This window comes from Nipponia nippon, unplaced genomic scaffold (assembly GCF_047370975.1).
Source record: "Nipponia nippon isolate SJK-2023a ecotype South Korea unplaced genomic scaffold, ASM4737097v1 scaffold_14, whole genome shotgun sequence".
Classification (NCBI taxonomy): Eukaryota; Metazoa; Chordata; class Aves; order Pelecaniformes; family Threskiornithidae; genus Nipponia; species Nipponia nippon.
Window position 1 is genome coordinate 7343723 of NW_028262330.1, and position 142094 is coordinate 7485816.

The 142094-nt window shown below is 46.5% G+C and overlaps 3 protein-coding genes across 9 annotated transcripts in view; 2 read left to right on the plus strand and 1 right to left on the minus strand.

The window, feature by feature from the left end:
- Positions 1-31266: 31266 nt before the first annotated feature.
- MAP2K6 (mitogen-activated protein kinase kinase 6) lies at positions 31267-85693 on the minus strand. Of its 2 annotated transcripts, XM_087750867.1 has the most exons (13): positions 85418-85693; positions 59931-59997; positions 58931-58979; positions 56312-56425; positions 54612-54731; positions 53721-53837; positions 53211-53262; positions 50994-51121; positions 50221-50298; positions 49303-49442; positions 46316-46361; positions 42718-42833; positions 31267-31596 (listed from the first exon to the last, which is right to left on the minus strand). In XM_087750867.1, exons 1-12 carry the CDS (start codon positions 85431-85433, stop codon positions 42756-42758), a joined length of 1005 nt encoding a protein of 334 aa, XP_087606993.1. In that variant the 5' UTR covers positions 85434-85693; the 3' UTR covers positions 31267-31596; positions 42718-42755. The 2 variants fall into 2 exon arrangements, with proteins under 2 accessions (XP_087606993.1, XP_087606991.1); XM_087750865.1 differs by lacking the exon at positions 31267-31596 and having other exon boundaries at positions 42354-42833.
- A 13083-nt stretch (positions 85694-98776) lies between these two features.
- ABCA5 (ATP binding cassette subfamily A member 5) lies at positions 98777-133851 on the plus strand. Of its 5 annotated transcripts, none has more exons than XM_087750776.1 (40): positions 98777-99594; positions 102751-102874; positions 103517-103630; positions 104368-104572; positions 105699-105857; positions 106075-106172; positions 106855-107084; positions 108576-108717; positions 109467-109655; positions 110008-110155; positions 110951-111119; positions 112697-112755; positions 113310-113420; positions 113627-113802; positions 114241-114360; positions 115180-115318; positions 115503-115593; positions 115810-115949; positions 117460-117579; positions 118593-118794; positions 119028-119197; positions 120026-120159; positions 121128-121265; positions 121928-122041; positions 122393-122563; positions 123513-123626; positions 123883-124020; positions 124515-124589; positions 125130-125221; positions 125746-125872; positions 125967-126084; positions 126189-126280; positions 126433-126608; positions 127083-127158; positions 127243-127337; positions 127769-127888; positions 128106-128255; positions 129230-129309; positions 129566-129621; positions 130354-133851. In XM_087750776.1, the coding sequence occupies exons 3-40, from the start codon at positions 103526-103528 to the stop codon at positions 130459-130461; spliced, it is 4947 nt and encodes a 1648-aa protein (XP_087606902.1). In that variant the 5' UTR covers positions 98777-99594; positions 102751-102874; positions 103517-103525; the 3' UTR covers positions 130462-133851. The 5 variants fall into 5 exon arrangements, with proteins under 5 accessions (XP_087606902.1, XP_087606900.1, XP_087606898.1 ...); XM_087750774.1 differs by lacking the exon at positions 98777-99594 and adding an exon at positions 100033-100066; XM_087750772.1 differs by lacking the exon at positions 98777-99594 and adding an exon at positions 100106-100259.
- Positions 133852-136127: 2276 nt separating this feature from the next.
- LOC104014354 (ATP-binding cassette sub-family A member 9) overlaps positions 136128-142094 on the plus strand; it is a 26470-nt gene continuing 20503 nt past the window's right edge. The window contains exons 1-6 of one of the 2 annotated variants that reach the window (XM_087750494.1): positions 136128-136242; positions 139211-139323; positions 139853-140063; positions 140288-140446; positions 141392-141492; positions 141854-142080. In XM_087750494.1, the coding sequence (XP_087606620.1) occupies positions 136128-136242; positions 139211-139323; positions 139853-140063; positions 140288-140446; positions 141392-141492; positions 141854-142080 (926 nt within the window). The remainder of the gene's footprint in view (positions 136243-139210; positions 139324-139852; positions 140064-140287; positions 140447-141391; positions 141493-141853; positions 142081-142094) is intronic. The other variant, XM_087750495.1, reaches the window with a different exon arrangement.

The following is a 142094-nucleotide window of genomic DNA, read 5'->3' on the forward strand; positions in this document are numbered from 1 at the left end:
AGGATCCAGGTGTGTCTTAATTGATTTTAATAGTTGCTGTTACAGTGTCACCACCATGCACTTGGTGCAGACTTGGGGTGAGGTGAAAGATGGTAAAAACCAAACCCACTGGAGGTGCCCCAGACCATGGTTTCACACTATGAAGTGGTCAGGGTGATACCAGGTCCTCTCCCTGGCAGTGTCTGCTCTCCCTCCTACTACCCTGAGCAAGGATCCCGCCTGTGCCAGCCCAGCTGGCCACACGATTGCAGTGCGAACCAGACTGGGAATTGATCTGGCTTTAAAATAACACAGCAGCAAAATAACATTTGGTTTAATTTTAAGGAGCATCATTTCCCTGATCTGGCTCTCAGCACATGCCAGCACTAGAGGAGCAGGAGCTGCAGGATGGGGAGGGAACCAGCAAGGGAAACACCTTGAGTTGCTATCACTGCAGGTAGCCACAGCCTCCCTGAGCTCCAGGAATATTAACCATTTATTTAGAAATTTAATTTAGGGCTTTATCAGTGCTAAACAAAGCATTTACAAACCTGAGCCTTTCTTCCTTCTCCATCACATGGTGACTCTGACAGCAGATGGCCAGGGTCTCTTCTGGCTCTCTCGCCAAAACACAAAGCACAAAAAACAGAACAGTGCTGTAAAAAGAGAGAGTAAACACAAACCTGCAATGTGAACTGTTGAAGACTGTCCTTTTCATGGCTACAAAGGACATTTCTACAGGCTTATATGTACACGTGTGTATATATATATATATATATATATATATCTACATGTAGCACATAGGAGGCTGGCTAGCTAAGTCCAGGCAGTGCCCATGCTATGCACCATAGATTTATGCAAAGATTTTCTCCCAAATTTATCAATCCAGCAATTTACATAAAAAATAAGCTCCCCCATATTAAAAAAATATGTTGAAGGCTTTGATTAACTGCCTCATCTTTCTGAATCCACCCTTTAGGTCCAGGTAATGGGATACATTCTGCTAATGTCAAATCAACCCATTACCCTAATCCTCTGTGAAACAAAGCTTGGCAGCCTTGCATGGATTTTTATTACAGATTACAACTCTTGTGATCAGTTAATCCAAGAAATTACTCAATTCTTCCAGTTTACAAAGTCAAAATATGATTGTTCTTCAAAGAATGCAAACTTGTATGAATTAATCTCTTCATCTAGGGATCTAATGGTTTTTTACTAATTTTATACAAAAATATTACCATGTGTGGGCTCCATAAATCTGTTACTAGTCACTTTCCCCAGATGCTTTGAACTTTTGCAAAAAGTTGCTTAACCAAAAAAACACAGCTGCCACATGTTGTAATTTCCTCTTTGGGGGCATCTGTTACCGTCTTTACAAAGGTTTTGCCAACTTTCCTGAGGATTTTTTCTCTATTTGTTGTATTTCTCAGTATCTTTTTAATTTTATCCCAGAAGACAAAACTGCTTGTTACTGTGTTTTCAGCACCTTCCCAATACCCTGAAGGATGCAGTTGCATAAACTCAGGTTATATTCATCAATTAGTAATGAATGAAATGAGATTTCCTAGCCCTTTGAACTCTAGACAAGTTTTCCAATGCTTATTGGGCGTCTGACTTTTTGTCTGACCCACATTGGTGTCAAATTCAGGGAAGGAAAGGAGAGAGGAAAAACTTCCATAAGACAATAAATTTTAAAAAAAGAATAAAAGGTCACGATGTGAAATTTACCTTTATGTTTTACTGCCCAAATGCTTCCCCTTGTGCTTGTGAGTGCTTCTCCTGATTTCAAAGGGGTTATTTTCGGAGAAGGTGAGTAGGACTTGGCCCGTATTCCTGATGACAAACATTGACATTCCTTGGGTGACCTCTAAGCCCAACACATCAAAAGTTTTGCTTAAGTTGCACCTACAAAATATGTCTGCAGAGGCACAAACAGCTTCCCTATTGTAAAACGAGAAGGCACATGCCAAAATGTATAAAGCAACAAGCAGAAGGCCACGAAGATCTCTGCTCTCTCATGAACGGGGTCTTTGAGATGGAAATAAGTGAAATTCAGACTGGGGTAACATGCACCACAAAGAAATGTGGGAGTACTTTCAGGGTCCCCCCACGGCAAAGAGCGGCCATCTGGAAAATGCCCAGCCATGCCCCGCCGTGGCGGTGGTCTGATATTTGACATGGGGAATGGAAACAGCAGTAATGTGGTCCTGATGCTATTAGGGTCTGTAACGCACATCAGGAGTGCTGGAGGAATCAGGGTGGTGCGCTGGAGGAATGCTGCCTCTGTGTGAAATGAAAAATTTACCCAGAAGTTTGTATTGCAATGGAAAATTATTTGCATGAGTGTTCCTGCGTTACAGCTGTATCCCCTCCTCACTGACCTGATGCATGCTGGTGCATGCAAACTGCTTCTCCTCTCCAACATGCAGCAGTGCTGGGGGCTGAGTGATGCTCCGTAGATCACCACTCTTCACTTTTTCCATCCCAGAAGCTTCCCCACTTTCGGAAAAATAAACGAAGTTTGGCAGGAAGGGCACTAGCTGTGTCTCCAGTAACCACCACTTGCTCCTCAGCTTACTTCTAGGTACCCCCCTGCTTGTCCTCAGCCACCACGTGCGGAGGTGAGTCACGGTGGGTTTCCAAACACTGCAGCGGTACAGAGATGCGACACAAACAACCACACGCCCCCGCAGCAAATGGGCTCAATTAGTCCATCTCTTCTGTAGTTTGCATTAGCTCAATGGTTTAAATAACCGTATCTATTTCCGGACCTTGAAGGCATAGGTACCATTTTGAAGCACCGTGCTGTTTCCCAAGAAAATACAGAGCAGTTCAAGGAGCTCAATCAGGGATCTTGACTCATTGTTTTCTAACTATACTTGGGGATCTGTTTTACCCTGTGGCCTCCTGAAAGTTTATTTCTCTCCTGACTAATATGAGGAGTGAGTGAATGATTTTATTTGGCAGATATTGCTCATTTCTCCCATTGTGTTTTTACTGCCTTTTTTTTGCTTGTTGTTTCTTTTTTAAACCACAGATGAAATTAGCTGAGTTTGAGTTTTGTTTTGCTTTCTGCAGCTTAATTTTAAGTGCAAACCTTGTCATCATTCCTCTCCCCTGAAGACGAGGAGCTGAGAGAGGAGCGTGAGTAAGCCAGAGTTTATCATCTCCTTCCTGCAGAGGAGATGCGTCTCAGGTTGTCAGAGCACTGGTAACTCTCAGATAAAATATCAGCCTGAGAGTAAATGTTTGACTTTTCCTCTTAGCTTACTCTTAAAGAAATCTACCTTTTTTCACCATGGCTAAAGCAAATTTTGTCTAAAAGCTGGCATGGTTCAACAGGAATTGCCTGTAACGTGAATGTCAGGGTGCAGAGCCTGAGCAATGCAAGAGGAGTGACCCTGGTCCCTCACTTCTCCTGCACACTCCCACGTGAGCCACCACTTGCCCCGTCCTACAACCAACTTCCCAGCAGCTGGAGAAGCAGCAGAGAGATGGACCTACATTTGGTGGAGTCTGAGCTGTCTTCCACCTTCCTTGTTTTTATTGCACTGACTAATATGTCTGGGGTTTTTCCTATCTCCCCATCAAGGCTTATGGGTATGATTTGTTTTGTGTCTGACGTTGCTATTTAGGGCTTAGGTGGTAATTACCAATAAGCACAAAGGGAATTATTAGACATCTCCACATTCCATATGACTGGCCATTCATTATAATCCTAGGCTTAGTACCTGTGGTAGCTCTGCTCTTGGAGTAATGCAATATACTGTCAGAATTGCAGCAGGACAGTTTTTCAAACACATCATTTTATGGAACGCCAGCATGAAATTTGAAAAGGAAATAGGGAAAGAAAGGCCAACCTAAGCTCCAGGAGCTCAGCACCTCCAAGAGCTGGGCCCTTTGGAAGCAATACCCTAGCAGTGGTCCCTGCTATCCTTCTCTTTAATGATCCATTTGACTACAATTTGCAGAAGCAGACTCTGTAATATAATTAATCTTTGACTATAAAGTAGCTGCTGTGCTGCAGTGAGGTTGAGAAAAATATGCCTTCTGGAAAGTGCTTTGTCTTATAATATGCTGTTCTCCTAATAGGTATTCTAATAACAGTGTAAAGGGGAAAACCATTTGGAAGGGTATGTTATTTCTCGGTGCTTCGTGTTGGAATTCATGTCACTGTAGAAGTTATTATTGTAATAAAAAGTAAAAATGAGTTCTCAAAATACACTATAGCATGTTATTCAGGACAGCCTGTAAGCAGAGCCTTAATGTTAAGCACATGCATGGATCACTCTGAAGTCAAACCAAAGACTTCTGCTGCGAATAGCGATGAATTTAAGTTAGCTGTTTTCCTGACTCAGGACTCCACGCCGGCCCTCCAGATAATATAAAAAGACAGACACAAACTCCTGGGCAAAAAAAAATCCTAATCGTATTAAATCAGTGGTAAATTCCCCTTCACCATATTGCAGCCCAGACTTCATTGCTAGTTTAGGACAGAGTAAATTACTGTATTTGTTTTTAGAAATGTTTCTGCGCTAGCTGTGAAGCCAAGCATGCATGTGGCACTGCATTCGTTCGCTCCTTGCCATTGCACAACACCCATTTCAAAAGGGATTAAACTCCATCTTTTGGCTGATTTGCATCTTCTACAGGTATGTGAAGGTTGTTCCAGTCCCTCTTGCTCTGATGGCTAGAAACCTTCCCCACTGCATCCAGGATGAGTTTTGCCTTCTGCCATAGTTTACAGATCCTCTCACTACATATAGGTTCTTCCTGATGTTCTTATACGTATTTTGAGCCTTCATTGTACAGAGCTGAGCAAAACCAACCTCTCCTGTTTTCCTGTTATAGGAAGAATTCCACGTTCCAGTCATCTAATAATAGACCTTCTCTGAATCTGTTCTAGTTCAAATTATTTTTTCTTGAAGGGAGTCACCAGAACTGTACAGTTTTTTGAGACGCATTTATCTAGACTTTGCGCAATGACAGGAATATTCCCTTATCTCTCTTGGAAATAATTAGGTGGACACATCGAGAATCAAGTTTGCTCTATTCATCAGTGCATCATGTGTCGCAGTGTCATTATTATGCCATAAAAGTGTAACGCTCCATCTCCTCCTCTCTGGTCTCCAGCTGATGAAATTGCTTCTCAACCTTACCTGTGTGATTTTTCACTGCTTGCACCTCATCATCCTGCTCCTGCACCTCTGCAGCTTACAAAGCCAGAATCTCAGCCTGGGATGTTCCTGCGCAAAAGAAAACTGGGTTTCTTTATTTCTTTATTTCTTATATTCTTTATTATAATTTAACCTTATATTCTTTATTTCTTATATTCTAAAAATAATCTCAGTTTTAAAACTATAATAAAAAATTTTAGAATGATGCTGTCAACATTTGCAGTAGGAAATGTTGGGCTCTCGGTGAGGTGTCCCACTGTTTTCGTATACGTTTCAATCGACGATCGGATTTGCACTGGAAAACTCTGAATGCAGAAAGCAGCATCAAATACTGCGATAGTCTGGCTGAGGATGGCTCACACCATCGTGGCTCAGATGTTAATAACAGAGAAGGGAAGCCGTAACCTGGAGCGATGTGCATGCCGCGTCTCGTGCTGCCTGCTGCTACCCTGACAGCAAAACACTTCTGCCACCAGAGGGGAAAGTGGCTCATCAACACAGAAATGTAAATGGGACAGTGTTTTTAATAGCAGTGAAGGAATGCATTGTGATAGTTTTCGTTTTATATGACATTTCAGATGTATAGGCATGAAATCAGGGTCCCTTGAGTTCTTTGTTTGTCAGAATAGGAGAAAGGTTTGTTCGGGTGTTGTAACTCAGCTATCACCTCTGGGTTTACACATATTCCTGCAGTAGGTTTCCTGGAGATTTCTCTGCTTTATTAAAGATTTATTGTGTTATTTTCATGCAGAGAAAAAACAGGATGCCTTTTACTTCGGAAATACTAATAAGACCATAAGAGCCGCCCCAACAAGGCAGATGAGCTTCGCCACCAGCATCCTGTCCCTGAGAGGTGGCTGCCAAGGGAGGGGTGTGACACAGTGACCCCGCAGGGATGGCTCCCAAAACACTCTGCCAGCCCCAGCAACCGTGGCTCGGGCACATCCCGAGTGAGAGCATCTGCCCCGTAATTCCTCATACAGGTGCTGCTCCGTGCCTCCCACATCACCCGCTCCCACAGGGCTGTGCGTCCATCCACCGCTCTCCTCAGTCGCTCCTGATAAACAGGGGTGAGATGATGGCCTCAGTGTGGCCACTAACAAAAATGCAGGTGACCTCCAAGGGAACATGAAAATCCCTGACTTTTTAAGGAGCAAATGCAGGAAAAGCAGTAAAGCAGAATATGGGCAAATACAGACTGTCTGAAATGCCAGGAGACTGAAATTCTGCAACTCAGGATCAGGTTGTTCAGAAGATTTACAAAGTATAACAGTAACTCATGCAAAACATTTTAACAAACCCTCTACATGGCGTTTCTCATCAAAAAAACCCCATGTATTGGAGTCAGCACAATGTTCTTGATCTTTCATCTGGTTCAACTTCCATCACCCTGAATTCAGGGGAAAAAAATGTAATACTTTGGAAAGGTTTCCCAGCACTGAAGTTTTGTGAAGAGCATGCCATGCCGTCAGGGATCTCTAGCAGGGACAACTGGTGCCACCTAGGCCAGGAAAGCTGATAAATCTAGCAGGCAGCAGACAAATTTCTTTAGTAAATAATGAAGACAAAATAGTTCCCACAGATATACCCATGCAAATTCATTTAAGGCTTTGACACTGTATAGGAATTAAAATGTTTCATTACTAAAGACTTTTAACTGACATCATGAAATAGGGATGCAAAGTAGATGGAAAGCGTGCTAGCAGTAAGTTTCCTGCTTTTTGCTTTTTATTTTTAAACATAGGTGGTTTTGTAATACTTCCCCAAGAGGTGAAACAAGCCACTACTGACCCATACCTACACGTCTCGTGAAACCTGCCAAGACCACAGCTCTGCAAAATCCATAATCTGTCCCTGCTTTATCAGGAAATATAGTGTGTAATAACCCACGCTATTGCCAGTTAACGTGATTCAAAGATGTATTTCTCATCCTTTCCATCTCTTCAAGATAGTTGCTCATTACAAGAACTTATTCAGGCAAAAGTCAAGAGTGAAGCGGCCTTCCTTCCTATCATGCAATTTGTCAAGATACTTAAAGGAATTTTAGGAAAGCAAGCCCGCACTGAGCATCAGACTGACAAGGCAGAGAGCTGCCAAGTTATTATTACAGCATTTTGTTATTATTTAATAGGAAGCATCCCAGACATCTTAACAGATAGGAGTCCCTTGCGGCTATTTTGCACAGTATTTCTTGGATCCTATGACTCAGCACTTTATTGACACAGCAATGATATGAAAAATAAGACTGGAAGAGGCAATGAACAGCAGTTGCAGCAGATCAGAATTGCTGGGGGAACCGCAGGAGCCCCCGGACCTCTGGGCCTGTCCCTTCCAACATGAAAGTGTCCAACCCACTGCCCAAAAAAAAGATGCTGCGTGGGTAAAGAAGGTAACATATCTGTCTAAAGGAAGACTCCAGCCGTGTTAGTGCATTTCCCAACCTCCTCATGGTGGCCATATGAGGGATGAAAACTGGTTTCACACCAGCATTTGCTGACAGCAAAATATAATGAAAAACATTTATATGAAACAATGTAGACCACATACTAATTGGCATTTTATGTAACCACCCCGAAGATCATAAGATTTCAATTTAGCATAGCTAATCACGGCATCGATTGCATTCCCCTGGAGCCATGCATTACCCCGAGGGTGTATGGCTGCACTGCTGTCCTGTGGCTCCAAATCACGTCCATGGATGTATATTCTCATCTTGTCAAACCCTTCAAAGCAAAATAAATACTGAGCACAGGAAGCCTGATGGTGGTGGCTGTGAAACAGGTCCACAGCTGTGAAAGAGGAAAAAGAAGGAATTAAAATTCAGCCCAGTCCCTTGAACCCGGCCACCACTGGTGTGTCAGTAGCTGTTAGGAAACCTGAAAGTCTCTTTAATCCTCCTTGAGGGTACCTGGGCCCTGGAACCTTTGGACTTTACATCTTAGGTAATGGCATATAAAGAAAGGCAAATGCAAGGGGACAGGAGGACATGGCTGTGGAGGACAGGAAGACACAGGCAGGTGGACACTTGACAGTTTCTCCACCTGCTGTGTCGGTGGTTCTGCGTGGGACGGCATCCCAGCCATCAGTCCAAGCTCACCCAGGACATTTCTCCTGCAGCGATGAGCAGATGCCCCAAAGTCTGATCTGAGCTGATCCTGTTCGAGTGTTGGGTCCGTGTTTTCAAAACTAGAGACATTTTTAAAAGTCCAACCCGTCCTCTTGCTGGTTGGCAAGGAGAGCAAGCTCTCAGCTCTGGGCCACGCCCAGGGATGTGGCAGCTGAAGCAGCACACCCAGTGTGCAAGACCCGTCGAGCCGGCAGCTTAGCAGAAACCCTCGCTCGGTGGTTTGCACAGCTTGCTAACGTCTGAGACCTGGCATTAGCTCAAGACCTGGAAATGGAAACATTTGTATGCACTGTGACTTCTAATGAAGATTGCCAGGCTGAGCATCTTGCTTCAGACCTGGAGCTCATATCAATTCTCTCTGCAAGGTTAGCAAAAATTCATGATGGACCTCTTCTAGGAGTCTCCTCTTTCTACCAAATATTTGCTAAGGAACCACACACTGATGCTGAACTGAATGAAATAATTTCATGTGCTGGTCATGACCTGCCACTGTTCTTGTGCGTGTATGTAAATAAAACTAGTTGCCTCACACTTCAGTTTTTAACTTTTGAGCCATTTCTGTCTGAACATCATTTTTGGCATAGCATCTCAGGCATTTTCTACCTTAAACTTGTGGTTTTTTTCTTTGCAGGAACCCCAGCTACTGTAAAAACCTTACTTTTAATAATAATCAGGGGTTGAAAAAACAGCAGAGACACTTTTGCTCCCTTTTGCAGGCTGGGGAATGCAATGCAGCAGTTCAGCCCCTCTCATGGTTTCCCCAAGTGTCAGCCTGCTCCCCCAGTTACCCCCGCAGTTACCCCCAGCCCTCTTTGCTCCATGTCCTGAGAGCCAGAAGCAAAAAAAGACAACGAAGAAAGTTTTGTTGGATTTCCCTTCTGTGGCTTCGCAGAGCTCTGGCGTGGGGCTGCTCCGCTCCTCCCGCTCCCACCTGCTGCAGACCTTCTCCAAGGGAGCAGCAGCATCTTGCAAAGAGCCTGAAACCTCCAGAGCTGCATTTTGCTTCCCTCCTCTCCTCCCCCCCAGCTCCAGTCCAGAGCATAAAAATACAACCAGTCACGCAAGAGAAATATTGAAAAAAAAAAAACCAAGAACCAGCCGCTGCAGCAGCAGGGAGGAGAGGGTGCTCGAGCAGGTCCACAGCCGCTCTGCAGGGCGGGTATGTGGGCAGCCACGAGTGCCGGCAAGAAAGTAGGTCCAAGGTAATCAGAGTTAAAAACAAACCCACCACGTCCCGTACCCAGGGTTGTTGTTTTCTCCTGTGAGGTTACTCAGGAAGTTTGCAGCAGGATACGCGGATGACCTCTGCTCGGGCAATCGCGTTAACACTTCGCTTACCTTTTCTCCCACAATAAATGGCATGTTTCCTCCCTGGGAATCTGGCTTTGGCTGCAGGTTTCCTGTGCTGGGGAGCAGCTTAACCCTTTGGGAGGTCCTGTGCCCCAGCCCCCCTGGGCATCTCATGGGCTGGTGGGGCCGGGGTGCATCCCATGGGCAGACTGAGAGGGTGCACGTGGGGACCTTTCACTCCCCAGCGGGGACACCAGAGCCAGGGCAAGGTGGGGTGGGGTCTTCTTGGAGGTGGTGGGGCTGCCATGGCAAGGTTTGGGGAAAGGAAGGAAAATGGAGGAAAAGGCAAAAAGGAAAAATCGAAGAAACCAGCAGTGGTTGATATATCCAGGCAGAAAGCAAGCAGTATTTCAGCTGGGGGATGGAGGGAGATGGGCATGTCTAAGCCTGTGGGGATGGGTTCACGTTAACCTTTTGTCTGAAGTGACCTGGAGGGAAGCAGCCATGATGGGGATGCAGACAAGGCAGGAGATGGGTTCAGCCCTTACACAGGAGCCCAAGGATGGTCAACAGGGCTGCAGGGTGATGGGGAGAGGTTCCTGCATGGAGACCTTGGCAAAAGCTGGAGTGTTGGGTGGGCTGCGGGGTGGTGCTGGAGGGAGCTGGCAGGGCTTCTCATAACCTGGCAGAGGAAATACTGCAAATAACACTAGGATAATACCTACTGATAGCTACAGGGTACAGGAGTGGAGGACATCCACCTTCTCCATGTGCCAGGACAGCCCAGCCACTCGTGGGGCTGGTGGGACTCTGCCCAACCAAGTGCAATGGTTCCCAAGGTTAAGAAAACACCTTGTTCTCGTCCAAACAAACCAGAAAATAAATCTGGGAACAAGTCGTATCATGTTGGACACTAATAATATCCTGGGGCAGGTGGGAGGCACCCCATAGCCCAGAGGGGCTCGGGCTGTGGGAGACGTGGTGCAGGAATAGCCCACACTGCTCAGCCATCCCTCCCTGTCCAGTTGGATCCCGTTGGGATACTGCAGCAATTTGGACTCTTCGGCTGCCATCAATGCTGTACTTGGTTATCTCTGCTTTACAGGAGAGAAGGAAGGAAGAAGTAATGAAAAACAAACTAACAAGTTGTTTGTTTGGCTTTTTTTTTAAAGTGAAAATGAAATTAAAGTCATTTTCAGTCAAAAAATAGCCAAAATTTATGCAGGGTCCTCTGCTTAATGCCATGACCACAAAGGCCAGAATATAAGATGGTCCATTCCAGAAACATGCAGAGGTTCTACCACACAGATGCAAAATAAAGTTCATTAGCCAGAAAAACTATCTTCATTGTGGGGAGTCCTGTGGAGGGACCTCTCTGGAAGGTGCATGAGTGACTCCTCGGGAAAGCCTTTGCTTTGTCCCAAGAGGTGCTCTGTCCCCATTGCTCACTGTTATCTTGCAGCCCCTATGAAGCTTTGGATTAAATATTCAGGGCCTGGAGGGTGGAAGTCACATCCTACCCATGTATTTCAGTCTCTTTGAAACTAGAAGTACCCTGGAAGAGAGCTGGGAAATATTCTTACCCTCCACCTCTGCAATACCTACCCTTGCTGGGTCCATCCAGGGCTGTAGCATTGCAAGAAGGAGCGGGGCAGCACCATCCGCAGGCTCTGATGGCTCCTACTATCTTGGTTTAATTGCACTTTGTTGCTGGGGGGGGGGGCGTGGGGGCTGCAACAATGGCTCAAAAACAGACTCTGGAAAGAGCGACTCACTTGCTGAGCCATTGAGGATGTTGTTTATATGCTAGATCCTGTTTTCTTCCTCCAGCAAAGTGCTTCTCCTCCCAGGTGCATCTCCCGCGGCTCCCCACCATGCCGGGGTGAGAGGCGGCTTCCTGCCAGTGTGACCCCGCCGGGAGAGGCAGGGCTCAGCCGGGGGGTACCCCCCACCGCCGCAGGGCAATGCCGCCTTGGCGGGGAAGAAGTGCTGCAGCCAAGGGCCTGAGCTGGCTGACATTGCAAGGCAATAAATAAACTCCTCTTCATCTCCGTGGTGGTTAAAGCAAGAGCTGGGTTAGGCACAATGCATGCTGCTGTCTCGCCCAGGTTATTTGGGTCCGTGCAGGGCTCCGGGCATCCTTCAGCCTCATTGGGGACTACGGGGCAGCAACGCTAAGTGTCCGCAGAGCTCGGGGTGGAAGGAGTCATCATCACCACAAGACCCTCCATGGGTCACTACTGCCTGGCCGGCCCATGGAAAGCCCTCGGGAGCTCACATGAGCAGCTTTAGGTGTGCACAGAAGCTCCCAATGCTGCGGCGTGATTTTCCATAGCAGTTATTCCTGACGATGGTTCAAAATGACAGAAAATGGGACACTAGTGCCATTTCCAGCACATACTTGCCAGAGCTGCTCTGCAGCTGACTCAGGGGAATGGGCCAAAAAAATTGATATTTCTAATTTTACTCCAAGGGAGAGAGCTGTGAGCCTGGGGAGGTGGCACAGGCAACAGAGCCGTGCCATGCATGAGGCCATGGTGCTGCCACCAGCCCAAGGGGCTCTTGCTGCAGCTTGTGATGGCCAGGGGGACCCTAGGGGGGACACACCTCCCACCCTGCCTTCAGCATCTCCCACCTCATCGGCGGCTGAGGACGCTGCCTGGGCTGACACGTCCCCTCATTAGAGGAGGGGAGACGGGAACCGGGACATGGGCCGGGAGCGCAGCAGCTGCCAACATGGGAATGTTTGAATAAGGAGTGAAACCTCATTTAAACAAATAAATAAACAAGCTGACATCCTCTGGGCCCAGGTTTATGATAATAAAAACAGAGCGCACAGCTTGTGGGAGGAAAATACATCGTGTATTTTCACATCTCCCGTTTCCTCCTAGACCGTCGCAAGAATTTCCTCCGAGTCCATCACTTCCTTCTGACATTTTCGAGCTCAGAAATCCATATCTGAGCCCGGTGCCCTCTCCTTGACGAATGACGCAGGAAGAAGCGGCTTTGAAGGATACCTCTCAGCCAGATTTTTGCGCCTGGTTGCTTTGAAGTGCTGGAGGCAGGACAGAGACAAAGCAGAACCAGGGATGGGAACCGGCCATGTCCCAACCTGGTGTTTTCCCCTTTTTCCAGCCTCATAACGACCCCGGAGAGCTGTGCAGAGCAGCACTATCCAGGTTCATTTACCCCCATGACGGTATTCTCCAGCCAGGCTCTTCCTATAAATTTCCAGGGGATTTTCAAGCATATCCCCAATTCTGAGAAAATAAGATGCAGCTGGGACCTGCACTTGCACTTCTAGCTGAACCCATTCCCTTTTTTTTTTATTAAAAACCTCTCTGGCAGTTTGCAGTTGAGGAGTGGATAGAAAAATCCACATCACACTGAGGCTGCAGGGCGCAGCAATCATTAACTCAGTGCAAAGCCATGGTTTTTACGTGGGTAAACTGAGGCACCAAGCAAGCAACTTGCTTAATCACCCTCCCAGCTCCATTGCAGAGTCCGAAATAGACTCCAGAAGCCTTTATTATTATTTTCATGTGAGGGTGCTTAAAACTACCTGTGCTTTCAAAAAGTGGGGCTGAAGCATTTTCCTGGGGTCTCAGCACCTCTCGTGCTAGAGCAGCGCGTAGTTATTTTTCACTCAGTTGTGAATGAGCTTGAAAAACTTGCGCTAAATCTAAGATTACAGTAAACAGGTTACGGAGATGTGAGCTGGGATATCCTGGAAAGCCCCAGCTGCCCTGAAAAGGGAAAAAAAAAAAAAAAAAGGAAAATAAATGCTACAAGTGCATGCCAGAGTCCTTTAAATCGAAGTGAAGTTGCCCTAACTCTGGCTCCAGCCACGGCAATTTTTTTTTCCCGGGGAGTGGATAATTTGGGCACCTTTGCCCTAAAGCAGTGACCTCCAGCTTTCACCTCGGGGCCGTGTCCCCAGGGCAGTGCCATTCACGCCACGCTGGCCCCCGAGCCTGAGAGAGACCTGGCGGTAGTATCACAGGGGAAAAAAATAAAGTCACCTTGGGAAGAGAATGCTTCCCATTTTTTGGCTCTCAGAGGTGTCAAAGGAAGCAATCTGACGTCGAAGGGCCGGAAAAAAACAGCTTCTTGGCTGATGTTGCTCATGTACAGCGAGGTCACTTAGAAAGCTATCAGTGGCTTAAAAATAAATGCAGCATGGAGGTTGCCATTCAGTGATATCCTGTATCCGAAAGCTGCGAGGGGTGTAAGCAGGAAGAAACTGGAATGACCTTCCCTCCCCCCACCCCCATTCCCACTTTTTTTTTCTTTTTCATGCTCTTGGCAGTAAATCACTGAAATTTCTGCATTCAAGTGATTGTGCTTCATTAAAAATAGCCCAGGGAATGGCCTCTGGTGGGTGATGCCTGGCCGTGTGTGCTCCCGCTCACCCCCACGGCCGGCCTGGCACAAGCGGGTGCAAGGCTGACCCGTGACGGTGAGCCGTGCTCATAGGCAGCGCCGGGGGAATTGCTGCGTGCAGCTTTTGTGCTCCCTGCCTGGACATCTGTGGCTGGATGCTGAGCTGAACATGCACGCTGGCCCAGGGCAGTATGGCAGTGCTAAGATGATGACGATGGTGACCAGCTCCAGGTAGTTAGTAGTCCATGGCCCCATCCTTTCTACAAAGCAAGTTCACAGACATGCACATGGGAAAAAAGAAAATCCTCTGTGTAATATATTTAGTTTTCCATAGCTGCTTCTCCAGCAGATTATAAAGGCAGCACAAATACATCAGTATCTTCCTAAAGTAACTTGTCCAGGCAAGAGTTACTGCAGTTGCTGTCAGGATGTTGAGGATGAGCACATGGAAGGTGAAGTTGTTGGCACTGGCGCAGGCAATGCTTGCTTGCTTGAACAACACAGCCTAGTGCTAGGAAATGCTCCAACATTTGCAGATCTGGCCCTGCTCACTCTTGCTCTTTGGACTTCACCTTTTTCTCACCTTCCTACCTCCCTCTGGGTCGTTCAACCTCCATCAGAGATGTGAAGGAAGCTCTGAATGAGGGACCTGGGTCAAGCAGCGGCATGGGAAAGAAGGCCCCAGCCCATGTAGAGGCTTAAGACTGCAGGCACTTTGAACATGGAGTAAAACAGCCCTTGGCCCAAATGCCTCTCACCTAAGAAGACACGAGGGTATCATTTCTGCCCCATCACCCAGCAGATGTTGGAAGAAGCACCATCACCAAACCAGGCAGCTGTAAGGCTTTGTGAGAACGGGGTGCCCAGGCTCACAGCTTCTCTCCCTTGAAGTAAAATTAGAAATATCAATTTTTTGGCCTGCACCCCCAGCTTCAGTGGGGCTTCTCCGGTTCATTCCAGGGACGTCCACGGAGGGGATGATTTTGGGAGCCTGGTTCTGCTTCTCTCCGTGCCTGGCCACGCTGAAAAGTTGGCACCACCATTATCAGCATCAGCAAACCGCTGGAGCCATCTCCCCACTGCAGCAGTGCAGCCATGGGTTTACTAAATCAGGTCTGGTCACTGGCAAGCTCAAGCTCCTGCTCTCCCTTCTGCACTCTGCAGAAAGGACCTTTCCTTTTGGAAAGGACACCTTTCTTTTTGGAAAGGACTCCTTTCCAAACACTGTCCGTACATTATCCAACTAACAGTAATGGTAAGAATCACCAAGGTAAAAATCTGTAGACAGATAATCAGCTTATAAACCCACTTGCATTTTCTCCTGAGAAACTTCAGAACACAGGAAAGAATCGACACCCAAACAGAGAAAGAAAGAGGAAGATTTATGTCTCCTATGGTTAAAGGATCAAAACCGGCCGTGATGTAAAATGCGATCGAGCCCACAATCCCCTTTTGATGTCTGCAGGAAGGAAAGAAGATGCTGAGAACTTTCTCAGCTCTGTGGACGCCAGCCCTTATTTCCACGTCCAGGGTCAAGAGGTGGTGGAAAGAAAAATAAAGCCCAACTGGGAAATAAGAAGTTGAAAGAGCTCTTTCCTTCCCCGAGGCCACTGGGCAGGGGCAGAGCCGTGCCCGGGGGTGGTGGGGCAGGCAGGCAGGTGCTGCCCGGGAAGAGCACGAGCATGCCGGAGCCGCAGCTCCATCCCCGTGCTGTGCTGGATGGGTGTGCAACGCCTGCACAGCAGTGGTGCCTGCAAGAAGCCGCAAAGGTTTGCAAAGGAGTTTAGAAAAGCAAAAGGCATCGGTTGCTGCCGCAGGTTGACCTGAGTGTCCCCACTGCGTCCCCTCGAACAATAGTGCGTGATCCCGCTACACTGTTCACAGTGGATGAAAACCCTAAATTTAGATATACCAGCTGTGAGCAGTATGCAAGGTATTTAAGGGCCTATAATTTTAGACTAAGCATAATTGTGAGACGTATTTAATCATGTTATATCTGGGACTGAGCAATGCCAAATATTTTCCACAGTTATTCATGCAGATCTTTACATGAATTAGCAATAGCCACAATCATCCCTCTCCAGAGTCTGTCACACGACGGAGAGAAGGCGAAGCTGAATTTTTCATTTTACACCGGTTGGTGTTTGTGAAAGAAGCACTCAGGCATCCACCAGAGCAAGGAAAAGAAAAATCCCCAGCTGGCCTGGGATGGGTCACAGGCAGACAGCTTGCCTGCAACTGGAACAGATTCTGTCCATCACCAAAGTAAACACAAATAAATCAATCAATAAAGGGGGGTTATCAAACAAGCCAAGAAATTTAGGGAAATTTTTATCTGCTCACAGATTTTCCACAAACAAACAAAAAAAAAAAAAAGGGCTGCTGGGGCCAGGTCAGTGACGGGGGTGAAGCGGCAGAGCTGCCTTGAAGTCAAAGTGCTAATGTGTAGCAGCTGAGAAAATCTGGCTTTGAGGTCCTGGTGAGTCACTGGGCGAGTTCTGCTCGTGGAGCTGACCGCTGCCCTCCCCATAGCCATGAGCAACCAGCACATGCCTGTCTGTCGGGGCAGATGGCCATGCCTGGAGCCCGGGACTATCTCGGAAAAATATCCTCCAAAAACCACCTCTGCCTAGCAGCTGGGGAAACTAGTTTTGTTTTCAGCCAGGACAGTCCTGCTTGCAACCTGCTGGCAGCTGTGACCTTCCTTCCATAGGGATAGATAACACCGCTATTCATTTTTATGCCATTTTCTGGGCAGCTCCCAGATTTCATGGGAACACTCCATTTGGGACACCTCTGCAAGGCAGGATCAGGGCCGGTGGGAAAGGGCAGCTCCAGGGAGTCTTGGAATTGCATCGGGGTGAGAAAAGCCAGGGTCCCAGTCACTCAGTGCAATATGTGGCAAATATTTTACTGCCTGGTGCATACTTGGGGATTTTTTTTAGCAGCTCTGCACATTTTCCTAGACCGAGTGATCAAAGTGAGCCTCTCCTGCTGCAGTCTCCCCTCTCCATAGTTCAGGCTTTCATCCCTCTGCCAGGGATGCTGTGCTTCAAAACCCGGAGCACCTTTATTTTTATAGCCTGCTGGAGGATCATTCCCAGTCGAGCCAGTTGGTCTCAGTTACCGACCTTGCCAGACAGTGTTTTAACTTCTGTCCTTTTTTAATAAGTCACAGCCAAAATGCTGACTAGATCGGTTTTGTTTTGCTGGCCGAAATCTGCATGCTGTTGCTGCTATAAGTGCTCACGTGCCTGGTTAGAGCTGATTGCCTGTGTTGTCTTAAAGAATTCCTTTGTGCCAGTTTGAATTATTCTGGGCAATGGAAATCCCACTCAGCGTGCTCCAGGGTGCTCCTCCCGACAGCCAGGCACACGCCGGAGAGACAGAGAGCCTTTAAAACTGCACCTGCAACATGCATTCATATACTCTTCAGCCTCCAGAAAAAAACAAAACAAAACAAAACAAAACCAAAACAGCTTTAAAAGAAAAGACATGGTGCTCCGGGGGCTTGGCACTGAACAACGTGGGGAAGAGAAATTGTTGCTGTGGAGAGCCCACAAAGGAGGGATGGGGTGTCTGAAAGAGCATTTCCCAAACCCGGTGCAGATGCCCTAAATGCAAGATCTCGCTGCTCTTGGTGCTCTTCGGTGCTTTCTTTTAAAAAAAGGAAATCTGGAGAAACTAAACCCACTGGACTTTGGTAGGAATGCCAATGGGCTGGTCTGATGTGATGGAGTTATGCCAAATCAAAAGCCATGATAAGTTTTATTTGAATTGCTCTGGGATGTCCTGCAGTGCTGCAGAAAGGGCTTCTGGAAGGGTCTGTCTGTCTGTCATGCTGTGCAGCATCCCGGGAGCTCCCACAGGAGCATCATCACACGTGGACCGGTCCCTCCCCTGCCCTGTGCCATCCCCAGCCGGACCCGCTGCGGCACCGGCCGATCCCAGCTGGCCCTGTTCTACAGCAGACACATCATCCCTCATGATGGCAATGAGTCTTTTCTCCCCTCAGTGTTTTCAGAGTTTAGTGCTGTAAAGGCCAGATGCAAAATCCACTGCAAGGTTTTAGCTCCCAGCACTTCCCAAATAACCTCACGCAGGATTAACAGGCATTAATGAGCATTGTGGTCTTGGGGAGACAGCAAAGTCATCAGAGCTTCTCCGAGGAGAAACAACTGCACTTTTTAAGCTGTCCTTATTTCCTCCTCTTGTCCCCATCCCTTCTTCTTTTCATCTTCTTGTATTTCAGGAGGGAGAGGAGGAAGAGGAAGGAAAGGGTAATTTTGACTGATGACGAGGAAACAATTTGGTGTAACTCTAGCCAGTTTTTTGTCAAACACTCAGCACCCAGCATCATTTTCACCGGCCTGGGGAGGCTCGTCTTACCATACTACCTGGAGGGTGTTTAATAGGCTGCATCCATCCCCCCGGCAGGTTGGAGTTTTCCAGACCTCTCCTAGCACAAGCCTCTGCCCAGGAGCCGAAATCCAGACACTTCCATGGAAGGAGAGAATTTGTGTTTTGTTTTATCATTTGCTTTTTTCAAACACGACTTGTCCCCTCTGCCTTGGGGCAGGCTGGGGAGCAGCTCCCGCGCTGGCCCCACACTGTGGGAAGCAGCAGCACCTCCTGGCAAGGAAAAAAATGGAGAGACTTAAAAATTGCCATTTTGGCTTTTGTACTGAAATATCCTCAATAGGACACAAAAGTCGGAATGTAGGTCTGCAATATTTATGCTGACAGGAGAAGACCGAAATGGATAGGAAAAGGCTGAAGAACTACGGTTGCATTGGAGGGACTTGATGCAACAGGCTGCAGCTCTGAGAATGGATTTTAATAAAAGACAAGACAAAAGCATCAGTGATTAGGAGCTGGTCTAGCTCACATGGGCCACAGGGGTCTGAAATTTCCCTCTAGTGTTTGAGAGGGTTTGAGCCTCTGTTTTCGCTTCACTCCCTCCCCTGTGGCCCCTCCAGCTCAGCTCATGGGGCTCCCTCTTAATTTAGAGAAGTCTTTCTACACCAGCATCTTCTCGATGATGATGACCAAGGACAGGGGAGATCACCCAGTCGTGCTTTAGCCATACACAGCCCTCACTTCATATTCACTGTGTTGAATGTGAGTAGTCTTGGCTGATAACATACTATACAGGAAAGGGTAGAGAAAAAGGTGAAGAGGCTCAGAGGAAGGACAGCTGGAAGAGAGGAGTCATCATCAGCACATGAATCACAGGTATAGGCAAAGACATTTGTCTGCATTATGAATAACACTCCTTCCTTAGCTGACTAAAATTCATTAACTTTTAAAAAAACAATTGCTTTTTGTTATTAATGTTCTACCTGAGTGCCTTGCACTTGTGAATAGAATAAATTTGGGTTGGTTTTAGATTTATCTTCAGATGGTTTCACTTCAATCATTTTAGAGATAAAAAGTGGTTTGCAAACAAAATAGAGATTTTTTTAATATGTTTATAATCAAATGGTTTCATGGACATATTATTCTCAACTCATAGAAGCTTTTTCAGTTTTGGGGTTTTTATATTTGATGGTAGCTTTGAATAAAACAGTTTGGAATTTGTTTGTTTTTTCTTCTGATTTGGGATGAATAGAAGTACACGGCATCTGGTAAAGTTGTGTGAGCACGTGGTTTAAACCTGCCTCGAAGCAGTTGCAAGTGTGTTATGCATATTTATCAGGGACAGAGGGATTATAATACAATTATTCACTACTAGTCAATAAAAAAGGAATTATCATAACAGATTCCATGTCACACATGGGATCACATTGCAATTAGGAAGGAAGAGCCCACAGTTAATCACTCCAAATGCTTTCTTTGTGTTTTACAAGGTACCAAGTGGAGCATTTCCAGGGAGAAGTTACAACCTGAAGATGCTGTGGCTCAGCACCCGCTGCCTCTGGGCCAAGGCGAAGGTGCCAGGACCAAACCAGCGACACCTTCCCGCAGCAAGGATGGTGGCAGCTCCACAGCACTGGGCATGGGCACGACCCTGCAAAGCTTTCCAGCCAACGTCTCTTTGCCACAGAAATCACTAGGAAGTGACACAACAAAGAGGATTTAGGACCTGAACGACTTCTGCAGGTCTGTGCAGATGTGGTCCTGTATCGCGGCCAACATAGAAGAAAATTTAACCCAATTCCCTTGCATTAATCCCACTATGGAAAAAGTTTGTGCAGTGAAAGCAGAGAGGGAAAGGGCTGAGTGCTGTCCCTGGATCATTTATCTGCATTCGAGGGGAGGCGAGGGGCAAAGGGCAGTGGGGATGGCTGCCCCCCACCACAGCAGGCACCTGAATTACCTGCGCAATGCCACAAGGCTGCTCCCTGTCACTGCAGAGTATTTGCTTTCAGGGGATGACAACAGTGCCCATCAGAAGAGGCAGCAATTTCTAAACTGTCCCATATTCTGATTCAGTACTGTGAAATGGAAGAAGCTGTGCATGCTACTGTCAACGTACAGAGACGGTGAGGGATTTTCAACTCATTTTTCTCCATTAGCTGCTCAAATGGCTGTGAGAGAAGTCACTCTGTCATCACCCAGGTTCGTTTCCCTGAGCTTCAAGGGAAACGTGCACTCGTTTTCCAAAGCCTGCGCTATCGTGAAGTGCATCTAGCCATGGATGTGATAACTGTCAGGACTGCTGCTGGTGCTGGGTTAGTTTGCTGTTGCTATAATAGATCAGTCCTCTTCCAAGCACAATGAATGCTGTGACCACCAGCCCCAGAAGTCTCTCTTCTAATTAAAGGCTTTAGTTATGGATATTCCAAGAGCTGCTGAGAGCTGGTGGAAGCAGGACAATGTAAACACCTTGGAAAATGCCTCGGTTTCCAAATGAATTCCCCACATAAGAAACTGTAGCTGCTGATCTACCAGAGCAGACCAGCAGTGGAGCCAGTGCGTTGGCCCTTGCTCTGCTAAGCCACTGGGGAGATGGAAAAGTATGGCATATTCATTCATTCCTGATCATTGCTGATCAGCAGTGGTTCAGAAACTTGGTAACTGAGAGCTATTATTTTTTTCCCAGCTTTTGTGTATAAGTGTCTATTACTGTTATTGATTCCTGTCCTATTGCACCAAATTTCATGCTCTAGGATGGGTTATAGGACCTAAAAAGCAAAAGCTGTTCTTGCTCTGTGGGCAACGGGGACTGGAAACATCTGATCCACCTTTTCAGTGTCCTCCATGGGTTTTCCTCTCCTAGGGAGGCTGTGACCTTGGGCATTGCCCATCAGGGTGGTAAAAACCATTCTGCATACTTTGACATTATCTTCCATCAAAGAATCCCTGAGGCCTTTTTACACTCATTAATTAAACCTCACGTGCTGCCTGGGAGGTAGATACAGATTATCCACCTCAGTTTACATTGGAAAAGGTTAATTGGCTCATTGGACCTCACAGAGCCAGGCTAGCAGGTGCCCTCCATTCCCGCCGAGCTCCCAAATAACCTGGGACCAAGTAACCTTGCAGCCGTGCCATTTTCTTGAATCCCATCACAGACCACACAGGGAAATCAAGTGAGCAATACCAAAAAAAAACCCTCCTGCCTATACCATCGCCTGCTTCCCCTCTTGCTTTTCTTAGTATCCAGAAGAGAGAAAGGAAAAAAAAAAAATTAAAGGCAACATGAAACCACTCCACACTCCCAATGAGAAAATAAAAATGGATGTTGCAGGCTCATGTGTTCTATACGTTTCCAAATATTTCCATCTGCTCCTGAAATTTCCATTAGGAGTTGCCAAAAAGTCTTACAGAATTGTTAACACGATGGTAAATTTAGATTCTTTTTATGGAGAGACGTTTCCCCACCCTCTTAAAAGTCTGGTATCAATTTGTTCTGTCACTGATAAGCCAAAGGTATTGCTGAATTTGCCCTTTTGCCCTGCTCATGGACTTCGTGCAGGCAGACCTGCTCGCTAGGACAGGGATGGAAGCAGAGAGGCAGCACCCACGCAGGGAATGGGTCCAGCTTCACCCCTCGGTCTGTCCCCCTCCATCCCCCCGGTATCAGCACAAACAACAGAAATACCTCGCAAGAAAATTACAGACCGTCTGTAGCTGGTTTCCCCCATCATCACCCCATCGACCTGTTCTGCAGTTTGGAAACTCCCAAATGAAGGTTGGAGGCTGTTGCTGTGTCCTGTCCATGCACCACCCAGGCTCCCAGCCCCTGATTAAAGCCTCTGTGCTATCAAGCAGGTTTCTGTGCTCAGAAGGGCTCAGGACAGCTCTGCCTTTAGCTGGAGGAGGGCAGAGGGTTAAGTTGGACGTGTCCCCATCACCTGCCATCAACGCACCCACAAATATGGGAGCTGGCTTGTGGTGGCTTTGCAGAAGGTGATGATGGAGGAGGGAGCCAGGCAGAGGTGGGGACCAGAGGGAGAGCATCACTCAGGGGCGATGGAAGCCAAAACAAAAAAGCAAGATGAGGTGGGGAAAGCAGGGAGAGGCCGTAGCATCTCCTTGGCCAGGCGCCGGCTGCTACAAGGTTGCTGCTTGGTGCATCGGCCATGTGCAGTGGACGCAGCCATGAATATTTATACGTGCAATGATGCCCCACAGGCACAGCTCTGGCATAGCAACTTCATTCAGATGAAGTTGTGTCATTGGGCTGTTTCATCAAGGGTGGTTTGACCAAAATTACCATTGGTCTTTCAGTAAAACAGGGTATTCTTTCCTGTCGGAAAGTGCCTTTTCGGGTTGGCTCTCGTGCGTGCTCCATTCGGTGAATTAATAGTGGCATCATTCAGGGCTGATCACCCTGTTATTAGAGTAACTGAGCAAGAGCACAGTGAGCGTTCTGCAATATTATTTTAAAGCAATTACTCTCTGTGACCATTTAATAATAGTCCTGTTCCCACAGCATAGCAAATAAGGGCCATTTTCCAGAGGAGGCACTTAATAGAGATTAAAGATTCAGAGCCATTACAAAAAGGCAGAAAGCATCACTCACTTCTCCGGCAGTGGGACTGATGCTGAAGAACCAGGGCGGCCCAAGCTTTACACAACCTGTTGTTTTGCATTTTGAGATAGACCCCATATGGCTTAGACAAATGAGCTCCCCACTACAACCTGAGCTTCTGTGCAATATTGGAGCCCTTCCCGCAGCTTTCCCTGCCCTCCTGGCAAAGCTGCTCCATTTTTGGAAGCACTTCTCCATGCAGAGAGGGATGATGTTTCTCCCCTCCGGTGTTCCCAGGCTGTTCTGCCAGGGAACCCCAGTGACCCTCCATCTCCCGGGATTAAATACACTGCCCCAGGGCTGATTAGCAAAACCCCAGTGCAAAAAATCCCCTTACACACGCCTTTAGTTATGAGTAAACCCCTGCTATAGCACCTAGAGAAGTGGGAGTGCTAGATGGACACTGTAAGGGCACTACAATGCACTTAGGGACACTATAAATCATAACTTAATAAATCTGAGTTTTACTCTGGTTAATCTTCCTTAAGGAAGGAGGGAGAGCTGCAGGTCTGTATTCTTGCTCCCAGGAGAACAACACGACAATGAGCCCAGGGAAGGAGAATTAAAGATGCCTCATTTTATGCTTTCTACTTCTAAGGTATTCCTTGATGCATCCCAGAGTTTCACCCATCTTGGGGGACACTGCTCCACTTCCAGATGACTTAGCCTGGCTCCCGGCATAACCTGTGCAGCACTGCACAAAGGCCAGCGGCCAGGCAGGGGCTGAGAGGGTGAAGCAGAAAAATCACAGTGGCTGCCTTTAGAAATGAGACATTCCCACTGAAAGGAAACTTATTTGATCTCTTTGTATTCCCTGCAATTACGCTTATCATATTTCCCTCCTGATGTATTTCTTCTTCAAGAGCAACATCCTTCGCTCTGATCCCGACACAGCATTTCAGGGACTGCTCTCATGCTCCGAGACACGAACATAAATGTATTGCCACCTGCAGCCTGCTTGTAAAAGAGCTGCACTTGGGATCGAGCTGCTGAAACCAGACTTGCAGGCTGGTATTGAACCTGGTTGTATGCTTCCAAATCCCTAGATTATTCAGGAATGAAGGGCATCAGCCCTTGTCTCATGATTGTATGAGTTAATTAGTCCACTTCATTTCAAATTCTAGAGCTTGACCTTTGTCCAGAGACGTGAGCTCGGAGGAAACAGGAAAGTTTCCATCTGATTACATGCTTGGGGAGTATGAATTATTAACTACCTGGGGTAGTGTTATTCAAGCCTTGGTGTTAAGAAGATGTGGTCAATATCTTCCCTGCTTTTAATGTTCTTGTCCATTTTCAGAGCAAAACTTCCTTGCCTCCAGTGCTAAATACAGGCAGGGATCCACGGCCACGCTCCTCAGCGCTGCAGAGCCAGGCTGAGAGCACACGTTTATGCTGCCATGCCTTTTAAGTAGTTTTATCTTAAACTGTTAATATTTCATAACCTTGCATTTTTTTAAGTATTAGTGACTGCGCTCTTAGCCAGAATTTTTTTTTTAATATTTGTAGGTAAAAAAATCATATTTGCCTGAAAAAAATGTCAAAATTTGAACAGATGGGAGTTTTTACCAAAAGAAGACTGTTTTGCTCAGAAATCATTCCATTTCCAAAACCTCAAATAAAGTTTCATATATTTCAGCAAATCTTGGACTGGGATTATAAATTCAAAATAAAAATACAGAAATTTCCTATGTTGGTCTTATAAATGCTAGTTTACGATATTTTCTGGTGTCTTAATGAGAGCCATGTGACTAAAGTTACATATTATAGGAAACAGCCAAAAGGCACATATTATTTTACAGGTATATTTTTAAATGTAGAGGATTGCTTTTTAAAATTTTAACACAAGATGTTATTATCCTTTTTTAATTAAAAAATTACTGGGCTATTTTTTCCATTTTTAATATGCTCTGCAGTGCACAAGAGAACCAAGTCCTGTCTCCAGAGTCCCCAGTGCACTGCAGATGGTTGCACCAGGGATATTTATATTCCCCTTGCAGCTCCCAAAAGCTCAGACTCACCCGTTTTCTTCCCTGTAAGCCCTCACAGCATTGTTTCGGAACAGGTTTTGTGAATACAGCACTGCTGATGTTCTTGGATAGTAACAGCATCATTAAAACACATTTGTTTTTCTTAAACCCAGCAAACTAAGACAGTGACCATAATGGCATGTAATGGTATCGGAGGGGGAAGACCCGGGGCCATTGCTAAGCCTCACCATTTATATATTATCAGTTCTAGTGTCACGGGAGACCTGAGCTCTCTGGTTCTCACACCTAGGTCCTTCTAATTATCCCCATCTCCAGCCCCATCTCTGCCTGTTTGTCCCTATTAACAGTGTTGCTATTGAATACCCAGTAATGGGTTATAGCCTCCAGCGATCCTCCCTCTCAATTTCTAGCTCGGGGAAAACACAACAGATGAGGCCATACACTAAAAGGATGGGAGACCATGCTTGTTTAAGACAGTGGTTCCCTGTAAAGTCATCAGTGGAGCTCAGTTGGGTCTTGGGCACATGGGGCACACACCAATGATGACCCGGTGGCAGTTTCTGTCTATCTATATGGTGCTCAACATGGGCTCAAGATTCAGTTTGCGACCAAATCCATCAGCTGGGTGGGCATCTTGAGGCTGACCTAGGGTGAAAATACACCAGTTCAGGTTCAGGAGCGGTATGGAGAAGTCCTTCACCCTGGGCTGGCTCATGCCGGGAAGGAGCCACAGCTGAAATCTGTCCTGGCACCTCAAATCTCTGTATGCTACCACGAGATCAGCACGTATCCCTCAGACAGTCCATAGAAGCCTTCAGTGGCACCAATTTCATTGTAAAATATTTGCATGTTTTCTATTATAATTTAGCCCAGGCAGGCTCGTGAGGCTCTTTGCAATACTGAGACTGTGTAATGGATGCATTATATCATTCTCTTAAGCATTGCCTGGTGGGCCAGAAAAACACTGGGTTTACAAGAGTTAAGGACTGGGGGCTGGGAATTAATTGACATCTTCCATCTTCATATGATCTCAGGTGGATACTTTATTTTTTTGTCTGAGGAGGTTTATTTTCCTCCAGATTGACTGGATGAATTGTGTTCCCAGAGATCAGAGAGTTCAGATGGCAGAGGATCCTCTTACCAGAAGATGAAAGCCAATATAATCAACTGCACAACTTCAAAACATGCAGCTTGTTCTTGTTGGCTGCGCCTAAGTTTTCCCTGCAGAGAAGCTGTCGACAATGATTTGATATCAATCCAGTAACAATCCCTGGTTTCTAATAATAATTTGCACTTCAGTAGAAATGTTCATGTGAGGCTCTGAGAACATTTAGCAGATGGTCATTAGCGGAGCTCCCCAGTTCTCCTGCAAGGAAGAGATAGCAATTATTAGCCTTGTTTTACAGATGGTGACACTGAGGTGAGGCACTGAAAGGTGAAATAACTCTCCTAATTTTCCATAATGAGCCAGTGGCAACAGATCTATGAATGAAACCCAGGCATCCTGCTGCGATTACTCCGCAAATGCTGTATCCTTATCTCTTACAGGAAAACATGGTCAAAGAGGTGAGCCTGGAAAGCAAAAAGCAAATGACTCAAAGGCAAGATTCATGACACATTTCTGGAAATAAGGAATTAGGTCTGGGTCAATAAATAACTGGAAAACCAGGGGGACGCAATCTGAGAGGCATGTGAAATGAGGATGGATGGAAAAGAAAGAAGATAATGGAGGGGAGGGGAAGGAAAACAGAGAGTAGCTCTGACTTTTTATTTCCACTCTTGATTTCAAACAGTGTTGTAAAATTAAAGGTTAGGGCTCTGAAAGAAAGAAGAAAGCGTGCTCCATCTCCTCCCTTGGGGATACGTCTTCAAACATGAATTGACGATACAAACCCCTCCTCTTCGCGTGTCTGATGGTGCGTCACCCTGCAGCAAAGTGCCGGCCGTGGTGCAGCCAGGGGACATCAGTTGTGTTTTGGGTGCTGCAGAGATATGCCTCTCCCTGGGCAGGGCAGGGAAACACAGCTGGAGCTCTTGGGAACGCCGGCTCTGCGGAGTGGCATCTGCACGCCAGCAACCAGCAAAAAACCCAGGTGCTGGCCAGGCTAGAGAGCACTCGCCCCTGTTTTGCTCCAGCCAGCAGCGGCTGGGCAGTAGGTCAGCCACGAGCTGGAGGTGCACGGACGGGCGCTTTGGGGACTAATTTTAGCTTTCAGTTACACTGTCTTTTCCTTTCTCACCCAGAACGTCTGGACTGCTAATACTGATGGACTGGCTGAGACTACAAACCGCCCTGCTAACATCACACATACGCGACAAGGGGAACACAGCCCAGCTAGCTGGCCCAGTGGTCGAGTTTATAAAACAGCCAAATGGAAGCCAAAAGACTGGAGTTTAATCCCTCCAGTTAACTCATCTAGATCCCTTCTCGCCACCAGCCATCTGATCTCAATCAACAAATCTTGGCCTTCATCTCCTAACCTAGCTGAGAGTTGCAATGCTGAAGCCTGAAGTAATCTGCATGCAAAATGCTTTAGTAATGATTCCTTCAAGAGGGATTTTTTTATTATTATTATTATCTCCAAAAAGCACTCTAATGTGAAAGCAGTAGGCAAACAAGAAAGGTGTCTTAGTAATGTTTGCCATTAATAATTTGTTAACATTCTGTAATGTTCTTCCATTTATTTTCAATACCTATAGTTAATAGAAGCATATTGAAAGAGACCTATTAACACAAATATGTGAAAACCAATCATTGGGTATTAAAATGGGATACTTTTTTAAGACTGGCAATACTTCCAATTTGGCTGTTCCTCTCATAACATTAGTAGGATTTGGCAAGCAAATGAAACAGAATTAAACATCTGTATCTTTAACATCAGTAAACTACATCACCTCTAGATGCAATGTATTCTTAAAAAACTTTGCAATCTATTGCTTTCAGTACCATGCCATGCACTTTCAGCACCGCCGAGCCAGCGAGCCAGAACTGTAACCAAAAGTGTGTTGGAGCTTTGTAGCAGGGAACATCAGGATAACTCCAGAGAGCAGAAGTGATGGCTGCGTGGGCAAGGTCAAAGATACAGTTTGAAAAACCATAACCATGAACATATACACGGGTGCTGCTATTGCAGGTGCTCCTGAGGGGCACTGAGGTCTTGCTGGAAGGAGCGAGCGCTCACCAGTAGCTGACTGGCATGAAAACTGGGATGGGGATTTTGGAGTGCTTCATTTGGCATATTTGCATTTTGGAAGCAGCTATTACTGCAGACCCAGGGGGGATCCCAAATGAGAGGAGAAAAGAGAAGACGGAGGAGGGGAGCACTGTGCTGCTGTGCTTGCGCTAACTATGATCACGTTTTTCGTGACACAGAGAAGATGGCAGAGCAGCTCATGCCAAGGAAGAGTGTGTGTCACCTCAGATACTCTTATTTCCATGCCCCATTTTATAAAACCTAATTGCTAAGTTTCACAGCCACAAGGAAATCAAACAGCAGTGAAGCCAACCTGCAGAGCAAGAACTATATTTGAACAGGTACTATATGCTTAAAAAAATTACTGCGGTTTCTTCAGACCCTTGGTCTGTAGTCCTGGACATCTGTCACCATAGAGAAGTATTAGGAAAATGCCATTTGTCAGGCCAAAGTGTTTCCCAGCAAAAGTCACAAATCAAAGTTGGATTCTAGATATTCAAGGCTATCTTTAGGAAGAAGAGTTGTGAAACACATCTCTCTTCAATTTTATCATCTCTAATGACTGCAAATTGTTTATGCCTCAGCATTTGCTTTTTCTTTATCATGTCTTTCCAATTTCAGCACGCACCACATATATAGAGAACGAGGACATGTTCAGTGGATGACATACTTTCCACAAGGGCAGGGACATTTCTCTGTGAGTGCTACTTGCTATGCCAGAGGATTGCTCTTATGCCATGTGAAGAGGAAATAATCCACAAAATTGTGTGTATATTCACACACGCACAACCACGAGGCAAAGGCGTTTCAGCAGCCACCTCTTTCTAGCTTTGAGGATTTCAGAAAGCCTCTAGTAGCAAATTTATCACCATTATTAGTACAGAAACCCCAAAGCCAAATCCCTTGCCTTGCATGGGTGCAAGACTAAAAGGCTTGAGTCCCTGTGAAAATGCTTGTTTCGGCAAAATATTCTCTTTTTTTAATTCCCTGAGACTGCTGCTGTTAAAAGGTATTTGGGACTTCATTCCAGCTTAATCTGCATTTCTCTTAGAGAAAGTTTTAGCTTTGGTGATGGTCAGAGTGGATTAAGACGAGTGCCTGCAACTGCTGAGAACCCATCGCCAACCCAGCGTTGGTCCCACAAGTCACGCCCAGTGTGAGCGACTCCGTTTTGGGAAAGTAACCCAAAGAAGGAACACATAAAAGATATGCTTTAGGCTGGACACATTTAAATATTGTCTTGTACAGGGCTAGAGTACCTGTTCATCTGTGAGGACCTCAACTTTCACTCTTCTTTTCCTCATTTCAAAGTGATGTTAGTTGTGATAATGCGGGACATTATGTCACAATTTCATTTTCTGTACATATATGAAATACTATACAGTAGGCAAGGGAGACAGAGGGAAGAAGATCTGCCATTTCGCCAACTAAAATAATTGTATTACAAAGCTCAGCACAGCTTACATTATTGTGCCGTGTTCAATCAAACTCTATCCCAAAGGTGCATACGTATCTCCGGACTATTTTAGGGGTTGGCAGCTGCTTCAGTACACTTACTCCTTTTTTTTTTTTTTTTTGTCTTGGGGCTTTTAAAATTGATGGGAGGCTGAAGGCAAGAACTGATGCATTGTAGATGACAACAAAAGAGGCTCCATAAAATTGCTTTTGGCATCTCGTTTGCGTTCCGTCTACGTCTTATAAATTACTGCTGCATTTCAGTGATAAAAATAGTTTTGTATTTGGAATTGATTACAGTGAGATAAAGCTCTAATAAAAAAAAAGTACTGATGCATAAATATTCTGAACATACAAGGGTAATTTTATTTGATAAAATAAAAGTATGGCTCTTAATTTCTTCCTTTTAAACAGAACAGACATACGCACACACACACATACCACAGTGCAGATAAAACTTCGGCAGCTGTTTTGCTTAGGATTCCCAGAAATGGTTGTGTGCCTCTTGCAACTCTTCTCTTCAGACATTTTTATGGCAATCTCCGTATCACTGGCATTCCCATCACCGACGCCGGCTAACGTTCCCTCTACAATCTGAAAGCATTCAGCCCAGGCCACTGCGCTTTCTTCTATGCAATAAACATTGATTCCTTTCCTGTGCCCTTAAAGGTTATTTTATTAACTGGGTTATTTTTGTTTAGTTCGTTCCTTAGTGCATCAGCTCTGCAACTAGTGCTTTTGCCTTAACTGGGACTGCAGGATCAGCAGAGGGAGCTGATATATTGTTTTCGGCAATTCTAATATAAACGGAAGCATAATTTTATTTACATGAGAAAGAGGGAAATAGCGATTCATGTTTCAGTATGACCCAGACCAGCATGCTTTACTCAAGCAAAATGCTATTTGACTTAGCGTAATAAATTAAGGGTGAAAATTGTCTTTGCATCATGACAAATGCACAGCCTAATAGTTAACCTTTAAAGAAATGCAAGGCTTAATTGCAGATAATAGTGATGGGGCTGGCAGTGGAATCAAGGGCTGGATCCAGGACCTGGTGATAGATAGAGCAAAGCATCATGTCCATTTTCCAGTGAGTGCAGGAGCTGAGAGCTGCACAAAACCCACCGCTCGCTTTGGCCACATCGATGCAAGGTGCTGGGCGAGCCGCGGGGCTTCCAACCCCAACAGCACGTGTTGGTGGCAGCCCATCCCCCAGACCCGCACCCCAGGCAACGCTGGGCGTGGAGGCTGTGTCCACTTGCAGCCCCTTGAAGCCCCCCATCCCACTGGAAAGCTGCTTTTTGGGGCGGGGGGGCAGGAAGCCAGCTCCTCTCGTTGCACCAGCGCCCTGCCAGACCCGCGGCGGGAGCCGGGGCTCGCGCCTTTGATGTGGGCTGGAAGGGATGCGGATGTGTCTGCTCTCGCCAGCCACGCTAGCCGAAGCGCAGAAAGAAAAACCAACGGCAGAAAGACTGACAATTATTTCCATAGAGCAGCTTGAGCATTCCTGAGTTTTCAGTAATGTACGATAAGCTGTTACGAGTAAGATGATCCTTAAAAACCTTCCATATGAATAGCAAAAGCAGTACAAAGCGTGTCCCCAACAACTGGTAGTACTTCCACTGGGTAAATACAGGTAGACTGACAGCACGTTACTTTTAAATTTCATTTATTTATTTTTGTGTACATTTTTCTTAATTTGACTGACATATCATTGCTATAAAGATGCCCTGCTCTTTGAATATTTAATCCAAGACCACTAGTTCAAGTGTGGTTATGAAAAGTCACGGCAAACATATGACTGGAAAGAGGTGGTTGGTTTTGACTTCCAGGCAGTTGTCTGAAGCATTTCATAGATGCACACAATATTCAGCAGAACACACGCACACACAGTGCTGAGTTTAACACACACACGCACACGCGCACGCACACACACACATCTGGAAAACGGTTACAGTGGTTGAAGTTTCAAAAAGGTGTACTGTCCCCTTCTCTCAGCAGCAGTGATAAACCTTTGGATATCCTGAGAAATAAAATTGAAGCGTAGTAAAGATTAACTTATTCCATCAGCAAGGTCTGGGGATTTTTTTCAAGTTACATATATTCTCCCAATCTAATTTTGTTTTAAATGAAGAGGGTGGAGGGAAAGGATCTGGGGCAGCTGGGGTTAAAGAATACCAGTTCGATTGTTCCACCAATATCCTTAATCCAGTACAACACGGATCCTAAAAGCATCTCATTAAAACAACAACATTAAATAACAGCCTATCTAACATTACGCACATGGTCCTACTGTCAGTCTCCTACTATTCACCATCTTCATAGTACGAGGAACGGCTTTGAGATGAATGAAGACAACACAGGTTAAGAGAAGTGTTTCAGACGGAGTGGATGTGAAGCCGTATGGGTGGGCAGCCAGGCGACCACCGAAGTACTCGAGCGCAGGGAGGACCCTGTGAACTTCGCAATGTCTGACTGATGAAATTTTGCCTGGTTGCAGACAGGAGTAGGAGCTCGGAGCGACGGTTTGTCACAGCACAGGGCGGCACTGCCTCCTGCCTGCTGGCTCTGCACTGATACAGACTCTGGGCAAAGCCCGAGGGGACCTTAACCAGCACTGACAAGAACCTGGGTGCCATCTCACAAAGATGACAGCACCTCATTTCTTTTAAATATACCACTAGTACGTGTTCACAAGAACTGGCCAAGGCAGAGAGAGTCTTTCTCAAAGCTTGCTGTCTCTGGACCAGTCCGCCCTCCCCCAAAGCTAGGAGTCGGGGTCTTGCCTTAGGATGTGCGCAGTTTTGATTTTCATGAGGACAGTGTTTCCTCGACAAAGCTAAAAATCAAAAATCGCTCATATTGCGTCGTCCTGCCTTTTCATCTAATACTACCTTTTCTGTTCCTCCCATTGATGTGAACACCAGTGCTTTTCCTGATGAGCCACAGAGCCTGTGCTCCTGTGAGCTCCCCTGTGCCATGCGCTCCCTCGCTGCGAGAGGGGTTGTGTGAGGTGACGGGCTGCTAAGTAGCAACGAGCACTGCAGAGGAAACAGGCCAGCAAAGGCTTAGACAACAAAAACAAACATGAAGCAATTAAAAGAAGGATGGGAGATGTGGTCTGATGTACTTTTGCCAAGAAATAAATATTTTATATTGCCTTTTTTAAAAACACTTGCATTGTGTTTTTTCAATCTCCAAAATGGTAGACTTACTCACTCCACCCACCCATGCACAACACGTGCACACACACACACACGCTCACACACATACACACTCTCTCATGCACATACGTTTCCAGCTTTGTAGAGCTACTGGATTTACTCTGAGACAAGTTTCTTGTGCATTTTGACAATTTACTTTGAGACAAGTTATTTGCAAGAAGGCAAAGTTCATGCGTGGCTTTGACAGCCCCACTTTCTCATAAATGGTTTTTGAAAAGCAGAAAGCAAATGAGGGCCAAAGCTCCATTTAAAGTTCACCTCAGATGCCTGAAAAGCATTTATACCCACATCCTTCTGAGGTCCCTGCTTTATGAACTTCTAATGAATTCCACATTCTGCTACCCAACATTTCTTATACATAGGGGAAAGAAAAAACAAACCAGAAAACCAATGCAAGCTGTTTGAAAACAGATGCACCGCAGCATTCTTTATCAGAAAGGCTGGGGAGGCTTTTGAAGCAGTAGAGCAGCAAGGCACCTTTGCAAAGAGGAGAAAGGGAATAAAAAGAACAAAAAGCTGATGGTTTTGAGCCCCCAATCCTGCTTGTCTCACAGAGGTCACGCTTACAGGATTGCACCTCAACATCTCTTACAGAGCAAGAAGAAGCCGTTCATTAGTTGCCGCATCATTTCTGGAGGACTCGTGTCCTCCATACCCAGACCAGATATTCGGCCAGAGGGTGCCTGGGTGGCCCTCAGCCCTGCTTCAAAGCAAGCCTGGCAACCCCGAGTCTCACTGGCTCGAGGGCTAAAGGAAAACTCCAGGTAAATTTGGTACAGAAGAGACTGGTGTGAGACTTGGACAAACCAAGTTCATCACAAACCAGATTTTATTTTTCAGGTGGAAAATTATCGTTTTCTCAGAATTCCAGTGCGCTTTTGGTTAATGATGTTGTGACATAGAGCCTTTTTGCCAGTTAAACTGAACCCTGACACTAGTCAATCCCCTCTTGAAGGAACAATTACTACCCAACTGGTGCTTTTCCTATTAAAAACAAAAGAGTGACTAGGTTTATTCAGAACCCTTTGAGATGTTTAAAGAAAAATTGAAAAATGAATTTTTTTAAAAAAGATTCCTTATCCCCATTCCTAATTCTAGAGAAAACCAGGGCACTAAAAGAAAATCTAAATTTCTATAAATATAATTTAAAATAATAATTAGCCATCTACTGCCATTCGCCATCCCAGCTGTTAGGATATATCACAGCGATTCCATATAGCTCAAGGGCAGGCTGGGAGACACTTGGATAGTACCAGAAATAATAAATAAGATGAGAAAGAATAATCAGCCTTCCACATGTAAGGAAAAGCAGAGACTTTCACAGTTACAAAACAAATGATGTTACTGTAAAAAAAATCTTAAAGTAAAATAAGGATTTGCATTACAGCAGGTTGGAAAGCCTTCTCTTTTCTAACACGTTCAAAATACAGGTGCTTTCCCTGGGCCTTTTCAATACCAGCAGACCACTGGGAAGTGGTTGCTTTTCCATTGTGCTCTTATTTTTTTTCTTTTTTCTAGCTGAAAGTATGTAGAAATATCCTTGTTACAAATTTACCATCACCTCAAGAAAAAGCAGATTTCACACCTTAAGACAGAAACTCTAGAAGTTTCATATATTTTGATGCTAAACATGGATCTTTGCCAATAAAACTGTAATTCCTTAAATTGAAGATTTCAGACATTTTTAGATAGCTATTTTTTACTACAAGAGATGACAAGTTTTACTCCAACCCATTTCCAGTTTGAAAGAAACTACATTTAGCAGCTTCCCCCCAACATATTGCTATTAAAAAATAAATGAAAATTCCAACTATTTTGTATGTTGTGACTATTTCCAGCAGCCCCACTGGCACAGTGACGGCTGTCACCAAGCACAAGCCGCTCGATTCACAATTATGGAGGAAACAAAACGGTGGCAGAGCTCTGGAAATTCACTTCATACATAGATTATATAGGAAATGTTTGGAGTTAAATCCTCGTTTTGGCAATACTGTATTTTGAACTGGGCTTTTTTCTGCCTGTAGAGCCCCAGTCTGCCAGAAGCCCACCAAATGCCATGGTCCATGCTATTAGATATTTATGCAAGACTCATGACTAAATCTGGGCTAAACATGGACAAAGAGCTCTGCAGCTGCACCTGTATGTGTGAAAATTTGATCCTGACTTAACAGCTGTGACAGAGACTGTAATTTATCTTTAAACACACCTTTTTGGCTCTTACGAGGCACTTAATTTACATTTCTTCACTCTGGCTGTGTAAATCAAGGACACCTGGCCCTTCCTGACTTTTCACAGTATCCATCCTTACAAAAACCATGCAGCTGAGCTGAGAAATACCGAAGGCTTTGAGATAATTGTTCCAGGACGCTCTGAGATGGCTGAATGATCTTTACCAGAGGGAAAAAACTGAGACGTGGCAGACTCTGATACCTCCATCACACAGCCCCCTGGGGAAACTGTATCTACCTATGTTTTTGGAGGCCGGGGGCATCCTTGCTGCCAGACTGCTCCGTTGGCCGACTCTTAGTGTAGCACTTATCTCCATCCGCCTTCTGGCACAATTTGGTGTGTACCCTTGCGTGACGGGTCACAGCGTTTTGGAAAGACCATGGTCTGATCTCTTATTTTCTCAAAAAGAATAATTATCTGGGGCAAAACCAAACTGAATTAGCATACACCCTGAGCTGGCCTGAATTATTCCTGTCAGAGAAACCAAACAAACTTTCCTGATCGGTTCAGTAATACTTGGGTGTGTTTACTCTTTATTTAAAAACCTCACTATTCTGAGTTTCCTGGATTTAGCTAGGCCCAAAAGCGAAAGTAACATATCAAAATACCCTGAAATAAACTTCTAGGAAGGGTTTTCAGGTCTGGCTAAAACCACATAGCTTTGGAAATTGCCGAAAGACGTCTGATCTTTTGAGATTTCCATCTCTATTTCCAGAGCGCTTAAGACGCTTCCAAGCTTTTCCCAGCTTATCCTCGTGGTACCTCACAGCCGCTGGACTTTTGCCCCATCGTTTAGAGAAAACCAAGAGCCTTTCGAGGAAGGAAACGCGGCCCGTCCTGCAGCCCGGCTGCCGGCAAGGGCGAGCCGCCTTGGAGCGAGGCTGCTGCAACTCCAGAGCTGCTCCACTTCCAGAAAGGGATTTTTAATGCAATGGCAACAAAGCACGAAACGAGAAGCTCTCGCTTCGGCTGGATACCTGCAGGGTAGCTAGCCCCTGGCTGCGGCTTCCCGTTAAGCAGGCACTGGATAACAGGCAGGCAGCTCCTTCCTCTCCCAAAGCGTTCTGCTGAGAGCTGGCTGGAGGCCCCTTTCCCTTGCCTTCACTCTGACCAACCGCCTAGAAAAAAGGCTGCTAGTAAAATCCCAGACAGTAAAATACAAAACATAAAGGTGACTGAGACGTAAGGTGTCGATGGAGGCGAAGAGCTTTCTAGCAACCCAGGAGTGTACTAAAGGAGGCCATGTAATAAACGTCATGCAGCCAAAATTGTTCCCAGTGGAACGGCACTGCCGGCTGCATAGGCCCCTGAAGAATTCATTTATCCCTGTGGCCTGTAAATTAGATATTTCCACCATTAGGCTAGTTAGAGACCACCTTACAATGTTTACCTTCTTCTTTCTCAGCTACAGAGGCCTTTCCCATGCTTTCCCCATCGTTTAAGTCAGACCTCCGAATCTCACCGACGAGCTTGGCAGGGGAAGCAGCAATGCACAAGGCCACGCAGCAGGCAAAAAGCCTCAGCTTGCTTGCAGTTTTTCCTTGTGGGTTTCTTTTGGGTTTTAGATTTTATTTCTCTTGCTGGAAGTGGGGATGCAGTGGCAATCTGGGACTTGTGAGCAAACCCATTACCTACAAATCTGGGAGAATGTACATGGCAAGAGAAAGGGGAGACAGGCTGCTCTCACCAGGCTATGTACTCAATCGAGTCTGTGGCTGCCTCTTTTGCCCTCTCCTTCTGCTCCAACCTTCCCCATCAACTCCAGACCTTCCTTGGCAGAGCGGATTGACACCAGCTGCCTATCAGAGGACTCGTTTTGTCCCTATGCTGTTAAAACCACCCTTGCAGTTTACTACACTCTCTTTAGAGTCCTCTTCATTTATACAGCACGTGAATCTTTGTGTCCAGACCACTGGCACCACCACCTCCTAGCTGTGTCTATACGCATCTGCAAACACATAAAAGCTGAGATTCAACTGAGCTTTTTCTGGCCCTCTTTATTAACAAAATCAACTGCTTTTATGGTGTGGGGTTATGTGAAAGAGCAGCGTCCTTTCAACCTGCAACACAGCTGCCTGCTGCACAGAAAGCATCTCTTCCAGCCACGGTCCGGGAGAGCGAATCTCCCTGCCAGAGCGCACGTCAAATTTCATATTATCCATCTGCTCCAGTAAAGGCTGAGCTGAAATATTAATTAGGAGATCTGATCCCTTCTCACCAGAAACAATCTGGATTTTATAGCTCAGCCAGAGGCCAGCGAAGCAGACAAAGCTCTATGATACATCCTTTGCTGCTGGTTAATGGCTTTCAAGGAAACAACCAACTTGGGGGGAGGACACAGACTGTAAAACACGTGGACATCTGGTCTGTTTTGTCCACCCTGCATCTCCCCCATGCTCAACCCCCACCTCCTAAGTGCATGTTCAGAACAGAGGGAGACAACTCCTCTAACATAAACAGCTATAATATGGCAATAAAGATTAATGAGTAAAACTTGCCATTTTATGTATAATCCGTGGGGATTTACAATCATTAATCTTTATTAGTGTGTAATAACTGTTTAGACATTAAGGACAGATTCTCAGCTGGACAAAACTGGCCTTATTCCAGCCAAGCCAATGGAGCAATGCCAATTTACACCCTCCATGACCCTAGCTCTAAATGAGACCCATCCCCATCTGTAGGAATCATATCACTAACAGTATTTCCCCAACAGCAGGGCAGACCATGAAGGCAATTATTTGTCTTTCTCTGTATCCGAAAAAGAGAGCTGCATGTGTCCAGGAAGCTCAACAATAGACATGTCAATAAACATGAGGAAATTCAATGAAAAAGCAACAGCAACAAAAGGAACCCCAAGGAGCAGGGAAGTGGATGATTTTTGAGGCAAGACTATAAGATCTGGTTTGGCAGGAGCGTAACTAAGAGGGATGTAGCAATCTTTGGCATGTGAAAGAGTGAAAGCACCAAGACAGGCTCCCAGAGTTCCTCTAAGAGGAACAAGATGGAAGAGAGACAAAAAAAGAGCATCTTGGCTGGCTTTTCTGAGAGAGGAGTCTGGGGTTTGTTTTTAATAAAAAAGAGGTCTATTAAACAAGGGAGCTGGTGGGAACCTTGTCTGAACTACATCAGACCAGCCACTAAAGCAATGCTGCATTGACCGAGCAGGATTTCCTCTTCCAAAATGTCTAGGAAAGAAGGGAAATATGCAGGTACATACTTAGCTTGCAGCAAGCATGGAGAAATCCCAACTCAGGCTGTGCATGCCGATCTCTCTGCCCTCATGCATGGGTGAAGGGCCTGGCAGCCCCTTCCCACCACGATAAGGTGCAGCCAGCACTGACCCAACAGGCACACAGCCACCTCCCTCTGCACCTGCTGAAGAACTGGGAGCTCAACTGTGTATCTTTTTTTAGAGCTTTTTCTGAGTAGTGACCCAATTGCCTCCTCCGTCACACAGGGGAGGCCAGCTGCCTCCAGAAATGGTGTTCCCACCTCTTTAACAAGTCAGAAATGCCTCCTTTCTCACCAGTAAACCTGACAAAAGTCAGGAGAAATGCAGAAATACAGTACATAGATATCTGTGTAAAGTTTTGTACACCTGGAAAAACTCCAGAAAAGATGGGCATTTCACCCACTGCAGCAGCACAAACCTGGCATTTAAAAACAGTAACCAGCAAATGCCCTCCAACTCCTCTTTCAAGTTTAAGGGACCAGTGGGCTCCTGGGGACCCAGAAAACAGCTTTCCTGCCAGTGACACTTCAAGAGCTCTAGCGATGGCAAGGCCTCAAGCATCCAGGAGGTTGCAGGAACATCAGGAGCTGTATGGTGGAGGAAAAAAGAGGATGAACATCATGCCCTGGTGGTCCCCTGCTGCCTGCCACAGGGAAGGGCTGTGCATCTTTCATGCAGCTCGATAACCACTGTCTGTGGCAGAGTGGAGAGGCCCTCCCTGCTTTGCAAATGGCTAACTGTGCTGGAATTCATTCAGGCAGCTGGTCCAGGTCACAGCTCAGTGCTGAGCTCTGAGCAGCTTTTCTCTCCTCTCCACTCCCTGGTGTGGTTTTGGTTTGTTTCAGGTCTATGGCACAAGACCTGCTACTTCTGCAGTTTAAAAATCCCAGTTCAGGACAATCTAACACGCTTCCCACAGTCCTGTGCAGCCTGAAAACAAAAGAGCTTTTTGAAGAACAGCTTTAAGCCTTAACACCTTGGCTGTTCAGGGGGCATGGTTGTTGGGAAAGGCTTCATGTCCCAGAAACTATGCCTGTCCTAGGCAACCCTGTGCTCATGTTATAGCCAAAGTTCTGAGCGCTGACCAAAGGCTTTTCATCTTCACAGAGGTTACAATCAAATGAAAGAGAAGAGTCTGATTTTCATCTTGTAGCCCAGCGTGTTTTAAGAGCTTTTAAGCACACAAGAGTCCTTGGCTCTCCTCCCTGCACCGAGGCCACCAGCTCAGGCTTCTCTCTAAGAAAATCCTGGGTCAGGCCAAGCTTTGTGTCCACACGTGCCACAAGGGATGCAGAGACAGACAGACAGCCTCTGCAGTTCTCTCCTGCCATAACTACCTTCTGCAGCGGTGATCACTCGGATCACTGTTCTCATTCACACTGGTCATACGGATTCACACTTACTCTCGGCTGACGCAAATGACTTTTAAAGGAACAAAGTCATGGAGAATCAGGAGGGAAGTGATTTGTTGCGTGCCCTATTGTAATGTCATTAAAACAAAGGGATTAGACGGCCCAAGCACTGCAAGAGCAAAAAGCATAAAAGAAAGCACTCAGCTTGTAGTGTCAAGGCATGTAGGAAACATTTCAGAGGGTTACTAGCTGCAGACAACACTGACATTAATTTTCTATTGGAAAACGCTGGTGACATTAATATCTGCTATTAATACTGAACTTTGACAGTATCTCATAAATTCAACCTGTCAATTACAATGGCACTGAAATAAAGGTGCTCTGAGGTCAAGGAGATGTGGTGTCCAAATGAGACTTATATTCCAGCAGAAAAGTGGCAAAAACAATCTTTAACAAAAGCATCAGATCCATATGTAGGAAAACCAAAGGGTGGTTTTAAATGTCATGTTTTTCAAAGCGAGAATTGATGCTGGAACCAACTCTATAAACTGGCTGGCTGGACTTTTAGCTGCAGCTGAGGACAATCAATCAAAACAGCTCTGCGACTCTGAGAAAGTGAGAGAGAGAAAACACACACACACCATGGAATATGAGAGGGCAGATTATGAGCCATGCGAGGCCTCTTAAAATTACACTGCGAAGTAAAACATCCTTGTGTTTCATCCGCAACAAAATGTAACCTGAAAGGTTCCCCTCCACACAAAGCGGAATATAGAGCTTATCGTTACCGAGGGCCGGGCAGGCTTGTGAAACATGGCTGAGGCAGGGGAACCTCTTCCCCAAAGTCTGCACGACCCATGAGCTCTTCGCAGCAAGGAAACCCCCACACCTCGACTCCTCTGAGCCCTCCTCAAGCCACCCTGCTCTGCAGCTGAGGGGCACAAGGATCAATGAATCCCCATGAGCAATGCTCCCCCATCTCCTTCGATGCTGGCCCCAGGGCAGAGTTGCACTATTTTAGGGTTCACAGCCACCTCTGCGGGCACTGCCAGCCACAGCCGTGGCGGTGGCAGCCCAGGCACTGGCGGTGTCTATGTGCACCTCTTCAAAGTGGTCAGCATGTCCCTAGTGCAAGAGGTACCACCGTTCGGGAATCGCTGCTCTAAATACTGCCCTCCCCATCAGCCCTTCCAAGGGATCACTTCCCAAACAGATGCTCAGGCTAGTCAAGAAGCCCAGCCTGCACCAACAGACTGGAGCCACTCAACTGGCAGAGAAAGGGCTGGATCCCAGGCTGAATTACATCCTGCACAACTTAAATATTGCAGAGCAAGGCATGCTTCTAGTTGGGATTTGACTCTGAGAGTCTGCGCTGAAGCGATGGATGGGGAAGGGAGGCATGTGGAAGGGTGCAAGGCACGCGTGCACGCTCCGGCGCAGCCGCACGCACAGGCACTCTCCTTTGCAGGGCTGGGGGAAGGAGCCACGGGCAAAGGCAAAGGACCTCATAGCTGAGTGAGGCAGCTATGCAGGTTTGGCTCAGTCAAACCAGCGTCAATCTGGAGCCAGTGGCCTTGCTCCAGACTCACAGCAACACCTTGCAGTGCACGGTCCCCCCCCTTTGTCTAGACCATAACCATGCTACCTAAAAGCAGTGTGATCTGCTGTCTTCCTCTCCCACCCTGACAGTCCCCGCGCTCCTGCCCTTGGCTAGCAGCTGTTCTCTGAGGACCTGGCCAACAGCAGCGAGCTCCTGGTATGGGTGGGCTGTGGTTTCCCTGCGTGGTTTCCCAGGCTGCAGCTCTTGTGGGGGACACCTGCAGCCCGTGCCGGAGCCCAGCACTCCTGGCTGCCTTCAGCATCCCGACCAGAGCTGGATACGGCCCAAACCGCATGCCGGCACAGGCTCCAGGGGAGCTCGCTAGCACTCCCAAAGTCTGTGGGCAAGCATAGAGGGATTGCTGCCGATGCAGTGCCGAGAGCCCTGGAAACTCACACTGAGATATCCCATTTTTCACAGATGTTGTGCTATGCAGACTGTTATCCTTTCCCATGTGGAAAAGGAAAGAGGAACTCCCTTTTAGGCCCAAAGCAGCTCATCCCCAGCCCAAGGGAGCCCCAGACGCTGCAACGCTGCTGGGCTCGTGGGCAGGTGGGGACTGACCACTGCAGCCTCCTCCTGATCTTTGTGCAACTTATCTGGCAATCTATTTCCCTCTGGGGCTTTTGTCCCAGACACTATCCCAGCAATGTCTTCCCACTCCAGACCTCATTACCCGCGCGATATAGCAGAATAAGTCGGTGGGACGTAGGGCAGGGGCTTTCCCTGGGCAGGAGGCTGGCAGTGCACCACAGGCAGCAGGTTGGCCGGGACGCACCAGCTGGACTTGGAGCGCGGTGTCCGGAGAAGAGGTGACCTTGCGGGATGCTGAGGTCTCCCTCCCTTACAGTGATGCTGCCTCGCACCCTGCCTGCGAAAGCAGCTCGAGTAGCTGAGCTGAGATCCTTGTTTATAAATTCTTTTTACGATGCACATTAAATATTTTCCACAACACAGACACTTCTTCTCTTCTTTCTCTTTTCCTTTAACACCTTTTCCCCAGCAAAGCCCTACAAGTATTGCTTGCTGTGGCCTCATTTAGCATCATCATCGTCACCACGCATTCATCCTCATATAAAACAGAAATCTATTCCATCAAGCACTTAACATAAATAATAAAATAATGGAAGGGACAAAATATAAATCTACATACAACTTCATGACTACCATAGCACCTATTACCATGACAAAGCAAATTCTGGTTCAGGGGGAAGGGAAGGGGGATGAGGAGAAGGTTAGGAAAAGGGACTTTGACTGTCATTAAATATGTAAATCACTCTTTTAAATTTTTTTTGTTTTGTTTTTGTTTTAAGGTTACCAACCTTATTAAAATTCATTTCACTAACCAGCTCGTTCTATGTCACTATGGATACCAAAGAACCCTTTTAAAAACTTCGGCGAGGCGGGGGTTTCTCAGAATAAAAACAAAACAAAACAAAACACAGCGACTTTCTGTTGGTGCTTTCATGACAAGTCCTGCCACGCGCCCCTCCCCTGCACCCACCAGTCCACAGAAGGGCAATTCATTTACAAGTCCAGTTCTCAGTCTCCCAGGATGAGTTTGACAAAAGAGGCGACGTCTGTCTCTTTGGATTCGTGCAGGGTGAAGAAAGGATGTTGCTGGGAAAGAAAAGAGAGAAAAAATAGAAAAGTTTATTATTCACAACGCTGAGGACCAAACCTAAAACCTTTTCAGACAATCTTCTAGACAGTGAAAAAGATTTTGTTGCTAGCATCATAATATTGGGCTTTCCATGTTTTGCAGCTGAGGCAAGTCAGGGAGCCCAAGGGGCCACTTCATGAAGGCTGTAGATTTGTGCTGCCCTCTCGGATCCCCTCTAAACCCTGCCTTACTGGGACGGCTGAGCTGGGCGGCTCTCAAAGCAAGGGAAAGTATTAAAAAACACTGCCTCCATCTCTAGCACATCATGCCCTTTGGCACATGCTGGCTCGCAGCTCTGCGGTGCCCAGGGAGGAGACGTGCTCCTCCTGAGATGGTGGTTACCCACCCTACCGCGCACCAGCTCCAATGGGAGCAAGGAAAACCTTGCAGGAAGGCTGACTGCAGTGGGTTTTCCCTCAGCTTCCTGCTTTATCTGTGTATTTACCCTCTGGTGACTTTTGAGTCTCATTTCTTCCCTGCAATTGCTCACACTCGCAGCAGGAGATGGCTACTTTGCCCCTAACCACCGCAAAGAGGAAAGCCATCCCGGCTGGAAAGCCATCCACAGCTGTATGTTTAACTACTTAATCGTGACCAACATGGGAGGACATCCTGCCAGAAAATCTTGCCCACATTTCAGCACAAACGGAAAAATATGTGTAAGGAGAGAAAAACACAACCAAATGCCCCCTGACAGCAACAGCAAAGCCCCTCTCGACTAGCACCAGCAATTCAGTTTGCTACCGGGGGCTGCAACACATCAGCTGAAATCAGCCAACTTCTACCTGAAATCACCAAACACTGTTTGAAACCCACTGTCCTGGGCAGTTAATTGTATTTATTTGTATGGAGGGTGTCAGAGAGAACCAAAAGGCAGCTGGTGCCCTGCGGGGCTCACAGGTGACCTCCACTCTGTGCAAAATGCTGTTGTGCTTCCCATACGCAGGCTGGGGGAGCTTGGTTTGATTCCTGACCCTCTTGTTTCAAGCCAGATTTTTAAAGACATTTTGGGGTTTCCAGGGCTTTTCAAAACTGCCCCTCACCTCAGCCCCTGAGCATTGGCTATTTGAATGGTCACTTCTGGCAGTGGCCAAGTGGAGGGAGAAGAAGACCAAAGAAAAGAGACTTTCCAAGGTGGTCTTGAGTGGAAAGTTATCCAGTGAATAAAAAGAGGCAGCTCTGAGCAGCCGGGAAGTGACCCAAAGACAAACCAGCAAGGAAGAGGAAGCACAATTATGTGGGAAACAGAGCTGCAATGGGTTGAGGCAAGGATCCAGACATAATTTAAGGTCTCCCTGGGTCAGACAGTCACGGGAATCAAAGCGTCCTGAATAACTCTTGGAGAGATGGCCCAAATGGCCTGCTGTGTTATTATGCCAATGTGATGCTACTGCTTTCACATCCCAGCTAAGTCGCACCCAAAGCAGAGCTACCACAGCCTAGAAGCACCCGCAAGCATGACATGGGTGGCAGCGGTGGCCTCCCGCCCCGCCTCTCAGTGAACCCAATCCCTTTGCAACAAGTGAGCTTGGTTATAGCACAAAACACCTTGTGCCAGGTGGGATGTGCTCCATGCAACGTGCAGACCACCGGGGAGGAGTCCTGCAGTAGTTTCATGCTCCACTTCACCTGGGGAAGTGGGTTTTAAAATGAAATTAAGCATCCGTATCAGTTTTCCTGATGCTCAAGATAGCACAGAGTCATATTTTCCATGAGAAACCTCAATTCCACAGGAAAGCAAGGGAGAAGTCTTGGTCTAAATGACAAGTCCAATCCAGTACCGCAACTTAATGCCGTAAGAGAGAGAGGAGGGAGGGAAAAAACCCAACAAAACAGCAACCCTCAACCACAGGACCTCACAACATTCATGTCAGCCATAAAATACCACAGCATTGAGATACTCTGGAGAGGTGATCCAAGAACCTAATTCAATAGAAATGCGCTCGCTTGCCAATGGGTATTAATGCTGCAATACACGGAGCTGCTCCGGTGAACCTTTTTGATAAAAGGCCATTTGGCAAACTTCAGAAATTTGCTTAAAATATATATGTATTTATTCAATAATAAAAAAAAAAAAAAAAGGAAAAAAAAAGCCATAAACCTCGGGCCTCCCTTTGTCTGAAAGCAGTATTTGGACAAAGTGTGTGTAAATCAGATCTATATATAGTCTAATTGCATTACAGAGCCCAGCAAGAAATGCTACAGGAATTATTCATTGCTTATAACTCACGTTCAAAAGGTACGTGGATTTCCAGCATGTCTTGCAGCTAGAGAGCACCTTAAACCCTGTCACCTTCACACCATAGAGGTCCCAATGCCTCCGAGCAGTGTGAGGTAGCGATGAGGCAGCCCCCCTGGATGGCACAACGCACATCCGACAAGTTATGGGGCAGGAGACACCAATGCCTGAGGAAATTCTACAGCAGTTTCCACCCTTAACGCAGAAGATCTTGCCAGTGGCACCAGACAGGGGTGGCCATGTAGGCAGAGGCAAGCATTTGGGTCAGGATCTTCAGAAATAACAGTTAGGCACCTTCCTGACTTTAGCAAGCTGTGAATCAGGTGAGAGTAAAAAGGGACTAGATGCTTATGGGAGTGAAACACTGACTTCCTAAGCTCTGCTGCTTTTTGCCAGCTATTAGGAGCACTGGATCAATACCAGAAAGTCAGGAGAGAGAGAGGCCATGAAACTGTGGAGCCCCAGCAGAAAAATCTCACCACAGACCCTGTTCTTGCCAGCTCCAGCCCAGAGCTCTGGCTGAGTATACACCAGTGTCTGCACTGCTGGGAGTTCATCAGCAGTTAAGTGCATCTGACCTCAAAGCCCTGCACTGCCTTGCGTTTCCCCCGTCGTAAGCGTTTATCAGCATTTTCTTCCTTAGTTATTCCTCTGTCCTAGACACGCTCACAGCAAACAGTCTCTAAGCAGCAGATGAAATTCAATAACCGGAATTATTAGTCACAGACTCGTCTCTGTCCCTAACATCCAGGAATTGCTCTGTCCAAAAAGTCTCCTCTCCAAGGCACCATGACAGTAAAGCCTAGCAGGCCACTCAGCTCCTGCAGCCCATGTGGACCATCCATGGTGCATCCATTTCACTTATGCGTTTGAAGCCATCACACAAAACCAAGAAGAAGATTTTAACCTCACTAACTGACTCTTCACAGCCTCATTCTTGTCCCTTAGCAAATCTGTTAACTGTTTTTACATATTTTTCTCCCTTCATCTGACTGGAATAGCACCTGAACAACATTTCAAAGAGCATCTCTGATTTGCAGTCACCCTCCCAAGACCCTGAAGTGCCACAATTCTCACATCTGTTATGAAAATAGAGATGCTAAGTATCCCAAGTCACCCGTCACTGTTGGAAACCCTGTCCTCAGCATCTCACTGTAATCCATCTCAGCTCTGAACACTGCTTAATGCAGGCACACTCACCATAAGCTCTGGGTATGTCGGCCGTTCTTTGGAATTCTTCTTCAAGCTTCAATGAAAAAAAAAGAAGAAAATTTTAAAAGTTACATTCTGTATGCAATTTAAGCATGGCCATAAAATTATACCATGACAAAAGCAAGGTTTCAAGTCCCTATAGAGTAAGTTGAACTACTCATCCACATGTTAAGCAAACAGCTTAGGCCTTGAGGACGCCTACAGCCTACACAGCCCGCACATGGGCCCTGTATGGTACACAGTGCCGGGTACACACAAGTGCGGTGAGCTCAATCAAGGTCAAACAAGAGATCCGGAGACACCATATATACCAGTCAAGACATTGCCGGTTGCTGGGGGCCAGGTACAATTGGTTTTTTGGGTACTATCCAGTAGGCCAGCAACTAAGGGAATGGATACAGCCTCCAACCTCTGATTGGGAGCAGTGACCGAGTGGCTCTGAAGCACGTGTACAACTATTTGTTTATCACTGTGCTGTTATCAGTGGGGACGGTTACATGGGACATCCTTTTTTTCTCCTCTCCTACAACAGATGGCTCTGGAGGGTTGTATCTGGAAGTTATTTTGGTTTCCCTCCAGCAGAAAATAGCTTTTAAAAGACAGGACGTAATCTCTACTCACTTCCTGACAGTGTATTTAGGGGAAAGACACTTGGAGCAACTTGAAAAGATCTTCACACACGTACACGTCGGTGGTGGGGAAAAGGTGTCACACTGAGCAAAACAAAAGTGAGAACCTCGGCGATGATAAGTCGCTCCTCTGCTGGGATTTGCCGGAGCCCAGAGGAAGCGGAGGACACACACTGAATAGATATTTCCTGCTTGCTGTGTGTGGCGGGCTCATGTTCAGTGTCATGTTGTGAATGAACAGAGGAACCTAGTAACGATACGTGCCAATATTGCTGAACTGAAGGTACGGGATGTGTCACATCCTCTGAGCTCAAAAGCAGCCCAAGCTGAGATGCTAAGGTGAATGTGAAGGTTAGGTGTGCCCAGAAGCAGGATTTGGGTATAATCCTCCTAATTTAGACTCTCTACAAAACAAAAACCTTGTTCCCAGGTTACTAATACCAGGAAATCTGGTGACAAGTTACTGAAATCAATGTAAATCTTCAGGAAGGAAGAGCCATATTTGGATCTGATCCTGAATCAGACATCCCAGGAACTTCCCTGCAGTGGCTACAGGTAATCAGACTTTCGCTGCTCCAGGCAGCAGATGGTGCGATTCACTCTGCCACCTCTTGAATTTGAGATAGGCCTAAGCCAGGCCAATCTCGATACACTGAGTTGATGTGACCTGGTTCAGTGTCAGAAGAAATTCTCAGACTCCAACAACACAAAACTAGTGCAATCTGCAGCCAAAGCGCACTGTTCCGAGTCCATGCCACTCCCCTGGCGTTGAGGGATCTTCAGTGATCCTGGAGGACAGGATTTGCAAACAGAGGAACCACCACGTGCTCCCCAAAGCATGAGCTTTCAAGACATGAGTGCTGCTCAGCGAGGTCATTCTTCTCCCTGCAACCATTGTGAACGGCTGTGGATAGCTCACTCGTAAATAAGCCCGCAGCTATAGCTGCAAGACACCGTGCCTGCAAAAGCAAAATATTCAACAACAGCCTGCCTGGCACAAACAGGCAACTTTGCAATAACAAGTAGTGAGCCAGCAGCATGGGAGAAAGGCAGCTGGTCCAAAATCTCAGCGTGGGCCTTGCAAAAACAGTGGGCATTTTATGAGAGGGTTTTTCCAAGCCAGCTCCCACCTCTGATAGACACAGAGCAGTGTGGGCACGGGTAGGTATTCCCCAACACGGGTCGGTAGAGAGGCGTGCAGCTGAATCACGGGAACCTCGAAAAAATGTTTGAACAAGACTCTGAAGAATCTGAGTGTCGGTACTTAAAGTCCCCGGGCAGGAGTGGCTGATAATCCCCTTCCTGGGTCACAGCAGAGCCGGCTGGGCTCAGGCCCTGATGCTGGCAGCCTGGGAACAGTCTCACATTTCTGTATTTGTCGATCTGCCGTCCTTTCTTGGCTACCACGCAAACCCACCATCCACCTGCCAACTTGGCAAGCCGCGGATGGCACTGCAGCGCCTGGAAAATAAAAACGCCTCCCAGGCGGTTTCCAGGGAAGCTGGAGGGAGAAGCAGTCAGGAGCCGCGGGGCCGCCGCCAGCTCTCTTTGAACCATACGATGAGGGCAGCTGTGAGTCTCCTCGGGTGCTGGGAGAGCCTGTGCTTTTATGCAGCTCTCACAGCCTCCAGACAGCACACATCTGCTCCAACCCTTTTCCTACACCACAGCCAAACTCTCCTGCTGCTTCCAACCCCAAGTCCCATGGAAAGCAGCACAGCAGCCGGAGGGCCCCGGTAGCGGGATGGCTGGCGACGGGGGCCGCCATGGGGCAAACCCTGCCCCGCCCCTGCCCTCAGAGCCGTGTCCCCAGTGAGTGGGAGGCAGGAGGACGCAGCCATTCTGCGCCCTGCTCCCCTTCCCCGCCCCGCACCAGCCCTGGGGAGGTGAGGGTCCTGGCGGACCTGCCTGCCTGCACCTGCCCCTGCTGCCGGGCCACAGACACCCTGTGCTGTTGATGTGGGGGCAATCGGATTGAGAAAGTCCCCTAAATTCCTTCATCCTGCGTGTACCCCCAAAGTGACCGAGCCTGTTCCTCGCCACCTCAAGCAGGGAAGACCCCCACAACCGCCATCACCGGTGCTCTGGCAAAGGCTGCACGTTGCCTGCACAGCACCAGGCCCCGGCCCGGCCCTTACGGCTGAGTGAAGGCAGGAACACCTGTCCCTTCTCCCGGGGGGATGTTTTATACAAAAATTTGGGTTGTACTCCAGAGAGATGCCTGTGGGGACAGGGACGCAGGAGGCCACCGGTGCCTGCCCTCCTCGGCCTCCCCGCAGCATGATGGAGGCTAGCAGGGCCAGGGTGAGCGGGACCAGGGCGAGTGGGGCCAAAGGGGTATTTTACCATTGCGAGGTAAAATCGACGAACTCCGCCGAGAACTTCTCTGCCGGGAGCTGCGGCGATGGCTCCTCCACCACCTGCTTGAGCTGCTGGAAGGGCGTCCCCCAGGAGTCGTAGGGAAAGCGCAGGATGGCCAGCTCGATCTGGGGAGACAGTGCCCGCGCCTCAGGCATCAGGGGTGGATGCCCCACGGCTCATCCCCCCGCCTCACGGATTTTGGATTCCTGTGTGCCCACCCAGGGGTGTGCTTTTTTAGGCCCCGCACAAATACATGGCTTTTCCTCACCCCACCTGGCCACAAGGTCTCGCTTAACCTCGCTCAGCAAAAGGCCTGAGGAGACCCTGAGCAGTCTCCATATTCAGTCCTCCGTCACCCTCGTGTTAGACGTTGCTTGGGAAAGGTTAGAAGTTAAAAAACAACCCCATGTTGCAAAGGGTAACTGCGCTATAAAATGACTCTGCAAGCAGATGGATTCCCCCTAAACGCTGCGTGGGAGACGCTACCCATCCCTCCTCTTCTGAGGGGGACTTTGCTAATTGCTAAGTGCTGGGAGTATTTTTTTGTGCTTGAAATCCAACATGCTCCAAGGCAACAGACGCGCGGCGCTGGACGCCCTCGCCTTAGCCCATGCTGCCATCTCCTGGCAGCCTGCGGCCACCACAACAGGGTCATCCCCACCACGGTGGCACCCCACCAAGGCGTCTGAAGACAGCAAGGAGTTGACAAAGCAGCTCCATCCTCCTTCCCTTCAACCCTGCGGCGTGCTCCCTGGTACCCCCAGAGCTGTATTCCCATTCCCACCCCACCACCTTCCCAGAGAACCAGTGCCACCAGTGTCAGGGGGGCTATGGGGACAAAAATGAATCCACAAGCAACACTCAACCCTCCTGGCATCACTGCGAGCCCCCAGGTCACCCTACCATTGTGATCCCCAGGCTCCAGATATCAGATTTGACGCTGTACCCCTTCTGGTTCAGCTCCGGGTTAATTCTTTCAGGCTGTGAACAGAGACAAAGGTGGTTGAGGAAAAGGGATAGCCCCAGTGCGATGCCCGTACCCAGGGCTCAACAACCTCAGACAGGCCAGGACCACTTAGCCCATGCCACCAGCTTGCTCCCTTGGTTGCCATGGGGCCAGATCTGGTCCCACATCCTTGCCAGTAAGGGCAGGCAGTGAAACGGGTCACCAGAAGCAGATGGTACCAATTGGGGTGGTGGAGCTGACCCGGCATATCTGGCACGTAGCGGGTGACAAGCCTCAATTCTCCAGGACCATTTTCACCCTGTGCAAGTGCTCCACAGAGAGTGAATCCTGAACAGCAGCTCCCGGGAGGAGTCCAAGGGACCCAGCCCCTGGGGACTCTTTTTTCTCCCAGACAGAAAGTACTATTGTCCCCACAGGGCAAATGGCAAAAATGCAACACGGAGTAACTACAGAGTCTTCCTCAAGGTCACAGGGAGGTGATAAGGCAGCAGAAAGCTGTTCCCAGGAGATCTGATCTGACCCATGAGATCTGTCTCCCCTCTCTGCCTCTTTACAAGTAACTTCAGGGATACATCTTCCAAAACGAGTCCCCAGGACACATGCCGGAGGCTGATCCTTCCCCCTTTAGGATGACCCGATGCCCAGGCTCATGTTCCTCTGGCTGTCCCACAGCACCTTTCACATGCAGCTTCTCCGCGGCTCAACTTACAGCCATGTAGGGTTTGCATCCTGCATCCATGGTTTTAGCAACCGAGTCAACGAGGTAACCGCTAATTCCAAAATCGCACATTTTCACCTGCCCCTGCGTATTGATCAACACGTTAGAGGGCTTTACATCTGCAAGAAGGAACACATACCACAGTCACTGTCACGCATGGGTGGCTGTGCCAAGCCAAAAAAAGCCAAAGAGCTTCCTATCAGCAGAGGGCACCAAAGGTGCCCGTGCAAACCCCTGCGCTTCGTGCACGCCAAAAACCCGGCTGGCTGCAGATACTGCAAGTTCAGGTGACTGTCTCATGGGCCTGGCATACGTCCTGCCAAGTGTCCCTTCACTTGCAGACTCCCCTCTCTGATTTGGGGGGGGCGGGAGGTAACCCTGCATGTAGCGATCGTATCCCACCACGCAGGGGATGGCCACAGACATCAGAGTGCTCACAGGGGAACAGCTCAGCAGGGCTAAAGGCATCTCCAGAGGATGTGTGCAAACAGCTGGAGCTCTGGCAACTCCCCATCTGGATCTGATCTTATGCCAGCAAAAGGAAAAACCCATCAGGAAAGGATCAGAGGTGGGCAGGAAAGGGTGAAGAGGAGCAGGGGTTGCAGGGGAAGGAGGGAGCAGTAAACTAAGACAAGGATCAAGATTTCAGAAATGGCCTCTAATTTTAAGGATACCAAGCTTGAAATCAATGTGAACAGCAGCAGGCATGTGGGTGCTCCACACCTTATGGAAATTAGGCCAGTGTCTCATCTATTTATTACTGCCAGATTTATCTGCTTCCCATCACGGCCTTATAATCCTTGGTGCATTCACACTTGCATCATGCTCATGAAGGCAGTTACAATCACCATCAGAAAGGGAAATTAAGGCACGGAAAGAAGCTAGTAAGTGATATCCATGAGAGGTGCTTTCCTGCACAGCAGGCAATTGCTCCCTGCGAGGCTACTCCCAGATGAAATCTCAACACAGCGCAGGGAGCGCCGGCTATCCTGTTTTCTCTTGTCCCAGCACTGATGCTCAAAAGGGAGCAATCCTTTCCCTCTGGCCACCCAGAAATAAGAGGTCTCTTCTGCAAGAAGGCCCTCTGTCTACATGTGATAAACTATTAAACAGAAGAGCTGAAACAGCATCCGAAGGAGGCCAGAAGCTGCTTTTGAGTCCTGCTTATTAGAATAGGGTGGGTTACAGTTCATTAACAGCTCTCTAATCAGCATTTTGCAATCAAAAGCTTCAGGTATCTGAGATCCTCACCCATCTGTTACTATGCTGAAATAAGACAATTTTCAGTGGAAATCAAACAAGTAAACAGAAATTCAGAAGCCAAGCAGCATTTTCCACCTACTGTAAATGATACAGAAGGCAGAAACTCAACCCCCCAGCCACATGCAGAACGTACAAGATGTGACTGCCTGCTAGAGCTGATCTCTGCTCCAGATGCTCCTTTCCCTGGCAGTCACACACTCCAGGGAGGGCTTTTTCCTCCTCATGACAAATTGAAAACGACCCTTTAAAAATAAAGGTGTCAAGCAGCAACACTGCAAATTTGTTTCTTTCTAAGTGTGTTCATGGCATCTTTGAGATGCTCTAGAGGGGGAAATGTCAGAAGAGTTTAAGGAGAGTATTTATGACTTCACTTGAGGCTATTTTAGGTATCAAACTATTCTGCCCCACCAGTGCTCAGGGAAGCTCACAGAAGGTGATGAGGATGGTTAGATCACTGCACGAGGCATCACGCTGGCATGGAGAAGCCTCTCACTGCACATCAACATGGAGCCGTCGAGCTAGGGAAGAAGTCTTCGCAAAGCCTGATCCAAAGCCCACCAAGGTCAGAAGGAAAAGCCTGTTTTAATTTTGCAGAGGTGCTGAAGCAGACCATGGATTTAGACCATGCATTAGGGAAATGCAACCCAGGGTGAAACAGCCCTTTCTCTGTTTCCCAGTGAGGCTGGACCTCGCTTTTCCTCCACCTTGGGGAAATGCTGGGACCAGCAGGCAGTTTTTAAAGAGCAAACCAGCAGACATTTCCTCTGACTAGGGTTTGCTAGTGATGAGATGCTGGGGAATATTTTTGCTGTCAAAGGCCCATTTTATCTCGGGTATTTTGAGAGCCCTGTGCCTGGCCACAAGGCCAGCCTTTGCGAGGGTGAGAGTGCGCAGCGCAGGACAGACAGACACCAGCATGGCCATGGCTGTGCGCCTGGCACTTACCTCTGTGGATCACGGAGAGCTTACTGTGTAGATGTTCTAGTGCTTTTACAATCTGAAACAACAAATCTAGAGTGAATCACAGCTGGCAGCACCATGATGAGGAGAAAATGCTATCTGGCTTCACCTGCCCCATCCTCACCAGACCTCCTCGGAGGGAAGGAACTACATCTCCCCTGAGTCCTGCACCCTCACAGCAGCCCGAGGTGACGGTGGCTACCCAGGGATCTCACAGGGGCACCTAATGAGAAGGCAAAGGAGCTGCAGAGTCCTCCCCATATCTAACGCTGTGCCGCCTGTCAATTACATATACAGGCACATTTGGAGTATTTATGCCTTATAAATAACATCAGTTCAGACAAGATAGTGAAAGCCAGCTAGGAATGTTCATGTGGGCTGGCCCATGGACCACGCTCTTCCCAGTGCAAATACAACAGGGAGACTGGGTCATGTAGGACTTGTTTTAGAAGAGAAACACCCTTTCCCTTCCCTCCTCCCCCTGCTAATACTCACAGAAACGGCTATTTTTCCTAAGATGTCCTCAGGAATCGTCAGCCCCTTGTCAATGACGTGTTTGTAGAACTTGTCCAGTGAGGTATCCATCAGCTCCATGCAAATCCACACGTCTCCCTGGAGGATAAAGAAAGCAAATATCTGCCCACTGGAACGAAGCATCCTTTCCTTTCCTTTCACACGGAAAGGTCTTCTTTGGCACTTGCCTTTTGCTGGCCTGTTTGCCTCTTCCCTGCCTTTTAAAAGCCATCCAACAAAACTGTATTGGGCTTTCTCTTTCCCTCCTCCCCAGCTGGAATGAAGTGATGTCCACTACCATTTAGGGTGTATTTTCTGCTGTCTTTTCCCAAAGCAGAGTCACAATGATTTAGGAGTCCTGAAAGTTATTGGGACTGAGGTTCCCTATATGCTCAGGTCACTGCAAATGCTCAGCCAGGAAAAGTTCAGCTCTGCTGAGCTATGCTTAAAACTCTTCAATAAATCTTGCTCTTCAGAGCTTTCCACACTTTTCCTCCATGTGGCTTTCTCATTGCAAGTCAGGACAATATTAACACTAACGGATCAGGCTGTGAGTCGGTTGTCCCCATCACTCAAACCCACCACCAAGCCCCAACGTCTCGGCACGGGGGCCTCGCACATTCCTGGCACTGGGGCTTGGCTGCCCTTGGCATCTCCTCACGTGGGACCGCGTCTCTCCTTGCTCACCAAGAAGTAACTGTACGTGACAGATCCTTAGGCTGGGATTGAACAAATCCATATTGTACCAAGTCTCCATGTCTAGATGGAGATTAAACCCCTGGCACTTGGAGGGAGTCTAGGCATGGGAATTCAGAGCCTGGGAGAGGATCCAGTCTCCCGGGAGCAGTGCGGCTGATCTCCAGGATGCCATACCTCTCGGAAAAGTGCCCCATAAAAGGTGACAGTGAAGGGGCAATCTACTGTCCTCATGGAGATATCCAGATCCATCAATAACCTCTTCTGCTCCTGACTGTTCACTGTGGCTCGGATTCGCTGGAAGACAAAGCATTTTAGTGTTTGCTGTCCGCACCTCTGTACCACGCTGCTGCTGCCGCAGGGGACTCGCCACAGCCACACCCATGCTGGCCACAGTGCCCTGACATCACGCCTTTACCCTTTTACCACACCTCTTTGTGTTACCCTTTTATCATATCTCTTTGTCATAGGCACATCACAAGCACAGCACCCACGGTAGGAGCACGCCGGTGCAACAGAGGGCAGTGGTGGCTGAAAGGGTCTTCTCACCTCAGCCCAAACTGCAGGTGATTTTGCTCTTCCCTGCAAATGCCAGTCTTTTTGCAACAGCCAAAAGTCACTGCAGCTTGGGAGAGGAGAAAGGAGCAGGAAATCAAATTCTAGGCTGGCGGAAACCTGTGACTTTTGGAGCTATAGTGGACATCTATTTACATCGGCAGACTTTGGTCACAAGAGAGGGCTCCAGCCCTGCAGCCAGAGCCCAGGTGCTCCCCGTGGCTTTGGAAAATGGACACTTCCCAGTCTCCCAGGGAAGAGATGATGGAGACCCTCAGCTGGGAAGCACCACAAAGGAGCATGACACAGTTCAACACAGGTCACACACATATTCCAGGCTCCTTGGCCGAAGCCACTCGAGGTCAGTAATGTGATAGAATTAAACTGTACAGCATCACAGATGCAAGTAATAGCGTGAATGTTCCTGCCGTACCCTCTTCAGATCTTTCATCACACTCAGAGAGGTCCTTTGCAGTTTGGTGAACGCCAAAGCAAACAAGAAGACCAAATGCAGAGCACAGAGGCCCTGAGACACATCCCAGCATCCACAGCAAAGTCTATCCACAACTGAGGAGCTAAGAATTTTCCTTCAGTTTGCTCCTAGCTTCTAGCTCTGCATCTTTTTTTTTCTTTTTTCTTATTCTGAAAGGAAACTTGAGCTAAAATTCAGCCAAGCAAAAATTGGTCCTTCCCAAAATACAAATTTTCCCACGACAGTTTCCCTAAGCTGCAAGCTTATGAGTCTAAACTGTTGTTATGAAAACTTTTCATAATAGTATCTACAAGCCTGTCATGAATCAAGATCCCACTGTAGCAGACAAAATGTGAAAATCCCAACAAAAATTTCCTGTTCCAAAGAGACTCAAAAAGTCCCAGCTGAAAAAAATTATCTTATGCAATTAAATTTACAGTACACTCTTCTTTACAATTACAACTAGTGTGCAGAGCCCTGAATCTGAGGGTATATCTATATTAGAAAAAAATACGCATATTTAAAAAATGATGGCAAGTAGCTTGTAAAGTCCTAGCGAAAACAGGAATATTGCTGACAAAGGTGAACAGTATGTTTGTATGCACTACAATGCTGGAAACACGTTGAGCATCATACTTTTAAAACACTCCCCTTTTCTTGGTTAAATGGCCCAAATCTACCTTGGCACTCTTTGCCCCTGTGTAGAAAGAGGATTTCATAAGGAAAGAAGTAAATCTCAGTAAAGGCATGCGTCAGAGTAAGCGAGATTAGAAATGTGCACAAATGAGAGCGCAGAGGGCATCCACACACAACGATACAGACAGAAAGCACCTCGGGAGGCTCACTCTACCTTCACTGCCATGATCTGCCCGCTAGGCATGTGCCGCATCTTCTCCACCACCCCGTACGCACCTCGTCCCAGCTCGGAGATGGGCTCCAGGTCATCGGCTTTCACCTCAAAGTTCTGCAGGGGAGAAAACCATCAGCGCAAAGGTGGTCACTGCGAGAACATGCTACGCAAGGAGTGAAATGCCCCTAAAATCTAGTCCTGCTTAGCAGATAAATTCACCCCTGTGCATCCCCCTCCCTATTGGTGTTCATGAGGCTAGAAACAAAATCACGGTCCTCAGGGGTTGTCAGGATTCACAACTGTGCAGTAACTAGCAGAGTTCTGGAGAGGATGTGCCTCATGACGGCATGAGCAGGGAGCCTGCACCGCCGAGCATCCTGAGCAGGGCGGGCGCAGGAAGGACCACTCCTTCGGTGGATGCTGTCCCCGCAGCCACCCGCACCCGAGTGCCCCTCCCGGCCACCTTTAGCTGCCAGCACTTTCAGCTTCTCCGTCCTCTAAGGGCTGGAATGGAAAATGCCGTGGCAGCTTCTCCCCCGGGGAATCACCTTTAGTCTTTTTTTTTTTTTTTCCTCCCTTCCATCCTCCTCTTCCCACAAACAATCATGGAAATATCTCCAGGGCTTTTTTAAGGCCTGTAAAAGCTTATTTCTCCAGACCTGTAGATAGGCCAAATACCAGCTGAGTGTGCCCCATTTTTAAACCACGGAGGATTTATTTTGTCTAGCATTTGAGATCTCTTTCTCCTGGTCTTACAAAGGATGACTTTGTTTGGAGCCCTTCATTCTAACCTGCCCTTCTCCCTTCTGCCACAATATTGTGCAGCAGCTCTATTTTTTGCTTATTATTATTTTTGGAAGTTTAAAATATGCCTTCGCTACTAAAACCAGCCATTCTGTTTGCTGAACGCACAACCACATCAGTCAATCATCCTACAGAAAGAAGCAGGTTATAATGAACTGATTCACAGTGCATAATCCCACATCGCTTTTTGCCGGCACAGCAGAAAAAAACCTGCAGCCTGAAATGTGCTGGCTGGGGATGCCACGGCGTGCAGGGCCCATACACTGCATTACTGTGCGCTCGGGCTCCCGGTCATTCACTCGCAGCTACGTCGCCTGCAAAAGGAGCCCTGACTAACATTTTTGTGTTACAGCAGAGATTTAAGCATCTCTGACTGCCAGACACTGCTCCTACTGTTCAACAGGACCCTCTCCAAAAAAACACTTCGACTCTCTCAAGGCCACTCTTGAATTTAACAGCAAGTTTAAAGGGCAAGGAGGGAAAGCGGCTTTCCCTAGGGATCAGGGGTGAGTGTAGAAAGGCTGGTGGAAGAGGGAGCACATCCTAAAGGAACTTGGCTGGATAAATAGGTAACAGATCTATGGGAAATGCAAGCCATGGCATGCCAGTCCCTCCGAGATAGCCACATATCTGCATCTGTAAAAAAGACTGAGTTCGGGGTTTTACAAGTGCATTTCTCTTTGCACTGTCCAACATGGGCTCTCTGCCTCCGTGCATGGAGCCTTTTTGGAGCGCTTGAGCTCTTCCTTGTCCCTGGGACTGCAGGGGAGAAATGATTTTCTTGGAGCGGGTGCTTGCTCTAGCAGCAGGCATTTTCTCTGCCTCGGTGCTGCACCATTTTGCTCCAGAGGCATCTCACACTCTTTCCACCTTCCAGCCCCTGCTCCATGCCAGGGAAAATACAAAATCCAAAACGAAAGAAAAGCATCCAAAGATAGACATTATAAAACACTATTGGATTAGCATTTCACTTCATAAATTAACTCGCTGACACTGAGGCCTATCTTTTGCACCTAATAAATTTATTGCCCAGCTTTAAAGTGCTTTTATGAATTCTGCTGTGCCATTTTCTCCTATCAAAATAGCTGTCCTTGGTTTTGTTTTTTCCCTGCTATTTTTTTAGAACATCAGGTGGACTGGTTTCCATGCTGTCAGAAGGATTTGCTTCCAGGACAGGAAGATCTACCCTGAGTTAGACTCCTGATGAGATGGCCTTCAATATTAACGAAGGGAAATACTGTGGACGAAGGCTTTAAATCAGCAAAGGAACTGCAAAGGAGAGTAAAATCTGCTGTTAGCAATCCCCTTGTTTTATAATCATTATTTCCAGGGGATTAGCTGCATCTTATTGAGGCAAGGAAGGAATTTCCAAGGTGGAGAACATGAAGGGGACCCGGGTGTCATGGGATGCAAAGGGTGAGCGTTTGGGGGCATGTTCATCAGAGCGGTGACAACCAGTAGGTCACACTGCAGCTGGCCATGGGGCCACCGGTCCCACGCAGACAGCCCTTGTTGGAGAAGCACAAACACCAGATGCTATCGGCTCTCTGTGGCTGGAGGTGGCTGTCAGGGCTCACACAAGCTCCCAGGCTGCCTCTTCTTAGCTTTTATTCATCCAGCAGCTGCCTTCCATTTCAAGTAAAATGGGCTACATTTTTTTTAATAGCTGGTGTTTATGAATCTGCCCTTTTTTTGTGGGCTGAAGTTAAGCAATCCCGCAAGCAGCCCGCCTGGACAAGCAGCCAGCACCACAGCAGCCAGCCCAGGATTGTCACCTATCCCCAGAGGTCTTCTCACCATAACTCGTAGTCTTACCTCCTCGCCAATAGAGATGCAGGCTTTGGAGTCTAGATCTCTGGGTGGCCTGCAGGAGAGAAAAGGGAAAAGATGTGAAATGTTCCTTACAAAGATCAATTTTCCCTCAATGAGTAAATACAGGCCCCATCGCCCCCCAGGCCATCCCCTCGCACCTTCAGGCCAGCAGCCCTCATAGCCCTGAGCAGCCTAACCAGCTTCCTAGCTGTGCAGGATCAACAGATACAGCCAAGATCCACACAGTCACCCCAAAAAAGGGTCAGGAAGAAAGCTGCTGGAGTTGGCATTTCTCACATGCAACTTCCCCGTGCAGGAACCCAGAGAAATTCTTTGTGAAAGGCAAGCCAGGTGGCAAGCACCAAATCTCTGCCGGCCTGTATGAAAAATGGATTAAATGGGCATAAAGGTCTAAAACCACTGTAAATTATTACCTAAGTCATACAGCACGGGTTAACAGGCTAATAGAAGTCAGCCCTCAAGGAAGCAAAGAAAGCCAAGCAGGCTGGAGTTGCACAAATTGCCTTAAAAACACAGGCTTTTCTTTTGCAAGGCTGAATATGTAGGGAAGGGGATGCATTTTTATGCCTTGACCAAACGCATCTTGCTCAAACTGGGTGGCAGAAGTGCCGATCGGTTAAAATTGGGTGCCCATTCTGTTTTTTCCTTTTCCTGGGCACATCATTAAGCAGCACATGAGATGTACCACGGGCAGTGATGGGTAGAGGGTGATGGGCTGAGACTCTCTGGTTGTATCTGGGGCTACAAGAGAAATATAAGGCTGTTATTATCCTTCCTAATGGTGCCAAAATTAACCTAGGTGTTTTGCCCCTGTTCCTCGTGAAGGGTCCCCGTTATCCCAGACCTGCAAGCACGAGCCCCGGGTGCTGGCCGTGACCGGCCGCCGGCCCCTGGCCGTGGCAGCGCAGGCGCTAGCAAGGGCTGGAAGGCAGCTGGGGTTCGTGGTTTTCTTTTTATTCTGCCTTAGTGTTTGCAGACTTACGTGGAGCTTGTCTGTGGTTGCTCAAATGCTTCTTTAGGAATTTTCAGCCCAGGGTTTCTCTTTTTGCCTGTGAAACAAGAAAGAAGGAGAATTAAAGAAGGGCTTTTTTTGTTGTTGTTTTGTTTTGTTTTAATTTGCAAAACACAGCTTGTCTATATTTGTTGACCTTATTTAGCATAAATGCCCAGCCAGGCTGGTGGTGTAGACTCAGGGCACAGAGTTCAAAATATAAAGTGTCTTTGTTCAGTAACGCTTCATTTAGACCTGCAAGCTCTGGCTGCCAACTTGGTATAGAAAACAGGCAAGAGCTCTGGCAAAGGCAGGCCATGTGAAAATGCAAAGTGAAAGGTATTTCTCCTTCGTCAGCCCTACCCACGTAGGATCTTTTAAAATGTTTCTTAGATTTTAAATCATTCCAGATACATAACTGCAAACCCTGGCAGGATTAAAAATCCTTTTAAAATTGAATCTGAAAGTCCAGAACCAGATTCTGATTCTGTTTAAATGGATGTTTCGCCTCTTGGTCATTAAAGTTGTGCAAACCCAGCAAAAATAAAGCAGAATTAAGTTTGCAGGCTTCAAAGCCATTTGTTTCTGTTCACACTGAGCAGCCAAGCTTTTCTGAGCTGGATGAAGCTCAGGCTCTGAAGTAGTGCAAACGCAGGCTCTCCTGTAAAGGGGGTCCAAGCCGGCAGACACAAGAGCCAGGCAGACTAGAGATATACAAGAACCTTTTTATGACTAAACATATACAGCCACATTTCAGCATGGGGTTTTGAATTCATGGATAAAATAACCTGAAAACATAAGTCATGTCACCAAAACCCCAAGGTAAACATCTGGCTGTTTGGCTGTGTAATAAAATCCCTGGTCCCCAAAAACGGCACAAGCATCTAATTGAGGTGTTAAACATTTTTAACCTAACAATTTATATCGATTACTGTCTTTCTTTTACACATGAGTTTTACTCTCTATTCCCAACACTCTCTTTCTAACTTTACCTATACATGTTTGAGTTTGTTCTTCCTCTTGACCCAAACTCATGTCAATAGATGTCTGTGCATCCCAGTGGCGGAGGGGTGCTAGATCAAAGTGCAGGCACCCAGAAGTGACAATGACCTTTTTGAAGCAATTAGTCAATTCAGATTGCCAATCCTTTTTTTTTTTTCATCTTTTTTTTTTTTTTCCTTGTCTGCTCCAAAAAACAGGATCATGCTCACTCCTTTTGGCAAAGAGTCATTCCAGGATGGGACAGGCTGTGACAACCCAGCTGACACCTCATGGGAAAAGCATTTTTTGGAAACCACTGTGCACACTCGCTATTGTTATTAGAAATCTACAGAGCTGCAAATTTACAAAAGCAAAAAAAAAAAAAAAAAGCCAATTCTCTGTTCCAAGGAGCTTCCAGTCTAGCACAGAAAAGGCAAAATAAAAGAAGCAAGGTCACTCAGAAGCATGAAGAATAGTGCTCAGTTTTCCCAAGAGGTAAAAGCTGGTCTGTAAGGAAGTAAAAATCATTGTAAAAACAAGTGGAGGAATTTCTGCGGTTAGCAGAGCTGTTCTTTGACCCTTTTCCTTCTAGTTTTCTTGGTTGTACACAAAGGTCTCTAGAATGCACAACTGAGAAGCAAGCCCTGCTGTGCGAGATGCTCTAGATACCATTTCTTGCCCAAGCTGCGCCAAGTGCACATCAGATCCAACAGGATGCTAAATGGGTAACGGTGTTCTTGATGTTGTCATGTTTTAGCTAAAAAAGGAATCTCAAAAATACAGCTCTTGCAGCACAGGCAAACAAAAACCCTGTTTCTCTGGCAATTTCTAAGTCTGCCATCCCAGTGACCTCTCTGCCTCCAAAAACCCGCCTGCATCCTCTCGCAGTTCAAGCAAACACGACAGCCACGGGCACAAGAAGAGCAGTATCTTCATCCTTATTTTGCACATGGGAATCAAGACGCAGAAATTCATTGCATTGCCCATGGAGGCAGGAACTGCCTCTTTAGCTCTAGAGCTGAAATCTTCCCACTAATGCTCACCAGACATCTCTTGGCATACTTCTACACATTGACCATCCATCCACGCTGCTGTAATGACTTTCACACAAAAACCAAAATCAAAAGAGAAACAAGCACAAATTTGCTCTCTTCTTTCCTTTTTTCTTTTTTTCCTTCGCGGATTTGCTTGCACAATCCCATGTGCTGTACCTCCACCTCAGGAACCTGCTCTCAGGCGGCTCTGGGAGGGTGCGAACGAACCTACTGGAAATTAACCTAATTTGAACGTGAACCAGAACAGGTTGTACAGCATTTAATCTTATCGTGGTTCACAAGTGGTGTCAGCAGAAGAACTAGGTAGCAAGATGCCAAACCCAAATAAATATTAAAAGCCTTCCGCCTTCTGGTGAAATAAGATCTGCACTTTGGGGAGTTTATTTTCCTTGTCTCTTCTTCACAGAATACAATATTTTGAAACTTTGCCATTTTTTTGAAGCACAATCTGTTCGCGTATTCGAGTTGCCAAGACACAGACACAGTTTAACGTTCTTTGGGGTTTTCTTTTCAAGAAAGAAGAAAGCAACAACAGTAGCAAGAATGAAACACGGATTTCACGACAGCACCAGCAGAAGGGACTGCAAACGGGAGTTGCCCTGGCCGGGACTTGCACCTGCAGCCCCAACAGCTCCTGTGGGATTAGCTCACGGTGCAGAGGGCGAGAGCCGCTACCTCCGCACCGCGGCTCACCGCATGGTTATTTAATGAAACTCTCGGCCTGCGATCAGGCAATTTCATGCCTCTCAACTGGATCAGGCAAAGTTTCTGAGCTCCTTTTGTTACAACATGCAAAAGGCTTGTCTCCAAGCCTTCTGGGGCCAGTGTCTGCAAGTGTCTTGCAGGAAGCATTAGCAATCCTGAACATGACACTGCCTTAAAACCAGAAGCACGGAGCAGCGGTCAGCACCACTCTGCAGAGCCGCGGCTGCCACCGTGGCGGGCTGCAGCGGGGTGCAGGAGCCGGGCTCCCCCCTTGCCCCGTGCCCCAGCTCCCCAGCTCCCAGCTGCACGTGGGGGCAGCTCAGCTGAGGCTCTGCAGCTGCTCCAAAAAACAAGGGTCCAGGTCACACATGATTGAAGGAGTTTCTCCCCAAAGGCAAACACTGACACTCAGAGGGCTTTTTTTTAAGAAAAAAAATAATTGGAAGTCCGAAGATCAGTTCTTTTCAATAACAACTGCCAAGCAAGTATCTCGCTGTCAAACTAAAATCCCCCAGTTTACCATAGCAGACATTGGCTTTGAAAGGCGATGCTGTATTCAATTGCAGTTTGCAGAGGAAGTCATCTGTACAGGAGCTCAAAATGTGGAGGCAGCTTAATAACATACAAAATTGGATGTTACCTGTTCCATCCACCAGAAAACCAGTATTTTCCACAGTGTTTTTATGAATCATTATTATTTTTAGCTTCGTTTCCTGAAGAAAATCACCGCATGTGTGTATTTGACAGTCTGTGTCCCTTGTGGCAAGTTTAAATCCACTGGCCAATTTCAGCCCTATTTGCCAGACAAATTGAGCTTTTGGAGATTGCAAATCTGATAAAAACAGGTGACTAAATAAAGAAGTCCCCAACTCAGAGGCAGGCTGAAGCACAAACGCAACCCATGGCAGACACCAGACATCCACTTTCAAGCTGTGCAGAAGCCCCGGGTGTCTCAGACACCAAAATAACAGCACGAGGCTCAATCCTGAGGCACAAACCAGCCAGGGCCTGAGCATCAGTGCAGGGGGGTTCACTGCAACTCCTTGGGATTTGCAATAAGGAAAGCCCCAATTAGCCATCATGCAAAGCATAAAGTCTAAACGTGGCTCCTTCTGCAGAAGGGTTCGCAGTCCTTGTTGATCAACAGATGGGATCGTACATCTGCTCCCCAGCATCCAAAAAGTCATGAGTTTTCTGTGTAAACAACCACTGGTGACTTTCTGGTCTCCGAGCCTTCAAGCTCAAGCTCATTTGAGAGCTCTCCCTGCAATTTTCCACACGGAGGCTTCCACAAGCACTTGACTCAAAAGCCAAGTTTTAAGAATAATTGAGGGGAAAAAACAGACTGGTTTGGAGCGATGCTGAGAGACATCTCCCGAACCGAGTTTTGATTCAGCAAAACATCCAGGGTATCTGTAACATTAAGCACAAGCTTAAATCGACTTTCTTTTAGCAAAGCAATTACCCACAGCAAATACTGAACTGACTGGTGCTAGAGAAGTTGCCATCTTTAAAAAAACAACCTCTCTGCCTCTCGGCGAGTGCCCCAATCAGGCCAGCAGCAATGCAAGCAGTTAGCTGCAACGGTACTGCAACCTTCTGCGCCCAGCTCCCCACCCCGCCTGCCTTCTGCACGGGCACTGGCTAGACCAGCCCAAGAAAGTCAATGCTGAGAACGAAGTGAGCTCTGAAAGCAAAATTGTAATAGGAAAAAGAAAACCTGACTTAATAAAAACACATTAAATACTTCCCTGTGAAGGTCTTAAACCCAATTCCTGAGGGAGGGGAGAAAAATACAACTTCCAATGGGCTTGTTAACCTCTTCCCACCAGCACTGACAGAGCGTACAGAGAGATTAATGTTGCTAGCCTCTTTCAATTAGGGCAGCGTTAAATATCAATATTGAAAAAGGAAACTTCAAAGTTTCACAGCAAAAGGGTAGGAAGCATAACAGAGAATAATAAAGACAGGGAAGACAGAGGAATTCACTACCCACATACGCTGTAACAGAAAATAAACTTTTGCTTCTGAAGGAAAATCCCATTCCCCACTCTCCAGACTTTTCACTGCAGTCAAAAACTTTTTATGATATAATCCAAAGTAAATGGTTCCTTGCCACAAAAAGCTCTTATTTCCTTCAAAGGATATTAACCAGTTCTGTCTTCACCACAATTTATTATTAAAGCTGTGTTCAATAGCCATGTAGCAACATTTTCTTTCAAATAACACTCTTTACCATGTAATTTGCTGGTAAAATTTCACAGGTGGGAAATGCCTCTTTCTCCCACTTTTTTAAGAGATAAAAGTGGGTCATTTACTATTCCTGTCTTTCCTAAGGATTTTTTGTCTGATTTCTTGAAAGGTTTTGAAAGCCAAATGATCTGCTTTTCCCCTCTCAGCTGTACTCAACGGTGTAAGCAAAACCCCCACTCCTAAAATGAGGGCAAAATGGAACTGCTTGGTGTGTTTCCATGGAACAAGACTGAACCAGCATCTCGTGGGCTCTGCAAGACTGAGCCTGTACCGCACGGCTGCACAACCACCGTCTCGCCTGACAGCGAAGTGCCACTGCGCCCACTTTGCCGTGGGAAAGGACCTGTGACCATGCCTTAGGGGCTTTTGGGGCAAAACCCCAAACTGAGATGGTTCTTGCAAAACCAAGAAATTAAGATTAACTTTTTTTTTTGTCCCAGATGCCCTGGAAATGCCCAGTAGGAGACAGCTCTTCATGCAAAGACTTGGTCTTCAATTGCGAAGGGCATCTCTTACCCATAGCCCAGTTCCAGCCCATATTTCAGAAAGCAATGGTAGATTTGATGCTGTCAAAGAGAAGTTCAAGCCTTGCAGGCCAGGTGGAAATACCCAAACCTCTGAGAACTTCACCCATTAACACGCCTGGACCCAGGCACAGGAACACTAAGAGATCTTAAAGCTGCTCATGGCACCCAGGACAGAGCAGGGTCACCTGGAGCAACTGCTGCTGGAGAAGGTGTAGCAACCTCATGTTTAACATCAGTCTCACACAGGATGAGCAAAGACGGGGAAAAAATATTTTTTAAAAAAGTATTAAAGATCATCTCACAGGTTTATTATTTATGCTTGCAAATTATTAAAGGTTAAGGCACACGTAATGGTTAGAGCTGATACAAACCTGTCTTGGCACACATGACAGCTCAAGGGCTGGTGATGGATTGCCCATCTCCTTTGGCCCTCAGTCATCTGCCCCAGCAACAGCTCATCACCGCTCACCAGTTCTCAACGTGAAAAGCCTTTAATTCTGCCCAGGTCTCTCCACCAAGGAATCCCACAAGTGGGCATGCCCCAGTCAAGCATAAGGGAGCAGGAAGGCCGGGTGCATTCCTGGCATCCCCGCAGTCAAACACTCACCACCTCTAGACTAAACAACAGTAATCGAGCAAAGACGCCTGAGATTCCCTGCCAAATAGTTGCGCTTAAAAATTAAAATACACGTAGATAACAAAAGTATATTTTAAATGAGTGGGTCTGAGGGAGAAGCCATGCTGCCAGAGCTGTACCTGGACTCGCTTTTAGAAGCTGGCTCTGTTCCAGCTGAAATGGAAATCAAGTCCTCAGTCAAAAAGAACAAACAGAAATGGGTGTAAATTGATGAACTAGCCACTTCTAGTTCTTTTAGTAGTATAAATGTGTCTTCCTGGGTGGCCACTTCCCAGAGGCAGCCCCGCTTGCCTTCCCATGAGTTGTGGCATCTCCACAGCTGTGACCATAGTCCCATCCTGCATCATCACTGCTCTCCTCCACGGGCTTTGGCTGCGTGAAAGCCTTTGAATTTTGCCATACCGGCAAAGTATGGGATCAGATCATGCCTTTTCGATTTACATGTCTTTGGGACAGATCTGCAGGTGATAGGGAGGCTGGTGTTGGTGACGGTGGTTTGGTGGCTGTGGTAGGAAGGCTCAAGGGAAGTTCCTTCACTGCTTCTGCCTTCATGGTTGGGTTGCGTGTCTTGGTATCCCTTTGGTGAAGCTGCATAAAACCATATTGTGGGATGCTCGAAGCAGGGTGCCAGGGTCAGGGCAGGCGAGTGCCTGAGCTGTGCCTACCACCCAGTTTGTAAATGCAGAGCTTTAGCCAAGCCCTAGTTTCTAGAGAAAACCAAAAGCTAGATGTTCATGCAAGCACCAATAATGTGGAAGTGGGCCTGAAAAATCTGTTTTCCAACCCCTCATTAAGCCACAGAAAAAGTATTTAATGTGCAAGAGATTCTTAAAACCTGTTGAAGTTTCAATCAAAGGCCAAGGGAAGAGATGAAGTGGATATTGTGCTTTATTTGCCTCCTTGAAATATAATTCAGCTGCTCTCTCCTTAGCCCTGTCAATAAGTAAGAGTGGCCAAGCACCACTGGCAGCTCCTTCATCACTGCCATGAGCAACTGGGTTGGTCGGAGGCAAACGGAGACGCTCCAACGAGGAATACGGTACGTCCTCTGCGCAGGACAGGGACGCTTCCTGCACGCCCTTTATCTCTGTCTTCCCTCGCGCTTGTTTGCAGTAACTCCTTGGAAACGGCAAACTTGAAATCTGTTTCCTTAACAACTCATTTCAGGGTTGCTCAGGAGAAGAGAGCCGAGCCTGCCGCGGTCGTGGGGCTGAGACATCTCCCAGCTCTGGGCTTTCTTCCTCTCATTTTGGTGCCGCAGAGATGCCGGCTCACTTAGTGGCCGTTGGCACATCCAGGTCTGAGCGCACCATCACTGCTGCCAGCCCCATCACTGCACCCCGTGTCCACACTGCCATTCGCACCTTTACGTCTCAAGAACTGAAGCCTTCCCCCCGCCAGGAACCGCCTTTCGGGGCAGGAAGCAGGAAAGGCAAAAGCATTTTTATGACTGTGATGGATTTTGCCAACGCGTACTGGAATCAGGATACACGTGAAACACTGCGCCAGGCACAGAGATACCACAGGACAGCCCTAATTTCCTCTGAAGTCCTAGTCCTCTGCTCCTCCTCTTGATGCTTTTCTCAAAAAATAAATAAATAAGTAAATCTCATTTCATACCAAACCTGGAAATGCCAGCAGGCTAAATGGAGTGCTTGAGTCACTTCTCCTTGCTCTTTCCCTCTGCCTCTCCTTTCCGGCTCTGACTGATGGCTGAGACACGCCGCACTGAGCAGGGGGAACCTGCTCCTAAAGACACCTCCCAGAGACTTAACCAGCCAACACGTCGCCCCAAGTGCAACCGAATTTGCTTTGGCAAAGAGGAGATGACCTCAGAGCCACAGCCCAGAGGCGGATACTTTCTTTTCTCTAAGTCAGTCTGAGCAATGAAAATATAGAGACAGAAAAACCCTGCATGTCCATCTGGAAAACCAACATCTGGAAACCTGTACAGTAGGAAACCCTGAACTACTGGTACAAAGCCTGAGCAGATGATGCTGTATTCATCTTCCATTTTATTTCCCAAGGCTCCTGAAGATAAGAAGAGCATGGCATGCCACGGCCTGGGCACAGCTCACCCAGTAACCATGTACCAGCTGATCCCAAACTACTTGCCGATACCATTAGCACCCACAATACAATGCTGAAAATGTAATTCGCTGTCCTGCCCCATCAGCGGCTGTGCCCCAGCACCCAGCTGTGCCAGCGGCTGCCACGGGCTTTCTTTGTCGCAGGGCTCAGCTCGCTCCTCTGACTCAATCCTGCAACCTGTAATAAACCCAGCGCAGGAGGGGCCCCAAACCAAAATAGCAGGGCTTTTGCAAGGAGCAACGGAGGTGCACCGAATGAACCGCACAGCAGAGGTTGTGCAACGTCTGCTCGGATCACGCCAGGGTTATTTGCGTCTCAGGGCCTGTCTCTGCTGCAAGAGCGAGCTGCGTTTTCAACTCTCGGCAGCTGACGTAGGTCAGCTCTGCTGAGGCACAAACACAATGGAGACAAGGATCTTCAGCTTTACTGCAAGGTAAAATCACAAGGTCAGTCCTTCGTGCCTGCCTCAAGATTGGCCTCCAGCAGGAGACAGTTTGGTGGTGAAGCTCTGAACAGCACAAGAGCAAACGGCTGGAAGAAGGCGAAGCAGAAAGCTTTGCAATAAGGACTCCAGCAGACTAATCTTTGGATCCCGCAGTGCAGAAACATACAGAAATGTCACCAAACTGTGCAAATATCAGAACCCATTTGCCTGCCTTTCAATAAGCTCTGTACTTCAGTAATTCAATTTTGAAGGTAATTTCCTGATTCAGGCTAATCTCTCTTACTCTGCCCATTTTCCTCTTAACACATCCTGCAAAAGGGCTGCAGGCTGCTGTGTTTATTCGTGTCAATACAGAAACCAGAGGGATGCAATTTCTTCTTATCTATCTGCACATTTTGGTTACGAGAGTCTGTTTGTCACTCTGATAAGAGTGCATCTCTAAATTTTAGAAGAGTTAAGACCTTCTGAGTGTGAAGCGGAAGAGACACTTTGATAGAGATTAGACATGAGATCCTGTGCTAAGACATGCACTGAATGCAGGGCTGCAGGGACTCTGGGAAGGGGACAGGGAGCTGACAGAGCCTCTGGCCAATTCTGTACCCTCCTGTAATCCCCCACCACACAAACTGAGCTCCCCTGCAGCTCCAGTCCATAGGAGCTTGCAGGGAGCACCAGGGTAATCACGTGCTAGAGCAACCTCACAGCAGGTTTTGTGGGACACCAACACCCAATGCCAGCTTGGAGATGAAGACTGGCCGTCTGATGGAGGGGGTAATACACCACAGCTGCACAGGAGAGGGTGTGATGGTTTAGGATGATCTTTTGTGTCCCACAGAAGTTGCTGCCACCTCACTGAGCTGTTTCATGGGCTCCAACACTGGCTTGGACCTTCCATTGCCAGGACCTTAGACTTCACTTCCCAACTGGACTCTGCCGTGATGTGTTCCCTGCACCCCACTCTGTTGTTTGCTTGCAGGAATGCCAATGTGAGAGAGGAAAGGGGGCCTTCTGTGCCCATTTTCACGCTCACAGACCAACAAAAGAGCACCCACATGCTCCCTTCTGATGCTAACAGTTCAGAGGAAACGGGGAGGTGACAACAAACAGCTTTTCCAGATAATGTCCCTTCCTAGCCCAGATGCAGCGTCACTCCCCATCTCAGCAAGCCAACTGCAGGCACAGCATGGGGCCACCCATCATGTTTCTGTTGAGCTGGTGCCAGGACCACGTTGGTATCTGCAGACGTGACAAGGCAAGACAGAGTCATCCCCGACATCCTGCACTGCCGAGGCAGCCTCTAGATTAGCCAGGTTTTCTTTAGAAAACAGATGCAATGCAAAACAGCCCTAAATCTACTGTACTTTAGGTGCTAATGTAAGTGGGAGATGGTAGATATGAGAGTTTTGCCTGCCTACGGCTTTCAGCATAGGGCACAAGAGACTTTAATATTAAAAATCCTGTTACAACACTTTGGCTGAACTCATCTGGCGTGTGCATCCAGCTGCTTGAACTTCAGTGGCCTGGGGAAAAGGGCACGGCTCCTCCCAAACAGCAGCACCTCTGTGCAAATAGGACACCACCACCCAGCAGATAAGGCACTCGATGCAGCAGAGCTGGGAGCACCGCTGTCATGGAAATTCCACCCAAGTTGGGGCTCGGCTGCCCCGAGCTGACCCCCAGCACCAGTCCTGCCCCTGCACAGCTCTCTAAGGACCAGCACTTTCCTCCTCAGTGCTGGGATCTCCCAGGCGGGTGCAAAGTGGAAATGCTCAGTTCTCTGCTGATTCACCCCAGCTGTGAGATGCTCTGTCGGGGACAGGCGCTGCCTCGTGACCCATTGGATGAAGAAGGGAGGAGGTGGTGGATGGAAGGGACTGGGCACCGGGATTCGCACGCTCCAGTTTCAGCTCTAACAACCCTGTCGATGGCCACACGAAAGTTAATCACAGAATCACAGAATATGTTGACTTGGAAGGGACCCATTAGGATTATCGAGTCCAGCTCCCAAAGTTGCCTTGTTTGTGTGTGTGTCCCCTCTCCGCCTAGCACACAGGTGTGCTGCAATAATGAATTAAGACAAAACCACCTCTGTTGCTTTGGGCTCTGACTCACATCCACCAAAGCAAAGGACTTCCATGGATGAGGACGCTGGCAGCTGCCAAAGGATGCTGCCCGCATTGCACGGGGGGCACAAGACAGCACCGGCTCACACCACCATCCCATTCCCCTTGGCACCGGAGAGTATTAGCCCAAACCCATTGTGGTGGTTCAAGCCAAGGATGGGAGAGCAACACCAGTCCTCATGAGGCTTTTGAGACTTCTGTGACACCCTTTAGCTGCAAGGAGACACCTGTCCATGCCGACTGTGTCTTGATGGTCCAGATATGCTGGATCCTCCAGAGATGGTCGTGGAGGCACATGCATAAAAACACAAAATGCAAAATTCAATGGTTTGCCTACCCACACCCCATCTCCTGATGGAAATCTTATAGGAACCAGTCTCTTACATCTTCTCACCTTGCTTTGCCTAACTATTTTTCCACCCATCAACTCGATTTCATGGGTGCACCCAAGCCTTCCTCATCACGCACAGAGAAAAACCACTTCCACATCACGCCGTCTCAAATGCCTTCAAATCCTGCAAATCACTCGCGGACGCCCGATGTGAGGTTACGAGAGCCAAAGGCTCGGGGAGATCTTACTGGGGTGAAAGCGATGCCACAAAAAGGACTTTGTTTTCTGCTCCTCGTGGTCACTGGAGTGGGTCACATCCCTTGCGGGGCTCCTGTGCCTCCAGCATTCGGGCAGCTGCAACCTCCCATTGCTCTGGGAAAGATGTGATGGTGGCGGAGACCCCACGGAGCAACAGAGGCCACTGGGAGCCTCGTGGCCTCTCCCCTCACCCTCACCCCCGTTATCATGAGAAATCACAGCAGTGGAGCTCCAGGGCGGCGAGCGGCAGGGGCAGTCACTCCCTCCAGTCACCAGTACACCATAAATCAAGCCCTTATTTTCCGTCTGCCAAGGTCCGCTGGCTTCACTGCCTCCCCATCCCAGAGCCTGTTTTCTTTGCTGCTTATCTCAAATTAGGAAATTCACAGGAATTGCAGGCTGGGGAAGCTGTTTGTCAAGAGCCTCCAGCCCTCGTGGGGATTTTTTATGAGGGACTTTTGGTTTAGTTGCTGCTTTGTTTTCAAACCCTTGGCTGTCTGCTTGCAGTGGGAGTTTGCTGGAATAAAAACTGGAGAAAAGCTCTTGGAATTCACCCGGGGAACAAAAGGGCTTTTGTGCAGGAGGATTTGGAGGACGCGGCTGCTTTCATTGCCGCTACCTTCATTTCTGTTTTCTCCCTGCCAAAGAGCACCTGCCAGCGGCGCCGGAGGAGGTGGGCTGCTGCCCGTACACGGGGGGAACGCGCGGGCAGGAGGACGGACGCCTCCCACGCCCGCAGGCAGCGGAAGCAGAGCACTGCAGGCAGAAGTGCTTTCCAAACTTTCACGCATCGCGGCGTGCAAGGCTTACCCCAGACTTTCGGCCAAGCTTCGTGCTTTCAGCCCTGGCTCTGCCCCTCGCACAGAAGGCAGGGTGGGCTCTGCTCCTCAGTGCAGCGGCAGCATCCTAAAAAGTCTTCCAAGGGCCGGGCCGGTGGGTGCTCCCATGTGATGCAGCCCCGTGGATGAGGGACTGAAGCTCCCACGGCCAACGTGTGAGCGGGAATGCTGTGGTTCACCCACAAGCTGAGCATCACTCCCAGTACTCCGCTTGTTTTTTTTCACTTTCCCTTATCCACTGAGATTTCACCTCAAAACGCAACAGTGAGTGACCACATGCAGCTACGGGACTCTGACCATCTTCCCATACGAATATTTAGCAGGCAGCAGCAAGTCCCCTATATGCAGCATAAAAGCAGGTGCCCTGTCTGCCTCAGCCACGGTGGGAGCAGGATTTGCCTTAAATCCACCAGCTCCAGCCCAGCTACAAACACTTCTACACTTCCCAAACCCACCACTCCCTGGAAAACTCGACGCAGTAAAGGAGCATCCACCTCCTTTCCCCATTGCTCTGCAGAGCCTCAAAGCCCAACTTTCTTAGGTCTGGCTGCAGGGAGGCAATAAGGATGCCTCCCCACCACACAGACCTTTTGCTCAAGGTCTCCCTCCAGTTTCAATTTTAGTTTTCAGGTTTTTTAAATGCGCTTGGTGCAGCTGGGATTTTCTCCCAGCTGGTCCTGCAAGGTGTTTTTAAGGAAGCATCGCTGGCAGAGCAAGGACCCCGCAGCAGAGCTTCATTTCCCCTGAAAAAACAGATCAGCTTCTGCATCTGCCCCAGCTGCCCAGATACCAAAGGGTGACAAGTCTGTGCACTGGGCAGAGCGGGAGAGGGGCAGCTGCCCCAGCAGCGCTGGCACCATGCTTTCTGAGCCAGGGCCTCCTGGAGCTGTCAGATATGCTGCCAGCCTGGGGAAATGCAAATTGCTTTGGAAAACGAAGGTGACATTTCCACCCGCTTGCTGATTTCTGCTGTGCTGCAGACTCAAAAGCCCAATTCAGGCTTGTGGCTCCAGCTATGAAGGTACTCATGTCTTGATGGTGCTTACATTTAAGCACGTGCTTACTGTGAGCACACATTCCTATTAAGGCTGCATTAAGTGTCAGGCTGAGCAGGGATATGCATGTAAAGGCTGTGCCAGACTGTTGTCTTAGCCTTTGCAATAGCTGCAGCAAGTGTCTGTCCCCTGGGTACCCAGCTGCAGGCTTCAGCCCATTTCTCAGCCATACCATCCAAAAGGGACAACCCGCACACGGGCACTGGCAGAAGTCCCTCTGCAAGCGGTGGTGCCAGCCAGGTTGCAGGCTCCTCGTCATTGCTTCCCCGTGCCCGAGATGCTGCCCCGTAGCATCCTCTAGCAAAGCTACCTGGGCAAGCGCTGAGGCTTGTTCAGCCAAAAATGAGCCAGGAGGCTTAAACACGGGAAAAGCAGGCCTTTGCTAAATCAGGAGGGTGTGATGGGCCAGGAAGAACTCCCCTGGGGAGCTCAGCAAACTGGCCCTTTGGGGTGCCACTGTGCCCAGGAAAGCATGCACAGTTATTTGTCCTTCAGCTCTGAACCGATGCTCCCTGCCTGTTAATGCAGCCCCATTTCTCTGCAGATTCCCTTGCTCGCTGAGCAGGATCACACCTGATCTGTGGGATACCGGTCTTGGTGTCATCACCCTCGCAGCAGGACAGAATAAAATCTAATCAATACCACAGGGCAATCTGAGCTATGGTTTTATTTCTGTTACCGGGTGCTCCAGGCAGCCACTGCAGTCTCATTTTACCAAGCACAGATTTAATTTGCTCAGCATATTGTAAATGTTGGACATTTAAACTACATCTCTATCAGCCATCTTCTGCAGCTGATGTGCTGCATATAAAACTCGGGTTTATAATTTTCTGCTCATGAGTAAAGCCACCTTAGGACAAGATGGGCAATTTATGTTCCATGGAGAGAAAGCTGTCCATTGATTTTGTCATTCTGCGAGTTATAGAGTATCAATATCTTTAACAGTCAAATGGGAATATCCATGGAAATAGAGGAATGTGCCACAAGCCATTTCTTTAGCGAGTATCCTCACCCTCTGCAGAAGGTCCCTGATGAACAGGAGGGCTACGTTAATCGACGTGGTCTAGCATCCGCTGCGCTCCTCAGGGGAAAAGAGCACCTCTGGGTTGAAAATATTTAATAAATAGTGCCAAAGTTGTACAAGACGCCTCTAGACTGAATTAATTCTCCTCAGTTCCCGAGTTGTGCTGTTCTGTTTGGCAGCTGGCAACTGTTTGTTTCAACTAAACGTGTTGAATTGAAGATAATGTTAGGACCACTTTCCTCTTCCGTGGTGCAAATAACACTCGGAAGTATTTCAAATCAACACCTAATTTTCTTCCCAGGGATATGCTGCTCATGCTTCATCCTTCACTCGCGGCTCGGGCCAAACAGATAAGTTGATTAGAAATCTGGTGGCAATCTCGCCCGGAGGTTTTCCTGCACTAGCACAACGCCACGGCACCCGCAGCACTGGCATGGAAGGAGAGGATCTGCTTCCTTGCTTCACATTTTGTCACGGGGAATTTTTGTAAAGGCTCAGCCAAATATTGTGATTAAGTTTTCAACACAGTCAAGACTTCAACCAATCTGCCTTTGTGCTACCCTGTTAGACAGATCTCTTCTGCTGTTCTTTTTTTCATTTATGAGCTTATTTGCTTATTTTTGTACCTAAACTATTAAAGATGGTATTGGACAGTTCTGGACAGCGCAGATGGGAGGAACTAACTCATGCTCCCTCTGCTGGCAATGCCTCCCAGCAAACGTGTAGGTCCTACTTTAAAAACACACAGGAACCCTATTCACAGCGAGAAGCCAAGGGCAACCGCAGGAAAGCCAAGCCCACATCCCCTCACAGCCCCGGCACCCACCCAGGTCTCCAGCACTGCAACTTTGGGTGCTTCCCCAACACCGGAGCAGGACAGGAGGCACTACGAGAATAACTGCACCCGGTTCGCACTGTCAGCAGTAACGGCAGCTGCTCCAAGAAACTGCTGGCAGCGGAGACGGGTGAGAACCGGAGCTGCTCCACCAGCACTACGGCAACAGCAAGTCTGTCCAGCCCCGAACATAAAGTCTCGGTCCTGCAGCCACTTCAGCAATGTATCTTTGCACGTGCAAGAAGCCTCCGAAGCTCAAAGCCATGCACGTGGAGGTCTGCAGGACGCGGGGCAGCTCTCAGGGCTCCCAGGGAAGCTCTTTCAAGTTCAAACAGATTTTAGCCAGAGGTCAGAGAGCATGAACTTCTCGCTCTCCTTTCAGACACCTGCTAAGAGCATACACTTGCTTGTATGTCACATAATAAAGTAAAGCAAGCAGTATGTAAACAACAAAACCTTTCCCCAGGTTTCATCATGCAATTTTATTTCAGTTTGGAAAACACGTCGAAGAAATGCATTATGGCATAGTGCCCTGGCAGAAGACACCAAGTCTTCTCCTTTTTTTCCCCAATAAAGTGTCCCTGACACAACTGAGCCGATTTTTTTCTATGCACATATGTCCACGTGGATCAAACTCCACCAGGTTACATCTTTCCACCCAGCCTTCTAAATCAGGAGCTGTAAATACAAAACTCCCTTTATAAGCCTTTCTATCAAAGCCTCTATAGAACTCTCTGTGCAAGGTTCAAGACTGTAGTTTCAGTTATATACATACACACTCGCAAATACGATACTGCTTTCTAAGTTGCAAGAACAGATAAGCAGAAATGGGAAAAAAGGAACCAAGAGAAAGCAGGGTAGTATAAATCATCTACACAGGTCCATAATGTCCATCCTACTTAGCAACCAGGACAAAATACATCCGCAACCTTATAAATTCTTATGTGTGTGCTCAACTCCAAGCACATTCAGTCCCACTGACTCCTGCAAAAGGACTCATAGGCTCCAAGTTTAGCACATGCACAAGTAGTTTCAAGATCAGAGTATGAAAAATATCTTATTTAGCTTCTCTTTTAAGGGGAAAGAAAAAAATTCTTCAGACCCCACTCGTCCAAATGAGGGCCCTGCTTGGCTACAGCTGCTCTGAATCGGCTCTGATTCAATCTCCCAGATTGCTCCTTGCATTTCAGCTATGGCAATGCCTTTTTAAAGCAAGCTCCTAAAAAAAGGCCCCCCCCCTTTGCAGGAGGTGCTGGCCGGGGAGATGCTTGCACAGGATGGGCTCTAAATGAGTGTGTGACAAGGTAAAGTAAATGCTTGTTGATGCTGGAAGAGCTGGCATTGTTCTGAGGTCTACGCAGGAAGAGCGAGAGGAGGAATGCTCTCCTATTGCAGGAAGCTGTTCCAGCCTCTTATCAGACATAAAGCTTCTGATTTCTTGCGGGGGAAGTACCAAATGTTTTTGAGAGGAAGAAAAAAGAAAAAAAAACATCACATGCTTAGCTATAAAGGAAGCTGCCTAATGACATGAATGAAACTGAAGCCATGCTACGTGGAAGCAAGCTTGCTGTGCTGCCTAGCTCAGGTGGCTACGAGCAAGGGCACGTTCCCATACTGTCACCCTGCAAAGACCTGGAGAGGTGCAAGCCCAGAGGTCCTTCTCTCTGCCACAAAGGTGCCTGCTGTGAATTCAGTCCTTCTTGTTTCCAGAAAGCAACTTACTACTAATCATCTTTGAATGCAGCGTCTGTGTCACCCTCCCCAGCTGCCAGGGACTATTTTGGGCTCTGCCTCCAGTTCAGATGCTGCTCTGTTGGGGGGCTGTTTTGCGATGTCCTTTCACGCAGTGCACTGCACCGATCTGGTCTTTTAGTTAATTTGTAAAACTGATTCCTTGGCAGGAATTCAAGTTCTCCGTAGAGATGTTCCAAGTTGGATTAGCAATGAGCAAATTACTGGTGTCCTTGGGAAAGGTAAGGAAGTCAGAGTCTATGTTAATTGCCTTTATTTTTTTCTAGAGGGTCTCTCCCAAAGGACAATTCTATGCCACACAGAACGGCTCCCTGGTTGCATAAGTACCTGTATATATAATGGCTGTTGTGGCTTGTTGTATAGGTATCTGCGTAAACTTCAGTTATAAGTATGTTCACTGTTTTATCAGACTTTGTGCTTTATTTGAGCCAAGCACTCTTTGTCTCCAGCCTGGTTTCTCCTGGTAGGTTATTAGAGGATTATGGTTTCCATCTTTTATAGTTAAAAAGCAGAAAACACTTTGGAACAGGTTGAAAAACAACAGTATCTAGAGCATTGCCTTTCTTCTCCTTTAATAGGCTACTCTGTCAGCCCTGTGCTTGTTAAATGAGAGAAAAATCTGTGGGCTTGCAGTGAAGGTCAATCTTGTGGTTTTTGAAAACATTTAATTAGTACGGTTAAGTACTGAGGTCTGCTTGGGAGTGAGCTTCTGCATTAACCATCGGCATCTTTCAATTCAGGGAAACAAACCTGCAAGAGGGAACTGCAGGTTAAGTCTACATCTCCATCTCCAAAACTTCAGTGGTGGTCAAGCTTAGGATGAAAACTGTTGCAGCTTCCCTGCCCTGTTGCTAGCTCCAGAACCTGCATGGGGTTTGGAAATCAAGCTCAGATCTCTGCACATCACTAACAGCACAGAGTCCCAGCTGGCCAGATCCTGGCTGCCTTGTGCAGGGGCTGGGGTGACCCATTGCACCTTCAGGGACCCATCAGGGTTGCCAAAAGCCCTGTGCTGTGGCTTGTGCTTCTGCTAAGGCATTTTTGCTAAGTGCTGAGGCTCAGTGCTTAAACAAATCTACTTAAGATGTAGCTTTGCCCAAAGGGGTTTTGGCATTTTGATGATAGCATGTGATGTCCCTGCCTTTTCCTTCATGATGCATCTAAGTGGAAGAAGGGGGACAGCTGTTCTCAGCTCCTACAGGTGTTTCACTCCTTGAATAAAACTACAATAAATGTCACATATCTGCGCTTTAATCCTTGGGCAATAGCAGGTATAAATGCTCTGACCACAGGCTGACAGTTCCTTTTTAAAAGGCCACAGCATCAGCTGTTTGAAAGAAGAAAGCAATTCCAGTCCTTTCAAAGCCAAATTTGGGGTTTATTTCTTCATACTTTTGCAGCATTGGAGACCCTAATTGTAGGCAATGAAAGCAGCCCTAGGAAGAAAGGGCTGTGTTGAAATCAAAGCTGGAAAGTGTGCCTGTAAATGGGTGCCAGTTGCCAGCACTGGAGAAGTGCCCCGGGAACAAGGAGCTGGTGCCAAGGGCAGTGCTAGGTGCTGCACAAACCCTCCACACAGAGCTGGTGCCAAAAGGACCTTCTCATCTCATGTGCCCTGTTTTTTTAAGTGAGCGCTTCACCTCCTACATGCAGGTACTTGTGTGAGCATGCAAGTCTAGCGGGCTCTTACTGGGGCTCCTGTGTATGAGAGATGGGAGATGCTGAGAGGTGATGAGAGCAGATACAGTGGAGCAAGTCCAGGGAAAGAAACCCAGTAATCAATGCTGGGTTTCCCTTTAAAATTTTCTGTCTCCCTTTCTTTCAATGCTGGTACTCTGGCAAGGTTTGTCTTTGCCAGATGGGGACTTCCATTACTTTAGAGCTGTCAGAACAACAAAAGATTTCTTTGAGTCATTTTCTATATCTGACCTTGAACTACTGGAGAAGCAATGAACATCCTTAGGAGGAATGATAACATGGAGTGAAGCTGTAACTTTTATAATATAACTTGCTGCTTGAGTGTCAAATAAGCCTTGCTGAAAACACGTGAATGAGGAACTTCAGGATCAGACCCTGTTGCACGATGAAAATATGCACAAAAGCATGTTGCCTGGGATTTCCACAGAAGAACAGCCAGATGATGCTCTGAGGCCATTTGGCACTGATAAGCATTGTTTTTACATATTTTTGTTTAGAAAAAGGTTCTCCTTCAAAAGCAGCTACCAAGTCTATGCTGATTCAGCCTTCATTAAAGGCCTCTTACTGCAGACACACTGAAGTGTTGACTCCTGTACTTATTTTCTATTGCTGCCTTATCTTTGGCATCTCATCTGCAACTTCTGCTGGTTTGGTTTTTTTTTTCCCCGCACTGGTTTCATCTGAGTACAGTAAAAGTGGATGCTGCTTGGACTTCAGTTCTTCTAATGATTTTTCATCTGCTTGGGTACAAGCTAGGAAAACCTAGCCTCGATTATAAGATTGCAAGCTAAGTAGGCTAACAAAGCAGCAACAGCAAGAAACTGGATCAGATCTGCTCAGTGAAGTTTTCCTGCTCAAATTGGGGGGGGGGGGGGGGGGAATGCTTTCTCTCTGCAGTCTTTCTTACAAACATGAAACTCCATCTCAGCTGCAGAGGCTGCTCCATCCAGCTGTTTGCACAATGCTCCTTGGGCTTCACTGCACTCAGCTTTTTGCAGCAGCCTAATAAGCCATGGCCATTGCTCCTACAGCAACAGTGTGGGGGGAAAGTAGCCTGAGCAGCTCCTACCCCGGAGTGCTCTCCTGATGCAGTCAGATGCTGCTCTTACCATGCTCATACAAACTCAGACCCTTACTTGACTATGGGATGCAAAGCCAGAGTGATGCTCAGCCACAGCTCTGCTAGCACCAGCAGACCAAGATGCACAAGTGGCTTCTTGGAGCTTCCATAAATGATGTTCAGCATCTGTTTGCAACATCTCCAAAGTAAAGGTGACTCAGAAGTGCTTTAGCATCCCAGAGAGTTTCATGGTGGGATGAACCCTCTGAAACATCAACTGGCTGTTAGGAATTTCTAGCTTAAAAGGAAGGATAGCTTTAATTTTGTCTTTGAGACAAAAGAAAGCCCTACAAGCGAGTGTCTCAGCCTTCCCCTCTCCAAATGGCTTTTTATTGAGCCGGGATTACTGAGCAGAAGACATTTTTCCATTCACACTTGTCAACATGCAGAATATTGTGGATTTGGAAGACAAAAGTAAAAAAACCAAACAAACAAACAAAAAACTTTTTGCACAATGAGTAGATATGGAAATTGCACTGAATGGCCTTCACCACTCTGCCACCACAGAGCACAATATCTAACGTGGCACAGCTCCAGGGTCCTAGATCTGCTTTCCTGCTAACGTTGCTCTAGCTGATAATGCTAATCTCTACAACTATTCTCAGACAGGCCTAAGGAAGGGAGCTAAGTAACTCTACAGGTAATGAAACTTTTTTTTTTTTTTTTAATTATAGCTCTGGCCATGTCTAAACTTCAAAGAACAGTCCTGCAATTTATCTGGCCACTGGAGGCTGACTCAACACTTTATATAATGATGCTGCTGGTGGCCACACTGCTAACTCGTACAATGCACCTATCGTCCCCCAAACTGTGAGTGACCACAGCAGGGGACACCTGTGTGCTCTGGTTTTTACCCCTTTCCCTTACGCAGAATTACTTGTGCCGCTCGCTGCCATCGGGAAGCTGTGACCTGCCCAGCCTGAGCAGGACCTGCCCAGCGAGCGCTGCCCACGGGTGCTTTAGCTCCCTGTGAGATGCAGAGCTTTGCCTTTGGAGCTGGAGGAGACCTGTGGGCAGGCCGAGCATTAGAAATGCAAGTTCATAGGGTGCAGGCAGGGAACCCCATGGGAAAGGGTTGGGAATCATGACCATGCCCAGTGATCAGGGTAACAGACACTGTGGTCCTCCAAGTGTGTTCACAGACGGCTGCAAGCGTGTTCCCACTCCTGTGCTATCAAAGCTCCCATGCTATTTTTCTTTTTCCAGCTTAAAAAAGGGATTGGAGCTTGTTTCAGATGTGGTGTTTTTAAATCCTTTTCTGAGAGGCTTCTATAGGTGTTGTTATGGCTTTTCTCAGCAGGAGAAAATGGACAAGTGACATCAAATGCATGCATCGTTTGGAACAAAAAAGCAACTTTTTAGTCATCTTGTGTATTTGCAACCACAGTACACAGAATTTGCAAATCTGCCATGTGACTTGGAAGGTAATTGTGTTCCATTAATGCCAATACTCTTGGAGGAATGAAGTGTCTCATCTCTCTAAATTACTCCTGTGGTTTTAATTGAGTATCATTTGCCTCACCTTAGCAACTTCTGGCTGTGTCATGGGAGGGAATTCACCCCAAAGGAACCTCCATTTTTTTGGTGACTAAGGTAACAAATGAGCAATGCTTACTGTGGCAGTGAGAAACCTAAACTTTTTTTCAGCTGGGAGGAGAAAACAGATCTTTGCTCCTTTTTCCTTGCAACTTATCACTTTTATTGCTATAATTACTTCTATAGTTTGAGCTTTAACATGCTTGTGCCTTCCTGTCCCTGCCGAGCAGCCTGCTTCGCACCAGGGAGCTACTGCCCTAACCAGCGCGGTGCTGGCTGCCGTGCCGGGACACGGGGACAGGGCACCCTGCAAATGCACTCTGGTGTTTGCAGCCCCAGCGTTGCTGGCTGGGGCGGAGGGGGCGAGAGCTCCTTCCCTGCGCAGCCCAGCAGCATTGCAAGCAAATGCCTCCTTAGTGCAATGCAGAGGGAGCAGGCAGAAAAACACAGCAACTGGAGGGGCTTGACTGGGTGTCTGGGTTCTTACTTGCTCAGCTGTGTAGAGCAGTGATTTGGCTTATGTCAGACATCATTTCTAGCCTAATACTTTCTACCCCAACTAGCTGGTTTTCTTTTTTCTCACGCTGGTTAATTCCTCCAGCATTGCATTGCATGAAACTTTTAAACCTCTTTATAAACATTTGACCCCTCTTAACTCAAAGCAAGTACACAGGCACCTCCATCACAAAAGTGGTATAGCAGAGCAGGCAGCACATGCAACAGGGTGGAATACTAATTCAACATGGTATCCTTAAAAAAAAAAAAAAAATCAACAACTTGAACTGAAATTGGTTGTTTGCTGCTAGACTAGGCTTTGCTAGGCTTGCACCTCACTGACCATGCCACAGCTTTGCTCACCATGCTCTTGCAAAGCCTGCCCTTGCCAAGTGCCTATGTCATGGGAGTGTGTTAATGGCGAGAAGCCGAGGCGGTGCTGATGAGGCAAGCTGCACATTGCACAACCAACAGGAGCCTCATGCTGCTTACGGGTTAATTTTATACTAGCAAAAACCTGCCACCTACCTAGGATTTAAAAAAAAAAAGCAGCTACCATTTAGGCTTTACATCTGTTCCACTGAGACTTCTGGCTGGAAAAAAAAGCCCATTTAACATAAAATGTAGTATTTTGAATAGGTGCAGGGCCTTTGGTCAAAGTCCATAGGGCACATGTTCAGCCAGCATCACGTGGCATGCGGTGCTCATAATCTCAGTATCCCTTTTCAGCTAGAGCACAAAAAACTGTATTTGAAACAACAACATCTAAGAACTAGGAATGAGATCAATGGGCAGCAATATTTTATTAAATGTAGCTCATTTCAATGTACTATTTATGAATTAGTGATCTAATGGGAACTGCTCCCCCTTCCCTTTTCTTATTTCAATGGAGAAATTTGCATATATGCAGGTTGCTTCTCTGATGTGGGCTTCGTGAGTGAATAATTCCCCCATTACAATGAATTTGGAAGACTCTTGAATGTATCTGCTGTCACGAGAGTTTAGATTTATAGCCTCAAACTGTGTTTAGCTTGTAATTAATATGGACTTCCGTATTTTTTTCTCTTCCAGAATAATATCCTATTAGTCATGACAGCCAAATGGGCCACCTTTGGGCAACGATTCAACTACTTCTGCACTACCATCAACATCAAGTCCCACTTGTCCGGAGCGGACTCCTCTCTGAAGGTGAGAAACAGCCTGCAGGGACCTGCTGTGCTTGGGGAAATCTTATTTTCTATGGATTGCTCCATCCAACTAAAAATACCATTTTGCAGCTTAAAAGAGGGCATGAAGATAGAAATGAGCACGGGGTGAAACGCGGGAGTTTGCACCCGCTGGCGTCTTTCTGACTTGATCTGTATTTTGTTGACCGCAAAGTCTTAAGGAGTCCATCAGGGCACCGGTAACACGGCTGAACGCTGCAAGCGTGATGCTGGAGGCATCTGCTGGTTTCTGCTGTGGAAAGGGCCAGAATGAAACGGTTGCTTCCAAACTCGAAGGCCAGTTTTTTCTTCCACAGCCTGTGCTATGGTTGTGCACAAAGCAGATCACCTCCAGTTCTCCGCGTGGCACAGGTAGGGTCCGGAGCGGTTCTGTCCTCTTAACTAGGTGAGATTCCTTGGCGGGAATAAGTCTTACCAGAGAATAACCCTCCTGATTACTGTCCCCCTGACAAGCAGCATGAAAAAAAATAAATCTCTGGCAAATTCTCAGAACAACTTTGGAAACAATTCAAAGTAGGGAGAGGGCTCCAGAGCTCAGCAGCTGGCTGAAGCTCTGTGCAGTATTTTAGAAAGCTGACGAGGAACCTCCTGTGCAACACATGAAAGCTGATCCTGAAATGCAGATTATGCCTCCCTTAATTCATCCTGAAGAACGATACCTCTGGTGCAAACCCCAGAGCTGAAACCCTTTCCCGAGCAAAACCTCAGCCTGAACAGCTGAACTTGGAAAAGTTATCTGTGTAAGGAATTCAAACTTAGACACTCGTATTGCAGAGCGTGAGATGGACGGAAAATGGATTCAAGAATGATGCCATTCATTGAGATCATGCTTTGTGGGTTGGCCACTTCTATTTTCCCATTTTCCTGGTACTGAGAAGGACGGACAAGGCTGGTGCTGGCGAGGGCTAAGCGGCACCCGGGGAGGGTGGGCTGCAGGGCCACCAGCACAGGTCCCTGCCCGTCACCGGCTCCGCGTGCTCAGCCTTTCCCACCCCGAGGCTTTCCGGGGACCCCCGGGACGCGGCTGCTCCCCTGCCCAGCCCCTGCCCCTCCGTGGGTCTCGCAGGGACCCTCCTGTGAGCAGCAGCGTGCCGTGGGTACCATTTGGTTCAATTTTGCATTATCAAACTTCCTTGGCTCTTTCTATTGGAAACTTTTACAATTCACTGCTTGGCTGGAAAAGATGACTGCAGCAAACCCAAATTAGGAATAAATTATACAACTTTACATTTTTCTTACAAAGGAAAACTGTGTGGCAAGAGCTGTGAAAGCACCTCCTTCCTATGTCCTCCCAGCAAGGCTCATAGTAGAAGGCCACTGACTTCCCAGATGTTTTTTTTTAAAAAAAAAAAAAACACAAAAACCAAACAAACAACAAAACAACAACAACAAAAAGCCCCAGTTCCACTTTGGGAACTGCTCTCCCACCGGGCCATGCACTGTCTCTCACCCCCCCGCTCCCCAATATGTGCGAGGGCTGCAAAATGCAATATCAAATCCAAACATTTCAAAGAAGCTCCAAAAGCTGCATCTGTGTGGCCAGTCGCTGACATATATGCGTGTATTTTCACAATGAATGGTCAGAGCAACTCCTCCTTAAACATCTCAGCCTGGTATTGCAGAGACTAGTGCATTCCCACAGCATTTTTGCAATATTAAATTCTCCACCTCCTCCCACCCCCCCTTGCAGGACACAAGGCAGAGCCACTCCGGAATAATCATCAAGTTAAAAAGCAAAGATCAAGCCTTCCCTACCGCGCTGGCAAAAAAAAAAAAAAAAAAAAAAATCACTGTTGTCCCCTACCCAAATGCGCCCCTCCCGCTCCATCCGAAGTGCCGAGCCCCTGCTCCTAAATGCTAAATAAAGCAGCCCTTCTGCATGCTCTTAGCGATCTGGTGTTACAAGCCCCACTGCTGCCTCTGACCAAAAGTTACCAAATATTAAAGGGGGGGGGGGGGGGGGGGGGGGAAGAAATTGGTGGAAAATGATCTCAGTCCTGGCACAAGAACAATACTTTCCCATGGAAACATAGGTATATATTTAATTCCTGGTAACTCCACTCAAGTTTCACCTTTCATCTCCTCCACGGACTTCTTTAAAAGTTTCATTTAATCTTGCACTTGAAATTAGCTGCAATTCGCATGCATTGTGCCCATTTTGCATGCATATATACAGTAGCGAATGCATCTGCTCTTCAACACCCTTTATCTGTCCTGACTGTGCAAAAGGCAAAAAGGGCTCAGTAATCCCCGCAGAAGAATTCAAATAACGTCAATGCACAGCTGAACTGCAAGCCCTGCCTTACAGGAACTGTGTGTGTGAGTGTGTGTGTGTCTGCAAAAAGGCACATACTAAACAGGAAATGCAACTGAGAGCCATTGAAAGCCTCAAACTTCAAAATGCAATTGCATCCCGAAAAATGCATGCATGCACTTAAAAATGCATGCACGACTTTTTGCATATTTGCAACGAACAGAAGTAGGAGCCTTACCTCTCGACTGAGACATTTTCCCCTTTGCTTTGATGGGGGAGGGGAGCACAAAAGACTTTGCCTTGCCTCTCTTCTGGAGCTAGTTTTGCAACAAAGATGCAAACTGCAAGCGCTCAATCTTCATGCAACTGGAGTTTTCCTGACTTGCTGCAGCAGCTCTCCTTGCAGCGGGGGGGGCCGTGCAATTGCACACTTTGCAGGGCAGCTTGCAGAGCGGGGGGTTTCCTCCCCCCCTGCTTGCAATGGTAGGGAAGGCTCTGCTGCACCTACATGATGGGCCAGGGCTGGCAGCTAAAAGCTCCAAACTTGGAGCTGGGGGCGCAGGCGCGGTGCCGACGGCCGCCGCGCGGCCGCCTGGGTGCTGTAGTCCCGCCGCGCGCCGCTTCCTGCAGGGGGCGGCGCGGGGCTGCGCGCCCGCGGAGGCTGCGCGGAGGCTGCGCGGGGCCGGGGGGGGGGGGAGCGCCCGCGGAGGCTGCGCGGGGATGGAGGGGGAAGCGCCCGCGGAGGCTGCGTGCAGGCTGCGCGGGGATGGAGGGGGGGAACGCCCAGGGAGGCGGCGGGCGCGCAAATAGCGCGCAAACAGCCAGAGCGCCGCGGCTGCTGTTTCGGGGTGATGCGCGGAGGTGCCGCGGGTCGGCGGTTCGCGGCGGGTCGCCTTTTTTTTCTTTTTTCCCCAAACCGCTGTGGCTGCCGGGGAGCAGGTCCCTGCCCGCATCCCTGCCCGCGCCCCTGCCCGCATCCCTGCCCGCATCCCTGCCTGCGCGCTGCGCAGCCACTCGGTGCTCCCGGCGCGGTGCGGTGGCTGCTGGCTGTCCTCTCCCGTTACCGGGTGCGGGGGGAAGGTGGCAGCCGCCCAAGGTGGACACTTCCCCGGTGGGATCCCGAGGCTCCCTGGGGAGCCGGGAAAGGCTCCGGGTCTCGGGCTGCGGCTGGAGGTGGCCGTGGCGGGGTGGCCATGGCGGGATGGCCGCGTCCAGGCCAATGCAGGAGTGTAGAGGTGTTGCCCACGGGGGTCCTGGTGTAGCCAGCCCCACCGCCTCGGCCCCGCGCTGGGGTCCAGCTGGCGCTGCCGACCTGTGGGCGCACACAGAGTCTCTACCACCCATCACCCCGCGCCGGGCGTGGGGAAGGCGTCCTGGTGCAGCACAGTGAAAACGACAGAGATGGGGGTGGAAAAATACAGTGGAAAGAAGAAAAAAGATACACTCCATTTTGCCTCCGTTGGCTTTATATTTTAAGGATCCGTTGGAGAGGAACCTCTTGCTTTTGTGCTCAGACGGTGCTGGGGTTGTTACGCATTCTGCATAGCACGGTGGTGCCCTGGCTTAACCACGGCTCTTGGCCACCTTATAGTAACATTAACAATTTCTTAATCTTTTTTTCTTTTCCCCTCGCAGGCAGAGTAGATGAAGGGAGTTTATCCCAGGTCTGAAATGGAGTGGTTCCTGAGGTGGTCAGCTCGGCTCCTGCGGGCTCACGGAGGTTTCCCGTATGAGGAGCTGGGGGGACACGATGCGGTGACGTCCCCCGGAGATGGGGACGCTGTCCGGATCAGAAACGCAGCTGGACGCTGGGGAGTGGTAGATGGGTACCCCCTTTCGTACATGGGAACCCCACTTGGGAAAAGCCCCTAAGGAAAAGAAAAGATAGGCCTTCCTCAAGCAATGCTTTACATTAAATATATGTTTCATTATAGGAACACTGGAAGAATAAAAAAAAAAAAAACAAACGCTAAGAAATGCGCGCTTTAAAAACATTTACAGCTAAGTTAGTGCCAAGGATGTTTGTTTACACCCCAGCGAAATATTGATGCCAAAGGTATAAAATCCAGTGTAAATGTTGCATGGAGAGCACGTCCAGGATTGTAAGCAGTGCTGCCACTTCTAGCGTCCTTTTTCCTTGGGCTGGAAAATTTGGAGTGTAGCTGATTTTTATACCGCGCCCTCGCGCCGCTCCGTCTCCCAGCCGGCCCCGTGTGGCTGAGCTCGCGCTAGGCTGGCGTTGCTCGGGATTTTGCCATTTTTAGCTGCAAGGGCCGAAGTCTGAAGGAGGCTGTAACCCTCAATCAGGGATCTGTTTGTGTAACTTTCTAATGTTCGGAGTGATTGTTTGGGGTGAGGGAAATATGCTGCTGTATGTGGGCCTTCTTGCCAAACTTGCAGCTAGAGCAAATCCTTATAGCCAAGCAATAAATCCCCCAAATGAAAGGTTTACGATGGAAATGCTGACAAACCCTTAACTAACACATTACAAATGGCAGCGTTACAATTCAGTAGCTATAAGCTAAATTAGCAGCAGCGCGGGCAGCCTTCGAGGATTGCCGTAGCGAGCCGGCTGCAGCCCAGAGGCCTTGTCTCGATAAAGATGTGCGGTGAGGCTGTTGCTTTAATTTGCTTTTAATCTTTCTGACAAACTTTTGTTGGTCTAATTTGCACACAGGTGCAAAATGAGGGATGCTCCTTTGGTTTTTCATTAAGTTTTTGTATGACCGTTGGAAAAACATCCATTGGGTGAGAACAAGAGCCTGGTTGGTTTAAGGCATTTTTTTCCTACAGAGGATGGAGTCCTTGTTCTCCGCAGTCTCCCAGGGTGCTGGCCATGTCCCTTGCTGTGTCCCAGGTGCCATCGGGTGCTCTGGGACATCCTCATCACATGCACGAGCTGGGACAGCCCAACAAAACCTGTGTCACGCTGCTGGCACCCAGCAAACAGCACAATGTCCATTTTAATTGTTTTTTGATGTTTTCCCTATTCCCCCTTTTCAAAGCCGTGCACGGGTCTGGGAGCGCGCTGCAGCACTGCCTTCTTCAGAATTAAGGCACCCTTGCGCAGCACCCTGCTAATGACGAGGGAAATTTTCTCCTGGCTTTAATTGGTTTAGGCTGAGCCTGGGACCTGCAAAGGCTTGTCCGTCTGTCATGTGCTGCACAGCGGTTCGTGTGCGGAGGGCTGGAGGGGGTGTGGAGTTCAGCTGGTGGGCAGATCTTGGCAGGTCGCGGCGGGACCAGGCGGTGCGGCTGGGGAGGTGGGGGCCTGAGGCAGCGCTGTCCCCAGGCTGGGGGGCTGCCCCGCGGCGGTGAGGGCTGCCGCCTTCCCCGGCGCCCGCGGGATGCCCGGCCCTGCCCCAGAGCCATCCCAGAGTGGGGATGTCGGTGGGTGACCCGATGTAAGTACGAGTGGGCTTCCGTGGACAGTGTGTCACGGTGCCATGAACAGCTTACCGTCAGCTTTGAGTCCCGTGGTACCAAAAGACTTCATTGTCTTTATTGTTCACGATTGCTCCAGCACAGTGCCTAGGCTTTAAGCTCAGTGTTTAGTTTCCCCTTGGCAGACATTTTTACTTTTAAAGTCAAAATTCTGCAGACAACATGACCAGATCTCCTTTGCCCTAGGTAGGATTCACCCTCCTCCTGTCTAGTAACAGGCTCAAGCCCCCATCTCTGCTGTTCAAATCAGCTTCTCCTCCAGTCAGTAGCGCTTCCAAGCTGCGGAAAAGGCCATTTGTCTTCCGAGGACTTGTTAAGTAATTTTTTAAACTTGAGTCGCCGGGTTTGTTTACAGTAAAACACTCTGATTTGCCGTGCAGCAATTAGTTCATGAGAGCAGATGCTGAAGCAGAACAGAAAAATCGCTTCTTCAGTGGTTACGTACCTAAAGGCTGCAGGGCGATGCACAGAGGAACCAGCGAGGGGCCTTATGTGAGCCCGTGTCTCCCAACGCATATAAGTAAATTCTCTAGGAACATTACTTTAATCAGCTGGTGTCAGTAAGTAGTGCCACGGCGTGTGCATCCCTGTGCAATGACTTTTTAGGAACTAAATTATCAAGTTATGCGTGGCGGTGAAATACAGCAGTATTGCAAAGTGCCTGGGGAGAGAGCAGCTCAGAGGGAAGGGGGTTACTGCGAGGGGGAATCCATAGGGCTGAAAGAAGAGATCTGATTTCTATGTCTGGGTCTGGCCGTAACTTTTTCTCTAGTACTTACTGTCTGTATACAGTTGTTTGAATTTTGTACATGTTATGGTTTGTTTATTCCTCCTTCCAGCTTGCTCCTTCATTGCTCAGAAACGAATTTGCTGCAGAGAAATTGGACAAAGATGCTGTGGTTTTAGGGCACTATTGAAAAATCTCATCTCCGCATTTGTAAACAGGAGATTTGCGCCGAAATATGTATTTGTTTTAGACACGACTTCGTTTCCAGCGTTCGCTTTGATCGGGGCGCTTGGAAGGCAAGCCGTGTCATGCACCGGTTTTGTCCAGTAAAAATACAATTAGAGGCTTTGGTTTCAGTGTTTGCGTGAATGATCGCTTGTGGATAATGTAGAAGCCAAAAATTAATCCCAGTGCTCTGTCCACAAACAACAGCGAGCTGGAGGGGTGCAGCTTCTCAGAGTCATCCTGCTTCACTCCTGCATGAGCGTTGTCCGAGTTTCTTTATGTATTTCAATGTCGTACATCTCGGTGGGGAGGGATATGTTTTCCCCTGCTTCATATCCCTTCACTAAGAATTGTTTAGAAAATTCAGATGCTGGTCATGTGTGGTTTATAACAGTTATAAGCACAGATGGTGTGAAACAGAAGCAAAACTGGTGTCCAAAACACCTCTGGTACCTCCACATACATCCTTGAACACCAAGACCAGGTTTGTGGGCTCAAAATCACGGTTTTCCCAGCGTGTCACACAGTGTGAAGGTGCCGTAGCTATTGCTCTGAAGCTGTTGTGTATTTTGGATGACAACCCTGTGCAGGGACGGACAGAAGTCACGGTGCCTGGGAAGTGGGAGCTTCCAAAACCAATAGAGTTTGCAAATGAAAGCAAGCGGAGCAGAGGAGCTTGGTCAGCCAACTTCCATGGAGCAGGGGATGGGACAGGCTCCAGCAGGACCTCTGCAGAAGGACCCAGTGGCTATTTCAGTTTCCTTTGGTTCCGGTTCATGTTTTTGTTGGATTATGCTGCTTCCAGGCATCGCCTCCCTTCATGGGAATGGGAGCTGTGGAGAAGGAAGGATATTGTGGGGCAAGTGTAGCGAGGGTTTGGCTTGGTCTGTCCTGTGAGAGAGTGTAACGATGGCTTTTAGAGACAGTAGGCAAGGCAGTGATCTTTTCAGGGTGATTCTGTCGCTTGGACAGTATCCTGTGAAATTTCCCATCATTTTTCAGCTGAGGTAGTGGTCAGCCCCCATAGAGAAGCAGAGGTGATCGCATGAGGACAGGCAAATGCCACCCATTTCCCTAATGCTCCCGGGGTGCGGTGGTCTCACACTACCAAGCTGAAAATGAAAAATAGTAGGAATAAGCACACTAAGGGCTCTGCCTGTTATGGGGCAGGCAGACAAGGCAGAGCTCTTTGCTACGAGAAAGAAACGATAGGAAGTTCTCCAAGACAAGAGGGACCAGCTGGAAAAAGGGGTGCCCCCGAGGGGATGTCTGGGGAAGGAGCTTGAAGAAAAGCCAAAGCAAACGGTGGGTGCAGATGCTGAGGAGGAGAATACGGCTTGATGAGAGAGGAGGTGAGAAACAACGAGCTGTCCTGAGCATGAGCTGCTTCTGGGAGCAGAGACCATCTGCTCTTCACCGGCCTGAACGGTGCCGAGCAATATCCTGCATTCCTTTGTTCCCCGGTTTAAAGGGAATTGCTGGCTGCGAGCATTTAAAGCCAAACACAGTCCCCGAGAGTTCAGCCACATTTTACCTTTTGTCTGAATTTCCTCTGTCTCCTTCTCAAGCATTTTCTCTTGCAGCCATCAGTTCATAGCACATTTTTCCACCTCAGATCTTGAGTAGGTGGATGAAAAGCCCAGGAGGACGTTGCAGTTGGCTGAAGTTAAACAAACTGTGCCGCCCCGGTGCACACAGGGTGGGATAGTTGGCAAAGTCTCTCTTTGTGGCTTTAGCCAGATAGCTGGGGAATTCAGAGAGGATAAAATGACCCAAGAAGTACATGCAGCTCATAAAAGTGGCAGAGGCCAATAATCAAAACCTTCTTACAACTTAGTAACCTGAGCAATAATAAGGTCTTAGAGCCAGCTAGACAATAATAATGGGTCGAGCACCCTCTTCCAGGAGGGGCAAGAGTGATGCTGGTGTCTGTTAACCTAAAGAAGAGCGACAGAGATGGAGAGCCATGACATGTAAGAGCCAGACAGGATTTTTTTTTTTTTTTTTTTTTAAATATGAGGCTAATGCACAGATGAACTAAAGCAGCCCCATACCGCTGGAAATCATTTACTTGGGAGCTGGGGGAAAAGGTGTTTTTATATGGCATATCTTACATTGTGTGTCCCTCCTTCTGAGACTTGCAGTCATGCTCTTGGTGATGTTTTTGTCTCTTGTAAAAAAGCCTGAAATTTTACCAGATACAGTTTAATGTTATCACCTTTTCACTGTGTTGCTGTACAGAGATGTCCGTGCTTGAGACATGCCCCGCATGCAGAAAGCCCCCATCAGAGGTCCCATCCCTCTATCACATGGGTTAGGGTTGGCATGGTGGATGCAGAGCTAAGCATTGTGGCTGCTTTTTCCTTGGCTGCTGGTGTGGGTTTTGATGCTACAAATATTGCTTGCTTTCTTACTGTTTGGATTTCCTCCTATCTGTACTCCATGCATACATGTACGTATATAATAGGTTCTGTGTTTACTTTGGTGAAGTAATGGACCAAAATGCACCCTTCAGGCATGTTGTGAGCACTTAGTTCAGTTTTCAGTCCCAGATCTTTTGTGCTTTGCTGGGTTTGCAGTGCTGGCTCTGGGTCCTCTCCCCCCGTGTACATCCCCAGCCTGACGCCGTGCTCGCAGCCCTGCGACTGCTCAGCTCTGCCGGGGGGAGTTGGATGGTTAAATACCTTTTGGGGTCATATCCACCCACTTTAGTCTCCATGGTGGTCAAATTTGCAGGTCGCTCACCAGGCACTGTATGAACACACAGCAGTGCAGGTTGGCTTCATCCTGAGGACAGGAGCAATAAAGCAAATCCAGACTCTTCTAAATTCTGCCCATCCACCAATATCCGAGCCTTTTCATGAGGCTGAGTAAAGCACCGCACCCACTGCACTGAGAGCCGAGAAAGCATTTTAAATCATAGAATCATAGAGTCATTTAGGTTGGAAAGGATCTTTAAGGTCATCGAATGACCCCTTCAATGTTCCTTTAAAATCAGGGCGCCTGTAAGCTGCTTTAAATAAAGGCCAGCCAGCTACCCTCTGCTTGGGGAGTGATTCTCCCTCCTTCCCAGGCAGGCAGAGGTGGGGGCAGAACTGCGGGCAGCCAGGAGCTGGAGCCACCAGCCCCGCGGCAGCGCTCGGTGACAGCAGCGGGGTTGGTGTTGGCTGGGTGTAGCTGTAGGCACAACCTTTGGCCCGGCGGGTGGCAGTCCCTGCGAGTCACCTGCCCCGCGTCCCTCACTCCCTGGCTTACGCAGGCATTTAGGTTTTTTTTTTCGCCTTGTGGCACTGCTCTGTACTTTGGACTTTGTTTCTCACTGTTTTTCCTTGACTCCTTCATTCTGCTGATTTTTTTTGGCAGCAAAATGAGTTGCAGGTTCATTCAACAACACAATTAAGGGTTCGACCATAAACGTCTCGTTGCTCTGCATTCCCCCTGGATGCAGACCCATGTCTGCAGATGCTCCTGCATGGGGGCTTTCTGCAGGAGCACGGCTGCAGCAGGGTCCTGGGTCCCACATGGGGGCTGAGCATCATGGGGGGGTCTGAGGGCTTCCCGCAGGCAGGCTCCTCGCTGCCAGACTAGAGCTGCCTGTAAGCTCTCCGGGGTAGGGATGGTCTTTATCACTCGGTGTGTACAACCACCACCATGTGAGTGTTTTTGTCAAGGTGGTTTATTAAACCTTTATTATATTTATGTAGCTCCCAGGGTAATATGATCTGGAGTTAATTACTGGAGCCAGTTTTCTTTGTGAATACATCTGAAGAGTTTGTCAAAAGCTTGCGGTAGTCTTTTGCGCTCCGGTTTAGCATGATACAAATTTGGGTGGCTCAGGGTAAACATAGGCATCGGGGGGCCTGGACAGGCGCTGAAGGCGAAGGAGAGCCCTGCATCGCTTTGCGGGGGGCTTTGCCCCTGCACGGCTGCTCTGTCTGCAAAGCCCTGCCTCGGCTCTGGGCGCCCGATGGCTTTTGGGCATGGATGCAATGCTACGCGGTGTCCCAGCCAGCCTGGGATGCGGTAGGAGACCACCTGGAAACGCCCGGTATGGAGGGTGCAAGGCAAGAAGAAGCCCAAATATTCAGGGCTAGAAGCTGACGCCTTACCGGCAGCCAGGGAGAGGAAGGAGGAGGAGGAATGCACTGCAAAAATGTTCTCAAACACGGTTGAATGAGGTTGAGCAGCTCCAAAAGTGAGATTCTGAGAAAAGCAGTGCTAAATAAGGACAGGTAGCAGCCTCTGTCTGAAGGGATATTTTTATTGGGCCGGCAGCAGGAAGCATAATTTTCCTTAAATGACATGTATATCTAGAGTATGCTGTAATACAAAGTCAGCCAGTGCAGTGCTTTTTTAAAACGGGAAATTATATTTCATAATCCGGACAGCAAAATTCACTGGGAAGGGAGCACAGCTGGTGGTGGGCAAGCGTTTCACAGCCGCTGGATCGGGGGATGCTGCCGCGCCTGACGGCAGTGCTGATGAAGAATACCTGTGTTCTGCCACGGCCCCAGCAGCAACGGGGCACATTTACCCCCTCCGAACCGTGCTGATTTAAAATAGACATTTTGGTTCTTTTTTCTACGAACACGAGGTATCATTCATGGTCAGAACGAATATATGTTTGTACTGACATGGCTGTAATTACAGTATTCTATAGCATTGCGTGCAATGTATATATTATCCTTGTACCTCTGGCACCGCTGTTGTTAAGTGTCTCTTGATGCTTCAGTTAGAAAACTTGCTTTTTTCGGAGGTTTCTAACCTCCCATAAGTCTCTTCTGGGCTGAAATACTCTGTGCCAACTCTTAGGCCAAGATTGAAATTTCTTTCATGAAATTTTATTTTGAGCCAGTTTGAATGTTGTTATAGAAAGTGGATAAGGGCACAGAGTAAAATTTGTGACTTGCACGCTATGAGCAAACCTGACTTCTGAAGAACTTGCATTTTGCATCACCATTTATAGCGGTGCAAAATGCTGCCATTCTCAACAGCGGTTTTAACCTCTTTTCTTTCTATACAGGTATAAATAGCTGTTGGTGTTGGTCTGTGCTTGATAATCTTGATAAATAATGCCCTGTTTTTGAACATCAGGGAAGTTTTTGGTGGCAAAGAGCTCGTGGTGTGGGCAGTGGCAGAGCACCCTTCTCCGCTGGGTGCAGCTGCAGACTTTGAGCAGTTAATGCTGAAGGAAGTTGGGTTTTGCACAGTTTATTTTAGTCTCCTCCTAGCTCACAGAAAGAGACAGGCCTCTAAATTAGGTGCTCTGAATTACTGTCGAAGGGCTTCCCTGGCAGAGAATCTGGGCTCTAGTGTTAGCTGATGCACATGCATCAGCTATATACAGGTTTATTGATGCAAACATGCCATTTCCAGTAAATGTGGAGTATTTTTCCTCTTTAAAGCCTGTTCTGTCTTCTTATAAGCCATTGCGTCTGCTCTGGAGGGTGGAATAATTGCTTACAGGCAAAGCTACCTGATTTCTGAGAATGAGTTTAACTGTTGGTGGCAACTTGTCTGATTAATTAAATTTTTAAAATTCCGGACAATATGTTTTTTTTAAAAGCTTTATTTTGTTTTGATCCAGATGAAACCACAGCAGGTGAAGCGAGCTGGGAAGCAGCAGCGGTTCCTGCTTGGTTTGTGCTACGCCGGGCACCCCTGATGCTCCTAATGATGGACCGTGCCGCAGGCTGCCTCGCAGCCGAACAAAACTCACCGTAATGAAAAAAGGCACAAGCACATCACTGTGGTTTTGTTCTGCCCGCCTGTGCTCTGCTGAAGTGCTGGGCACTCGGGAAACGCTGTCTCCAAATAGAAGCGGGACACAATGGGGAACTCGGTTTTTTGCCTGTAATTTGGTTCTGCCTGGCACAGTCTCTAATAACGATCCCTCGAAGAAAGAGAAGCGCAGTTCTTCAATGCAGACCCTCAGCAGCGAGAAGGCAGGCTGCTGGCGCGAGGCAGAAATCCCAGCGCTGGTGCTCGGCTTCAAGAGAATCGCGACCTCGGAGGACTTACAGCCACTGGTTTGGATGCAGGAGAAGCCCTGTGTCGGGTGAGAGCATCTGTGCCCTCTGACTGTGCGACGAGAACATCTATGATTTACAGTATAAATGTTGTTTCTTTTTTTATTTCTGCTTTCTGGAAAGCGAAGGCACTCTTAGATGCAGAAGGAAGAGCGTGCCAAGGACTCCCAGCGTAAGTAGCCCTTAGGTTGTGGTCGCCCGGTCTCCCCTGTGACAGCGACGTCTCCGAGGTCAGGAGAGCATCTGCAGCAGAGAAGAGGCACGGCCAGGTCCTGAGCCAGCTGTTTGCACGAGAAAAATGGATCTAAAGAGGAACAAGAAATGGGCCAGGAGTGGGACTCGAGTCAGTTAATAAGCAGATGGTAAATCCAAAGGAAAATGTAAAATAATTTGGTTTTGTCTGTATTTGAATCTGAGCAATTTATATGGCAGGCCTCTGGTTCTGAAAGGGCTCTGCAAAAAGAGGAACAGCGAAAGAGCAGCTGCTTACCTGAAGCTTCTGCATCACTGGACAAAATCATTGCAGCATTCCTGGGCTTTTTGCAAACTCTGCTGAACACGAAGAGCAATCAGAGCAGGCGCACTCTTTCCAGCTGCAACATAAAAGCCGTAGGGGACAGAAGGGCCACATCCACCAAACTGAAATTCGAGAATTATGTTCCAGCTCTGGCCATTTATTTGTTATCCTGATACCAAACGTTCTCCCCTCTCAACACAGCACAAGAAAGGATGGGCAGAACCTCCCATATTTGATTGCAAGAAATAGAGCCTGCTCTGATGTAGGCATCTCCCTCTTGCTCTCTTCCACGTACAGGTGTAGCAGGTTTTGCACCGTCCTTTCACCAGCAGGATGAGCAGGGATGCTACCACAGAATTTGGAAATGGTCCTTTGTGATTTTAATGCTCACTTTTTTTTTTCTTCTTACATTAAAGGCTGAGTCACTACCTTGTTAAAGAAAGGAAATTCAGTTACTTCATGTTTCCTTTCTGAAACACGATAGATTAGTGCATGAACTGCCATTTCCATAATATCCTGTTCACTGAATTCCTTAGGTGAGTGCCTGCGCACAACTTTCTTTTTCAAAGAAATACTTCTGTAAGGAGATCCTTCAAAAAGAAAGTGGAAGCAATGGCCATCCACAGTCTGGCAGGGAAGAAGTGCCGTTCTGCATGTGCCACTGCGGCTTCAGAGCTCCTGATGCGATGCAGGGAGTCCATCAGCCCAAAGCAATGAGAACTGGAAAAAAATCCCACTGCTTCGGCATGAGCTGTCAGTTATTTGGGTACCGAAAACAAACTGGAGACTTACTAGCATAAGCACCAGCAAAATACAGAGTTCAAGTGTTCAAGATTTCTTTCAAGTTTTGCATTCTATGTTCCAAACTCGAGCTCTGCTTAGTTGCATACGCAGAGCAGAAACAGCATGCAAAGGAGGAGCTGAGGAGCCAGGACGACCCTGGCACTAGCGTCACCTCCATAGGTGCTGGGGCCCTGGACGCCGGAGCCAGACCAGCCACTGGTGCAAAGGCAGGCTGGGGGGCTGCCCTGCGGCTGAGGGACAACGTCTGCCGTCTGGCGTGGGAGTCCCCGGCCCCTGTCGCCAGCAGCCGCTCGGGGTTTGTTGGACTGGGACTGTCACGTCACCCCGCTGGTCTCCAAGCACCCCCTCATTAATTCCCCTGGTTTTTAAGAGAGTTTCAAGTCAGACTTACTTTTCCTGAATGCTTTGTTATTTTACCTTTTGTTGTCAAACTCACGTAATTTAGTTTAAGCAACAACTCTTTCAACCCCCGTGTGTTTACACCGACCTCCTGAGCAGCGGGAAGAAACATCCCAAACCTTCAGATAAATATGTAAACGTTACAGCCTGCTCCCTGTGCTGAGCTGTTTTGCCAGGTGCCAGGTTTGTTTGCTCCTGGCTTTGATGCTGATGCAGAGACCCCGCAGCAGATGTGGAAGCCTCACCATTATAAGCAGAAACCAGTTTCCATGAAGAAAATCGGATCGGCTGTACCTACCAAAGCTTTGTGCAACCGTTCCCGCAGCTTTGTTGCATTGGGTGCCACTACCTGGGTGTAGTTGCTTAGATCTTTGTTCCAGTTAAAGCGATGAAATTGCTTTCTTTTGTCTTTCAAGTTTTTTGCTCAGAAGTTGGAGAGGTTTCTGGTGCCCGCTGTTTGCAATAAGCAGTACCCATTCCCACCTCAGATGCAAACTCCTTTTGGCCTTCAACAAATTACATCGCCCTTGGCTTTTTGTATCTCTAAATGGAGATTATGTTTAAGGCACCTGAGCATACAGGGCTGTTGTAAAAATTAATTAGGTAATGGTTTTAATGTGCTTTGAAGATGAAAAGCATTGCAGTACTTTAGGTGATGCTTACTCTCTGGAGGCGCTCTGCCCGTTGCGTGGGTTGGTTTGGACTCTCGCACTGATGCTGCCGCACGTGTGCTCGGTGGCTCTCCGGCTGCAGCAGCACCCGGTACCATGGGTGTCTCACCCATCTGACAGTAAAACGTACTTTAGGTGATGTTATCTTCCCATATGACACAGCCCAACGTTCCGGAGCACCCGCGTGTGAAAGCGCTCCCACGCTTCGTGCAGAGCATTGGCTCTTCCTTGCTATGGACTCTGCTGGGGTGGGTTACTGCTGTGGGCCCCAGACTCTGAGCTCTTCCCTGGAAGGACAGGGCTTGAGGTGAGCAGAGGTGTGAGCCTATTAAGGAGGGGTTGTTGTGCTAAAATACCCCAAACTGCAAGGAGTTCAAAACTGTGCAAGTAGAGCATGAATATGAGTAGTTAAAACTCTTTAAGTATAAAGAGACCACAACAAACATCAAAGTGACCAGAAGAATTCAGCCCCAGACTGTTTCTATTCTATTTAATGCTAGATGGATGAGGATAAGACATTTTGGGGTTTTTTACTGAAGCTCAAGTTATGCCATTGTATTTACTCAGTCTTTACTAGGCAAAACTAAAGGGCATTATTTAATTAGAGTACTTGTATCTAATGCTCTTTGTTAAGTTAGAAACTAATGAAAAAAAGAAAGTTTCCAGTTAAAGTAAGCCTTTCTGATGTTTTTTTCCCTGAAGGAAGTGCTAGCATAAAGATCAGGTGGGATTTGATCATTTTCTGTAGGTGAAGTATCTGAAGAAGCCTGGACCCAATGCTGCTGGGCCGCACCGCTCTTGGGGGACACCTGGTGGAAGCAGCCTCCTCCCCAAAACCTCCTCCCCAAGACCTCGCCATGCCGGCCCATGGGATTTCTGTTGCTCTGGGGCTGCAGCAAAGGGTGCCGGTGCCTAACGAGGGCCCTGGGACCAGGGTGGGGGCTTCACTCCTGGAGATTTCCAATCATCGCTGCAGGTGAAGGTGTGAATGCAAAGGCTTCTGCATGGCCGGGATACCTACTTGTGTAAGCCGTGCTTTCCACTTAATACTGTGCTTTGAGACCCTTTTCTTCTTTCCGGATGAGGACACAGTCTCCTGATCTCAGTTTTCCAAGTAAAAGTGTTGAGTCCATGCTGTCGTTACAGAGCTGCGCTTCAGCACAGGCGTGCGTGATGCTCGCGCAGCTCCTCAGGTGCGTGAAACCAGCTCAGACAAGGAATTTCAAATCCTCCACCAAGCTGCTGTGCTGCTCTGCAGGAAGCCGAGCAGTTGGTCCTCGGTGGAGCAGAAGGAGCTGCAGAGTTTCTTCCTGAGCACGCACGCAGCATCCCTGCTGCAGGACTCCAGATGCTCAGCGACACCTCTGGGTTTGTTTCATTTTCAGCTCAGCCTTTCCCAGCAACTTGCAGGAGGCATTTAGAAAAACAAGCACGTCAGATTGCGCTCGCGGTACCAGGAGCAGGATAATTGAGATCTCAGTGTTTTTGATTGCATCCCACTTGTCAGCAAAAGGCCGGCCATGGACTGAGGCGAAGGGCCTGTCCGGAGGGCAACAGGAGCGCTCGGTGGGAAACATCACGCACCGTCGAGCTGTTGAGGTAAGGAACGAACACACATAAACGACGGGAATTCAGCATTTGTATTCAAGGCAGTATTTTCAACGCTTTAATTATATTTTGGGTAATGCAATAAAATACTGGAGACCTTCTGGACGCAGGCAGGAACCAGCAGCACTGGATGTATTGAGGCGGCTCCCGCCCAGCCATGAATCTCTGGGCTCCCGGGCCGTGTTTCCAATCTTTTTCGTGGAGGCCGGGGCGGGAGAGGGGTCCCCGGGAGGAGGGTCGGTCCCCGGGAAGGGGGTCGGTCCCCGGGAAGGGGGTCGGTCCCCGGGAAGGGGTCGGTCTCCGGGAAGGGGGTCGGTTCCCGGGAAGGGGGGGTCCCCGGTGCCGGGCGGCCGGCGGCGGGGGGCGGCCCCGCTCCGCCCCGGGGCGGTGGTGGCGGCGGTGCAGCCCGGCCCCTTGCCCTGCGCCGGGGCGGAGCGGAGCGGAGCGGGGCCGGGCCGGGCCGGTGAGTGCCGGGGCGGCGGCGGGGCCTCTGTCGGCAGTCCTCCGCTGCGGATGGAGGCGGGGAGCGGGGGTGGGGGACGGCTGCCGGGCCGGGGGAAACGGCCCCCCCGAGCTGTGCAAACCGGGAAGGGGAAAGAGAGGAGAGGAAGAGGAGGAGTTTTGCTGTACCTGGCGGCGCGCGTCATTACTCTAGAGTAAATGCTTTGGGCTATTTATTTATGTATTTGTTAAGGTTTCGTGGCTGGGCGAAAAATGGTGAGGAACCGACATTTGAAGGGTTTGGGGCGGGGGGAAAGGGGAGGAATGGAAAGGCGAAGGGGTGCCCCCCCCTCCCTCCCCCGCGCCTGGAGCTGCGGGGTCCCCGGGGAGCGCGGGGCGGGGAGCGGGGCCGCTGCGGGAGCGGGGCCGCTGCGGGAGCGGGGCGGGAGCGGCCCGGCCCTGGCGTGGTCTCCTTCCTTACCCTGCAGTTAAACAGCGGTCAGCTCGGAGGGGAGCGTTCTGCAGTCCCTGGGCTTCATGGTGCTCGTCAGCCCGAGACACGGCTGTTTCCTCCGGGGCTCAGATAAGGAAGAAAAATCAGCCTATTTTTAAAAATTCATACGTAAAGCATTTAGCTTAAATAATTTAAGACCAGTAAAAAGCACATCAGACTTTTTCTTAAGTATCATTTAGGCTATTGTCTTCTTGCAGCAAGATCTATAATCGTACCTTCTTATCCTTCTGCAGGTGTTGTTCACTGATGAATTGGGTTTTTTCCCCTCAGGCCACGGCTCATTTAGCTGAGGCCCCCCCCCCCCCCCCCCCCCCCCGTTTGTTTTTTTAGCTTAAAAACCAAGGGAAACACGACATGCAGCACTAAATCACATAAACTGACCCTTGAGGACCGCTCTCAGGTTGATATCTGGGGAGGTGAGAGAGGTCTTCCCCAGTATCATCTGATCGTAGTTTCCCCCCGTAAAAAGCCCTAGCATCCCCGATGTGGAATTGAAGTACAAACCCAATCTTTTCCTTGGGATTCCTTTGATCGAGGTGCCCACGAGTAGTTGTGTTTCAGCCACTTCTCCTGTCAGTACCAGATCGTAAGGAAGTGGGTAATTTGTGAGGGACCTTCCCAGGTTAAAAGTATTTTCATTTTGTCCAGTATTATTCAAATAAATGTTTTGGCAGCTTTTTTTCTGTTCAGCCTATGTCTTCATTTTCCTCATCTGGAGTTTCTAGGAGGGTTTGGGTTTTTTTGCCCAGATACAATTTTTCACTATTCAAGTGATACTTCTTCAGTATTCTTAATTGCATGTTATGTAGCTTCATCAGCTTATGTGGAGATGGCAGGTGTAATATCAAGAAATTAATTAACATTCTTAAAATGACCCTTCTTCCAACCTGGGTGATATAAATTAAAGCATGGAAGCATTCTGGTGAAGATGTGGAAGTATTACTGTTTTTTTGGGGGTTTGGTTTTTTTTTAACTGGATAGAAAATAATTAAAGAAACAGTAACTGGCATTAGTGATTGAATCGGATTAAATCAGCTTTGCCAGTTTTCTGGATTTCAGTAACATCGAGGCGTGTGACTGAGGGAAGGGGTTGCTGCTTTAACGCGGTTGCATAGCGTTCAGCAAGGACCTCAGTGGAGCTTCTCCTCTTGTAAGGGCTCTTGAAATCTGCTCCTGAAAGCAAACAGTGGAAATTCAAGCACTTAACAGGGCATGCTGTGAGCAGAGGGGAGAAGCACATTATTTTTTATGACCTGTAAGCAATAGCCGCTGCTCTTGATTATTTTTACTACACACTGCTGTCATTTTGAAGCATTTCTTGCTTGAAAATATCCAGAGGAGCTGTATGTGTTTTTCCTGTGAGAATTAGTTATTAGCATAAGTTGATGTTTAAGCATTTTGTGTTTTGTTTTTGTTTAATTGAAGGAAAATATTTTGGTTTATTTTTGGAGTAGATTCAATGGGCTTTGATCAGCAGCACTCCAGGCTCTAGGTGGGATCTCTTCCCAAGCCCTTGCTTTCGGCGATGTGCAGCTGTGTCTCCGGCAGGTCCTCGAGCTGCCTGCGCCTGCTGGGGTCACTGCCCCGTGGAGGACCCCGCCGCCCCGCAAAGGCGGCCCTGAGCTGCGGGTTCGGTTGCTTGCGGCCGCCTTTCCCCTCCTCTCTTCCCTCCTGCGCTCAGAGAAATGCAGGCTCTGATGGAGCTGTCTGCCTGGAAGCAGTTTGTGTATTTGAAGTTCTTCAGGCTCAGCTCATAGCAGCGGTGCTGGGTGCTGACATCTGAGCAACCTCATGTGTTTCTTTAGTTAGACGATGTCTGCACTCCAAAAATAGATTTCCGTATTAAAATGCAAATAGGGAAGGAAGCTTGAGCCATGCATTGTCTAACATAGAGGAGAAACCGGGTCCTGCCACAGAGCTGCTCTGAATGGGCAGTCACCAAAACCATCAGTCCGCTTTTTGAGTAAGTGTTGAGAGCTGTAAAACTTGGAATACGGATAAATTCTTAAAACCTGCGCTGTGTTTTGGCTGAAATGTTGCGAAGGGACTCGGTTGTTCACCTGTGGCACGTGGGCGTTGCTGCAGGGGGGGCTTGTGGCCGGAGCAGTCGGGGAGCTGGCAGGGGCGGTGGCACGCGGACCTGGGCGAGTTCTGCTGCTGTCTCTGCTGAGCAGCTCACGATTATGTTTCAGCTTCACAGGTGAGGAAACGGAGGGAGATGTAGATTGACCAGTGACTCCGAACCTCAGACGGAAAGGTGGTGGCAGAACTGGGGATAGAAACCCGGTGGTTCCCCAGCCTGGCGTCCCTCACCAGGTACGTCCTGGTGGAATGGGATGCTGTCTCCTGGAAGAGCATTTTCAGTTTTATTTTTTCCCCAAAAGATTATCTGTGCTGTGCAGCTGGCCTAATGAAAAGGTAAAAAATAAAAGGAAAATAAGTAGTGCTGGATCTGCTCTGGAATGATAAAGGGGTTACTCACGGTAAATTGAACAGTTGGCCTGGGGTGCGATGGCTTTTATGTTCCGATGCATGGGTCTGGCTGGCTGCCCTGAGCTCACGTGACGGACACTGGAATTGTGCTCTGAGATAAATACTTTGGTTTGTAATCTATATGTAGCAAAATGAAGATGAGCCCAGGTTAGCTTGGAGTCTTGTGAGGTTGCATAGAGCTGATCCTGCCTTTGGGTGGGTGCTCAGATGGCATCCCGAGGCCTCTCCCAGCCAGTGTCTCCAGCTCTCTTGTTGCAAATGAGTACTGCCAATGGCTTCATGTAACGAGCATCTAGCATATATATATTAGAAGGCATTTAAAATATGAAAAATCGAAAATGAGTAATTTATATAAAAATATAAAACATGAGATACTGAATGCTGTAACTGCCTAGCTTTTGCTTTTTAAATTATTTTGTCATTTAATATAGATTTGGGTTTTGTTGGTTTTTTTTCTTAAACTAGTCTTGAAAAATGGCACCAGCTACTCCAAGAGAAGCAGGAGTATGGAGGCAAACCAGAGCTCTCTTATTCAAGAACTGTCTTATTAAGTGTAGGACTAAAAAAAGCAGCGTGCAGGTAAGTGGAGTGCTTGTTTGCTGCTGTCTTCGTGTCTGCAGTTATTCTGCATTTAAGTGGCTCCTGAGTCAGAGGCAATGCTCAGTTTTATTATAATGTTTCTGAAGCTTCAGGGTCTGCTCTGAATTTCAGGTTGAAATAGGCTTTTTCAGGAGGTATTTTGTGATCCTTTGGTTGACAATGTATCCTAATGTGTAAGGCATTATCCAGAAAATACCCTTGAATTAATATTGCAATCTTAGTGCACTTTTAAAGGCATTTGCGCCCCTAACTGAGCAGTATAGCAGGATTAGACCTCTCCAAAAGATTTTTATCTTTTCTAACACTTTAGCCCTTGTGCGTAGGTGATGTGTATGATACTTTAAGATGTATTTTGAGGTGAAGAAGAGACAGTACAATGCATGGCTAGACTGGTGTAATGGTTCATGGTTTGTGTTTTGCTGCTTTCCAGATAGCATAAGTTTGCTGATATTTGAAGCATGTAAGAATTATCCCTTTGTACCTTAGAATGGCTTCTTAGGCTACCAATGCATGCAATTAAAATCCTGCTTCAGTGCAAGAGAACGATTTGGCATTAAAATTACTGTTGCATTGAAAATGTGCAGGGAACTTTACAGTCAAGTAATTAAACTCACAGTCCCTCATTTAAGCTTTGTGTAACTAAGATAAACTTGTGGAAACTCTTGTTCCTATGACTGCTCTTCAAAGTTTTCATATTTCTTTCTTTCTTTGTACAGGAGGTCCTTTTCCCACTCTTTTTCTTGTTTTGGCTGATTCTGATGAGCATGATGCATCCGCACAGGAGATACGGCGAGGTCGCCAACACCAACCTCGGCACTCTGGATACCTCCATGCTGGTGAATTTTGTCATCGGATACACACCGCCAACCCCAATGGCACGAGAAATCATGAAGAAAGTGGCTTTTGATAACTTTGAAGATGGTATTCAGAACCTAAGCATTTTATTTTTCTCAGTATATCTCATGCCGCGGCTTGTGTTTGAAAAGGGAGCTCACTGTTGCTGCTGCTAGAAAAAAAGCATTTCTTTTCCATCGCAGATAGAGAACAGACTGCGAAGGCGGTGTTTTTTGGTTTTGTTTTTTTTTTGCTTGGTTGGCAAATGTTCTGGCACTGCCATTTGAAAGTGGCTCGTGTTCTCCTGTTGCAGCCAACAAGTGTTATGGGGCTGCAGGAAAGCTTTTCAGAGGACCCAAATACAAAGTACAAAAAGCCCCTGAACATCTTTAGGGCTAACTAATGCTTGTTTGGTGACATCCTGGGGCAAATTCAGGAGGTGATACTGTCCTGCAGATCTGTTAGGTCTCATTTTCTGTGCTGCTGTTACTATGAAAACAACATTTCATTTTTTTTTTTTTTTAAATGGCGATTCCCATTAACACCGTGTCACCTTTTGAAAGCAATTTTTCTTTTTTTTTTTAAGTGCTTTGCCTGCACAGCTGACACATCTAGTGGGAACTTATCTCTTGCAAACCACTCCGATGTATTTTTAGTTTGGTATCTTTGATTCTCTTCCTTGTGGTATGCATGCTTCAAAGGTACCGCGCAGAAACAGCCTGGCCCGAGATCTTCATTTTCCTTACGGGTATCCTCAGCTGCTTTGAGCAAACAGTTCCACTTTCCACCTTTGCAGCCCATTTTCCTTCTGTCCTCTGCTGAAGTCAGTGGCAAAATATCATGTTCTCATATATTTAGCCCTCTGCACTGATCTAATCTGCCCTTCTTGAAAAGCGCTGGTGCTGGAGAATAAACTCTTGGGTAGCCGGTGGAGGATTGGGGCACAGAAGCTCTTGGAGCAGCAAAAAATGGGGGAAAAAGGGAAAGTCTCGGAGGTAAATTTGAATTACCCACCCTGCTACCAAGCGACGCTCCTGCAGGTTTCTGTCCAGGAAAATACTTCCTTTACTAGGACAAAAATACAACCCTATATCTATCCAAAACGAAATAAATCATTTATGATTAGCATGACACTTCTTTAAAACAGTGTTGCAGTTTTTCTTCCTGCTGTGGTGATACCTAAATCAACATGATAATTTCTTCTGTCTCGCAGGCATCATCACAGAGGAGTATTTAAGCGAAGAGGAGCTGCAAGAGGCTGGTGCTTCTAAACCCTCCAACTTTGTGGGTGTAGTGTTCAACGATGCCATGTCCTACCAGCTGAGGTTTCCCGATTCGGTCGCTATGTCTTCCATTTATATGGAGTCAAGAGGTAAATGTGCATGTTCTAATATATACTCTCTAAGGGGATAAACTGAAAAATCAGACCCTCTCTTTCTTTTTTGGCCTGATATTGCATATATTGGTTTTTGGAAGTTTTTTCCACCGTTTATGAGGGATTGTCTCAAGCTGCGCTATCTTTACGTTGGCAATGGGACAGCTGTAAATCTGGCTTTTTGCATTTTAAAATGCCCTGCTTTATTCTGCAGCCAGTTGCTCCAACCTGCGGAAAGGATGCGAATCGGTAACGTACTGGAGCTCGGGATTTACGGCTCTGCAAGCCTGCATCGATGCTGCGATTATCCAGGTAACTCTGAACAAGTAACATAAGACCAAGGAGATTCAAATCTGTGGACTGCCTTGGCTCCGAGTGGTTTTGTGATGTTGTCTATTAATTGTGTAAAATGCCATATCAAAAATCAGCTTGAATCCAATGAGCAGGCAGAATATTTCATGTGTTTTTTTTCCATATTTTGTACAGAAGTGTTCTTGTCCAGTTGAATAATGGGGACATTTGTCTTCATTTGTGTCCAAATGAGCTTGAACCATAATCGCAGCCATCGTCAAAATGCAAAGGCTTGACAGCGCTCACCCCAAAATACTATTTAAGATTCTGTACCAAAAGGGGCTGCAGAATTTGCCTTACTATTTTTATTGTCAGTATTTGTCAGCAATGCCCTTTTCCGTATTTCTCTCCCGTCATGCTTCTCGCAGTGAGAGCAAGTTTCATCTTTTTAGGTGATAGGAATTGCAAAATTGTTCGTTCTATCTCCGGGTGTTCAGATGTTCTCCAGTTCCTGTGCTTTTGGACTGGGATTTGGGGACAGGAAGGTTTCGGGGTCTCCATCTCCCTCCCTGGCAGTGGGGATGGAGCACACGGTGCGAGGCGCTGGCACGCGGGGGCTGAGCCGGGGTCGCTGCCGCTGGGTGGGATGGGGCTGTAAAATCGGGAGTGATGCAGAAATAACTCTTCCTTCTCTTCCTTTCAGCTCAAGACTAATCAATCGGTTTGGGAACAACTTGAATTGACGAGAGCAATGGTCATGGGAGAGGCTGCGGTGGTGGAAATAGATAATTTTCCTCGTGCGATCATTTTAATTTACCTAGTGATTGCTTTCTCACCCTTTGGGTATTACTTGGCGATTCATATTGTGGCAGAAAAGGAGAGGAAGTTGAAGGAATTCTTAAAAATATTGGGACTTCATGACACTGCCTTTTGGTATGTGAATGTTTGGTATAACCCATTCTTTATAAAAGAAATATAAAATATATAAAGAAATATTAAAAAAGTAACACTTTCTAGGAAAACTCCTCTATCCCATCCTCCAGTTTTTTAATTGTTTTCAGTCTGATTAACTGAAAACAGCCTAAAAGTGAGATACTCTGTAAAAGCGAACAGAGAGATACTTGCGGTATCATGAAAATAGGAATATTTTAGTAAGTAAATACCGCAGTAATACTGTTGCGTTTATGCATGTAAAGTTACGCTGGACTTAGAGGGATTAAATTTGATGATGTGTGAGATTTTTATGTAGTTTGGTTTTTATCGTTTCTAAATATTTTTGGCTCAGTCCCCCCTTTTCTGGAGGCTCAACAGGTAACCTGCAGTCTCTCTTCAGAGTTTATCAGCAGCATTTCTGTGACACATAATTAAATGAAGCTTACTATATAATTTTAACATGATGGAGCAGTCTAAGCAACAGGTTTTAATTTGTTCCGTTACCATGATGGAAATTGTCCTATGCAATATAATGTTTGGTTTTTTTTTTTTCCAAATGAGAGGATGTACTAATTTGAAATCACTGGTAGTTGCAGAGATAAAAGCAGGTTTAGCTTTGCTCTTTGTCGCAGCGGCTGACAGCGTTTTAGCATCTTTCCCTGCTGCACCGTAACAGCCAGCTGGGGTTGTCTGGCTTATTTTTTTCTGGTTGCTTTTGTTTTTTATTTCTGCACCCAAGTTCTTTTCTGGCAGCCAGTTCTGTTTGTTTGCAGTATGCCCGTGGTGACAAATCTTATTTAGTTGAGTCCTTCACCTGCAGCGTTGGTCCGCTGTCCCCAGTTGCCCCTTGCACGTCAGCATTGAGCATCTCTGGTCTGGAGAAAATTGTTGTACTTTTCCCAGTGTGAAATGGGAGCAATCTGCAAAGGCGCGCGGGTAATGCAGCTGTGATCGGCTACTGAATATAACTCAGAAACTTGCTTCTGAGGAAGATGTGTCATTTTTTACTACCTGTACACAAACCACCCTTGTTTCCTGAGGTCAGAATTGCTCACAGACTTGCAATTCTGTTTTTAAAAAGAAAAGGATTTTATTACCCTGCCCAGCTACTGGAATGACTAGTGTATTAAATTTTAAATAGAATTTCTTTAATTATTAAAACCTACTACTCAGTTACCGTCTTTTGGTTATACCAGAGAATTAATCATGCAAGTTAAAAAAAAAAAAAAAAAAAAAGTCATGAATCATCTAATTGTGTATCTTTTTGATGCTGTGAGTATTGATGTGTGTGCTCTAATGCCTAGAACAATTACAGGAATGTTTACAAGAGCTCTTTTTATCTGGGGGCTCTTGTTGTGTTGCAAGCTTGTCCTTTGGTGCAGCTGTCTGGAATATTAAAGAATGGTAGTTTTAGTTATTTTTGTGTGTGAATAATTCAGGCTGGGAATTCATTGACTGGTTTCTGTTCTTTTTTCCCCCTTTTGCTCCTAGGCTTTCTTGGGTGCTGCTCTACATGAGCCTGATTTTTGTCATGTCCATTCTTATGGCGGTGATTGCGACGGCCTCTTCCCTCTTTCCCCAGAGCAGTGCCTTTGTGATATTTCTCCTTTTTTTCCTGTATGGAATCTCTTCAGTAAGTATTCCTGGTCTCGTTGAATTTGCCGTCCCCTCCCTGTGGGGTTTTTACCTTCCCATCTGGTCTTGTTCTCTCTACTAAAGCACTCAGAGTAAATGTAGCTTCTGCAGGACCAAACGGTGGTGGGTATCTTACCTGTTTCCATCCCCTTCCCTGGGTCCGCTCTGGTTTGGGATGCTGCACAGGTCTCGACTGTCACTATGAGAAATATCTTTCCTTACTGAAATATCTGAGTTTATAATCATCTGTCTCTAAACTGAAAACACTGTCTGTGCAGCACCATTTCAAAGTCCAAAACCATGCCCTCTTCTAAACATTTGCTGTTACTATCTACTGTAATGTTAAAACCCTAATTAAAGGCCAGAGGATTCATTTATACAGCACATTGCTTGTCTGAGTTCATAAGCAACCAATGCAGAAGTAGTTATTTGTTTACTGTTTAGCAGTTACAGAAGGTGTACTAACCAGGGTCTGTGCGCACGCTCAGCCATACAGCTCCTTGTTTTTCTTTTATAATTTTTTTCTGTGCTCTGCCACCTGGCATCTTTGGGAAATCTGTGCCTCCCGGTGGTCTGTTTGTAAGGGCAGTGTGGGGTGTGGGTGAATGCTGTAGTGACTAGACCAGGAAAATTATATGATTATCAGAGGCAACATTGAAGCTATGGTCTTTTTACTTTAGGTTTTCTATACCCTGTATTATTTTTTTTAATATGGTACCTTCTTATATTTTTTTAATCTGTCCTTAGGTTTTCTTTGCACTTATGCTGACACCTCTATTTAAAAAGTCAAAGCACGTGGGTATAGTGGAGTTCTTGGCCACGCTGGCTTTTGGTTTTGTGGGCCTTAATATTGTCCTGCTGGAAGATTTCCCCAAGTCTTTCGTGTGGATTCTCAGCCCCTTGTGTCAGTGCAGCTTCTTGATCGGTGTCGCGCAGGTAAATAACCTTCTACTCCTCTGAGTGCAACCTCATCGTGCTCGTCTGTCTTGCATCATTTTCAAATAGGTAGTGATGTAGATGTTCTTAAATTTTTTTTTTTTTTCATAAACTGATGATGGTGGGGAAAAATGCCTGTTTTAATAGCTTCCCATGGCAATTTAATATCAAGTAAGATACAGTGCACCATCAAGCTACTGTTACTCTTTGTGTTTGTTGCTGTGAACTCGGTCACTTTTTCTTTTTTTTTTTTTTTTTTTCTGTTGCTAAGTTTTGCAGCATGCTGTCGCACCTTTCCAGGCTGGTACAGTGCCGGTGTGTAATATCTCCATTTGTCTGCGTTTGTTGGCAGGTCATGCATCTAGAAGATTATGAAGACGGTGCAACATTTTCAAATCTAAATCACGGTCCTTACCCACTCTTTATCTCTCTTATTTTATTGGTGCTGGATAGCATATTTTATCTGCTTGTAGCTGTCTACCTTGATCAGGTTATCCCAGGTATGTTCATGAGAAAAATCGAACTGAACTGTGCTAGCATCACCAATTCCTGAAGTCCTGAGCCCCGCAGGTTGACACGGCTGGTGCCGCTGGTGGCATTTCTGACTTAATTTCAACCATGGAGAAAGGAGATGCTGCTGTTTACAAATATATATTACACTGTGACTCAGAATACCTCTAGCTGAAACCATTTATATTCTGTTAAAGCTGTGAGAGGTGAGGAGGGGTGTTAGCATGTTTAGAACTGATGGCCTTTAGGTGCGCCAGCTAAACTTTGTTTCCCTCTTTCTAAAGGAAGAGCTTCCTTACCGCGTTAACTAGTGCCTCAGCCTTTGCGATTTGCTCTTACAGGGTTGAAAATTAAAGACTACTCTGCCTGTTCCAGACCTTTCCTTGTGACAGCAGTAGTTTAACATGAAATATAGAATAAAGTTGTTAATCTTGCGATTAATGCCTGGTTAAGCCCTTCAGCTCCCTTTGCCTCTGATCTCTCTGGCTTTATATTGCCTGTGTTTAAGTCACTGTTCTTTCAGCACCGGGGATTTCTCTTGCATAGAAAGAGATTTGCACATATATTTACTTAGCAAAGCAGGAACCTCCTAGCAGTGTTGATGGGAACCGTGGCTTAAATGCAGATAATGTAAACTTGGCTGATGAAATCGCTCCAGAATGGAGGTGTGGGCTGGCTCCTAAACTTTTAGCAGGATAGCTCCTGGCTTTTATAGCTAAAACCCAAAAGGTGAGGAATATCTGCAGTTACTGTTAAGAAATTGTCTTTTTTCCTTTACTATCCAGGGGAGTTTGGACTACGCCGCACACCATTTTTCTTTATGAAGCCCTCGTTTTGGTCAAAGCACAGAAAAAATTACAAGGAGTTGTACGAGAGCAGCATCAATGGCAGTTTAAGTTTCAGTGAGATAGTTGAACCCGTGCCTTCCGAATTTCAGGGGAAAGAAGCCATCAGGTACGATTCCTGTCCTGTCCCACTTGCGGTTTAGCAAACCTGGGTCCCTGACATTTAATGTGTAATTTGAAAATCACTCTTGTTTCTCCAGTTGTTGGATTCAAATAGCATATGGTATGCATTGCAGAGAGTCCTCCACACACACAGCACAGCTAGTTTCCATTTTCAGTGAAGCCCCATCATCAACGACATGGATGCTCTCCAAGGATAAATCACTGGGCTTAAAGAAAGGGTTTGTTTGTGGATTGTATTCCTTCAGTTGGAGTCCTCTCAAAACTGGACGGTTTTCCATTCCCTCAGTTTCACTGAGGCCACGAGAGGTGTAAGCGGTTGCAGATGTTGAAACGCCTACTCTTCTGGGAGGGCTTAGTTTCTGGTAACACACATTTGAGGAGAAAAAGCTGAATTCTAGGTTTGTGCAAAGGCTGTTGTGTTCTTCGTAGACCAGAGGAGAACTCGTGGTGGTTTTACCCAGCTGCCCTATCTAAGAGGGTAAAACAAAACTGAGCATGTCTGTGCTCTCATCTTCCACATTGCATTTTGTGTCACCTGTTGTCTTGCACCAGGACTGTCATGCATTTTTAGTGTGTCTCAGATATTATTTTCAGTAGCTTCCTTTTAGCCCTTGTTTCCATCGTTTTCCAATGGCATTGCCAGATGTGAGTGGAGGAACTCTGTGTCTTCACTCCTTCTGGTTGGCTCCACTACTCTCAAATAAATATTTGAGCTTAGTGACCAGAACGAGTCTTGTGTTGTCTGCGCTATCCATGTCTCTTTGGGCGTCTGCCATAGGTTGAAGGGTCCAGTTCTAATCCTGGTGTTCACATGAGAACATTGTGGCCGTTTTTGCATTATTCATCCACCCTGGACTCTTTCCATACCATCCCTCAACCAGCTCTCTATCATTTTTGCACTGTCTTGTCATCTTTATGTGTACAGGTTTTGTTTTCTTTCATACCCAGTTCTCCCCGCTATTCACACCTGTAATCCACTCCCCATCCCCATTTTCAGGGTGGCCAGGCTTCCAAAAACCACCCTTCACATGGTGCCTTCAGATAAACTGGTTGGTTTTTTCATTTTGAAAAAAAGTGGGGCTGGAAGGAAGGTTTGTACCTTTCTTGGAGAGAAAGATACCTGCTTTCTTTTGCCTAACCTTGATGAAGAGCTGTCAATAATCCCATCTTTGGAGTCTGGTGTACTAATACCTGTTTTCTGTGTCCTGTCTGTTGAGTTTTCTGTTGTATTGTGAAATTATTGGAGAGTAGCTGTGCCTTTTTCTAGCTTGGGAAACCTCTAGTGCATTGTTCTACCATGTGAAGGAAACACAGATTTGAAATAATTCAGTCTGTCGTCATGGGAAATACCTTAGAAAGTGACGAGAAAAAACTTTCTGATGGGTGGAGATGAACTAAGTTCTGCAACAAGATGCCGTCTCTTCACTTGCCTCTATGGGTCTTTAACGTGTCCAGTGCCACTTTAGCATGGTTGTCTTGTTGTGACTGTTGCCGAGCGTTGGTCATTCAAAATGACATCTAAAGATCCTAAAATAGTTTATAAAATGACCTGTCTTCTTTCAGAATCAGCTGTGTTCAGAAAACATTCAGGAAAAAGGGGGAAACTGTGGAGGCTCTCAGAAGTAAGAACATTTTAGCTTTTTAGCTGCTTATCAGATGCAGAGGAGCAATAGCTGAAGTGTTGAGTGGTCTTTTGTTTTTCAGTTTGGGCTTTTTCGTTTCTTTTAGTGGGGTGGGACCTTGGAGCATGAGTGCCAGATGTGCTTGTGTGTGTCTTCTCTCACCGCTTTGGCAGTAATCTTGTTTAAAATGGTACCCCAAAAAGAGGAGCCTCTCCATCACTAAAGAAAGCCTGCCGGCTTCATCCCCGTTATTCCTCCTCTGCCCGTGTTGTTAGTGATATGAACTTCCCTGCCCCATCTGCCTGATCTTTTCATCTCCTTTCCCCCTGTGGCTTTTAAACGCAGCCACCCCGCAGGCAGGGCAGGGACTGTCCCAGCCCCAGCGGTTCCGTGCCGTGCGGGCGTGTGGAGGTAAGGCGTCCCTTTGAACGGAGAGTAAATGCATACCCCATATGTCAGTATTTGAATTTACCTCTGCGGTAGGAGCCGGCTCCAGGTGCCACGAGCACATTGCTAACGTCTCCCCTTTCTCTTGCGCCTGCCTCGGGGACCAGACTTATCCTTCGACATCTATGAAGGTCAGATCACGGCTCTGCTCGGGCACAGCGGGACCGGGAAGACGACGCTGATGAACATCCTCTGCGGGCTCTGTCCACCGACGGACGGTGAGCTTCTCTGGTGTTTGGAGATTTTGAGTACCCTGCTTTTGAAAACCAGAGCCGTTAACCTTTATGGTTATTTCAGCATGCACCAAATTTTTCTCTGGATAATGTCTGGAAGAGTCCACTTTAGATTCACGTCCATGCTATCCTGCTCGCTGGCTCTAAAAAACTTCTCAGTTGATTGCTCCTGGCTTTTTTTTTTTTTTAAGGGTTTGTCTCTGTCTATGGGCACAAAGTCTCCGAAATCGATGAAATGCTTGAAGTGCGACAAATAGCAGGTGTGTGCCCCCAGTCCGACATACACTTTGATATCTTAACTGTGGAGGAGAATCTTTCCATATTTGCTGCAATTAAAGGAATCCCGCAGAATGATTTGATACAAGAGGTAAGTCAGCTGGGCACAGATACTATCTTGTATGTTCATTTTTAACCTGTAGGGCAAAATAGCCTCGTATTGTACAGATATTTCCTTAATACAAGTTTGCAGGGGAATATTACTTTGCAGTATAACCGACAAGGAGGCAGAGTACAGACAGATGTTTTTACATAGATAAACTGTTAAATTCTCCTAGGAAACTAAAATGCTCATGAAACATTTTAAATCCTAGCGTTTGTGTTCAAGCATAGACACCTTTTAACTTCTTCAGGTTTGCTGGAGCTTAAGACCCTGCTGTGGATGTACAGGTTCGTTAGCAGGGTGCGCAGTTCAGGTACAGAATACACTGTCAATTAGGAACAGTTAATTTGAATGTTAATTGTTAATAATCTGGTTAAAAAAATGTATAGCTTTTTTAACAATAAATGTGTTTCTTATGTTTTAAAGGTGCAGAAGGTGTTGTTGGATTTGGATATGCAGCCTATCAGAGATAACCAAGCTAAAAAATTAAGTGGGGGGCAGAAAAGGCGGCTGTCGGTGGGAGTTGCTGTTCTTGGGAACCCAAAGGTGAGCGTGGCGGAGGCGTTCCCGACTTGGTGTCACTGACTCACCGAAGGGTTGATGTCTCTTGTCAAAACCAACTCATGCATATAATAATATGTAAGATGCAGAAATTATTGCTGTGAGCAAGTGTCACTTCCCTCCCTCCCCCCCCCCCCCCCCGCCTCATTTGTGGTTTAAACAATTAAAATCACTTCAATAGCTCAGCTTTTATGCTTGAGGGTGTTAATGGCTTAGCTAATGGCAGTAGCTCTGGATTTGATCTCTTTGTGAAATAAATAGCATGACAAGTTTTATGTCGTTTCTGGCAGGTAACATTTAGCCCCCAACAGTGACACTGTCAGAGACTTGCCTTGCAAAGCCATCCAGGCACCTGGAGCAGGGACGGAGCCAGAGGGCTCTTTTGTGTTACAGATCTATTATTTCTGGCCTGTAAGAATGGGGACTGCTTTTAGATCTGCAGTTAAAAATGACGCGTGTGACAGTTCACTGGGATTTTAAAAGCATGTGTGTATATTTAACCATCCCTTAATAGAAGGAATGAATCCATAGCTAAACATAATTGTGTTAGAAACAGAATAAAACAGACTATGGCATTAACTTACTATATGATTTTTCCATTTGTCACAACAGGAGATTAATTTATTCAAAGTGTAGTGAAGACAGATGCCTTGCTTACTCTAGGCTGTTTCCTATATGTTTTAGAGGACTAACTAGCAGGCTTCAAACAAAAAGCCCTGTGTCTGTTACTTAGGTGGGATTTCCTGAGGTCAATACCTTGCACGTGGATATGGCTTTGCAAACGCTTCTTGGTTTTGCACAAAGGTTTTACTGCTGGATGAGCCAACTGCGGGTATGGATCCGTGTTCGCGGCACATCGTCTGGAACCTTCTGAAAAACAGAAAAGCGAATCGTGTGACCGTTTTCAGTACCCACTTCATGGACGAGGCGGATATCCTCGCCGGTGAGTCCTGCCGCAACCCCCTGGGTACCGCCCGGGGTACCCAGTCCCTGAGTGACAGTCATGGTATAGAGCAAAAAGCGATGCTTCCCTAACCATGGTATATGCCTTTATTTGAAATATGTAGTAGTTTTTTGGAGGAAATGAGCAGTCCTCTGATTTTTTTTGTTTGTTTGTTTGTTTCTAGATCGTAAAGCTGTGATTTCTCAAGGGATGTTAAAATGCCTTGGATCGTCTCTCTTTCTCAAAAGCAAATGGGGAATTGGCTACCGCTTGAGGTAATCTTTTTGTCTGATACATGTCGTCACATAACAGGTATCTTTTTTATTGTTCTCTGTTGAAATCTGTAAGATAGCACCCCTTACCCCCCAAAAAGATCCTTTTATCATCTTCACACTGAATGTTTGGTTCTCTGCTGGCTGCTAGTTCCGATGCTGGTGTAAGGAGAAAAGCAAGCTTTAAAAACCCCAATTTCTTGTGGTGCATTTTCTCAGTATGCACATCGATGCCTATTGCAACACGGAAGCTACGACCTCGCTGATAAGGCAGCACATACCTGCAGCCAGCCTGATCCAGGAGAATGACGAGCAGCTCGTGTACACCCTGCCGCTCAAGGACATGGACAAGTTCGCAGGTATTGATGGTTTTGTTCTGCTGCAGGGTTGAATGGCTGCAGAAGAGAAATCCATCAAGCGTGGCTGTAGCCTGCAATTCTTGTTAAATTGTCACTTCTGCATTTATGTGTTTTTATACGTATTCATTGTTTTGCTGATTTAGCTGATACTCAGTCGGCGAGGTCTTTCTCGGGCAAGCGAGGACCTCATCGCCTCCTCCACAAGGGTTGTGGTGTGTTACGAGGGATGTGGGTACCCGACAGCGAGTGCTGGGGAGGTGCCTTTAGCAGAAGGGTGAAGAGACCCTTTCGTCCGAGAGTCCCCTTGTCCTGCAGAAGCATCATCTTATTGCAGAGCATTTTAATGAGCAGGGCTGGCCTCCAGCGGGAAGCCAGAAAGCCCCAAGGCCTACGGTAATCAATCCCCCTTGTTGTGAGCCACAAAGAGCACTGTGTCACTGCCTTAAATTCAGTGGTGAGAGGGAGCGTGGAACAGATGTGTTGGTTTCACTAGATGGCAGCAATTATCTGATCAGTCCTACACAGGGCTCCTTGTTCATCTTCCAGGAGAAAATGGAAGAAACGGCGTGTCCTTTGCGCTATGTGGAAAGCTAAGGGAGAATCAATACTGATGTGAAGGCGGCTCATATTTCATAAATGCTATTTTCCCTGTTGCATTTAACCAGTTAATAATTTATTAGCTTTACCTTTAGCAGCCACTCTGTGTACTTTTGAAAAACAGGCATCCTCAATTCCCTTGAACTGTTTTAAGGAGAAGCCAAAGTTAGGAATATGCCTCAGCCCCTGGGGCAGAAGAAATCGCGGAGATCTGATGAGCATCACTGGGTATCTGACTGCTCTTCCCATTTTACGCATTTGCATTTCCCTTCAATGTGACCTTGGCTCTGAAACTCCTCGTTTTGTCAAGTCCTTCACTTCATAGGACTGGCGAGAGCCCAATAGCATTTTATATCCCAAGGTGCTCGTAAGTGCTCTCACTCTGAACATCATTTTGGTCTTCAGGCTGTGCATACTGTCCAGGATCTCCTGCCCAGTTAAGCTGGCTTTACAGATCTGGGTATTTATATATATATAAAGTTACTCAGTGGTTTTATTTGTAAAATCTCTGTGCCTGGGCAAGGATCTAGGTAGGATGAGCCGTCCTGCAGTCCTTGTGTGTGGCATTTCCTGGAGAGGGGCCCTCACAGCCAGCCAGGAGGCAGCTCTGAGCCTAGGAGCTTTAGGATGCTGAGGTGGTTTTCATAAACACTACAGCTTTGGGAAAACATGCCACACTTCCCATACCTGACCACAGAGGTTGAAGTTTTGTGCTAAAAGGAGCTTAGCCCAACCTTGGTTCTCAAGCCATGACCTGTGTCTTCATAATTAAGCAACCATATTTGCACGTTACCTGCTGTTTAGAGTACCGTGCAGAAGGCTTTAGGGATGCCTCTGATGGGCTTGAAGATCTCTCAGGAAGATGATGTGATCCTGTTTCAGAGCAACCAGTATGTTTCACTTCTGTCTCTAGGCTTGTTTTCTGACCTCGACACTCATTCCCACTTGGGTGTTATCACCTATGGCGTTTCTATGACAACGCTGGAGGATGTCTATCTGAAGCTGGAAGTTGAGGCAGAGATCGATCAAGCAGGTGGGATGGACCGTGACTGTCTTCCTGTTTTCCCTCATATTTGATTTAGTTTCAATTAGTGTAGAATTGTCCATGCCATGTCACTGCCAGAAGTTTTGCTATGGAGGTAAGAATAAAAAAATCCTCTCGCAGAGTGCTACATCCAGCAGCATGGGGCTCCTGCAGTCTCACCGCATTCCAGGCTTTTGAAATATTTAACACGAAAAATATGCAAAAGCAACGAGTTGGGTGGGGAGTGATTCTAGGAGGATCCAGGGGAAAAGCTTTTTACTGGCTGTCTCTGCAGTAATTAATTTTTCATCCAGTGTACTTACATCTAACTTCTTTACTTTACAGTTGCACTTTTTATGGCTAGCTTTTTAAAATGTGCTTTATTTACCGAATGGAGCTCACTTTCCAGAAATTGTAAATGCACAGTATAAAATTTATTTCCAGCCTTCTGCGTGAACAGTACTATTAGTAGCCTGCACTTAAGGCTGAAATAGCTGAATTTGTCTTTCTTCCCCTCCTTTAAATTAACTTCTAATTCAAATGAAAAGTTGGGACTGCCTAATATTACTCCAGAATGAATCAGTTCCTCTTTTGATGTCAACTTTGAATGGTTTAAGCTATCTTAATCTTTCTAGAGCTTTCTTTGTGATACAGACTAGTAAAGTATCCTGCTCCACAAAGCTTTTGCGTGGGTGTAAGAGGGTTTAACAGCTGAATATGCTGGTACTGAGTAATACAGGTGCATACGTAGGCTAATGATATGAAATTGGGGCAAGTTGCACCTTTTGAGTGGCAGAAATTTGTATCTTCTGCCTTAAGGCTCTGCTGTGCGGGTGATTTGGGGTAGGTTGGAGTCATTGAGCTTGGGGTTAAGTTGAGAGATGGGGATGAGATGAGATGGTTTCTGCAATAGCAAGGGGAAGGAATTGATGGCCACCCAGCTTTCTTCAGCCCTACCATTTCAAACCGCATAGCTTTGACAGAGCATCAGATTTGTAGAGTTTTACTCTCTTCTTTTTCAGATTATAGCGTGTTCAGTTCCCAGCCAGTGCAGGATGAAGTGGATACAAAATCCCTTGACGATATGGAGCAGAGCCTCCTGATGCTCTCGGAGACGAAGGCGCCTGCAATGAGCAATACAGCCCTCTGGAAGAAGCAGGTTTCCACCATAGCAAAAGTTCACTTTCTTAGTCTCAAGCGGGAAAATAAATGTGTGAGAGTTATGTAAGTATTGGGGCTTTCTCACTTATATACAAAATTCTCAAAACGTGTTGGAATGATACCAGTGAAACGGCATGATGCGATTATTTTTTTCCCATAGTTACATTTCAACAATAATAAGTATTACTGTTGAATACATGCTTTTTTGGGGCAAGGGAGATGTTGTTTTAACATGCACGTAAACTGGGTTGGCTTTTGCTGAATTTTAATAAAACCAAAACTTTTATTTCTTTCAGGTTGTTGCTTTTTCTGATTTTTCTTGTAGTTCAAATTTTATTGTTTTTCATACACCACATCATCAAAAATTCTGTAGCTGCTATCAAACTTTCCCCTGATTTGTACTTGCTGAAGCCCGGGGAGGACTATCACAAGTACAGGAGTCGTCTTCTGCTGCAGAACTCCACAGGTAGGAGAGCAGAGATGCTCCGCAGGGGTAGCTCCTGTCTCCACCTCTCTCTTTAAACATAGCATTTCACGTGGTGGAGAAGGATGGTGTCTGCTACTTTGGGGAATTGGAACAAACTTTTTCCTTGAAATTAATCCAAATGAAGAGTTTTCAAGTACCCAGAGATGGTAGAGAGTGAGTATCCTTTGTGCCGTAGGGTTTGGTTCAGAGATCCTCCTCCTCCTCCTGCGTCTCATAGCCTTGTGCTTGCTATATCATAAGATGACCCGTACGAAGGAACTGGCCAGAGAAATATTTAGATACATCAACATTAAAATCCTGCTACAAAGCATTTTGGAAAATTCCTTTTTGTTTCGACTTCAGATGTTGTAAAAGCACGTAGCAGCGATCCGGACAATAGGAATGAGCGTCTGTTTGAGCTATTGGGAATTTGTGCTTCATACAACTTAATTTCTCTGAACACTGTATCAAAGTGCCACTGGTGTCCTGCTCTCTTAGCTAATCCTCTGTTCAATTGAAGCTTTGAGTATCCTGATAATGCTTGTTGGCACCTCCGCTTCCTCACTGCTGCATTTGACTTGCACAAATTAATTGGACAATATAAACAAAAAATTTTCTTGAATGCTTTGGAGGCTGTTGAGTGGGAAGCTGCAATAAAAACAGTCACGCTGTTCAAAATAACAGAGGACTCTCTTTGGTGGTCACGTGTAAGGAAACAGGGATCTTTCATCATAGGGTTAGATCAGTGGGAAAATTCATCAATAATGTTGTGTAAAATACTCCAAGATGGTGATGAGTAATCATGTTGTTTTCTCTGTCTTACACCAGAATCGGATATCGATGACATTGTCCGCTCTCTTGGGAGCATGAACGTACTCTTGGAGATGTTCAATGACACTGATTATGTCTCGGCTGCACCTCACAGCGCAGCTTTAAACGTGTTTGACCTTGAATCCAGACAGGTAAGACGGACAGACTGGCTCGGTCGTATCCCAAAGAGCGGACAAGCAGCTGGTTAGGGGCTGGGTTTGTTGGACTCTTGCCTGAAAGGCACGTATTGAGTCGTGTAATCAAATAATATAATGTAATACTGCTTATACAAGATGCCTGCAAAGAGGACCTGTATTAACAGAATGGAAATATTATCAAAATAAATGTTCCTCCGTAATGGTAATTATGGTAGACTAATAAAACTTCCATCCCCCTTTCTTTCCCACAAGGATACAAAAAGCCAAGAGACATATTTTACTATTTTACTTCACAGGAGACCTGGCATAGGAATTCTTTTTTTTTTTTTTTTTTTTTTTTTTAACTTATACTGTCTGAATTATACAATTTGACAAAAGTATAATTCCATGGTGCTCTCATGTGTAAAGAAAAATGAGTTTCTTGGATTGTAAGTATTCATTTCAGTATGGTGACTGAAGGAGCATCAGAAAGATTTGAACATCAGGGTCGTATTTAATCTCCAGCAAAGGAACTGCTTCGCAATATGCCAGCTCTGTCTCTTGTTCCCATTTTTATTCATTGCAGACTGTTAATATTAGTGTGACAGCACAGCCCTTAGCTAATGTAAATTTTTGCCTGTCTGGTTTTTAAATGCATTAACAAGAACATATGAGTGCAGGTCATTGTATGCTTTGTTTTTCAGACTGTAATTGTCTGGAGCATCATTTGTCATAGCGTCACAGTTGCATAAAACATTCTGGGAATTTATTCCAAATAATTTGTTCTCTATGAGCATGACTGTTTTCCTGAACTAGGTTACATGTTATAAGCACTCTGAGCAGCCCAGAGCTTCCTGCAAAGCATACTCTATTATGCAAAGATTTTTCCCGATGTTCAGGTTTAATTAAGCCCATAGGAGAGCCCTCTCAGGATATTACCCTTCATGCAGAAGAATTAATATAGCAAACACTTTCCTTTCCAGAACTATGTTTTCACGGTCATATTCAACAGTACCATGGTGCATTCCCTGCCAGTTTTGATGAATATTGTCAGCAATCTACTTCTGCGCAATTTAAATGTGACGGAGAGCATTCAAATCTGGAGCAACCCCTTCGTTCAGGTGAGCAGCACCCATGGCTGCAGCGGGGGCTGCACGGCCAAAATCACCCTTAAACACACAGTGGGTGGCAAAGAGTTCCTGGGGTGAGGGGGGGAGTGTAAAAACGTGCCGTAAATGAAGGGAGCAGCTGATTGGGACTGTCTGCAGCAGCAAGGGCTATGCTCTGCACAGCACCATTAGGAAGGATTGGGCCCCAGTAGCCAAAGCCTGTGGAGTAGCCCTTGGTGGTACAGACCTTTGCAGAATTGAGGAGGACTTGAAAGGTGCCGGGATTTTGTTCTGCAGCTTGTGGAAGTGGAGGAAAAAGGGGTTTGGAAAGAGGATGTCCTGTTGGGAATTTGTTATGGGTTTGTTACAGGTTACTTGCAATTCTTGGAGGCTGAATGCGGGGATGCTGGAGGTCTGCTGCCTCCTGGGCAGAGCTGGGGTGGCCTTTGGGAGAGGAGAGGACCTGCTGCAGGAGATAAACGCTCTACGAGTTTATTAGACACTCTTACAAATACTCTAGAAACTTCCATAGGTATTTTTCTTCATGCTGCGGCTCAGATGATCTTGAGATACACAGAATATATGTTTTAGCATTTACAGTCATGTTCCAATTCTAAATGCATTTTTTTGGTCGCGCACATTTTGCTATTGAAGAAATCTGATTTATATTTCAGAATCTTCCAGACACAATTTTCAGACTAGAGATCTATTTCGAAGCTGTGTTACTGGGAATCATTATTACTGGAATGCCACCCTATTTTGCCATGGACAATGCAGAAAACCATAAGGTAAAACTCCCAGATGTGGATTCATAGACTGCACAGGAACTTAAAAACCTTGGGATTAAGAGGAGTTTTAAGTAGCCTTTTTTTGCCGTAGAGGCAGTATGGATGTGACTGCTGTTTGCTGCCTGGGGTAGAGCAGATTTGGGAAAAGCCCTTTTGCTTTCCGTGGAGATGCTTTTTGCTTCTTTGGCAGCTAAAATCAGCAATAACTGGGTAACACACTGATGCCACGTCAGTGTAAAAGCAGTGTATTAGAAGGAAAAACAAGATCCTGCCGACACACCGAGGCAGATTAGCATAATGTTAATTTTAAGTAACATTTAATTAACATTGCATTTTCTTTTCCTGTTGCAGATCAAAGCGTACACGCAGCTGAAGACAGCGGGGCTTTATCCCTCAGCTTACTGGACTGGGCAAGCCGTTGTCGACCTCCCGCTGTTTCTCTCCATCCTTGTCCTGATGATAGGCAGCCTCTTCGCCTTTCACTACGGCGTTTATTTCTATGTTGGCAAGTTCCTTGCTGTGGTGAGTGCGGTGGGGACAGGAGCACATGTGGGGATGTGAGAGCGTGGTTATGTTATTTTCCAGAAGTGCTTATTTTTATTAGATCGTTCAGCAGACTTTTTCCAACTGATATACAGGGAAAATGTCTAATTAAGGCTGCTGGCATGGAGGCACCAGTCAGGCTGCACCAAAGACAAAATAGTAGTACTTTTCGTGGGGAAAAAATACTCAAATTTTGGAGTTTCATACAGAACTGAAATAAAATGGAGCTTTAAAATACCAGGATCTTCCAAGGAAATACTCTGTCCTTTGCCCTGCTAGTTCAGTCTGCCTTGCACTCTTTGCTGCCAATTGATAATTGCTCCATTTGCATTGGCGTGCTGCTAATGACAAGGTTACTACGGTGACTTTGAACACAGACCAGCTCCGCAATGAATTGCAGCATATGATGGAATTGAAGAGATTACAAGTCTTCATGTCTTTTTATATTCAGAGCGGGCTTCCCTGAGATATTGGCTGTAATTGAGAAGAATCAGATTTTCCTAGCTGCTTTCCCAGAAGCTCTGAGTTAATCAGGCTTGGGATGTGACCGTTGCACCGCAGGGCTATTTTTCTACCGGTGCATCTACCTTTGTTTTAATTTCTGTGAAAAAGCTAACGCTGAAGGATGGTATTCCTAATATTTGCCAAAATCTTCAGGTCAGCATTTATGAAAGCCTGTGTTGTAAAAAAAAGTGGGAAATAGTTTAAAGGCAACTGCATGAGTGAGGTTCCTGCCTATCCATGTACTCTTTTATTTGTGTCTCTAATAGTATATGCTGTATGTACCAAGGTGGCAAAACATATCAAAATAAGCGACAAAGATGAATCCAGAGTTACGTAGCACACTAAAGTAATTCCAGCTGATACAAAAAATTCACCCCTGGGTTCTTGCTGCACATTTCCTGAGAAACCTTTCCTATCTTTGCAGATTTTTTGCCTGATTGGTTATGTCCCATCAGTCGTGCTCTTCACTTACGTGGTCTCCTTCACATTTAAAAAAGTCCAGAATACAAAAGAGTTTTGGTCATTTATATTTTCAGTGGTGAGTAACTTTACCTTGAGTTCAGTTAGCTGGGAAGATTGGTTACCTCCAAAGCCACAACAGGCTTCCCAGTTAGTTTATTTAACTGTGTGTCCTTAATGCACAAGAAATTTGAAATATTTACCAATGTCTCTGTATTACTGCCATATCCTAAATGATAAAAGTTTTAAAAAATGTCCCTCAGATTAGATAACTTACATTTAGAGAGTCTGAACTGAATGAAAATGGACTCTTTTTTCCCTTTTCTTTTGTACAGACAGCCTTGCTCTGTACGGTTGTCACTGAAGTGGCCTTTTTTCTGGACTATTACCTGGTAACCACCATCCTGCATTATGTCTTCTCCATCTTCATTCCTATTTATCCCCTTATTGGCTGTCTGATTTGTTTTATAAAGGTAAGGGGGCACAGGATGTCTTCTCCAGAGCATGTGTAGAGGGCTGGGGTTGGGTGGGTGTCTTTAATGATAGCAGTCAGCTGCCTAGTGGTGTAATGTCATCCATAGTCATTTAACACGTGAAGAATAGCAACTGCTGCTGAAGAGTCACCTTTTTCCTGTAAGCAAAGTGTTGCAGTTTTAAAATGAGGAAAGAAGCAAGTCTTTCATTAAATATCTAAAGGAAAACCATGCATTTCTCAGCCTATGGACTTGGCAAACCCCGTGATGGGAGATGGGTTAGCTGGGAGTTGGTGGCTTTAAACCGGGAGCAGCCCCAGGGACTTTGATGGAAGTTTACTGGCCTCAGACTTGTGCAAGCAGGGTCTCTGCAGAGCTCAGAAAGGGCTTGAGCAACGTAACTTAAATGGCTGATTTGAGAGTAAAGTGCCATATAGAATATGCAGTCTCTGGTAGGTGATTATTTAGCTGAACGTATTTTTTTTCATTGTCAGGTCTCATGGAAAGGCAAGCGAAAGGACGGAGGATACTACAACCCGTGGGACCGGCTCCTGGTAGCAGTTATAGCTGTAAGCATGGTTGTTTGATTATTTGCCATATTTGCTGTAGAGAATTGCTAACTCCTGCTGGGAGGCCCCTTCTGTTCAGGCATCTTTGTTAATAAAGATTGGATTTAATGTTCAGCATCGCTGGAGCCTGCAGCTTTGCAGCCTGTTGCAGCACGAACAGTATCAGTAAAAGCTCCTGTGCCCACCAGCTCAACATCTGCTGCTTCAGTAGTCTTACTAATGGTGCCGATATTAATCCTGATTATTATGGGAGTCTGTGCTGATGGAGCAAGAACTCCAGAGCAGGGGACAGTCCCTTCTCTCTCCAAAAACCAAATAATTGCCATTAGATCTCAGCTTCCTCAATGTCAACCCACTGAGCAGCATCTAATGATATATTTAATCTTCTCCGAAACATCAGCACTTCTGTAGTGGTGAAGAGCTGGTGCTTCTTGTCACTCATTGCACTGGTGGGATCACCTATAGGGTCACCTATAGGATCACCAGCCTTGGAGGGCTGGCAGCGCTCCAAGTAACCAGAACTGTATTTGTCTGTTCTAGCCCTATTTGCAGTGTGTCGTGTGGCTCTTCCTACTGCGATGTTTTGAGCTGAAGAATGGAGGGAGGACAGTTAGAGAGGATCCGTTTTTCAGGTGTGCCTGTTGAACAGACTTTTAAAAAGTAATAGTCTAAAGAAGCCATTTTTAGAAACGATGCTGGTAATTAAACTGGAGTATGCCGTGTATAGCTATGGGGGATACTGCTGAAAATAAACTACCTGTGGTTATATCCCATCCCAAGTGTCTAACGAATTTGCTCTCCTGACTTTAGTTGTCTGAAATTCAGTCAATAAAGTGCAGAAATAGGTTTTTTTCACTTCCTGTTAAGTTATATCAGTGCAAAATCAGGAATTTTGTGAGGATGTCCCCTATATAAAAAATAGGGGAACTTCCTTTCCCATTGCATGGCTAGAGATGCCATACCCCAACAAAGCGTTCAGCATAAAGATGACGTAGTTCTAGTCGTTGACGGCTCTTTCTGCTCTTTTGGGGCTTCTCAGATGTGCTGCATAAATGTGTTACTCCTGGGCAAACACAAATTGCTTTCTGCATCAAAGCAGTGAGCAAATCTCAACTGAATGCCGAGCAGAGGCATCACATTGTTTTCTTCCCCTTAGAAAATGTTTTACAAAAGCCAAAACCTGGAAGTTCCCAGACGTCCCGCATGATGAGAACGAAGATGAAGACGTGAAGGCGGAGAGGCTGCGAGTCCAAGAAATACTGAGCAGCCCCAAAAGCGAGGAGGTAATGCCATGCGCCCATGGGCACTACCCAAAACCCAAATGAGATGTTTCCCAGAGCTGCTGGGATCTGCAGCCACTTCTGTCTTCTCTACTAGATGCCAGCAATCCTGGTCAGCAGCTTGCACAAAGAGTTTGATGAAAGAAAGGAATTTCTTCTGGGGAGAAAAATAAAGAAAGTGGCAACGAAACATGTTTCTCTCTGTCTAAAAAAAGGTCGGAGTTCAGTTACTTGCTGTTGAGCTGTTTTATTTACAAAAACAATCTTGAATCCATTTATCGGACCTCATGGGCAATGTTTTGTGTCGTCCTTTCTTTAGGAGAAATACTGGGTTTGTTAGGACCCAACGGAGCTGGGAAAAGCACGTTAATTAATATGCTTGTTGGAGAGATTGAACCAACCAGTGGGCAGGTACGTTGCAGGCTACAAACTAAATAGAAAATGAATCTATATTTAATTTTTTTATTATTATTGCAAGCATTCCTAAGCGGCTTTTGCTAAAACTTTACAAAAACAGTTCTGAAACTTGTATAGACCAACTCAATATTATATTTTCCTCGCAGGTTCTGATGGGAGATTATTCTTTTGGCCTGAACAGTGAAGATGACTCGGTGAAATTTGTGGGGTACTGTCCTCAAACGAATCCACTTTGGCCAGATATTACATTGCAGGAACACTTTGAAATTTATGGTGCTATCAAAGGAATGAGTCAGTCTGATGTTAAGGAAGTCATAAAACGGTAAGTAGTTTATTATAAAATGTTTAAGGTTTAGCTTTATTTTTCTTAGCCTTTTTTTTTTTTTCACTTTTCCTAATGCAATCTTTTTTTTTCATTTATGTTTGATTGGATCTTTTCAGCAAATTCAGCAAGCTTAGAAGATACAGATTCAGCCACACAAAATTCAACTGGTTTTTGTTTTTGTTTTTTTAAAGTTATGAAGTGTAATGATGACCTTTGCAGGGGCTGCAAGGACGGGGAGGCCAGGGCTTGGAGCTGTTTCTAGGTTGTCACCCTGGGCTCCTCTAGGACACGGGGCAGGTGGTTTTGTATGGAAGCGCCCAGCTCCCGTTCTGCTTATTGTTCTGCTTTTCTTATACTTTGTATACAAATATTTGTAACTGAGTTCTTCAAATGAGACTGTTTGCATACTATGTGATGAGGGGGAAGCTGAACCATTACCCTCTTTCACGTGCGGTCCTGCCCCTTCTGCAGCATCGCAAGTGCCCTGGATTTAAAAGACCACCTGCAGAAGACAACGAAGAAGCTGGGCGTAGGGCTGAAACGCAAGGTACGGGGGAGCTTTTCAGGCTGCCGTGTTGGGTGCCTCCAGCAGCCCTTGTGTCCTTACTCTTTCCCTTTGCCTTTCTTCCAGCTGTGCTTTGCCCTGAGTATGCTGGGCAACCCACGGGTCACGCTCTTGGATGAACCGTCGACCGGGATGGATCCAAAAGCCAAGCAGCACATGTGGTGAGTGCCACCAGGTCTATGTTTGCCACAGGCTCGTTTCTCTTTGGGGATTTGTCCAATTTTATGTGTGCATTATCCCTGTTAACGCTAGGGAGAGCCATAGACAGGGAATCAACACTGCCTTAGTGCCAGGTGCACTTCATCTGTGTCCTCTCCCAGAACAGCTTGGAGGCTAAAAGCTTGAAAGTCAAAAGAAATCTTTAAAATAATGGTAAGGAGTATGAGATTTGAGTCATCTGAGTATGAGATTTGAGCCATTGTGAAAAAATCAGATGTTAATTGTTGCTGTGGGAGTAGTATTGGTCCGTAAAATAAAGGTTTTGTGTTTGACCATCACAGTCCTCTTGTCGTACTAACCCAAGATTTACTGTTTATGTGCCAAATGTTTTAAATGTTTTATTCAGGGATTTTTTTTTTGTTATGTTTTGTAGGCGGGCAATTCGAGCAGCATTTAAGAATAAGGAGAGAGCAGCTATCCTGACCACTCACTACATGGAAGAGGCGGATGCTGTCTGCGACCGCGTGGCCATCCTGGTGTCCGGGCAGCTCAGGTACCACCGGAGCCCTCCCCTGCGCACGGGTGTTGTGGCAGGGAGGATAGGACAGCTGTCAGCTAGAATATATTTCTTTGAAAATATAGGTAGACAATTTTTTTGCACCTTAAACTTGGAGCAAAATTAAACTGCTAAAAGGGTCTGTTAGAAGTTAGGCTGCTTTTTGAGTGTGGTATAACACATACAACTCTTGTTTTCTCTCTGCAATTGGTAGATGTATAGGTACTGTCCAACACCTGAAGAGTAAGTTTGGCAGAGGATACTTCTTGGAAATGAAATTAAAAGAAACAGCAGATGTACAGCAGGTGGAGTATCTGCAAAACCAGATTTTGCACATCTTCCCAAAAGCGAATCGTCAGGAAAGGTAAACTTCAACAAATACACAGAAAACATTGGTATTGATACAAGCCCCTGATTTCTCAGCAGCTTGAGAACCGAGTAAGGAATGCCGTGATACTAAAACTTACAAAAACTATTTACATGTAGCTAAAAAAAAAAAAAAAAGAGGAAGCATTTTGCAGGCCAGCCAAAGCTGCCAGGGCGGTGGCTGTGAGCCCTGCGTGCAGATGTTCGGCACGGAGGAAGCAAAACTCAATTTCTGCATAGCTGTTGCTTGGAGGCTTCCTCCTTGATTGGGCCCCCTGATCGGGGGTAAAATCTGAATCACTGGCCCTTATCTAGAAGTGCTTGAACATTTTCTGGGGGTCCCTCAATGTTTGAGGGTGGGTTGGTTGGTTTTCCCCCAACAGCTTTGAATTTCTGCCGTATGAACTCGAGGGTTTGGCTTGGTGACCGCTGATGAGACTCTCCAAAAAAGGCACTGCAGGCATTGTGTAAGGAGCATTCCTCAATGCAGGAGATTTGGAGGAGAGTTTATTTTTCAGAAGCAAATGTGTGGGGTAAAGCAGCTCCATATTCTGGAGTCTGGGTTGCAGGAACTGCTGGATGATGCAAAGTCCCGAGAGATCTTGTGCCCTCCTTCTGAGGTCATCTGAAAGGCAAAACCTCATAACTTTGGGAGTCCTGGGCAGCAATTTTTCTTTCATGAGTTTATAGGCAGTATATAAATGGTTGAATCTTAGCTGAAGAGCATATAAATTATAGAGCAGTCTCAGGTGGGTCTCAGCTGATGTACCTGGACCTGGATCTCTGAGACAGATTATAAACCAGCTGGTCTCCTGGAACTGCATCGTTCCTGTTGTCTTATATGATGATGACTAGCCAAACTGCCTGGAGTAACCTTCAGAAAATGAGTTTAAATCCATTCACTTGGATATTAATATTTTTGCTTTGTGTAGTTTTACCTGAACCTAAATTTGCTTTGTTTCTTTGTTGCAGTTTTGCTTCTATTTTGGCGTATAAAATTCCTAAAGAAGATGTACAGTCGCTTTCACATTCTTTTTCCAAGCTGGAAGAAGGTAATTAATCACTTGCCACGCATCACATACAGAAATCATTTTGTCTGCCATAACTGACACATTGCCATGCAGCGGCACTTCTGCATTTTTGTTCCAAATTTATTTAATGTTTTTTTTCTATTATTATTGCTGTCCCCAACTCTGTTTCTTGTGAAATCAAGAGTGAGCAATTGTAGCAGCTTAAAATGCTTTAAATCTAGTTCTGTCAGATACTGAAGTATCCCTAAATAAGCTCTCTCATTAATTCTTTCAACAGTAAAACACGCCTTTAACATTGAGGAGTACAGCTTTTCTCAGGCAACACTAGAACAGGTATGTTAAAGCAAATTCTGTTTTGTTGGAAGTAGACCCTGCCAGGCAAAGCTGTTGGAGGTTTTCTGATGGAGTTTTCGCAGGCGTCCAGGGTGGGTTCACTTTGCCCCTGCCATATAGGAGTTGTGCATCCAGTCTGGACAAGTTGTAGAGTCGTAGTGGATGGAGGGGCAGATGAGCCCTGCGCAGGCAGGTTGTCCCCCGTGCCTGGCTTTCAGGCAGCTGGGGCCGCTGCTGTTGCCTGTTCGGGCATTTTGGGGGAACTGAAGTCCCCTTTTCCAAAGTGAATTGGGACTGTCAGTTCTCTTGCTCTCTTTATTCCCATTTTCTCCTTTCTTTTGAAAATAAGATGCATCAGCTGCAGTGACTGGAGCAAAATATATTTGTGACGTTAGTGGAAATGCCACTCTGATTTATTCAAAAGGTAGGCATTACTGTTCATCTGTGGAAGGAGAGTAAAGCTGAGGATTATTATTGCTTATTCTGGGTTAGTTATTGCTGACGATAAATGTCCTCCAGCGTGTATTTGGTTCAACTTCCTTTTCATTGTGCTCTTGAAATGAGGCAGGAGGGTAGGAGCAAGGAGAAAAAACCCAAAATACTAAAAACTTCCTACTTGGAGATGAAGCAATACGTTCCATATCCGTGAGATTTTTACCATGAATTCTATTTGTGACCAAGGAAGTTCCTACAAGAAGCATGGCATGTTCACATCCTTTCTGTCTGTCCCAGGTTTTTGTGGAGCTTGCTAAAGAGCAGGAGGAGGAGGACAGCAGCTTTGGCACCCTGAACAGCACGCTGTGGTGGGAGAGGACGCAGGAAGACCGAGTCGTTTTCTGAGCTCCTTATGGTCCAGATTTGCTTGACAGCTCATGTTTTGTGCAAGTGATGATCCTCTGCGCACACGTTGGGGGGTGTGCATGGAAAACATTGGAGCTGGGATGGACAAGGAGAGTCATTTTTGGAAGCACTGAGCGTGTTCCACCATCCTGGCCTTAGGAATAACACCACAATAGCAGTGGAAGCAGTGAGCATCCCCACCATTACTCTGGCTGTTCTGAAATTCCTTCTCCCCTCGCTGTTTATTGGTTTGTGTTGACTGAGAAGATACTGCCACGACAGTCAGCCATCTCCTGGTGTTGGCTGCTTGGGCAGGAGCACTTGCCTGACTTCCTCGGCCGTGCTGCACCGGCATCAGGGCTGGGTGCCTGAGGTTGGGCTGTCCTTACTGGAAATCGTGCGTTTGAGCAAAACCAGTTGCCACTGGAGCGTCCCGCCCCAAGGGACCCGCTCGCTGTTTCGCAGGGTCTTGCCATGCCCCGTGCCCTCAGTTGGGCGTCACTGCCAGCCCAACGAGGTGCCATGCAGACATGTGTTCCTGCAAGGTCCTGCTCCCCCACTGGCTGATCCATCCCTGCTTATGCTTAGAAGATGCACCTGCTTAGAAGAGCAGGGAAAAACCACTCCGCAGTAGTTGTATTCACTACAAAGAGGGTCCTGAATTACACTGTGAGCTTAGCTTCGTATCCAGCCAATGTGAAAATATTCATTTACAGATATAATATGGCATTGTTGACACTTATATTCCTTTCTACCGCAAGTTGGCAGATGCGGCTAACTCATGCTGCCGTTGTGGGTGGCACTGATGTTTGTAATGCATGCACTGTAGGGTTAAAGGGGGTGTACAGAAGTGGATGCTTTCTTTCCCCTGCTTGGTAAAAGTACAGAGACATAACTGTGTAGTTACAGGATTTCCAGAGATATGAGTACTTCTTGTCTTCATTAAAAACAGTCTAATTCTTTTGTTGGGTGTAACGACGTGTATCCTGCCAGCTGTTTTTAGAGACAGTCCTTTTTAGAAGTTTTCATTTTTCTCAGCAGTGAATTCATAAGTACATGCAACAGCATGTCCTAATCTGTCTTTGTTGTGATAGCTGTAATGCAGTAGTGTGCTCAGCACAGGAACATTTGCTTTGTCCTGGCCTGGCAATTTTTCGTTCACCTTTGTAAACCCAAAACAATAAGATCCAAATTCACAACCTCATCAGTAGGAATGGTGCCTTTGGTTTGCGTAGAAGCACTAAGAGCAGAATATGTGATCCTCTATCCTAAGATATGACAGATATATGTTGCAAATATATTATTTTTTTGTTTTTTCTACACAAAGCTATCATCACTTTTTTAGTTTTATAAGGTGAAATTAAAGAGTGCTTAACAGTTCATTGTGTTCTGCAATGAACAAATATAGAGATGCATTTATATCGAAACATTGGCTTCATAAGTCATATCAATTATATATCTTCACATTAAAGTTAGAAAAGACCTTTGTTTGTCTTGCAAAAACTCAAAAAAATGTGGGTTAAGGTGGAGTTCTGTGTCCCAACTGTTTGTAATTATCAGGCAATAATGTATGTTATGTGTCTGATAATGGTTTATCATCACGTTGAGCCAAAATCTGTTTTCATTCGTTTCTTACTCTACTGTGGGGAGATGTGAACTATTTATGTACAACTTCTGCTTCCTCTTTTGTACCTGTAGATTGCATATGAACATACAGATTTTGTTTTGTAGTTCAGATTTGAGCCCAAGAGCTGCAGAAACACCTGGAGGTCCCGTTTGCTTCCCCAGGGGAAGGTCCCTTCCCCTCAAGAGCACAGGCCATGAATCTGCCCGGTTTGATGAGCCCTGAGCCGTGGTACTTGCATATGCCCAACTCTCCTGTGCTGGAAGCGAAACGGAGGTAAAGAACAGGATTACAGCACCAGCCTCTAAACTGCAGCTCCAGTAGCAACCTTTCTAGGGCTGAAGCTTCCCTGTAAGAAAAGAAGAATGACCCAAATTTAGCTCTTTTGATTACGCAGCCTTTTATTTAGCCGCTGGGAACCCCCATCCCGCTGCTCCCAGCTGCATCCTTGCTGCTCGCCAGTGTCTCTGAGCATTTTCCTTTATTTGGAGCAAAAGTGGGATGCAGAATTTTGTCTCGCGATGCTTTCCCGTGTCTGTACATACAAGCTAAGTGCATCTTCTCTAGATCCCGCATTTTTTAGTTCCATCTCTTTTTGTAAATGGTTTTTCAGCTGAGTGTCACCTGCACATCTGTCCAGTGATGCACAGCACGCTCTGTCCACGTGAACTTCTGAAAGTACAGTTGTGACCTGTTAGGCTTGATGTCTTAATTTTATTCTTTAATTTATAGTCAGAGTTAATAGTCTGTAAAGTAGTTCGATACTGTCTCGATGACATCACCCTATTTCAAATAGTTGATTATTTTCTAATGTTTCAAATGGATCATATGAAGACTTCCAGTAGCATCTAGATTCGCTCAGCATGGTACTGTTCTTGTTTACCCTGGAGTAACCCAGTTGGTCGGTGGCACTGTGTTTACACAGCTGCACGTACAAAGAATTTGGCTCATGAAGTTAACTGAGTGTTTGGGTGGGATCTTTTCGGTGTGGTGGGATCTCTTTGGCATGGTGACATCATGTGTCAACATGGCGTAAGATGCCACCCCAAAACATCACTGTAATCAGAATGTATTGCAACCAGAAGCCTTTCACAGTGTCATGTGATGTCTGTAATTGCCAGAATAGGGAAAAACACGTGCAAAATTAAACCAGAGAATCCCCTGGAAATGTGAGAGCTTTATTCGTGCAGTTCTAAGTCCCTTTGTTGAGCTGTTATCAGTGACATGCCAAATCCCAGCCACACCAGTTTGTGCTCTAGGAGATAAAACAGAGCCGAGGCAGCTGGATTTGGGCTGGCTCTGGTTCTTGGGGCAAACCAATTCAGTTTGTGCCACCGTTCCCAGGTGTAATGGTTTTAGTTACCTTGCAGGGTGGTTGTGAGAAATGGTTAGCTAGTATATCCAAAACTTGGAAGATGCATTTACTTTGTGGTGTTACTCTAAGGTTGTATTTTTCTATGGAGGAATTTAATGTGTCTGATTTTGTTTACATTACCAAGAAAAGCCCTTATTTAAAAATATCTCTGTATAGCGAGTGAAGTCTATTATGTAGCCGACATCCAGTACTCTGTTGGCAGAAACAGAAGGTATCTGGTCGAAAGGTGACATGTTTGTAACACTCTTCCCGATGTTGCCGTCAGGCACTTTGAATCATTTGCAGTTTATTTTATACACCTGTCTTTCTTTTACCACTTTACAAATACAGCAAAGTTGAGGTTTTTCCTTTTCCAGCAGAAAGTACTACCAAAATAAAGATGGATTGGATTGTTAAATGCTTGTGTCACTATCATGCGTGTGTTTTGATGTGCTAGAAATAGGGGGACTGTTTTCAAACGCCTTCGCTGTTCCCTGGAGCACCCAGGGCCTGCAGGTGAGAGTGGGCTTGGGCAGAGCACGGGGGGCCCCGGCTCTTGGCATGGGTGGGGGTGTCAGGCTACAGCAATTGCATATTTTTAATTTAATTCAGGGAATTGCAATTTTGCAACACTTGCGATTTGACCACCCGCAGTTGTGTCACATTTTGCAGCCAGATTAATTCAGCCCGACTTCGGGCTAGAAGTGACCCCGCGGCAGCTGCGTGCTCCTGGCACGCTGCATCGTGCATCTGGAGGGATGAATCATGTTCGTCCGCTTGAAAATTAACCCCACCAAAAAAATAAAATTCATATTTCTGGTTGGATCCATGCCCAAGATGAACTCACTGAGTGGCTGGCTGGGTGCTCGCTGTGGTGCGAGGGGTGGTGAAATGCTGCTGGTGAGAGGTTTGGCTGAAGCTGGAACACGAAACCGTGGTCTCCAGGGATGAAGTATGCTGGCTGCTCCTCAGCTGCCATGCGGGACTGCCAGCTCCTGGCGCGACCCACTGCCGAGGAGGTGCACCTCCAGCCTTGTGGGTCAGCTAAGGACCTACCAAAATGAAAGGGGCTTGTGCCTCAGTCTCCCCAGACCCCTTAGTGGGGAGGAAAACAACCCCAAAGAAATTTAACCTGAACTTGGTGGAAGTTCCTATGTTTTTATACTGGTTTTTCTTTAATGGTGTGTCAAGGGCAGCATGCCTTTGGAAAAAAAAAAAAAAAAGTTGTAAAATTAATTCATTCCTTTGTAATGCTTCCTTTAAGAGATCTTCAGAAAGTCCCTAATTTATCATGCTGAATTTCTCCTTGATAAGTGTGTCCTGGAGCTTTCAGTTCTCCCTTTTCCTCAAATGCATTGCTCCGAGTGTTGCCCTCGAAGGATGCTGGCTCCATCCTCAGCCCCTCTCCTCCTCCTGGTAGATGTCAGAGCTGATCCAAAGCTGGTCCCGAGTCCCCTCCTCAGAAATCCCGTGGAGCAACTACTTGGGGATTTAATTAATGATATTTTGAGCTGCTGTGTGCTCTCTTGCTGCTTTTCAGTGAAGCCACAATGGGTTGCCTTGGACTGGGGTCCCACTTCAGCGGCAGAGCCAGGAGGAGCACCCAGGAGGGGAAACCCCAAGGAGCGCTCGGAGCAGGTGTCTTTTTTATGATAAAATGCATTTTCTGTAGATAACGTGCAGGCGTGCCAGGGCTCCACGGTGTGCCAGGTACTGCCAGCACACTCTATATGGCACAGGGTATGTGTCAGAAACATAGTATTTTTTTAGTGAAGTGCATCTCACCTGCGCTTTTTTGTGGTTACAAGTTGCCTTCCCCATTTCATGCTTGTTGCCCAATGGAAAGTGATGCAGGAAAAGGCTCTGCTCCTCTCCTCAGTGAGCTCGTTCCTTGAAAATGAGTAAATCAGCAGCTGCAGAAGAGCTACGGCCTTTTGTTAAGCAACAACCAGACGGCTTTTGTGGTTTTAGTCAGCTCTGCAAATCAGTTGCAGAGTCCTCAAGCTGTTGAAGTTCCAGGACAGTCAAATTCCTTTAACTACTCGAATTGTCGTGTGGCTGCACACCCTTCCAACTCATTTGGATTTCCTGGCTTATCTGATTTCCTCACCTCCCTGTTTTGAATGCAGATCCATTGGAAACCTATTTTTTAAAAAAAAAAACCTAACAAACTCCATCCTGATTCCAGCTGTGTGACAGCTGCTGGAAAAGCAATTAAAAGGAGTGGAAACGAAAAAAAAAATTATTAAAAAAAAGGGGAAAAGAGAAACAAGAAATAAAAATCCCGTTGGTGCTCGGACGCAGGATTCGCCTCTGCAGAGGAAGGAGTGCTTGCTGGCTCAGGCTGTGAGCAAGACGGGGAGAAGGTGGTGAAGTTTCCCCTCCAGAGAAGCTCGGGCAGGGACGAGGTTGCTTTGCCACCACTTGGGAGTTCGCGTTCACCCCGTCTCGTGGCACACAGCTCTCCTGCTGCGGCTCTCCCCAGGACTTGTAAGCCTGGTAGAAACATGCTGTTATATTGCACAGAATGCACAGGTCCTATTAAATACTGCAAAATATAGTGTTAATATCCGTAAACTACAGGCCAGCTGGTTGTAGGTATTGCTCCCTGGTTGGGTTGTTGCTCCAGAAGCCTTGAGAGCGTTTGCACCGCCAGGACCGGACTCTGACGTCAGGCTGGAGAGGGGCATGGCCATCGGGCTCTGCTACAGCATTGAACCCTCTCCAGGACTGCAAAGAGACGAAGAGCCCAGACATCTCAGAGCTGAAGGAGGCATATTTCTAATGGAAAACACATTATCAGGTAAGGAGTTTCATATTTCTCTTTTGTTAAGGGAAAAATTATACCTAGGGCATTTTCATGCAGGGGTTGTGTTTGGTGATTAATTTTTTCCTTATTATCTTAATACAGCGTTAAGCTGTGTTAACAATGTTATACTGTGTAATGCATAAGAGCTGTACTTTCTAGCTCTGTTCTCTGACAAACACTAAGCTTCGCATCAAAATATTTAAGCAGCAAAGGAGCAAAAATATTCTGCATTTCTGTGTGCACGTGGATTTTGATTCTCACCACTGATGTACTTTGGGTCTAGGCGAAGAGCCACAGGCTGAGCGCTGCATCCTCCCAGCCATCGATCCCTCCCTTTGCTCCCCCTCCTCCAGCCTTGCTGTCACCAATAAAAGCTTCTAAAAACGCGTACCCCCAAATTTCACGTCTCTGTATGAATTAAAGTGTTGAACTTTGATACAGGGCAGGCTTAGAGCTGTTTTTCTTGACTTGAGAGCAGGAAAAAGAACTGTTTCCAAAACTGTGTGTTAGAGTGGAGTCAGTACAAATCTGTCTCGTATTTATCAGGAGGTAAAGACAGGGCTGCGTAGGGGCCAGATTTAGTTTTTTGTGTTTGCAATAACTGGCAAACAGGAGGGTATGGAGAGTGCACGTTCTCCTCTGTGCTCCCCAAGCACAGGGATTAATCGTTGGCTCTTGGAAAGCCGGCGGCTCCTCTGGGAAGCACAAGATGCATCGCACGTTACTTTCTTCGTAGCCAGCATTGAGAGGTTCCTGCCAGTACTCCCGAAGAGCAACTTGCTTTTGGAGTTAGTCACAATATGCTTTATTAAGTTTTTATTAGAGGAAAAAAAAAATAATCTGAGAAGGTGTCAAATAGGCAATCCCTGAAACGGTAGATAAATAAAGTGCTATATGGGACATGCCTTCCTGGGACAACCTTTGGTACAGCAGAGCTAGACACAGGATCCCAGTAAAAGTTATTGCAATGCCTGCAGAGCGTGTTCCTGGAGAGCAAGAAGTTTGGGTGCATTTACTGAGCCCTCGGAAGGGAAACGCTTCCAGAGACACCCACTTTTACAAGTGATGCTCTTAGTGGTTTAAGGCTTCTCAAACACCATTGCCTCCAAATGCATTTCTGATGTTTGGTTTTGTCTTCTGAATCTGCAGGTTTGAATCTCAAGTCTTGTAGAGGCACCTCTCCTGATTATGTTTTGTGTCTTTTGATATCTAACTGAAATTGAAATTCTTCCTGATGAAGTTTGTGTAGCATTTGTAGGCAGCATCATTTGTTTAACTTTCTGGGTTTGTGTTTCAGCTTCCAGGAGTAATTTCTTCTTGCTACAAAGGTAAAAATACGATTAAAACTGATAGAAAATTAGTTGGAATTTAAAAAAAAGTTTTAGATTTGCTCCATCTCTTTTTTTTAATGAAGTGTTGTTGCGACTGTAGAGATTCAGTGCCGTTTTTACAAGACCATCATGTTTTCCATGTTATCCAAATACATGAACCTTTGTTTACAGCCCCAGCATCCCAGGCTGGGCTGCTGCTTTCAGTTCACAGCGACTGAAATCCAGACCTGGGCAAAAAAAGTAGCGCTTCCTAGAAATCCCTTCCTAATTGCCTTTAACCTTCGTTGTAGGCTACAATGGGGAAGCACGGGAGAAAGCTTCAGGCAGGGAAAGCAGAGCACCGAGGAGATAAGCCTTGTGCTAACAGTCAGAGCGTAAACAGGGTTTCTGGATCCATTGCCCCAGGAGTATGCAAATATTTAATTCTTCCAAAAACAAACAATGAAGGGAACAGCGTAGTAGAACCGTTTATTAACTCCAGCTGCCCAATCCACGAAATCAGGAAACGATGTCCAAGGGGAAAAGAGCACAATGCGTTTGAGGTTGCTTTGATTTTATGTTTCAGCCATTTTAAAGGAGTAAAACACAAAAACATGTTCTGAGGTTCCCTCCCCTGCTCTCCTTCTGGGAAGGTCGTGAAACCAGTCACTCTGAAATTGCTGTTGTTCTTCCACAGGATATTTGCTGCTTGGCCACATGATCAAAGTTGGAGCTGAAATAAATATTCCCCATAAAAAATATCCCCCAATAAATACTCCCTGCTCAGCATTTAGGAGGATATAAAGAAGCACATTGGTGTTTTAATGCTGCCCTGCTCTAGCTATACTAGAGTTATAATTCATTATATTAGCATTTGGGTGAAAACATGACAAATTGGTTTCTTACCAGCCTGCTTCAGGGAGATGTTGGCAGCATCTGGTTTAGGCTACTTCTAGCATCTAACCACCTCCAGGGTGGCGGCTGCCTTCCCCCTATAGATGATGTGGGGAGAAGGCATGTATGTAATGTGGATGTTTCAGGGTCTAGTTACAATATCTAGAGCAGATGAGCGGTGATTTGCCAACAAACTGCATGTCTAAGGTGAGACACAAATTCACTGCAAGAAAGGCAGGATCTGAGGCTCAGCTGTGTGTGCAACATAAATCAGAGCTACTGCACTCAGGAGCTGGACTTGACAACGCTGCTGTAGATCACGTATGTTTTATGTATTTTGGATAGCTGCATAAAAAAAAAAAGAAAATAAAAATTTACGTCTTCTTTTTTCTATATGCCATTCATTCCTCTCACATTTTTAGTACAGGACAGACTGGCTTTTCTGCTGTTAATTTCATGTAGATGAAGAATCAAACTATAGCCAGTTCAATGCCTCTTTCTACAAAGCCTCTTTGGGATGAAGAAGGATGAATCTGTGCACGTGGAAGAGGCAGTTGAGTCCAACCCAGCTCTCTGTTCCCTTGCACAATCTTGGACTATTTCCTTTGAACTTCTTGGTTGTCCAAATTGTAAAATGGAGAAAAGCTCTTAACCTTTGGCATGTTATTGGCTTCCTCTGAAGTGTTTACCTAAGTAAATATATTAACTCCCAGTGATTTGGTTTATTCTAAATGATATTATTTTCTTTCTCATCCTAGCTGGGAAAATGCAGGGGATATTCAAGAGAGCCTCAAAGATATTTCAGCAAACCCGTGCTCTCCTATGGAAAAATATTCTTCTAGTGTGGAGGATGAAGACAGAAAGTTTTCAGGCAAGTATTGGTTCTTCCAAAGGGAAGTTAGGATTTCCACTACGAAGTATTTTTACATTACATTGGTTTTATACTAGGTGATACATGAGAAGCCTCAGCTGCTAATGCAGTTCTCTGGAAAATGTCAGCAGTTACACTTCTTCCCCCGACACTACAATATCGCGGCATAGTAAGGGCTTGTTACAAAGCCGGTTTGTTGCTTTTGGTTGTTGATCCCATTTCTGCACTGTCCAGAAGAACACAATGTCCAATTCATGATTACTGGTGTAAAGTAATCAGCAGACCTCACTGGCTCTGGTACTAAGAAAACATGTTTTTCACTTGGAACATTCCTCATGTTTCCAAATTATTACACCTGTGAAACAGCTCTTCCTCATTTACAGAAAGAAGGCATTCACGGCTGGAGGAGCCAGACTATGCAGCCAGATCAGTGCTGGATGAGTAAGGTCCTTGAAGACACTTTCCATGCCACCCAACCTCCAACTCACTGTGCTGCCACTCACCTTTACATTTCCTTCCTTTCATCTAGGAATGGATGACATTGGTGGTTTTACTGTTAATAATACAAACATCATCAACTATGATATTCCACCGCCCGCGGCAAGAAATCCCTTATGACTTCCTCGGACGACTAGATGATCCTGCCTTTAACGCTACAGGAGTTACACTTGCATACACACCTGTAACAAACACCACCAGGCGAATAATGAGCAAAGTGGCTTCGGCTTCTGCAATGACAGGTAACGCTGCTCTTAAATCCTTGTAGCTGCAGCACCTGAACCCACCCCGACACATGTGGGCACCTTGGTCTTCATTGTGGCGGGGGGAGAAAAGGATTTGGACGATACAATTTTTGAGGGTACAAATTGTGGCCGGTGCACATTTTCATGTTGCTGCAAGACTAATTGAAGTTTCAGCTGTCATGGTTTTATTCTGGTTTGTTTTTTTTTTTCTTTAATGACAGGTATAATAATAGAAGAGGTGGAAAATGAGAAAAAAATGGAAAGAAGAGGAATTTCGGAGGAAGACATTATTGGTGTTGTTTTTAAGGATGACTTCTCCTACCGTCTCAGATTTCAAGGCTACAGTGTGGTATCTCCAAATGATGCCTTTGAACACATAGGTAACAAAATAAATCGAACCAGATAACTTGATTTTACATTAAAAAATGCTTAGATGGATCTCTGTGATGCCATGCCACTCAGAAGGGATCAAGGCTGTATGTGCTAAATGCTTCAAGAAAGATATTAATCGGAATTTGAGATTTTGTTCACTTTGAAGGAAACAAATGTCAGGGAAAAAACTTTTAAGAACACGTACACATTATCCACAGTCCTTGTTGTCGCTCTCCCTTCTGTGTCTTACCATGTCAAATCATGCCCTGAAAATGAGCATGGTGCGTGCACTAATGTACTTCTAACATACAGTGCATGGACATATATTTAATATATTAAAACGTAAACCTGCACACGCATTTGTCCACATTACTACTTCTTTGATCAAATGCACCCCTATTGACTGACTAAAATTAGTAAACTATCCAAAACAAAAAGTAAGCTTATTATCAGATACAAAAATCATGAGTTCATCAGCTGATGGGGAAAAAAAAAAAAGTATTTTGCTAAGAACTGGTCTTGGAAAATGGAAATGATGGAGAGGCTATTTGTTCTGTCTACACAAGTCAGTGTGTAGATGTGGCCCCAGCTCCAGTTTGCTCTGGCTTTCCTAGGGGTGCTCCTCTCCTGCCCTCGGTGTTGAGCACGTTTACGGTTGCTGTACTTTGAGCCCAGGCTCCTGCCAAAATAGGAGAGCTGAGCATGGTGCTGTGACGACAGGGTTGATGCCACTTCAGGTGGCCTAGGGAGCCAAAGCCACCAACTCCCAGTACCACATTATTTTTGGAGAAAAATGGCTGCTCCAGGAAAAAGGCTGAGTAAAACTAAATCTTGATTTCCTCTCCTAAGTCAAATAGATTTTCAACTCCTCACATGTACATAAGCATATATATACACACATATACGGAATTATATAGGTCAAATTCTTCATTATTTTTTTTTCTTTCCCACAGATACCTGCTCCAATTTTTCATCAAGTAACTGCAAAGTCCCTCTGTACTGGTATGCAGGTTTCCTATCAGTGCAGTCCAGCATTGATGCAGCAGTCATAGAAGTAAGGATGATCATGATGGAAAATATGTTTTCTGCTCTTTGCAGAATTATCTGTAAACTTAAAAAACCCACCAACCAAAAAAACCCAAACCAGTTCATTTTCTGTGATCACTAATTTTTTAAATACATACCGTGATTCAAGAGTTAAAAGAATGATAGATCATTCTCATGGCTCAAGGCAGCGTTAGTGTTTATTACAAGGCAATATAAAAGGATACTAAATATTGAGGTTATTTGCCACTTATAAATGTAACATTGTTATTGGCAAACTAATAATTTTAATGCTTATGAAAATCTGTTTGTTCTGATGTTGGCTGTTTCATTACAGAAAATCAGATTAATGGCTAATTTCTTTTCTTTAGATGAAAACAAACCATTCTGTCTGGGAAGAGATGAAGTCAATTAGCGGCATTCGTCTGAAATCACCCTTGATCAAACCTTTGTATAAATTGGATTATATTTGGTTCATTACTTACATTATATTGTGCTTCTCCCCCTATATGTACTTTTTATCAGTGAAAGTTATAAGAGAGAAGAAGCAGCTCAAGGTATTAATGAGAGCAATGGGTTTGCAGGATATCTCATTCTGGTAAGTCTCATAGA

Coding starts and splice junctions, on each gene's coding strand:
- ABCA5 (XM_087750776.1), top strand. CDS start 103,526: ATGGCACCAGCTACTCCAAGAGAAGCAGGAGTATGGAGGCAAACCAGA. Junction 106,173..106,854: donor TCGATGCTGCGATTATCCAG/GTAACTCTGAAC, acceptor TCTTCCTTTCAG/CTCAAGACTAATCAATCGGT. Junction 109,656..110,007: donor TCTTGATCGGTGTCGCGCAG/GTAAATAACCTT, acceptor GTTTGTTGGCAG/GTCATGCATCTAGAAGATTA.
- MAP2K6 (XM_087750867.1), bottom strand. Junction 58,980..59,930: donor CAACCACAGACAAGCTCCAC/GTAAGTCTGCAA, acceptor TCTCTCCTGCAG/GCCACCCAGAGATCTAGACT. Junction 51,122..53,210: donor GCTCTCCGTGATCCACAGAG/GTAAGTGCCAGG, acceptor TCCTTCTTGCAG/ATGTAAAGCCCTCTAACGTG.